Source organism: Orbicella franksi, chromosome 10, assembly GCF_964199315.1.
Source record: "Orbicella franksi chromosome 10, jaOrbFran1.1, whole genome shotgun sequence".
Taxonomy (NCBI): Eukaryota; Metazoa; Cnidaria; class Anthozoa; order Scleractinia; family Merulinidae; genus Orbicella; species Orbicella franksi.
The window spans coordinates 1,773,171-1,914,280 of NC_138154.1; the positions used below are offsets into that span (position 1 = coordinate 1,773,171).

The 141,110-nt window shown below is 40.0% G+C and overlaps 5 protein-coding genes across 5 annotated transcripts; 2 read left to right on the forward strand and 3 right to left on the reverse strand.

The window, feature by feature from the left end:
- Window positions 1–358: 358 nt before the first annotated feature.
- On the forward strand, window positions 359–19,937 carry LOC145501331 (CCR4-NOT transcription complex subunit 10-like). The gene is made up of 20 exons (XM_081480822.1): window positions 359–443; window positions 1,925–2,056; window positions 2,590–2,734; window positions 2,836–2,925; window positions 3,450–3,513; window positions 4,042–4,103; window positions 7,564–7,632; window positions 8,242–8,349; window positions 8,957–9,040; window positions 10,640–10,895; window positions 13,370–13,572; window positions 14,193–14,311; window positions 15,265–15,450; window positions 15,829–15,930; window positions 17,566–17,679; window positions 17,982–18,118; window positions 18,469–18,519; window positions 19,031–19,152; window positions 19,323–19,398; window positions 19,692–19,937. The coding sequence occupies exons 2-20, from the start codon at window positions 1,929–1,931 to the stop codon at window positions 19,799–19,801; spliced, it is 2,226 nt and encodes a 741-aa protein (XP_081336948.1). The 5' UTR covers window positions 359–443; window positions 1,925–1,928; the 3' UTR covers window positions 19,802–19,937.
- Window positions 19,938–20,074: 137 nt separating this feature from the next.
- LOC145501353 (neuropeptide Y receptor type 1-like) lies at window positions 20,075–28,293 on the forward strand. The gene is made up of 3 exons (XM_081480844.1): window positions 20,075–21,734; window positions 25,495–25,919; window positions 27,436–28,293. Exons 2-3 carry the CDS (start codon window positions 25,555–25,557, stop codon window positions 28,121–28,123), a joined length of 1,053 nt encoding a protein of 350 aa, XP_081336970.1. The 5' UTR covers window positions 20,075–21,734; window positions 25,495–25,554; the 3' UTR covers window positions 28,124–28,293.
- Window positions 28,294–28,371: 78 nt separating this feature from the next.
- Window positions 28,372–48,987, reverse strand: LOC145501333 (O-acyltransferase like protein-like). The gene is made up of 15 exons (XM_081480825.1): window positions 47,745–48,987; window positions 46,081–46,226; window positions 45,146–45,230; window positions 43,771–43,906; window positions 39,198–39,487; window positions 38,566–38,736; window positions 36,545–36,638; window positions 36,012–36,104; window positions 35,200–35,368; window positions 34,777–34,856; window positions 34,100–34,228; window positions 33,446–33,572; window positions 32,640–32,847; window positions 31,890–32,032; window positions 28,372–31,409 (listed from the first exon to the last, which is right to left on the reverse strand). Exons 1-15 carry the CDS (start codon window positions 47,971–47,973, stop codon window positions 31,293–31,295), a joined length of 2,217 nt encoding a protein of 738 aa, XP_081336951.1. The 5' UTR covers window positions 47,974–48,987; the 3' UTR covers window positions 28,372–31,292.
- A 21,211-nt stretch (window positions 48,988–70,198) lies between these two features.
- On the reverse strand, window positions 70,199–71,233 carry LOC145501385 (uncharacterized). The gene has a single exon (XM_081480874.1). The coding sequence runs from the start codon at window positions 71,231–71,233 to the stop codon at window positions 70,199–70,201; it is 1,035 nt and encodes a 344-aa protein (XP_081337000.1).
- A 167-nt stretch (window positions 71,234–71,400) lies between these two features.
- LOC145501387 (uncharacterized) lies at window positions 71,401–74,148 on the reverse strand. The gene has a single exon (XM_081480875.1). It carries the CDS (start codon window positions 74,146–74,148, stop codon window positions 71,401–71,403), a length of 2,748 nt encoding a protein of 915 aa, XP_081337001.1.
- Window positions 74,149–141,110: the final 66,962 nt, after the last annotated feature.

Below are 141,110 nucleotides of genomic sequence, written 5' to 3' on the forward strand. Positions count from 1 at the left end.
AGTATCAGTAGTTCGTATAGTGTGATCGTCCGGGTGAGTGTAGTTCTGAAAAGAACTGTTGTTGGTGACTGACGTTTCGACAACCTGAGCGGAAGTCATCTTCAGAGTCAAGTGAATGGTGTGTGTCAGTCGATGTTATAAGTCAGGTCCGTTGAACGTGATTGGTCAGTATAGTCATGATGGTATTGGCTGGAAGACTCGTGTAAAGTTTGTCATCAGTCATTGGTGGGTTGGTGCGTCTATTACTAGTCAAATAGTCAACCCACTAATGACTGATGACAAACGACCATTGGGACACAAATTATTTTTTACATGAAACACCTACTTCTTCACGTAGCGCCGCTGACTGTACTCAGTCGTCTCATTAGTCACTAGGAGGAGGTTTTGGTTGCCGGAGCTGGCAATATTTTGGAACAGGAAATCAAGGATAATTTACTTGAAAGGTACGATTTTACTGAAAGTAGGATCAATTTTCCATCTACTAGCAATTTCAGGATTTTTTTTCGTGCTAGATGTTTAAAAAGAAGCGTTGTCTTACGTCTACTCCAGCGTGTGTTCGATGCGTATGGCTTCGTCTCGAGGTTGGAGTAAAATATGCTAGAACCCCTAAGTATGTTATGACTCGTTTTCTTTTCCGTTAACTAGAACTTGATCTGCGAATCTGACAGTTTTCAAAGTAAATCTGGTCGTTGATATTACAAAGTAATACTGTAAAACCCGGCGGCAAAAGGCTATTGTAGTTCAACGTAAGTTTACATGTACCTCTCAGTACTTGAACTGCGAGACCTACGATTTATGCATGCGTAAGACTTTAAGTTAAGCTTAAGTTTGTTTAAGGTAAAGGTTTTTTTGTCAGTTTTTGGAAGCTTAACATTCGCTTTTACCATACATAACTTAAAGACGTTTGCAAGCCGTTTTGTTTCAAGTTGTTTTATTTAGGATATTTTCTTGATATTAAAATTACAGGTATTAATAGCACGATTGCAAGCTTATTTTTAACCAGAATTGTTACCAGTATATTCGTTAACAGGCTCCATTTTTCAATCTGATATGCCTCTATGTAAAGGCACATACACGAGCTGCTTAGTTTTACATCCTGTAAAAAGCGTCATTCATTTTTTGAACAACTGAGCTTACATAATCATTATCAATTTTTATCCAACCACTACTCATTGGCTAACATGACTGATAGTTATACATCCTTTGAAATGCAAGGCTTGAGCTGTCAGATTATGGGTGCAAAAAATATCAATAATCATGTCACAACTGTACAACATATTAACAACTGAGGTGGCCTCCGCTATAAGAAGTTCAGCTGCCGTTTCACGGCTGTACTCGGTGGATTCTTGGGTGGGCTGCCTTTTGTTATTGTTATTATTTTTTATTGTTTATGGTGTGGTAAATAAAAGATGATGCTGATGATGATGAACTTTGTTTACATGAACGTTGGTCAGTGCAATATGGCAAGCTGTGTAGTAATGTTTTAACCTCAGGTACACGTAGAGATGTGATCATTGAAATTTGTAGCAATTTTTCTTCTGTAAGTGCTTTCGATTTTGATATCAGATCACACATGGGAAACTGTGAACTGTTTAAGAGTTTATTGTATCAGATTACTTTGTGACTTCATTTCTTTAAGAACACATATGTTGATGTAATCTTTCTGAACTACTGATACTCTTGCGTTAATATATAAGTGTAGAGAGGCTTGTACAAAATTTATCAGCACCTAATATTATTGTCCTTGGGTGAGTGGAGAAATGAGTATGTGTTTATGTTTACATTGTGACAGATTTCTTATACTGTCAACTTCTTCAGAGTCAAAGTACATTTTAGAATCTCCAAGTATAAAAAACAATACATAATGTAACATTATGATACATAAGTAGAACAGCCATTCAGTCATTATTGTTGGTTTTTACAGCACCATGTCAGAGGCTCCAGTGGATAATACAGATGTCCAAGCCGAGGTGATTCCTAGAGTGGGTGTCACTGATGCTGAACGAGAACTTGCCAACAATGCTCATGTTGAGTTTGAAAGTAAACAATACGACAGGTGAGAAACAAGCTGAACATTCAAAAATTGGAAATACCTACATGTAAAAATTTTATATCTCATGTTTCAACAATAGACCATATTCATATTCTTGTATCTAGTGTCGGACAAGAACTACACGTAGCTTGCAACTGAGGCTAATGCTTGGAGTCTTTTCAAATGCAAATGGCATTAATCTCTTTTTAATGCTATTTCCCCGCATGAGCCTCTATTGCAAGCTAGTTGCAGTCCAATGCTGAGAATACCAATATGGCTTACTTGTTGATGTTCCTTATTTGTAGTAATACTAAAACATTTAAAAACTGAGTTTGCCTTACTGAAATACTTATTGTCAATACTGTAATAATTTATTGATCACTGCTAAGAGTAATGAATCTCTGAGAAATTTTACAGTTATTTTAAATGTAGTTTAATTTTTGCAGATGCTATGATTTTTTTGAAATTAGGAAGTAAAATTCTAAAATCATAGTAGTTATCTAAGTTTTTCTTCTTCTAGCGGATTTAAGTTTTGTTTCATTTCTTTGCCATAACAGATGCTTGGTTGCATTGAACAAACTGTCAGAGCTGAGGAAGAATGATCCAAAGGTTCAGCATAACAAAACAGTAGCACAGTTCTATCACTTAAACTGTACAGGAACTGAAGAATGTGGCAGGAACTTACTTCAGATAAGAAAACAAGTGAGTATAATGACAACACTGTACAATTAAGACCTTAACTGTATTTAAGTCATTTTTCATCTCCACATGTTATATTCTACAAACCGTTTTGTTTGTTTTAGATTGAAAAAGACAGTGGTGACACTGGGGAAGAAATAGATGATATTGATACAGCTTACCTGCTGTATAATGAGTCTGTAATTTACTTTCATGTAAGTTGACAATATGGAATATTCCCTTGCTGTTATATACAGGAAACGTGCAAATACCTAAGTTGTAGCATTTGTTATGTTGTGTACTTGCATCTTCTGTAACTAAAAACTAGTTTAACAAATTGACATGGCTTGTGGAAAGTTGGTCTTTTTTGTTTTGCCTTTCAACTCAATATTGACCAATTTGAAGTAGTCATCAAAGTGTTACCTGTTTTGTGTAGCTGTGGTGATTTTGATTGTGATAATTTAGCTGTGGGTACTGCCAGATAAGTTCATTAGTGCTAGGTAGAACTTCTTAGAAGTCTTGCAAAATGTAAGGACAGCACAATGTTACCATGATAGCAGTCACTTTGATCTCTCCTAGATAAATCAGGAAAGAAGAAGCCATCTTCCTCTTATCTGATTTATCCAAGAAAGGTAGAGGGACAGCTAGCAGGGTACAGAGAACTTAAACATTGTAGTGGTGTTACAACACAGCTGTAGTTAACAATTAATGTTTATTATATTATCTGGCTCTTTTTCAGTTAAGACAGTACAACAAAGCGTTGTCAATTCTTGAAAGACTATTTAAGATTGTTGAACCTCTAGGTAAGGTATCATTTATATATTTTAACACTGTGTGAGCGGTTTTCTCTTGCATGTTGAAAGTAATTAACATTTTCTTTGGTTTTGCATTACTTTGCTGGATGATTTGCATGAAAAACTTGTTTGCTCACGCTTTGCATCAGATACTGGTACTGGTCTTTGGTTAAAGTTGTGATTGGTTCATTGGATTGTCTGTGTCCATTGTGATTGGCCGGAGTGATTACTATGGTTTTGGTTTTACGACACACAGTTGAAAACTGCTTTATACAGTGATTGTATCTGCATGTAATTTCTGTTTGACCCACCAACACAAAAGAAGATTTTGGTAATAGACCATGCAGTTTTTACTCAGAACACAAGTAGCTTGGTTTGTGTCTGCTAAGTAACTCATGATTGTAATTTTTGAAAAATAAATGTTACCTTATTTTTTATGTTTTTTATTTGTTTACTTGCTGTCACTGTATAACATAAAGGAAAGATCTTGTGACATGTAGCTCTACCTGGTACATAACTATTTTTTTATTTTTATAGAGGAATCAATTGGATGTAAAATCTGTTTCTTGCTCAGTGAAATTTATCTGGCACTTTACAAGGTATTGTAACATTCAACATAATTGAATGGCTTAGTGCAAGACTGACGTAAGTGACTTTTTCGGGTGAAAAATGATTTTTTCGTTCAAAAGCGCCCAAATTTTTGCATGTGGTCTCCAACGTAATAGGAAAACATTGCCCTGTGTTTGTATTCCTTGTTTTTTTCGCCTGATGTACAAAACAAAGTGGAAAGTTTACTCGCTCAAAGACGGGATCTGGAAATGAATTTCTTCGACTACGTTGTGACGTAAGCTTGCGTTTGCATTATTTTGGCGCGCAAGACAACGTCAAGCTTTCGATCAGACAAGTTGAAACCTCACCTGTTGCATGAAGTCCGCTTATTTGACTCATATTTGCGCCCGCCTGGCGGTGAAAGGACTTCATTAAGTCCGGAAACCCATAAGTCACTAGCATATCTCAAAGAAGCGAGATGTGTTGCTGTTCCAAGATCGCTAAGCGGTCGAAGGCACACTGAAGCCAGGCGAGGAGTTTGAAAGCACTTCTCATGCTAAAAAATGAGTCGATGGCGAGAAGTGGCCCATTTGCCAAATGTTGCTGTGCAGAACGTTTGGAAATAAAGAAGTGCTTTTAGACTCTAAAAAATTCTGTTTAGTCGGCCCGTAGGCCTTGCCGTGTTGAAGTTGCTCAGGGATATCCCATAATAATCTTTAATGCATCTCGATAGGTCTTGTCAGTCGATCTCAGTCGGCAATGGAAAACGTGACAAACTTACATTTCGCTCAGCCAACGGAATATTAATTGAAACAGAATCGACGGAAAAGATTTTTTTCACTGAGAAAAGTAATGTATTACTTCATTTAGACAAAAATAGCCCTAAGCCCCGATTCTTTCCAGGAATAAATGGCCAATGTTTTCATGTAAGAGAAATGATTGATCCAAAGTCGCGATTGTTGACCATTGTTGTGTTACAGTGTGACAGTTGACCTTTTGGGAACTGGGGCAAACAAACGCCAATCATATTATGGACTAGCGGCTTTCGATCGCTTGCCTTTATTATCATGGAATCCCAATGGAATGATTCGTTTGTGAGGTTAGAAGATGGCGAGAGAAAGAGACAACAGTGTAAGTCTTTTGTCTTTAAAAATGCCATTCCTTTTGCTATATATTTTCCATTTGTTTCGGTTTTCCCGCTTAGATTCAGTTCAGTGTTTTCACAAATATACAGGGTATTTAATTATCGCAGAGACGGAGCAATTTCAGATTGACTCAGCCGTTCAAGTACTGTAATTCGGAAAAATCGTCTCTCTTCGAATGTCAAGCGTTAATTCCTCGTGGCAACATTTCACGAAATATGTTTTGTAAAGTATTTGTTGTTCGTCACGCAGTCAAAGTAATGGCAAGCTGCGCTGTTATAGCTCATTGAATTTCAAAACGTTTTACATCGCAGTAGCACCTATGAAATGCCGCATTTCGCCAGTGATTTTCACTTTTTTTTTTTTTGAAAGAATGCAAACCAAACTCTTTTTAGTTCTTAAGGAGTTTCATGTTTTCACTGATTGCAAAACGTTTCACGAAATATGTTTTATAAGGTATTTGTTGTTCGTCACGCAGTCAAAGTAATGGCAAGCATCGCTGTTATAGCACATTGGATTTCAAAACGTTTTACATCATCGCAGTAGCACCTATGAAATGTCGCATTTCGCTAGTGATTTTCACTTTTTTTTTCGAAAGAATGCAAACCCAACTCTTTTTTGTTCTAAACGAGTTTCATGTTTTCACTGATGGCAAAACGTTTCACTCTCAGAAGATAGGTAACCACCGCTAATAGACACTGGTCGTTGACTTTATTTAGATTCCCGATCATGCATGCTGTGTTTATGAAATGAAGCGTTTTCTTGTTTTATTATTTTCCCTAGGCTAGCACCAAAATAGAACACCCCTACCACAAAGTGTTTAGAGACTCTAACCCTAACCCTAACCCCTAGCCCTAGCCCTAGCCCTAGCCCTAGCCCTAGCCTTAACCCTAAACCCTAGCCCTAGCCCTAGCCTTCACCCTAAACCCTAGCCATAGCCCTAGCCCTAGCCTTAGCCCTAGCCCTAGCCCTAGCCCTAGCCCTAGCCCTAGCCCTAGCCCTAGCCCTAGCCCTAGCCCTAGCCCTAGCCCTAGCCCTAGCCCTAGCCCTAGCCCTAGCCCTAGCCCTAGCCCTAGCCCTAGCCCTAGCCCTAGCCCTAGCCCTAGCCCTAACCCTAACCCTAGCCCTAGCCCTAGCCCTAGCCTTAACCCTAAACCCTAGCACTAAAACGGTAACCCTAACACTAAATGCTAAACCTAGGCCAAGGGTTAGGGTTTGCTTTTAGGTCTAACGCTAGCCGTGGGGTTATGTTACCTTTACTGTAACTGTCAAGCTATAGGCTCATCTTTCTCTAAGGCCCATGTTCATCCATTTCGTTTTGCAGCCCTGTATTATTGTTTTGAAGTCACCGTTGTCCTAATGTTTCTTTCTTTTTTTCCGAAGACAAAGCGCAAACTAACTAAAAAAATATACGGGGCTATGCTCTTCTACTCAGTTGAAGACGACACGCAAAAATTCGGGCGCTTTTGAACAAAAAAATCATTTTTCACCCGAAAAAGTCACTTACGTCAGTCTTGCACCAAGCCATTCAATTATTCAGTAGCTTTGCCTCAGTCTAGAGAGTTTTAATTCCACATACAAATTGTGAAGATCTTCTTTTACAAAACTTCCAACTACGCTGGTCTCATTTTAAGAAAACCGAATCTTGTAATGCTGCACAGTGTATCTAGTCATGGTGAATGTTGTGTTTCACAGTGAAATTGTTACTTACATGTATAGCTGACTCCTTAAACCTTGCACTAACACAAACTAAAGTTGACTTTCCTTATGTTTGCATCTTGCATTTTTCTCTTGGTAACTCAAAACTCTTGTTAACATTAAGTGACATTTCTAAGGAGTCTGCACTCAGCAGAATCATCTAGAGAAATTCAGGCTGCCAAAAAGGATCAGAGACTATTATGTAGACAATTTCTGATAGGACTAGAAACTTGTTCCAACTATGTATTGCAGTGAAGTAACCCACCATAGTGTTCTTGTACTGCTTTGCTCTGTTTTATTGCCTTTAGATCTCACTATCTCACTCAGTGATACAATTTATGTGTTGGTAAAACATCTTTCCTGTTGTACTGTTACTCTATAATAAACATGTATTCCTATTTTGCAGTCATTTGCCCCTGAATCCCTATTAGAACTCAGGCCTGACTAGAACTCAATTGTTTTAGGTTTGGTTGTTCAAATGGAACCTATCAAGTGTCATAGTCTCAGCACAAAATTCATGGAGAGAGATTTTTACAGAATGCATTAATGTCATAGCCTGGGACTCAAACTGTTAAAATCAATTGAACTGTAAACTTCACACGCACTGTTTATGTTGTTAGATGCTTCAGAATAATCTGTTTACACAGCTACATCTACTTATCTCTATTAGGCTGACAAAGCTCATAATGTTCTGACAGTTTTAGAATCCATGGTATTTGGATCAAGTAAACCAGTAGAGGTAATATTCAAATAACTATTTAATCTTGTACGAGTAGTGTATTTAGCTCTCAGTCAATAGCTTACTTGTATTCAATTATTTTTGTCAGTAGTTAACATTGAAATGTCATTGTTTTCATACAACTGGATTTAAATTTAGTTGCAAATACACATTTTGATACCATTTGAGCCACTTACCTTTTTGATAACACAAAGACCTCATTGACACAAAATGCGCAATCTGTTCAGGGTTTCCTACAAATGCAGGTGACCAGCAAAAAGTGCCATCTAGTAGTCCTGGGCGCAGCAGCTATTCTTAAGGTTTTCAGGACAAAATTTGTTTGAAAGAAACCTTTTTACATGCTCTCCAAGTTGAAAACTGTGTAAATGTGGCTAAAAAATGAAAAACCAAAACCACAATCACAACAACAATAATTATTGCATGAACAGTTTGTCAAGTAGCAAATACATCTAGGCTCATTCATGGTCAGTGAATTATATTTGATGTATCACACATTACTGTATATGGCATAGACATACCGTCAAATTTTTGAGTGATCGCTGATGTTGCTCATTGTTTATTTGCTAACTTAAGATAAGCCACTATTGAATGAACATGTTTTTGTACAAGTCTCAGATCATCCAAGGTGGATTACAAGCTCAGCTTGGACCACCAGGCCAGTCTGCACCTCAGCCTGTCAAGGAAGTCGATGAAACTTTAAAACTCCGTATTCATCAGGTACTGAAACAGTGGTGTATGTTGCATATATTGTCCTTGTAAAATTATTACTGACATTTTGTTAATGTAACATTTGGGCATGGTCTTGGGTTGTCTACGAGGTTAGGTAAGAAGAGTCACTTGTAAACTGGCAAAAATTAATTGAAAATTGAGGAAAAGGTATTCCAGCACAGACTTTCACATTTACTGTGGAAAGTCAGTCTTGCCATCTTGGGTAATGCCCTTTGTTTAGATTTCATGAAGGGGTTAGAATTCATGAAAATCGTTCAAAATTGGTGCATAAAATTTTTGTGATATCCCTTATGTCATGAGTAAAACTGAGACACCAGCTTAATTGTTGATAAAATACAGGGCAATTCTTTAGTGGCTGTCATTATCACTGTCATAACCCTTTTTTATGAACTCTTCAACTTCTGTCTGGATAAATTTTGAGTAGTTTTAGTTAACTTTATATGATCTACCAAAGATTGCAAAAATAAGACCCATGCAAAAGTAAAGGGGATTGGTAGTCTTGGTGTCTTGTTGGTCTTGTTGTAAGTATCAGGAGTACAAAAGAACATGTGTACAGTATTAGGTTACTATTAACGTCAGTTTGTTTTGTTTACAGCATAAAGCTCGACTAAATATCCTGTTGAAGTCAATGAAAGCCTGCAAACGTGAAATAAAAACAGTTCTTAACACAAATAATATGGTAAGATCTTTGTATGTATTGCAACACTCTTAGGAAGGTAAGAAATGGGAGGCATATTATTAGAGAGAGACAGGTATTAGTTTCTAATAAATACTGTTGGGCTGTTAGTTCAGTATTACTGGAGTAACAATAAAAGAACTGCACTGCTTTCAGTGGATCAGTGGAGGCAAAACTTGATTGATTGAATGTTGACTGGAAAGATTGAATTTTCAAAGTTTAGAACAAGTAACAAATCTTTGGTGTTGTGCTGTTTCAGTATCAGGAACGATCAATCAATGGCTTCCTGACTTGAATTTTTTTAAATTATATATGCAGACACAGTGTCTGATCTAGTCAACAATTTTCTAGGGGACATTCCAGTTTTTTGGGGGACACACTGTTTTTTGCTTGTGAAAAATAAAAAAAAAAGTTAAGTCAGCATCAATGAGTTGTGGGTAGTAGATGTATATTATAAAGGTCAAAAAAAATAAACAGGGGGAGCTTTTCAGTGAGTTCACTTTGAGTGTTCTCAGCATTGACTGACTGGAATTCTTTAGCACTTTGAACTGAAGCATTCTTTCCTACAGTAAGGTTTTCAACCCATGCAACTTAAGGACATTCAACAAAGATCTGTATTTTTCGGTAGCAATATATTCCTTACCAAGCCAATACACAGTTCTCAATGCACTAACCACCGCTTTCTCCTGGAGAGAAACGGAATTTACAACAGCTCTTTCAAATTTGCTGGCCATATGAACTTCCTTAGAACATTTTGATGATCCTGACTTTCTATGTGGCGAGTCAGTGTCAAAGTTCTGAAATTAATGCAGCCAGAAGTGAAGGGATTTGCTTTGCTAGACTCGATGCAAATCGAACACAACATACCTTCTGTGTTGTCGTATTGCAACCACTTGAATTTTTCCAACCAGGTAGATTGAAAGTTTCTCCTTGCTGCATTGGCTTTCGGTTCGACAAAAGGTTCACGCTCATCAGTATCACTCAATTTATCTTCGTCAACGTTGTTGATTCTGCTAGTTTCCATTTGCAGTCTGTGTTCTTCTCTTTTGTTTTATCAACCAAAGAATGATAATAGTTTTTTCTGCTTTGACATGACAATAATATAACAGAACGACAATAACTGAACTGAAATAACAGGTCGCGTTTCGTCAATCCTGCGTGAAAAGTAAGGGGTTCGCAATGAGCACGTGCATTTTTAAAAATTGACCCCCCTATAAGAATTATTATTCTTTTTCCCAGGAATCTCACGTCAGTCTCTTGCAGCCATTTTTATTTTTCCGTGTCTTAAACATTCATAAAACGCATGCTGTTTTATATTGTCAATTCTCTGAAACTTAACATCACACAAAGTTTGCGAAAAACTTAGGAAACGACGGAAAATTACAGGTCAGTAGCTGCAGATGTTTGCTGTGCCAAAATTATCAACGTGACAAATACTTGGGAGACATCTTCTATCGAACTGCGCCAATCCCAAAATGGCACGCTCTAGATCAGACACTGCAGACATTATCTTATCCTTTTGATCACAACTTAGTTTTTTGTGTTCTCCAAAGTCTGCAGGTACTATAAAGGGTGTAAACTGATATTGTTCTTCTTTGCTAGACTCCAGAGGGTCTGTTCCTCAAGAGCAACTTTGAGTACCTCCGCCAGAATTTCCGTAAATCCATTAAACTGCTGAACAGTGCACCAAAGCCAAGTGATGTTGTAGAACGAGGTCATTCAGTGAGCACAATGTACTACAACGATCTGGGATGTATTCACTTCCAAATGCACAAGTACAACTTAGCGGCATTCTACTTCAGACAGGCTTTACAGGAGAACAACAAGGCTCTCTCCTTACTACCTCCTGTTGACAAGAGTATGTTTGTGTTTTCGTTTTACATCATCATGATAATGTGAGGTTCATTTGCCTTGTATTAGTGTCACATGCACATTAACAAAAATGTATTATATGGCTATCTCTGTGAGCAGGCAAGATGAATCAAATCCAGCATTGTGATTGGCTACCCGAGCGGACAAGATGGAGCTTTCTTGCCCGCGCGGGACTACCCACTGTGTCCCACAAGAAAAATTTCCCCAAAAACCATGTAATAAATCCTTTATTGACCGAGCTTGTTCGGCCAAGATGGCTAAATATTGGCCTCATTCTTTTTTTGCGAATTTATGGACCTCGCCTCCGTCTCAGTCCATAAACACGCAAAAAAAAAACTTGGCCAATATCCAGCCATCTTGTCCTCATGATTGGTCATTAACCCATATATATTGTCATATAACATGCATTCCAAGCAAGGTGTTAGGTCAGTCTGAAATGTTGTCGTTTAAGTACTTTTGATTGAAAGTTTTTCAAACAAGCTTGAGTTTTCTTACCACCTGTTTCAGAATATGATAAAATTAGATTTGAAAGAAAGAAAGATAAATATCAACTGACTTGAAAGCTTTTCAACCAAAAATGAATCTAAACCACATATAAAAACATGTTCGGAATTAGCCAATCAGAAGTCTTGTCTACTATCCTGATATCCTGTGATATCAAGTCACTAACCAGATATGGCTATGATATCATGCTCACTTGGTCAAATTTGGGTACGGTAAATGCCTAATCATACCTTTTTGGTACACTTTGGCAGCATAACAGGTTCGTTTAGTCTTGCAATGGGTATTTTGGTTCGGCTACGTCCTGCCAAAATACGAACCGTGGCTCGACCAAAGTTGCCTGATATGCCACTGAAGTGTACAAAAAAGGTACAAGTAGGTATAAATAATGGTAATTGAACTGAGTGGAGTGCAATTTGGTCTGAAATTATATGCATGATTTCAAAATCAAACGAGCGCTGCGCGCTCGTTCGATTTGAAATCACAAGTATGATTTCAGACCAAAATTGCACTCCACTCAGTTCAATTGCCACTTTATTAGATCCATTTTGAAATCGCACAATTTTATCGCCTTAAATTTTAGATTTTTGGTGTATTGTTCCAGTAGCCGGTTTGTTAAAAAAAAGCGGAACCGGAAACACCTTTGCGTCTAATTTAGTATGCAAAATGATGTCATGTGACAAAAACTCATTCGAGCATGACAAAGAAACAAGCAGTTCTGATCTGAAGTCGAAAATAGTCTACTTCAGGTATAAAAGTGCAATTCTCGTCGCCTGAATCAATTATGGAAGGCCTACCTTTCTTCTGTGGTTGAGGCTGCGACTTTTCATTGTCTTTGGAGAAGGAATTTGAAGGTGCATATCCTGTGTAATTCTGCGATCGATTTCTTTTGAGTTGTGAAACTCCCTCGAGTGTACGATGCCAAGTGGATAGTACGTTTTTTTTCTTTTAAATGCCGTTCAATGGTATGATTTTAAGGGGTCCAGCTCTTATCATCTCCGTTTCTTTTTGTAACCTCAGCGTAGGACTCAATACTCAGGACCTTGTCAAGTTCTGGCAGCGCCATTTGTTTTAAGATATTTCCACGATGGCAGGACTGGCACCGGCTTCGTAAGACGTTCGTTCATTCACTATTTTGTGCAGTGTGGCGTATGTTGACTATGTTTATTCACAGCAACAGAGTTGAGCTGTTTTGTTGCTTCGTTTGAAACTACTGGAAACCTGGAAACATCTACCTTCTTGAGATGACTCTGAATTTGTTGTTGTGTGGTTTTCGTTTGTTTATGTTTTACTGGACTCAGTATCATACGGATCTTGAGCAGATGTTGAAGAAAAATCGCCAAAATATTCATCAAAATGGACACTGAAAGTTGGGAACTTCCATTAAAGTAGGTCTTCAGCCTAAAAGAGCTCATAATCGTCATTCAGAAACTAGTTAATTAAATTTGTCAATTTTTTTTGGAAAAAAAGCTACAATAACAACAAAGTTTTGGCAATAGTATTTGCAAAATTCTCCACACAGTGGCTTTTTGCCTTTCATTTTCCTGAAATTTTATTGATTACTTTAAACTAATCTTGAAATCTGATGGGTTGTTATGTTTTACTGGCCCATTCTCATTGGCTGAGAAAAAGATGCGATTTAGAGCAAAAAATAGTGCGATTCGTGAATAAATCGCACCACTGAGAGCCAATCAGATTGCAAGGATAACCAGTGATTTCAAAATGGATTTAATAAATATTGTAATAACAGTAATTTTTTTTTCCAATTCATTAAAGTTATCTTTGCAGAGGTTCAGAGAAGTGAATTGAAATAAATATTGGTTTATGCCATCTTTTTTTCCAAACTTGTCCAAACTTGAGGTCTTTTTCAGGCATATCACAAGCTGACATTATCTTTCCAGTAGATTTACTTGGGACTTGTTTAAGGATATACATAACACTGTTACTGTATCTCTTCAGATGCTCCAGTGGCCAGCCGCTCTCTAGTGACACTTGGTGTGAATCATCGTCATGAAATTTTGTACAATTTAGGAATTCAGCTTCTGTTTTCTGGCCGGCCCATTGTAGCATTTGACTGTCTGGTTGAAGCTGTGCAAATTTACCACACAAATCCTCGTCTCTGGCTGCGACTTGCTGAGTGCTGTATTGTAGCTTTCCAGTTGGTAAGTAGCATGTGATCAGCAGTCTGTTTATTCAAAGTGTAAATTGTACTTTCTTAGGTTCTTAACCAGCCAGCAACAAATATAGCTACTTCTTAAGCCTGGTTTTCACTATGACAAAAGCACAAGCAGAACAAAAAATTCTGTTCTTCTTGTGCTTGTGCTTATGTTTATGTTGAATGAAAATGTGCTGCTGCAAGTATAAGCATAAGGGAAAGTCTGCCATCTTGTTTTACTGTATCAAGGAGCTGTGGAACCGAAAAATGAAGCCATTATCCATTCCATGCATGTGTCAATGCTTGTACTTGTGTTGTGGGTGCTCTCACTATCGTTATGTTTATGCTTATGTCCCAGTGAAAACCAGGCTTTAGAGCTCTTGTCTGTCCTCTACCATGTGTACATGGAAATCTAAAAAAAGCAATGGTTATGTGGTGTGAAGAGTTGTATGCTGTTGTTCAATTTCATTTTGGTTTCACATTTATTTTTATAGCACAGTTAATTACATTCCCTTGTTTCAGATTATAATATAATACATATCAGAGAAGAAAATCACCATCTAAGTGGTGTAAAAGTAAAGTTGTGCACTACAGCAGTAATAATTGCTTGTTACATGTTTGTTACAGTCAGATGACTTTCGACAGCAGTGCATCAAGAAGAGTGATGTTGTTCAGGATGTTGTAGGCTCAGGGCCCCATCGTAAGATTGTTCTTTCTCCTGAAACTGATAAACAGTGTGGTGCTGAGTAAGTAAATTGTCTACTTGAATAATATAAAGATCTGTTTTCCCTTAAAAGTTCCTTTAACTCAGTACATTATGGTGCTTGAGTGGTGGAGCTATTGCATTTCTATGATGGTTGGAAAGCAGTCTTTTGAATGTTTGGCTGTTATGCGTCTCAGTTGAGCAAGTATAGAAGCCTTTATTAGTATAGGTAATCATACGGTTTTGAGTTTAATTTGGGATTAATTTGCTTGAGTGAGTTTTTCTAAAAGCTGAAATTGCACAAGCCGCTTCGGCGAGTGGAATTTCAGCTTTCTGAAAAACTCACAAGTGCAAATTAATTCACATTGAATAAGAAAAACCATATGATTACTTATTAATAATTTAAACATGTAAAATATGTGTGGAGGAAGTGCTGGAAGATCTTTCTTGAAGCCATTTTTTCAATTCGAGAAAACTTTTTTCAAAGTTTCCGCAGAACATTTTCGTTATCATTTTACATGATATTATTGGCTAAGAAAATTTCCTTTTGTCTTTCAGTCAATAATAATCCAGAATTACGACGTGTAATTTACACTGGTGTTACACTTTTTGCACTGGTGTTACACTTGAACTGCACTGCTCTCAGCCAATCAGAATCAAGTAATTTTTTCATGTATATTATTAGTTCAAAAATTGTTCTTTCCTTACAGATGCAGATTTATATAACTTTGTTGAATTGATTAAAGTGAACAATTCCTTCTCTCTCAAAACCTGAATTTGTTTCATCGTCCTGGCATCTGGTAGAGAAGTTTTCTGCATGATTTCTTTCATTTTTCTTAGTTCTGCTACTGAGCCTTGATGTTACAAGTAGTTCAAAACTTTCTTCTTCCATCACTGAAATATCCCCAGTTAATTACTATTTTAGTACAATTCAAGTGTTGCAAAGTGTTGCAAAATAATGTTAGATATAAAATTTACAGTGAGTATTATTTTCAGGGAAAGCAAGGGCCAGTCTGCTGCTATGCCAGCCTGCACCCTGGCATTTGCCTCGTTATGTCTTCAAAATGCTTTGTTACTGCTGAAAAGTGCTGAAGTGATTCCTGTTCATGAGCCAGAGAGTGTGCTAGAGAGTCAGCTGGCCAAGGAAGATGACACAGTCAGTCAAGAAACAGATACCTCAAGGTATGGTTTCTATAATATTCATGTCCAAGTTTAGCTTGAATTTTTTTTATTATTATTACTGAAAAAATAGATCTAATACTTGGTTTATTTTTCTAGTCCATATGTCATGTGTGGTTTTCACATAACTAAAGTCTGGGTGTTTTGAGAATTTTTCTTAATGTATCTTTCATAAGATTTCTGCTCTCTAAATATTCTAAGTATTGCAAACTAAGATAATTCTCTCCCTCCATTGATTTCATGCAACATACAATGTGTGTATTGTTGTATATGAATACAGTGAAACTGCCCAGATCAACATATATTATTAGTAAAAAGTTGTAAGTTATTGGCTGGAATGCAGTACAAGGTAGTTGTTGATTGACATATGTCATGTTGCAGTGACAGTGGTGGGTTTAGTCGGTCCTCGTCAATACAAAGTGAAACAAGTATCCCAGCTCCCCCTGGGCCCCCTGTTAAACTTCGTGAACTTCCACACCTGAGGTGAGTACCGGTAAACTGATCTTTAAAATGCTAGGCAACCAAGTACAATCATAGCCAACTTAACAGTGATTTGAATCTCTGAAATTGGACTCGACTAACCATAGGAGACAAATTGGAAACAGGAATAGGTGAGGTAGATGAGATTGTACTAAATGTGAATTTGCTAGACTAATTTGTTCTGTCTTATGGAGGCAGCGGGCCCAAGTGGTCTGGGCACCGGACTTGAAACCCAGAGGTCCTGGGTTCAAGTCCAGCTCTATTTCTCGGTAGACCCTAGTTCAACTCTTCAGTCATGTTTGTAAGTAACCAACTGGTCTACCTTCCACCAGCTGGGATTTTTAAGCCTATTGTGTTTGAGCCTATTATGTTTTAGGTTGATATATTTATTTATTATATAAACACCAGTGAAATACCAGGATTTCTCCTTTTACTAAAAAATCATATCTTCATCGTGCGCAGTGAAGATACTATTTTTTATCTATTTTACTATTTTTTATCTTTCACACTGTGAAGATATTCCTTTTTTATGACATTTTTCTTTTGTCCCTTTAACTACACTTAAATTTGTTGATGTATGATCAAAACATCTTCGGATCTTCTTCAGTCGTCTTCAGCAATCTTCAGTAATCTTCAGAAATGTTCGGAAAATGTTCGGAAGCGTTCGTCTGGCCTTCGGAACAATTTTGGGAAATCTTCGGAAGTGGTCGGAAATCTTCGGAAGATCGTCAAAAACGTCGTCGTTAGTATGTTTATATAATAAACAGAATATTACATGCCCGCTTATGGATACGAATTTTATCTTCTCGTGTTGAACTCGATATCTCACGAGTGGGCGCTCGATATCTCACGAGTGAGCTACGTTCAACGCGAGAAGATAAAATTCGTATCCACGCCCGGGCATGTAACATCCGCTATTTCTTTCAGTTTAAAGGGAGGGTTTGATGGTTCAGCGCATGTCTGTATTATTTATTCGCCTGTGCACGCCTTCTGTCACAGGCCCAGTTTTCATTGTTTATGAACCAATTGTAAGCGAGTTACCTACTTTTGCATGCAAATAGCTGTAAAATCATCAACCATAGAATAAGTTGTATGGGTCAACTAAATTCAATGGTCGACAGCGTCGGTAAAATCCACTGAATTCTTCTGAGAATTTTGGTCATCTGTCATTCTGCCATGACTAACTATAGCATGTGATTACTGAACTACATCTGACTGGGGTTTTTTAAAAGTGATAACATTGATAAGAAGTGGACAAAAGTATTTTGATTTAGAGATATGCGCCGAACCATGAAACCTTCCCTTTAAGAGGCATGCCTGTGAACTAAGTAGGTGTAACTGAGCGCATTGGTCACTATAAACGACAACATATGAACATGTTGCCTCCACTTTCTTTGAAATGTTGCAAAAATCTTATTTGGTGTAAAACTCTAGAAGTTACTCTATAAGCAGCTTTTCATTTCCCAGACTGGAGGGCGTGAATAAATCCAGCGTTGCTGTAAAGAAATGTCAAGTAATCGTTTTAACAGTGGTTGTTCACGCTTTTGGGAAGGTTTAAATCCAAGAGGATTTTAACTTGTCAACTGAGAATTTGTAGTAGTTGTTATATAGTATTGACTGTTATGTTTGTCATTTCAGGTGTTCCATTCTAGTCTGCAGTGCGTATGTCGCGCTGGGACTGGGAGACAATGTGATGGCCTTGGCACATGCGCAGAAACTACTGTCTCAATCAAATCTAGTCGGAGCACTCAAGTGAGTAACCCCTCCTCTTACAGAACTTTTTTTGGGAAGAAAGGCGAGCCTATGTTATGTTTTAAACTTGTTGACACATAAATACCACATGATGTAGCTTGAAACAGCATCCTAGTCTAAGAGGCAGCTACTCGCTTTAGATAAATCCTTGGTACTGTAAGAGGTGCTTCCTCTGCACCCCTAATTTTTGTCATAGCATAATTACTCTCAAGGCCTCTCGTGAACGCGTTGTTGGTACATGTACCATAGTTGCTTCCTTGCTCCTGATGAAGGTAGCTGACATGTTAACATGTTTGTTTCAGGTTCCTGGGTCATTTGTATGCTGCAGAGGCTCTCATCAAACTGAATCGTTTACCTGAAGCCATCATGCACTTGTCACCAGAGAACATCAGCAATATTAGTATCACTCCACCCAGTACTGCTGCGGACAACACATCAGGTGACTACAGTGTAGCTTAACTGTCTATTGTGTCTGGAAACCTTATCTCCAAAGAACTTTTGGACTGAATTTGCTTCATTACTTATACTTTATGTGAATTCACTTTTATCCCTCTTTTCTCTCATTATTATACATTGAATTTGCTATCTCTTTTCTGATTGGCCGAAAGCGTAAAGTGAATTTTCGACATCAGCGGCTGTGACGTCATCTCTGCAGATTATACAATAATCATGTCAAGGACATTCAAGGTCATGGGTAATCATGTCATGTATGACCGCGGTACATGTGGATCGTTAATCTTTTTATGTTGTTTTTAAACACGTATTTACACGTAAGTATTCTTTTAACAGTTGGTACAGGCGAGAATGTTGATAAAGACAAAGAATCTTCTAAACCTCACGGTAAGACTAAAACACCGGCACGAAGTACATTGTTACAAATAAGCTGCTACTCAGTTGAGCCTAAAAAGCCATTGCTTTCTCGTAAATTGTTTTTATAAGTATCCGAATTTATGTCCCTATTTTCCATCATTGTTTTCGTCTTGGTTTATTGTCAATATTGATGACGTCGGATATAACGGTTTAAGCTCTGTACTCTGGCGGAAGTAGAGTGGAATGAAACTTTCAAAAACCTCAGCAAACTTTATAACAAGTTCAGGTGAAGGAACTATTTGCCGACGAACGCAAACAGCATTTGGTTCGAGACCAGAATAAGAAACCAGAAGTTTACTGAATCTACAACGTATGATTTGAGACTGGAAATATGTCCATTGTATCTCTGATAAAGTTGGGTCACTTTCTATAGAACTGGCTAGTTCTAACAAGTTTTTGGTAAGAGAGGCATTCGTTGTAAAAGTGACTATTTTTTGTGTCAACATTGCAGCTGATTTTTGTTGGTTTGTTCATAAACCAGGTTGTGAAAAGATGAACTTTCCTCAGTCTTTGAATGAAGCAAGAGCCACGTTTCTTGTCAATCTAGCTGGTGTGTACAGTTTACGAAGTGAGTTTGACAAGGCACGCAAGTGTTTACAACAGGTAAGGATTCACTCATTTGCAACCTTGAATACCTGGAAATGATTTCGGAATGGCTTCAGTCGCATCTATGCTGACCCCATTTTGTCTAATTACATACACGAAGCACTTGTGACACTTTGCAATCGGCGACATTTCTGAACTATCTGATAACCTGTATCCTTTGTTTGTAGGCTTGTTCTCTTGGTTATTCAAAGGAGTTGTCTGCGCGTGTTGTACTACTAGCAGTGTACATTGAGCTTCAGAGCGGTAAGCGTTGGCCTCTTGTAGGTCTCAAGCATCTAACAAACTCTCTCTCCCAGGGTCTCTGGGGCTTACCAGGAGGTGTCCAACCTAGCGAATGTTGACCGACGACCGCGGTTTATCTGCTGATATCTTTTTTGTGTTTTGTAATGAATCACTTAGTGACTGATTTCTCGGGAAATCTTTCAATCTTTCAACGGGACCACCCATTAATGGTCTAATGTTATATGGCAAAGGTCCAAGTTTCTTAAAATAGTTCAATAACACACATCTGAGGCTATTTTGTTTTCTATTTACAGGCAACACCGCTGGTGCATTGCAGACGATCAAGAAACATCAAGTTCTTCCTGTGAGTAAAGGATTAAAGGCGGTAAAGAAAACAAGAGGAGCTGACATCTGGAAAACATGAAAAATCTCAGTTGGCTGTGATAACCAAATATCACTTCATTTTGAATGGGGCTTGAAAGTCGTACTGGCATGTCAAACCTAGTGTCCTGTATCTTGATAGCTGTAGTACAGTTTTAGCTGCATTAAATTTTTGGATCAAAGATATCCTTACAAGTCTTTGCTGTTTTTTTTTTTTTTTCGAAAACTTAGAGTACTTGAAGAAACATGCTCAGTAGTTTGTGTTAGTTTTTGTAGTTGAATTTCATGATAAATAGTGGAAAAAGCCGGTCCATCACTCCCTGTTGTTCTATAAGTCCCCTGAAAGTCATTCGACCCTCGAAAGCTAGCGAATTAGTGTTGTTGAGCGCATTTCGTTGTCAAATTTGGCGAACATTATGGCGAATATTGTAGATCCCAGTCTCCTCTATAAGACGCGAGAAATGCAGCTACATGTCCCATAATTGTATGCAGGCGCGGTCCTTTAAGGAAAATTTACTTCAGCAAGAGGACCGATCACGCTGAACAAAATGAAAACCAAACATCCCTTGTGCTTATTTTAAAGGCTGTTATATAACGTTCAGTGATCCTTGAAGAGATGCAGCGAGAGTGTAAGCAGAGTCCAAACAGAACGTAGAGCAGCCAACAACTGCTTGAAAAGCTACCAAAAAGAGCGTTATCTTTTCATCACGAATTCTGCTATCATTTAGACCTGTCACATAAATACACTTACTGCGGGAATTACCACCAAACAGTGTTTTTCCTTTCACCACTAGAACCAGTCTGTTTAACGCACCATTTCTATAAGACAATGGAATGTACTCCACGACGACTCACCGCCGAAAGTCTTTTGCTTGAAAAGGATGATTATTCCGTATTTTGGTAACATATGCCTCGACATTGATTATTCACTTGACATGCAATAAATCTTGAATTTGAATTAATTCCCAGTTTGACGAAACCTTATCCTGGGCTTCGTTTTGAGATTCCACGATGCTAAGGACTTCGGGAAGCATCGTGACGTCATTCTGTGTCACTCTATTTACAAGCTTTTCTAACCAATCACATGGTTAGTTCACAGTTTATTGTATTGGAGTGATTAAAAGCGAGATGATGACATGGGGAGCTTTACAACACTGTCCACCTGCTTGTTAAGTTGCTTACAAACCAAACAGCGAACTGTTTTTAATACACCGAAGGAAATTTCAGGTACGTGAAATGTAATCCCCTAAAAAAAAAAGAGAGTCCATGCAAGTTAATTTCTAAGTTGTAAACTACTCCACCCTGTTCTGGTTTTTAGTGTTAACAGAACGCAGAACAAATACCAAAATAATAAACGGCCTTCCCGTGTTTCCTGATAAGGAATTTCTGGCAGTTATCTACCGCAATATATCTGGTAAATTCAATTTATTTAAACAGCCAAAGTAACTCGGTTTATAACCTGCCTATAACACCAAAACAGAATATGGAAATACTTAACGATTTATTCACTGCTTTCTTATGGATACCAGATTCTCTGCACCCTCAAGAAGCCAAAATTTCAATCAAGAAAAATACTACTTTCAAGTGCGTTGATTTTCATTGCATACCGCTTATAAACGATCTTTAACTATTTTGCCACAATCATTTCACACATTCGTAAAAAGAGCAGTTAAACTTAATCAACCCTGCTTTTCAGAAACGTGTCCATATTTTGGAAAACTTCCAAGTATAAGCTTCGTGTGCTAATTTTGGACTCGTTTCAGCTGTATACTTTTAATAATGATTGATTTCTGTTTTGACGTTATAAGAGGCAAACGAGTTCCTACTTGGCAGATAACAAACGCTAAAAAGACCCAAACAATGTTTCGTTTAATGAACCTGCTTTTTTAACGATGTCACCCTTGTCATTGACTTTATTTCTTTTCTTTGTACTAGGGGATTCTTTTTTTGAAAGAAAGACAGTATTCCAGTCGGCGGTACGTATATTTATGCGATATTCCTTTGTATGTGACTTGAACGGGTTTAAAATCTCGCCCGTGCCTGCCGGCAAAATTCAGAACAGCAATTGCCCAAGGTGGTAATTAAAAAAAAATAATAATTATGACGGAAACTTACTTTACAAACTGACATCTAATGCCAAGTTAACGCAAATTACTCAGTTCCCTTCGAATAATTATTATTACGGGGTTTTTTTTCCTGCTGTTATGCTTTTTTTTTTAAAAAAAAATTGCGTGGTTTAAGACTTGTAACTCGAAATTCGATCTCGGTTACCCTTAAGAAAGGATCTACGTAAGCCTGTCAAACTTGTATTTTGTTACTATGTGTATTTCTAAACAGCCACAAGCAAAACAAACAACATTGTGTATTACATGATCCCGAAATGCGGACAAGTGTTGTCGTTACACCGTTACAAAACGTGATTAAGTTATGCCCATACAGTGAAAACCTGCTGCTTTCTATTCAAAGACGGTTGAAAGTCATTGTTCACGGTTAACCACGATGCCAGAGAAATAATTCTACATCAAATCCAATTAATTCAGTTGTGAAATAGTGGAATAGGTCATTTCCAAGTTGCCTTTCGCATCTGTTTGGAAGCTAGTCCTCGAGTAAAACTAACCATAAAGAACGAGTTTGATCTAATGAATCTGCCGGTGAAACACATTTCGCGATGAATGGTTTAATTTCGAAGGAAGGCCTCGTTTTGACATGGACGCTACATGCAACTCCGAAAGAACCTATTTTTCTGACGTCACATAATAGCCTTCAGGGTAAAACCGAGTCATTTTTGGACCTTTCTGTGTGACAAGAAAATATTTTGAAATACAATTGATTACAAAAATAAGCGAAAGGAAACTATGACGCTCAAAATTCATCTTGACTCCACTATCAACAAGAGAAAATAAAGGTCGAGATATATATATGTTTTGTAACGTTTTGTTTATTACACTGAAATGAACATGTTCATTACGTATCATTCGTGTTAACTGTAGAGGTATTTTAGGTGTAATTACAGGTATGATGGATTCCTAAGGGCTAGTGGGCTATTTCAGATTTTGTGAGTTATGCAAGAGCCAACCGGAGGCATTTTTTCAACTTTGCTCAGTTGAATTGTTTGTTTTTGTTTTTTTCACCGCGGCTCTATTTTCTTTATGAGGATGTTAAGGCTTGGTCAAACGGCGCATGATAGTCGATGATAGTTGATGATAGTCGGTGAAAATTCGGGGAGAGTCATTCAACTATCATCGCCGACTATCATGCACCGTTTGGCCAGGCTTTGACGCTCGCTGTATCCTGTATCACGGAACGATATGCTCGCTCCTGGAACTGTGTTTGTGTTTATTAAGATTAGCTCAAGCATTAGTTACAAAACATTTCAGTTCTTATCGTTTTAGGGTGATTAGAGTATAAGATAATTTACAGTGTGAAAGGTGGAAGAATAAGTTAACGTTTATTACGGTCTAGTTTAATAACAGTTCTAAGGTGTGAGAGCTTGAACACTTTTATTTAAATTCGCCACGTTCTCAAGGATTTAAATTCAAAAGCAATGAATATTTCATGTGTCAGCATCTCCCATTAAAAATTGATGTTATCCATGTTTTTCTGCTCTGTCTCTTCAAAAGAATTCGTCTCTCAACACTTATAAAAGACTTTTTAGGAGCTAAGTATGTACCGTTTGATTGTACCCTTCTCGTAGACGTTAGGCAGACGCAATTATCTAGATCTGTTTAGTGGGGCGATCGGCCTTAAAACCTGCTCAAACTAAATATGTAATGCCAGGGATAAATTCCAAAAGGAAATGGGAAAAATTAGCCATCGCGACCCAAGTTCTCCAAAATGCGCAGAACTTGGTCATTTCACGTTATTGTTTTGCAGAGGATGGCTACGAAATGTGCACAGCCATTGTTCTGCTCATTAAACCTTTTGTTCGGTGGCGTTTTCGTGTCCGTTGCCTTCGTGTTTGCTTTAGCGCCCTAATATTATGTTTCGTTGTCAACTTTCTATTGAACTCAGAAGTGCTATGCCAGCAGAGGTATTAGAGATGCACATGTGCACACATGTATACAACGTCCGAACATTTCAACAACAACCTTGATTATAATCGTTATCGCAAATTAAAGAACCTTTTGAAAGAAAGAAAAATTAAAATTAGCTAGAGTACTGGCTGCCTAAAATGACTATAGGGGCTATAGTAGATACAGATCTCCATCTCTTTTTGCTCGGCGATTGACTAGAGGAAACCTTCACGTAGCGGAATTTTTGTCTCCCAAGGTAAGTGCAACTAGACGGTCAGTTGAGATATTATTTTAATAATATGAATAAGGTCGGTTGACTAAATTACATACAAAGCTCTACGTTTCACCTTCTTTTTGGCTTTCATCGTGCTGTACCAAGCTTTGGTTAAAAAGACGTTTAGCCGGAGTGGATAGTATTATGAGAACATATTAATCCACTGGTTGGTGTACTGTCAGCCTTGAGAACTATTTTGGGTTGATTAGAAATCATTCGGAATTATTGCTAATCATTGCACTTGTTTTAATTTCATATTACATTAATATTAATATCCACTGCAGAGTACGCGACACCGGAATCTCTTAATAAGATGGTTTCCTTTCACACGCAAACAAGAAGAAAAATAAATGGAAGTCAGAGTAGATCCAGTAGACAGTTCCCTAATCACTCTTAAGGTTATAGCTGAATGTTTACAGAATATGATAAATGATTCCAGTAGTATGTTATGATAGGCATAATTTTGCAATCGAGTCTCGCTTTCTCTTACAAATACATCATACATCCTTCGAATGGTGTTGGGGTTTCGTTTTTACCGGGATAATGCTGATAGAACAAAAAGTGACCTGCCAGAAGTTACAATTTTCTAGGCAACCGATAAAGAAATTATCAACACGACGTACAAATTTAGCTTCACTATTTGAAAATGCATCATCCATTGTTAACAGAATGAAAGAAAGAAATTTAATTTCAACTTTTAAAAGATAACACTTAGAGGAAAAGATATGGACCCTGGCAATTAAAGTCATGGATTGTTGTCGATTTTCTTGCCTCGGTAAACAGAATATTAGACCGGCTTTGGTGTATTTACATAAGATTGACACAGTCATTGTGACCTGTCAAAAATGAATTTCTTTTTTCATGGCTTTTTAGAGTAATTTTCCTAAATTTAGCGTGTGTCGATTCAAAAACCAACATATATAAATGACCAGTTGTTCTTTTTGCGTTTTACAAAAAAACATCATTTCCGGATAAAGATAGCAACTCCTAAGTTTACGCAAAGGAAGCACTTAACATGCACATTTAATTGCCTACTTTCACAAAAAAGAAATCGCACTGATATAAATATTGCTTTTTTCTAAAACTGTTAAGTTTCAAAGGCAAAACACGCTTGTTAAATCCTTCAACACATGCAAGCAATATTAAAAACAAATGTTTATTCTATCTTCTCACCAAAACACCTAGCTCAAAAACAGCATTGATAAACCTGAAAATCATTTAGCAGGAGGGCTGTAGAGTTTATTACAATATATTTCTAAATTTAACACGTTATTGTGTTGAAAGAAGTGACTAGAAAAGAGACGATTTCAAAAATAAAACTCATTAATCAGGCTTTATATTTATTGGCAGCTGAAATGTCCTTCCAAGATTGACAACTCCCTGCAATGATGAATCAAATTTTTAAGAACGTTGATTAAACGAATACAAATCATTTTTTTTTCTCAATAGATATAACATTTGCTCTGACGGCGAGCTGAGCGAAGTGTGACTTGGTCGATCTACAAAATCATGTCTTCATCAACATTGTCACCTTCATCTCCTTTACATGAAGAACTGCAGTCTCGTTCTACAGCCTCTGCAGCCGGCGAAGCGTTTTTATACGCCTTTATTGTATTCATTGGCACTGTAGGGAACTTTGCTGTTCTTTTAGTCCTGTATAAAAACCATCGCCTTCGTAACATCCCAGCATATTTCGTGATTTCTCTTGCCATATCGGATATCATCATGTTAGATCTACTCGCGCCATTTTCCATAGCAGTTCTGATGATGGGGCGCTGGCTATTCGGCGACATTCTTTGCCAGATGCAAGGTTTCATGGTAATGTTAGTGGCATGTGCTTCGCTGGGAACCCTTGCTCTCGTAGCGATAAACAGGTGAGGGACAAACCCATTTTATTTCGTCAAATAATATAACAAAAATAATGAACATGTAATATAATGATCTGTAAAGGTAAGCAACATGGCAACCTCTATGATTCTACGTTAAGTCTTACTACCAAGTATTAGAAAGTCAAAATTTCTTCGTGGTCTTCCAAATCATTTATTAAAATTGATTCATTTTGTTGTTTCTTTTCCATTTTTACTTCACCATTTAGGTTTTCTTCTTCGTTCAACATCAATTATTTTTAGTCTGTATTTGACCAAAACTCAAGTTCATTTTGACACATTTGCACAAAGGTGCATCTTCGGGAGACAGACAAAATTCGATTCTAATTGCGTGCGTCCGCTTAATAACGACAATGCAATCAGAAAACGGAATTATATAAATGAATAAATAGATTTTAAAAAAATCAAATTAGACAAGAGCTTAATAAAACTAGACCAAATGTTTACTTCTCAGTTTAATTTCGTGCACTGCTTGCGGACTGAAGGTCGCTGGGCTTCAATGTTAAAATCAGTTCAGGTCACAAAGCTATATGGAGATACACAGTCATGGACCTGTTCAGTAGAACCTGTAAGGGTTGCCTGTATTCACAAAGGTTTTTTCATTGTTCTTAAGTTCAACTCTAGTTCCCTTAATTTTATGGCGGAAACAGACAACGAAAAACAGCCGTGGGTTTCTTAATTACCTACGAACAGGCCTCTCATTGGAGTTTTAGTTATTTGTTTAATTTTATACCGAAGATATAATGCTGTTGTTGTCTTTTTTTTTTAATTAGTGCTGTTTTTATAGGTAGGTTTATTTCTGAAAATACCAAAAGCTTTTAAGTCAATCACTATATTTTAAACCTCTTGTAAGTGACCAGCTCTCGTCAGCGACCGCGACCACTTTTACAGGTAAAAGTTTGAAATTTTCTTTCGTTTTTAACCTCTCGTAAGCAACCACCTGACAGATAATAGAGGGGAAATTGGACATATAATACTGAGGTGCTGTAACATGTAAGATTCGATTTGTAACTATCGTGAGACTTGTTCTGTTCGCCTTATTAGGTAGTTTAGCAGAAAAGAACCATGATACTCTGAAAACTACTTTGGAAAGCCTAAATATTTTTGTGGCTACTGACAGTTATTAAGTGGGTTTATGGGGTAACTGCATATGGTAACTGCAAACAATGATTGTTTGCAGTTACCATATGCTAATGAGGCAAAATTTTGACCCAATATAGTCTAAGATCTCGTAAGTGACCACCTCCCGTAAGCGGCCACTTTGGCTTGACATTTTGGGTGGTCGCTTACGGGAGGTTCGACTGTAATTGTAACAAAATACTATAATACGGTTTAAATTATTTTGTTCACTTTTGTAAGATTGTGACTCTGCTAGCGAGGAAGTGGATTTATAACAATTGGCTGGCGTTTCTTGTTTAATTCCCCTTTTTATGTCCTTTTTTTATACTTCCGATATAACTGCTTAGACATGACAAACATTGATTTCTTTTGTCGTTCGTTTCAGGTATTTTCACATCGTAAAAACCTCCAAGTACAGACTCATCTACACTCCACGAAACGCTATACTGATCGTGGTATCTGGTTGGCTTGCAGCTTTCATAACACCTTTGACTTATACAGCGGCTGGTAAAGACTATGTGTTCCAACCTGGCAAATTTTTCTGCTTCATGGAGGCAAAGTTCACGTTGCTCGTCCTTCCATTCTACATCTTCATCGTCATTTCAATGATGGTTCTCTTTCTGTGCTACTTAAGCGTGTTCAAGGCCTTGAAGACGCACGAGAGAACAGTGGCTAGTAACCTTCGAACAGGGAACACACGACAAACAGCAATCTCCTTAGAGGATATCAAAGTCACGAAGATTTTATTCGCGACCGTCGTTGGCTTTGTCTTGTGTTGGACCCCAGTTTTAGTCATCGACATTGTCGATGCATTTCTCGGGTCGGAATGGGAACTGACCCGCGGGACCTACTACATGTACACCATATTTGGCATTACCAGTTCCGCTATCAATCCCATAATTTATGGCGTTATGAATCGTTCCTATCGGAGGGCGTATTTGCGGTTGTTTGGATTCAGTCGGCTGGGCCTTGTTGGCGATATAACCACTGTAAAAGAAGCCGAGCGGACGAGGCAAGATTTACAAATGGAAAGAACAACAGCCGATACTCACGTAAACGAGCAGAATAGTTAATTTCGCTAAACGGAGTCTGTAGCAAGTTATGAAGAGCTCAGTGCAACACAAATACCAACCCTCAAAGCCGCTTACCGTCGCGTAAAGCGACTGGGACCGAGTATTGCTACACCTCCTGCATGGAATGTTGGTCCAGCGCAGGATGCAGCAAATATCTGTCATGAAGTTGAGCCTGCGATAAAATGGTCTTTTGTTGAGAAACGAACGAGAAGGACAGGGTCGACGCATCGGTCGACATAGGTTGCCTCGCTTGTATGTCAAACCGCTGAGGACTGTAATCACAGCTATTCATACACCTGGGTAGAACCAAAGGACACTGTTCCGACACTGAACATGGTCTCGTTGGAGACGTGGTGGTGAACGAGTTGCTCGTGTAAATAACCAATATAGGTAATAATTAAGACAACCACATAATTTCTTGAGAAACATTATACATCGTATGCATTCAACAATTATTCCTCGAGCGCGCGTTGGTTGTGACATGATAGATAGCCAACGAGGCGCGTAGCGCCGAGTTGGTTATCTTCAACTCACATCCAACAAGCGCGAGTGGAATGATTGTTTTATTAAAAACGTCCTCAAAATATATAAAAACTAAAATAAAGTAAAAAGAGAAACGCCCCCAAAAATTACGTGTACGCTTACCTTATTTGTAGAGGATGGTATAATGGCTCATATACCATGATGGCTAAGCCAATGAAAACTCTTAAATTGCATTATCCAACGATTCAGTTTTAATAAACATTGTTACATCGTTATATAATCATAGTGACGAGATCGTCCCGAGTCAGTCTCGAGTTAGTCAGTCAGTCAGTCACTCACGCACGCACGCACGCACGCACGCACGCACTCACTCACTCACTCACTCACTCACTCACTCACTCACTCACTCACTCACTCACTCACTCACTCATTCAATCTCGAGTCAGTGAGTCAGGCAGTCAGTCCGTGCGTCAGTCAGTCAGTCAGTCCGGCCGTCAGACAGACACACGTAACAAGCAAAGACTTAATTAAAAGGAGTGTTAAGAAGTTCGACTTTCGCTGTTTTTCTTGAGGATAGGTCTTCAAAGGATGGCGAATGTAAAAGGTTAGTCTAAATGGAAATAATTATTGAAATACTGTCGACTGGTGGTAATTAAGCTATTATAGGCGAGTGCCATTTGAAAGAATTTTCAAATATCACGAGTAGTGGAAATCCTAAATTACTCGAGCCTTTATACATAACTCATTGATTATATGACTGAGAAAATCGCGAACGCGCGCGCGTTAATTTGCACTGCGGTGCAAATTAAGAATTAACGATAAATTGGCCTGCTCTCAGCCAGTCACAATGAAGTTATTTTCTTCGTCATATAATGGGCTTTATATATTGTTACGTGGTCCTTTAACTTACTTCTGAACAACTGATCGTCAAGACAGACGTGAACAGTTTTGCAGTGAGGGGCACGGACCTTCCATCATAAGATATTCTACATGGAACTTCACAGCTGTATTTTCTACAAATTTCACATTGTCAAACTAAGATACTAACAAGAGAAATATGGACATCTCATTTTAGTTCTCTTATTTATTACGTTTAAAATGATAGATGTACATGCACTTCCGTTAATCATTGGAATCAATCGATTAATCACTCAATCAATCAGTGAAACAGTCAGTCCGTCAGACAGACAGAGAGACACAGACAGACAACTCGGTAAACAAACCCTTGTAATTCAGAATTTGTGTGTCAAATTCATACCCAACTAAAAAAATAAACCATGATTCATCACTACGCTCAAATAAATATCATATGAATGATATATGACTAGACAAACTATAGAAAACTGAATCAATACAATTTCGATGTCCTGAATTGAATGGAGTAAGGTTACATTTGACTTCTGAATAGAGTTTTATCAGAGTAAACAACTTGGCAGCAGACGGTTAAGCTCTGTTCTGCTCGATCAGTCTCGCCGAGCATTAGAAGAAGTCTGGCAGTTAGAGAATTACCTTTGTTGTAATGCGTAGTTGTAAATGGAAACCCGTTAAGTTTATACTAAACTTTAACTCTAGTTAACAAATTGGACACTTACTTATTGTGTTCATAACACGACATGCACTTTACGTCGAACCCTTGCTAAGGGCGCAACACAAAAACTTGTGTTCACTATGTAAGAAGTCTTCAAGGGAACTGTGGTAAACTTATCTCTAGCATAGTAAGAGAATTCAGTTATGCAAAATGAAGAGTTAAGAAATACTTATCTTTTTAAAACGCATACCTATACATGAAGATTCCCAAAACTACGGCCGTTGTCACGTAATGCAATTTAACGAGTTTTGCATTGTAACAAGGTATCTTAGCTTCAAGTACTGATCTAAAGTCTCTAACCATAAAGGTAAAATTCTCTACAACAAGCACCACGAACAAAAAGGCACAACTCAGCTGAAAGCTACACCATCGGTTTTCAATCCCCAACAGATTTTGTAAAGATAATTAACAATTAGACCCGTAGCCCGCAAGGGCTACGGGTCAATAGCTCATGAGGCGAAGCCGAATGGGCTATTGACCCGTGGCCCGCAAGGGCGAAGGGTCTAATTGTTTTAGTATCACCCAACTAGTCGGACAGAAAAGGCAATAATAAAGTTAGCAAATGCAAGTTGAAGAAATGTTTATTTGGGAATAAAACGAAAGAAAGCGTCACGCTCGATTGCGCCAATTTCGCTACTCGAGGACTATTACTAATAGTCCTCTAGTAGCGTAGCCAATTAAAATGCAGGATTTGCATAAGTCCACTAGTTGGGTGATACTAATATACAGATAACTACTAAAACAAACTATGTGTATAATCAGTCTTCCTTAAGGTGGCTTACGACAAGCTTACTACAGTTCTTACTGAGTCTCGGAAAAACTGTAGTAAGCCACCTTGAGAGCATCAAACTTCTTAATTTATTTGTGTTAAGCACAGTTAAGGATGGTTTTCACAAATGCATAAGTGTAGGCAAGACCGATAAGCAAACTCAGTAAGATGATAATTGATAATTATCGCTTATTGTTTGCAAACGTTCCTAACAGAAGGTGCTAATTAACAGCACCTCACTGCATCTGCTTATGTCGGCTTATGCTTGTGCTTATGCGCTAGTGAAACCCAACAGAGTCGAGAAGAGACACTTTAAATGACGTCAGAGTTCAACGACCATTTTTGAAGACAAGCTTCTCCAGTTGCATCATGGGGAATTCCACACACACAGACACAATGAAGGCAGTGGCATATGACATGACGACAATTCCCACAAAACAAAAGGCCTGCAATGATAGTAAATGAGTGAAAGACAAACATTTCGTAAGGTCATGTCCCCTGTAAGCACAATGTAACAAAGAAATTCAGTGTATGGCAAGTGGTAACCGAAGATGGATGACCCGAAAAACTGTAGAATTTCCGAAGTAGAGAGTAGCATTACTTTAGATTTTCAGCCCCTTAAGCTTCTGATATCGCAACTTGGTCGGGATTCTTATAACCAATCTCTACTCACGGGATTAAAATTGCAGCAACACACCAAGTATTTCTATGGTTCGTGGGTATGTTTTTTAAGTTAGTTTAGAGGAAGTGTAGAAACGTTCTGTAAATTCATTAATAATTTGTTCATGCTCAGTTTGCACTTCCGAAGTTTTCAGAGAGAGAAGCATAGGAGTTGCTTGACGTGGCGAGAGCAACTCTGGCTTCTCCAATGCCCCCAGAATCCCCCCTCAAAACGAGCAATTCAAAAGAAATAAGATGTTACTCACCATATGGACATCAGAGTAGGCCCGTACAGTTTCCATTGATGAAAACAATGTCAGTATAACAACAGGATGAATAAGATAAGCACAGTATGTCAGCCGACTTAATGGAATCCAAAACCGAGCCGACAGGATCCTATTCACCAAACCTTCAAAAGGAAAAAGAAATGCAAAAGTGAGTATTTACAACTATAAAGTGGTTATTGGTAGTTCCGGTGATGCGCGCATCTTCAAGTCCTGGTTTTCTCCAAGTGCTGTTGTCTTTTAGATTGTAGACAGTTTACGGTCCCTGTTGACCAGTATTTTTAATTTAAATTACACTTAATTACTGGTCACTTGGGAAACGTAACAGTTAGTTTTGTTTTCCCGAGAATCTTGATGTTTCCCAAGGCGAATTAGAGAAACAATACTAACTGTTTGCCATGGGACCAGTAATTAAGTGTTTTGTTATACAGTTGTAGTGTAGTGCAGTGTAAAGTAATAAGGCAAGAAGTCAAAGTGACCTCTGGTTAGTGGAAGAACAGGTACTCTGTTGGTTTTTCAGTTCTGTTAAGAACTATTGTTCGTATTCTTCAATGTTATTGGTTTATTTGAAAAAAAGAACAATATCCTTTGTTCTCAAGTAACGTTCTGATTGGTTCCAAGAGGCCCGGTTCAAGAAGTTGCACTGTATCAGAAACCACCATCTATAATACAAACAGTTATGCAAGCCATCATCATGGAAATTGGCTCCTGTCTGTGAAGTGTTACACTCACCTCCGAGCCCACGATGGCAAGCAAAAATCACCCAGGCTAGTGCCAAGCTCCAGGCAAATCGAGAAAACATCCCATATGTGATATTCTCAGCACGAGAGAATGGTTGAGGATTGTTTGTTCTAAACACTTGATATTCACCATACAGAGTAGACAGGGCGAGAATGATAGCAACACACCAGCCAGCCATATTGAATATATACGTGTGGACCTTCAGTTAACAAATCAGATGAATCAAATCACGAGTGATTAGTGTTAGGAATTTACCTAGTGCCCTGGCTAGTCTCAAAAACTTTGGGGAACTTTAACAGAGATGGCATCATGGTTTTAGCAGTTTGCATTCGAACCCGGGCCAGGCACATTGTGGACTTCGGCAAGACATTTAACTCTCACAATGCCTCTCTCCACCCAAGTGTGCAAATGGGTACTGGGAATTTAATGCTGAGGTTAACCCTGCAATAGACCAGCATCCCATCCAGGGGGGGAGTAGAAATACTCTTAGTGGCTTCATGCTACAGAAACCAGGATAAGCCCCAGCCTGATGGGCCAGTTGGCTCTATGCAGACTTTACCTAAAATTCTTCAAGGCTACTGACAAACTTGTGCATCATACGCCAGTAAAATAGTTCTGTCTTTGCCCAAGTATTTCTGAGCTATGATTATCTGATCCCAGACTTGTCAGACAGAGACGACTGTAAACAGTAGGCCCACCTCACAACAATTACAACTTGTGACGCTCATTTTTTTGGAATACCACTATTTAATCTTTTTATCACAATAAATTTCACAAAAATAGTAAGTTTGTGTTACCTTGGTGGGAAGCCTCCAGTCCTTCGAGTGAATAAGTAAGTAACCCAACACCATACCAACAAGGTATGGTGCAATGCGACAATAAGGCTTTTCATATACAAGAGACATAAAATCGACACCAGCAGCGCTGCAATAAAAACACCACAATAAGTCTCCTTATGAGTGCCTCAATAGTGTCTTAATAGCATGGTACTGTATCAGTCAAAACCTGTTTTGACCTAGAAAGTTCAATTGCAATCAAAATATCCCATAGCCAGTCTTAGAGTTTTAAGTTGAACTGTACAATTATCACAAAGGAAAGGAGAGATATCTTGTAGGAATTCAACAAAGAAAATATGTACTTCCATTTACATAAACTTTAAACATAAACAACAGTTTCAATCATTGACAGCTAGGTTTAAACTAATTCGTGGAGAGATGGAGAGACGTACATTTTATCAAATATTTGTGATTGAATATCGGTCCTCCAAAAAGATGAGGTGTAGCTTGAGTATTACCAGTGGCGGATGAAAAGCCGGGGCAGGGCAAGCAAAAAAAAAAGCTCTCCCCCCTTAACTCAAGGTCTGGATCTGCCACTAATTACTGTAGGACAAAAGATAGTGTGGAGATTTACATCTAGAACATGGGACATTCAAGGCAAATCAAGATGCTCACGTTTCAGCTTGAGCTGCAGGGCTGAGCTGAACAGCGGCGAGGTCATAATGAGCGTAAAGGATTCCTATTGTGATAAAACTGACGCTCATCAACACACCAACAATAACAAGCAGTCCTCGCAGACGAAACCTAAAAACAGAGAATTCAACAACAGATTAGCAAAATAAAAGGAGAGTGATTATGGCAGCCTCAGAAATGCTCGTTTATGAACGAACTAAATGTTAATCTCTCATGTCAGAATGTAAATTTTTAGGACAAAATGAGAAAAACAGATTATTTTTAGCACTTTTTCGACTAGCCTAATTTATCATAATTTGAGACTACTCATGCTCCCAGATGATAGATGCGGTACGAGTAAGCTGATGCTTACTCGTACCACATCTTAATGCATCATATAGCTGTACAGTCATCTGAGGTATTTCAAGGGTTGCTGAAGTTTGCCTAAGGTCTTCAGAAGATAACCAAAGAAAATCAGATGTTTTCCGAGCACTTCCAAAGATCACCTAAATCCCTCTTAAGACTAATAAATATCACCTGAACTTCCTGTTTGTAAACTCTTTAAAAGATGTAATAACTGTTATGAGGATTGAAACCTTTAGTTGTTTGGCAAATCAAAGAAAAGTCACTTTATTCTTTATTTACTAAATCATACGGTTCCCAGTGTTCCAAGAATATACCTGTATGCTGTGAAGAGGATGGCAGGAGCAATGATGTAGAACTGCATATCATTAGCTAGGTACCATGCCCAGCCAAAACACTGTAAAAATATAGTCAAGCAGCCTCGGTTAAAAATAAATAAAACATACAACATTACATATTAAATTACAATAACAGGAACATATGTTTTATCACAATCAGACATTGAAATTAGATGTATATTGATGGGACAACTACATGAGTCCAACAATCAAACTTTTATCTCCTAATTAAATGAAAATGAATCTTACTGAACTATTTGACAAAGTAGAACAAAAAATTTTTTTTTATGTACAACAGATTATTCTTGATCAAAAGAAATAGTGCAGCCTCACAAAGACCAACCACAGATCATAAGAAAATTAAACAGTTGAACAAATCAAAGGTTATCCACAAATTCTCACCGAGTTATTCATTGTGGTAGGATAAAAATTGTTGATGTATAAGAGATTAGTCCACCAGTATTTGTCACAAGGATTTTCTGCTTGCGTGTTGTACCACAAGGGACCTTCACCAAGAAATCCCATCATTTTATCAAAAAACAGCAAACAAAACATATAAGGTGGAGTTAACCTGTAAAAGTACCAATAAAGATAATTTGTTAGACAAACTATGATTTCCACTTCACTGAGAAGATTGTGATACATCAAGGCCAGGTTGTTCAAAGCACGATTAAGCTAATCCAGGATTAGCGTAAATTTTTATTTCAATTTTGTAACTTTTCAGTGAAGGTTTCTGTTTAAATTTTTTGTCCCTCAATTTTGGCTTTGACCAATGTCAAACTTCAGGAAACATGGACAGTGAAAACACTTTTATTCAAGAGAAATAAGACCTTTGATTAACTTTCACTCCTGGATCAGCGTTAATCAGCTTTCCAACAACCGGGCCCAGATTTTTACAGCCCAAAACACAAAGTTTATACTGGTGACTGTAACAAACTGATTTAAGCAAGTACCAGGGTGCCTGACTTTTCATTGCTAGAACTGCAGTGAAAACTTAACATGACAGTTGTAAAACGGACACATAAAATCTGTCATTCATTATTTTATAAGTCCTGGGGGAATTTGTGGCATTAACCTTGTGGAAATATCACAACTACTACAATTAAAATACCAAGTAGTGTACGACCAGCATCCAACACCCAGGAATTTTCCTGTTGACAGAAGATGAAGAAAGCTTTTTTAGGGCTAAAACTAAAGGAATAAGTAAAACCTACCTCCAAAAACGATGAAAATAGTAATTGAAGAGTGGTAGTTGTCCATCTTTCTTCTCCATATGACGAAGTGACAAATAAGCAACCAAGAGGCCACTGTAAAGGATACAATTAAAAAATATGAGTTGGAAGTAGGAAAATTCTCTCAACAATAAAGCATTTCTTCAAACTGTGGTATTGCAAACAGCTAGATATTAAAAGAAACATGTTCACCAAGCTCAAACCACAAGGCTTTAATGAAGGCTAAAACTAACCCTAAGCAAGGTTCTAACAATACTTAAATTAGTCCAAACAACACTATAATGATATGTGAAAAAAAACATAATTTATAGAATTCTTAATCCTGGATCAGTCCTTATTCGATTTGTCAACAATTGTCCAGAGCAGTTGTTTTATTACGATAATTTATCAACAAAAACAATCACTGACAATGATGATTTAGTACTTAGTTCTCAATACTCTCCTTCAATTGAAGTAAGTGACCCAAATTTCTTTAATGAATTCATGTCAGTTTAGTGTCTGGAAACAGCACTTACCTTAGGAAAAAGAAACTGTCAACTGAAAAGAATGCGTTGCCCACAGTTTGAAATGTGAATCGGCGAATAATGTTATAGGTTGGCAGCAAATTACCTATTAACACAATAATAATACACATGAAAAAATTACTCGATTCTGATTGGCTAAGAGCAGTGCAGTTCAAGTGTAACACCAGTGCAAAAAGTGTAACATCAGTGCAAAAAGTGTAACACCAGTGCAAATTACACATCAAAATTCTGGATTATGATTGACTGAAAGATAATAGGAATTTTTCTAAGAAAATGATATCAGGTAAAATGATGACGAAAATTTTGTGTTGAAACTTTGAAAAAAGTTTTCTCAAATAAGAAAAAATGGCTCCAAGAAAGATCTTCCGGCACTTCCTCCATGCAAATTTTTTCATGTTTATATTATTAATAAGTAATCATACGGTTTTTCTCGTTCAATTTTGAGTTAATTTGCACTTGTGAGTTTTTCAAAAAGCTGAAATTACACTCGCCGAAGCGGCTCGTGCAATTTCAGCTTTTTGAAAAACTCACTCGTGCAAATTAATTCCAAATTGAACTCGAAACCGTATGATTACCTATACATATAAAAAGTTTACTTAGTTGCATTCCAAACAAATTGAAACGTTGGAACAATTTAACAAATAGATTCCATGTTACCTTGCATACGTTCAGTATAATTAACAGCGGAGCTCCTGCGCGCCGCAGGCGTGCGAGCGGAGCCCTGTACCTTAGAAAACGTGGTAACCCATCAATCTGAAAAATTTTGGTTTTCATGTGACTGTCCGTACGTCCGTCCATACGCCAGTTCTTTGAAAACTACAAGAGTAGCACCATTACCATGGTTACATCTTTGATTTTTGGGCATCCAAGCTATTGTTAATTGACAGCTGTCACAACAAACTATCTGCTGACCAGTATCATGTGATCATATCATGGGCTCAGGCTTAGAGCTCATCAAGGTTGCATGTTTTTTTGAAGTTGACTACTGTCCAGTTACTGGTTTTCCGATAAGATCATGGGCTCAAGTCAGGTTATTTCTCTGGGGAAGAAGGAGGGAGTACTCGGAAAGGTAAAATTTTGGCGTAAAGTAACCCCTGGCACGTTCTTGACTTTTCTTCTGACATATTCTTTGCATAATCATTTCTTGGAAAGTCCTTAATACATTGCCTACGTAATTTATACAATCTTGGTTAGGCTTATTGGGCATAGTTTGTTAAAATTTAATTGGAAAAAAATAGCAAAACCACACGCTGAACAATTACATGCTCACAATCAATCATTTTCTGAGTTTCTGATCCAAGAAAAACTAATTCACTTTTTCCTTTATGGTCAGTTATTGCAATCAGGAGCTCCACTTTTAGGCTTGACTAAATCTATATAATTATTATCAAAATGTGGTAAGAACAAATTAAAATAGAGAAACACAAGCTGTTAGGTGAGGGTGTAATTGACGTTCTTACCACAATTTGACATAAATCTATGATTAATTTTGTTACTGAACAGATGCTTGGCAACGTGGAATTGACCTGTTAAACATAACAAAAAAACAAAATATTAAGTATGTTGTCTATATGTGTCTGTCCTCCACTAGATCAAAAGTCACAATCAAAATGCAAGAACTGATCAGTAAACAAATTAGAAACAAGGAAGAGCATGAGAGCATGTGTGAAGAACAGCTCCCAAAGATACTGTCTGTTGTCTGTCAATCATCAGTCGGTCTGCATCGTGTCAGCTGGCAGACTGTTTGACAGGTTGCCAACAGCTTAGCGACAGCTTGATGGGAGCATATTAGGTTTTCTTTCCCAAACTAGTCACACAATAATTATTTCTCCAGTAACAATGGTGATGACATTCGTCAAGAAGCGGAGTAGAACCATGAAGATGTGTGGTGACAACAGAAGTGTCTAAAAAGTCTTAAAAAAATAATCCTCTTAATCATCTTTTTGAAACATTGGGAATTCGACTACAGATGGTTGGAGATAAGAATCACAGCAACACAAGTGAATACTTACTGATAGGGGCTACCATTTGAAAACCATACACGTGTCCCAGGATGACCCACCACATGCTCATCACTCTCATACCGTTGATTGCAGTAATGGCACTGGGAGGAACATTTGTATCCATAATACAGTTTGTGTTTTGAATTAAAGAGAAACACAAAAAGAATTGTACCACCACATCTGTGTCAAAAAAAGCAAAACAAAATTAGTTATTTCCACAGGCATAATCATAATGAAGGGGTTTGTGGAGACATCTGATAGACTGCTACATATTCCCATTTAAATTGCATTGTGCTTGCTTCTATCAAAAGGAGAATTTGACATGAGATCATTGAGTCACTTAAGGCCTTCCTCAGTGCACCCCTTTGATTACAGCATGCCTAGAGCTCCAATATAATTGGTTTTCCATGAGAACAACTGCAATGACAACTTTATTTGTCAGCTGGAAAAACCTCCATGAACTATGTACTGAAACTACTGACCGACATCTCTTACTACAGGAAAAATGCCCTACATCAAAATGGACAATGTTCTATTCACATCACTAAATGCGACACAGATCAACTTGTGCACCACTTCTAATATTCTAACTCATGTCCACTTTCTGGAATGCAACACACAAACTCTCCTGGCAAACGTACTTGGTTTAGAAGGCTGCTGTTGAAAGCTTGGTAAAGTTGTCCTTGTACTAAAATTCACCTCAGGGGAGGAGTGAAGCAGGGGACTGTGATCACTACTGTCAGGAGTACTCTTTGTAAATGGATTTTGACCATTTGGAGCCTGATCATGATCTGTCACCATGGAGACACCTCTGATTGGCATGAATCCATCACTTTTGTTAACAGGTGAGGAGTGTGACTTTGTAAAGCTAACAGCTATATCAACAATTGTCCCAACAAGGCAAAGGAACAGGATTACACCACATAAAACCCTGTGATATAAGATGATGACAGATTGAAAGGATCAGTTATCACTAAATTCACTTGCAGTGTGCAGAAAATCTAAATACTGTCACAAGCTATTCACCTCCTCATGTTTTCTACTATCATCAACATAAGGCAATTTGAGCTACGTGTATTTAATCAAGCACTATTTTGAGCGTGACTAACATACAAGATAACTTTTCATTGATGGAAACTTAAAAATAATGGCCTAGGTCATTAAAGCACTGAATGCAACCTTTCAATACATGAACTCTGTTCAATCAACAGTTTCATGTTTCTCTGCCATCAACCATTTTAGTGGATCTCTCAGGTAACAGACGTTTGTTTCAACATGTTTCATAGGTCACGTCTGTGGGTTATGTAAATTTCAACCTTTTGGTTTTTTTCTTCAGGTTTCTTAGTTGTCATCATAATTGTGATTGATGGCAGCCAAATATGGAATTGTTTGTTAGGTTTTAAACTTCAGAGTCTGCATGTTATTAAAAGGTGCAATAAAAATTACTAAATAAGTGCACTCGAGCCATTAACAAGAAGTGTTTAAATGAGTTATATTTAACAATTATTTGCCGAAGGCAAAGTGAACATGGGTGAATATTTCCGAAACAAAGTTGGGGTAAATACTCACCAATGCCCACTGATTGGAGCCTGAGGCAAATAGTTGTTTTAGTATAATTTTCAGAGGTGAATATCAAGAACAACAAAAATAACAGACTTAAAAACAAGCAACCACAGACCCAACTGTTCGTTTGTATACACACTTATATGCAGCCGAAGTAGAATAAATTTTACACATCAAGTTAGGCAGTAAAACAAACAAGCAAAACTCTTCGAAAAATTTTGTCATCCAGTACCTTTAATTTGTTATATCATTACATGTTGACTTCATTCACATTTGTACTCATTATCTAAACGTGAGTAGCTCCAGTTTGAAAAACATTCTGAATTTTGGTCACTCAATCAACGAAACCACCAGTCTTTGATTCTAAAATCCTCGAATATGAATTCTTGAAGACATTACTGGTTTAGGCACAACAGTAGTCATTTTCAAATTTCCCTTGTTTTTAAATGTCCTGGAGTTAGAGCGATGTCTTTTGGATAAATGAAAAGTTCACTCAGCAACTGTCTGCCACATTTACTTGCCAAGATGGTAAATTAAAGGTGGCAAGCTAAGTAACCAGGCTTAGAAAAGTTATATTCCCTGCCTAGCACTGTGAATATAGCATCCAATTCTTATATTCACCTCTGGAAATTATACTAAACACATAATTATATACAAAGTTGAGGTGTCAAATTGAAAAATTCTCTCAGACATTTTCAAATTCTGTTGTTGTGTCTTGATCAGAAGACTTGCTAAAATTAAGTACAATTTGCTCCGCATTTGACAATTTACTTAAAATATCTTCATCTTATGCTCTACAAGCATTTTGCGCTGGAGCGAAAGTACACAGTTGTAATTGTAGAACTGTTTTAACCAAAATTGAAGTACAATGTCTGTGTTAGTGTCCCTCTAATATATCGTAAATAACAACTAAGTTTAACAGTTCTCAAAACCTTGGAACAATACCCAATCACTCAGAGTTCAATACCTCATCTGATAGAACCTTGTTGGTACACTTTGATAGCATATCAGGTGCGTTTGCGCAAAGCAATTGGCTCATATATTTCAGTTAGTGAGCAGCATTAGCAGGGCACACCCGTAGCAAACTTGTTACTTTGTGGTTGAATTCAATCAACAACGGGCAATTTCACCTGTAGCATCAAGGGAAAATCAAGCATACTCAGCCGTAACAGATGTTTCCATGGCAAGTCTAAACAAGCCTAACGTGCCTCTGAACCATGGAAAAAAGGTATGAATAGGTACTTACCACATCTAAATTTGGCCATAACACCAGCCTACCAAGGTAGTAGACACAGCTTCTGCTTGGCTGATTGCAAATTTAGGTGTGGTGCAACAATAATCAACAATAATCAGGCCTTCTGATAGGGTGTGATGAAAAAATGCAAACAAGAAGATCTGTTAGATCTTATAACTGCACGTTTAAAATTTAACTGTTTTCTTAGTACTACAGTCGCAACGCAGTGCATATTCCAAAGCAATCTTTGATGACTCATTGATTACTGTAGACATCACAGCACTTGATCAACACAAACTCTATTATCACACCATCAGTCGTAGCCGTTGTGACATTTCCGATGACGTAATAGTCTTAATCTGGAACTTTCTTCGGGATATGTATGGGCATGAAGATACGAACACTATTACAAACCGCTTTCTTTCTTTAAAGTCACGATTAAATTTAATTGTTTTGTCCCTTGAGTTAAGGGTTAGCAAAGAAGTCACACGAGTCACATAATTCAAGAATTGCGTTATCTACGGCTATCTTTAGTACGGTGGTTATTTCCCTACCAATGACATAATCTTTGCACGTTCTGACACGTTGCTTGGCTTGCAAATATTTAATTTTCCTTCCGATCTATGAACTGACTGTGATGAAATAGTCAAAGGATCTACTTCATTTGCGTAAAACCACAAGAAATACTCACAAAATTACAAACAAATTAATGACCGTCGCTTCTGCCGAAATAAACTTGCAAAGTAAACATGATCGTATTTGTCACGTAGCAAAAGTGAAAGCTGCAACGTCAGCGCATTCCATGGCTGACGTAATACCTTTTTTCAGCGTATTTATTATTCCCTTTAAATCCAACGCTTTGATAAAATGAAAAGAAAATATATTTTACCCACAAAAAAGAAAACAATATCGGTAAAATTGTCCGTGTATTTATGTTTTAACAGCTTCTGGCGGAAAAAAATCACACGTTGCGTGACTCAAAGTTTGGCCGAGGGGAGGTCTGCGTCTGGTCACCAACAAAAAAAAAATTAAAAAAAATAAACCACCGGTAAACCTAGAACCGCGCTTGGCCCATGGCCGCGCGGTTAATTATGCGATTAGAAAGGCCAATTAAGCGATAATTAATGTAAATTATGCAATTTTTTTCTGAGCAATTTTAAGCTTGTTTTATGAGGTTTCAGGATAAGAAAAACACTTTTTTGCTGCCCTAAAGGCATTTTGAACACAAAGGAACAGTAATTATGCATCTTGATCAACATTAGTTGGGATAAATAAAAAAATGAGGTCTTCTACACTATTGGTGCACCACGTTAAAAGTTGAAAGGACACAGCTAACATGCCAAATGAATGATTGATAATTATTGATACTCTTGCATGCTACAATTAGCTTCTTACGCTTTGTTTTTATGTGCAGTATTATATTTCTGAATACAAAAAACCACATTTTTAAAATTTATTTTGCAAGGATCATCAGTAAAACCACCATTGAATTTTAAGTTTTTAAACACTTTATCCTGCTTCACAATAATATTATTCAATCCATAATTAAGCAGGCAGATCATAAAACCCCACAGTACATGTAGGTTAATTTATAACATATGACAGTCTGTCAAACTCACATCTGATCTCATAATAGTATTGTATAACAAAACTAGCTTGAACATAGCAAAACAGTCTTTCTCCCTGTAGACAGTAGTTTATAATCAAAGGGGCTCTTCGAGTCACAACTGAAATTTTTTAGTCAAATCCAGGGGAAATTGGAGTAAACCGACTCGAGTTTGCCGGGTTCTACTGTACAGCTGAAAATTTTGCCACGAACAAAATTTTCTTCAACACGTTTCAAAAATCTCACTGGTTAAAGTTTGCAAGGTGACGAAAACATACCACGACCAAACATCTACACAGATAATGTAGCCAGTAAAACAAGCTATTTGGTTAAAAATGTCAAACCATTTCCAGCTAACCAACAAACCATGTTTCCAATTGAACGTATAGACTCCATCGAGTCTGAATGTGCATATATCAGCCATTCAGATTGGCTAATCTGAACAAAGGGCATGTTTGTGTTTCACCAATAGGCGACTCTTTAAGAATAAGACTCGTACCAGGCCCCCGACATGCAAAATAACGCCCTACAGCTTTGAATGTTTACAAAATCGAAGGCGACAAAGGTTTCTTAGGCTTTTTCCAAGGTAAATCATCTTTAAAATGGCGTATTTATGCAGGAATTCCAAAGAAACTTGTTGATTTACGTTTTATTTTATGAATGTTGTGCGTTCTTTCGTGAATTATGCGATTTTTCGTGAATTGTGTGATCGGATGTGATTTGAGGTCGGTTGTGCGAAATCGCACCATCGCGTAATATCAGAAGGCCTGAATAATTATTAATAATTAAAAGAGAATGTGCATGTACTTACAAAGTGACGATTACTCCTGTTGTGTATGTTGGTTTCTTGTTACAGAAAACAGATTTAAATTCACCTGCACCACCAGCACTACTTGATGGCTGCGGGCTCAGCTTTGCCAGTGTTGTATTGTATTCTTTGTTGAATCCTAGCCAAGATAAACAAGTACATTCCACAGATGCAAACGATTTGCTACTTATTCAATATGAACAAGACCTTTTTTATTTTACAGATGAGGATATTTTTCCTCTCAGCTGTGAAATTGTGATATGTTAATTAAAAGATATTGTTATTTAAGAAACAGGAAACTTTCGTCTGTTTCTATCGAGTTATAGAAACACAAGTGGACATTCGGGAGAATGAGAAATGCTGTGGGAACGCAAGTCGACAGGCAAGTGTTTCCACAGCTTTTTAGAGTTCTCCCAAACTCCCACATGTGTTTCTGTAACTAAAAAAAATGTACAAAAAGAATGTTTTCTATTTCTTTGGGAAAACACTGTGAGAAACAGCATTTCATTGACTATCAAAATGTAAATTCTCTATACTTGCACCATTATTTCCTCAATGGTGCAACTTTGAGAAGTAGGTCTTTTAACACGTGTTTCTTACTTGGTTTTTAACACTATTATCACTATATTACATGTAGTACTGCACAAACCACGTACGATCAGCACTTGCGCTACGTTGGATCAAGGTAAATCATGACCAGACCAAAAAATAAAAAATATAGAAACTAAACATCGTCTTAATATAAGGACCACTTTTATAATTAATGAACACAGGCGGCCTATTAACAACACCTAGTTACACCCCCACTACAGAGTCACAACACTTCCTTTCTAATAATCACAGAGAAAATGGTTTAATCCTCATACCAGTCTAGAAAAAATTAAGGCTAATCGTGATTATATAAGAAAGGCTAATGTTGGACAGCCAAAATATTGTATTCACACCTCTCACATTGTTTGGTCCACCTTTAATTTGCAGCATTCCTTATAGTTACTACATTACAATTAAATTATATTAGAAAGACTCCTTTTCTTGAGAGTGATTTATTCAATTACTATTAACATATTTTTTTCAGGCTTTATTCTAACAACTGCTTAGTTTGCAAACCAAACTGAGGTGATCTGCCATGTACATAATATTGCTGAATTATTGATCATTTTGGCAAATATTGTTTTAACATTTTAATATCCAGATTTAAGTTTAACAAATTATATTCATATAGCTGATGGATGTTAGCAGTTTAAAATACATGATGTAAAGATCTGCTAGGTTAAACAAGACTTTTAGGTAGCATGTCTTTGTTTACAGGCTATCTTTTGAAAACATCTGAGTGCTGAGAACCTCAGCCACCTTTAATTCAATAAAAGCTATGTAATACCTGTAAAGATATCTTGCAGAGTGTTAGTTACATCCTCTTCACTACACTGTTTAGGTGCACAGATCCCCCAACGAATAGGCAATAACTGGATAGTAGTGGAAAACAAAACAGCAAGAAAATATGTATTAGATCCTAGCATTTTTATGCCTGATTTAAAAGCAATCATAGTACAACTAGATACGAAGAGTTAAAATATCTTTCCAACATCCCAAAGCCAAGCAGTTTACAAATACTGAGAGTAATATGGGTATGTCTGGTAATTTACCTAAACACAAAGTGTACACCTTATGCATTCTGCGGTGCAATAAGGACTGATTATTAATGATGATGATGATGATGACGATGACGACAAAAACAGCAATAGTGGTGATGAGGATGAGGAGAGAGTAACTAATGTGCAAGCCTGTGAGACGGAGATGTGAGTGTCAAGTCTATCATTATGAGCCACTGTTTTTTATTTTTTATTTTTTTTCAGGCTAACCAGATCAGAGCACTTCTTAAAACCAGAGTGCTATCTTTAGGGTTTTATTGTGTGTTTGCCATGATATGACAAACTTATGTAAGGAACACTACTAACAACACCTGCAACCTGCAAGAAATATGTGCTTGTTTCTGCCTTTGCTGTACATTAATTCATAAATACAAAGTATGTGGATTGCTGGTAATCTCCTAGGAGAATATTTAGCAGATATTTATTGTTGTTATCTATTGACTCGCAGCTATTCAATCCACTATAAATGTACATATTGAATTATGCTATGTCAAAAAACAAAATATCATTTTAAGGGACACAGTCAGCTTTGGTTAAAACAGTATGGATTGCGTCTCTGTGACAAGCAAATTAGCTATGAAATGGTATCTAATGCACATGCACGCCAACTGACTGTGTCCCTTTAAGGTGAGAGTGAAAAGAAGGGATAGTCTGAACTACTCACCTCAGTGATATTGACAGCAGGAACTTTGATATAAGCCAAGCAATAATGAGCATTTACAATGGACTTAGTGCACTCACTGTAGGATCCTAACCAGCCAACATTGCCAATAAAAAGTCCACTTTGAGGTTTGCCAATAGCATCTAGATCTGAAATTTTTAATACAATCAATATTAAATTTTTCAAATAGAGAGAGAGCTTTAAATTAAAGGGATGGCAAATAGTCAAAATGATGTGTCATAGCTATTAGTAGCAGAAAAACACAAAAATGTTTTTCCAAGTTATAGGCATGGGATTTTTATCCTGGGAGTGCCAGGTTTTTTGAAGACAACACAAACATATTCAAAGATTCCTGATGACATCCAAAAACATCCTTAGATGTCCAAAGTCTTCTGAAAAATTTGCATACAATAGCGGAAGCAGAATTCAACAGCCCTGACATTTCCCATTCCCAGTCTCAGGACGTGTATCGCTAAATGTGACCTCACTCCCAGTGCTTTCAATTTGGAGAAGGAAGTATCGTCATTTACACATAGTTTTCTTACATCGGTTTGAGTTAACATATTTTTGGAAATTGTGTCAAGCAAAGCTGTAACCATTCACATTTTTCAATCAGGCGTGAGAATTCGGCCCGTAACCGTGAGCCGGCGTGAGATCAAAGTTTTTTCAATCCGCAGGCACAAGACTCGCACCTAAGGCGTGAGAGTTGGCAAGTATACATACATGAAGACACAAAAACAGGAAAATGCATTAGAAAACACCTGTTACATTTACACCCTTGATTAGAAGTATTCTACAAAGGATTATATATCTACACTTGGGGGGAGGGAGCGAGAGGACAACTCTACTAAATATTGAACAAATTTCTGTCAGAAATCTAAACACCAGAGACAGAAGACACAAAAGCTATGTCTAAAAGTTAGAGATAATATAACAGCACATTGCACAAAATATCGGGGGCACAATCCAATTTAGCAAAAGTCAGGAGAATGGTACAAAATTTCAGGTAAGTCTATAAGGTACCCCCCCCCCCCCCTTTTAAACTATATTTAGGACTGATTTTCAGCTCGTTGAGTATTTTGCACAATTCAGATTACGACATTGTTGTAATAAGCTTAGGTACTGTGCACTTTCGTCATACATAATGGCTGTGTCTGGGGTGATTTATTTGGGATGGCTAGCAAGCGACGCAACAAAACCATTTAGAAATCAGCGAGCTAACAAAAAAAAAAAATCAAGGCTCTGGAGAAAGAATCTGCAGTTGAACACCCCTATTTCGAACTCTGGCTAAACTTCAGAATACCCGGCCACTAATATGTGCTTTCAAATGCTGCTACCGCAGTCCCACAGTCGTGATAATTAACATTATACCTGTATATAAAAACCACGAATATACCTCGTTCTACAGGTTCGAGACAAAGTAAACGACTAAAAAGCAAATGCAAGGGAAAGAGATAGTTTTGAGTTCCAAATAGCGGGGAATTCAAAATAATCGAGTCCGAACAAAAGAGGTCCAATTTGAAGCACGATGTTCCCATGACGCTACGATCGACTAAGGTTTGAACTTATATTGGCGGGCTCACAATCTTGCTTAATATTGTAGCAGAAAACGGAAGCGTCAGGCCGTTCATGCTGGAAGCTTAAACAATATAAATGTTCATACTCACAAGAATAAGCAAGAGGAGAAGTACTCAGCTTCTCCACAGTTTCTTTGCACTGCTTGCCGACGTTCGCGAAAGAAATATTTGGAAGCCTCGGAAATGGAAAGCCAAATTGCTGTGCGATCTGAGCGTAGTTTTTGGAAATTAATCCAGGAGATGGAGTTAAAGACGTTGGAATTGGACAAGACACCAAGAAAACTGCAAAGAGTGCAAATATTTCTCTAAATGCAGCCATCTTTTAGACGGAGACTGGCGAGGTACAGTGTGGAACGGGATTTATTTGAAGAATCAATGACATCATTCCCGTTTGGTAATGACGCACAATGTTGTTGTTGTTGTTGCTGTCACGTGCAGATCAGAAGGATTACATGAGCTAACTTTGCATATTTTCATAAAAAGAATAGGTCCGCATTGCGGACATAGTTATACGAGTTACTTAATTGAGCTCTGGTAATGCTAGCAACAATAGAAAACAAGGAAACCTAAATGAATCGTTCCATAATTTCACTTCTTTTGTATCTCAATCTCCAGCTACTTTTCGTACGTACTACATGAGTAACAAAAACAGGTAAGCCTCCACTTCATGAACTACATTGCTCCGATGCTCCGATAGGTTACACATTATCGATTGAGCCACTCTATTTAGTAAACTTCTCGTCGCCTAATTGAAACCGATAAAAGTTGTCCAGCATGTCTTTACACAACATGTGAGACTCGGATGCGATTTGCAGTCGACTGTGTGGAACAGCATGATCGCGTAACATCAGGAGCCATAATCGGGGACGGAGACCGTAAGCAGGGCGCTCATACGTTTTCCCCCCCTGCCGTAAGTCTTGGGATCCGCCATCCTGACATCGTATATCCGCGCGGATCCACGCACATGTCGGGGGCTCTCTTGCTTGATCAAATGGTGACAGTGGCGATATTCTCTTGCAGATTTTTCACAGCGATGGCAGGGAATAAGACAGGGAATAAGAACCAGGGCCCCTACATGTAGTTTTATGCTCTGAGCTAATGGAAAAGGTGCGTTTTTCAGAGTCGAAAACAAGACTTCAATTTCGCGCTGTGAATGAATAATATGTGCTCGCGCTAGTTGTACGAATGAGATTTTGCGTTTGTTCTGTAAAGAAAAGTCATGTAAGAAAACTCTTTACTCTGGTATCGAGTTAATTTGTGAGTTTCCCAAGCAATGCTTAATCTTATTGTTTCTGTTTGTTTGGCGAGTTTGCAAAAGTTTTTGAAAGGCAAGTCTGAGGCGTACAAGTAGCTCATTTGCATAGTGCAGCGCATGCAATTTCAAGTCCGAGGTCGGTGTTTTCAATTGTCAACAAATCTTGACAAAAATTTCTTTCGTTATGTTTTGTGCTGAAATGCTGCAACAATTTTCACCAGCGCCAAAAGGCTGCTAATATCATGTGTGTTTCTTTAACATTGTGAAATTTTAGACTGCGAAAATAAAATAGACAAGGAGGTTTGATAACTCAACCAACAAAATCGAAATCGTTACTCGAGTTGATTAAAGAAAGCGTCATCGTGACTTTGCTGATTATTTCTGCGGTATTCACATATTTTCGGCTAAGCTTTTAATATGTTCTCAAACATTTATCAACCTTAAACATATTTAAAAACTAGAGATATTATATGAGTTTGATGTACGTTTTGAAACGAAAGTGTGGAAGTCCAATTTGTCATGTTTTACTGACTGTACAAAACACGCATAGGCTGTCGCTCTTATTCCTGGACAACAGACAATTTATTGGATTTTTACACAAACAAAACTGAGCAGCATCTACAGAGATAAACCTTATTGTCACTTATTGGGCCTTGATAAAACATCAAGCGTTGCTTACAATTCAGGCGAAATTCAAACTTGCAATTATTTATCTTCTTTTTTTACTCTTCGGTCGAGATAGACTCTGGCGAAATCTTCGCAAGCGTGTGGCAAGAGGAGGGAAACTTTGAAGTTCTGAAACGCTGCTATATCCAAATATATCCAACTAGTTTTTTGCTGTGTTTTGGAAAAGTTGTCAATCTTCAACATATGTGGAACTAAGAGTGGAGTAATGTGGAGCCCTTGTAAAAGAAGCTGAGGAACACAACTTGGTCAGTGATATAAAGCGGCACATAACTAAATTCGACATTGTCTTACCTCACTTAAACTGGAGCAGCTTACGACGAAAATACTGAAGTAAACTTCCAACAGACATGAACGTATTGATTTGTGGGCCAAAAGCATCAAACATTTCGGGAATTTCGGACGCCATTTCCTCGCGCTACATCCGTAAAAATCCTCGCAGCATTGTACACGCGTGTGTCGCACATGATGGCGCAATCTGTTCTAAAATTAGAAAAATTGTCCCATATCATGGGGACAGCCCCAATACTAGAAATGGCGCGCGCTTACGGTCTCCGTGCCCGACTATGGCTCCTGGTAACATCAAAAACCGTGTTCTTATCGGTTCCAAAGCTGAAATAAGTACATGGATGTTCTGTCAGAATCGTTATTTTCAGTCTCCTAGCAAACAGACTCTATGGCTTGGAGCTCAGTCTCCCATGGAACCGCGAAATTCCAAACCAGAAATCCTACCCTCATGCTACTGGTCTTCCCTCAATCGACGAACCATCAATTCAGTTGAATCTGTCATCTACAAAACTACACCACAAATAGACACCCTCGTTGTCCGTTAAATGTGCCAGTATATCAAATGAAAGTCTTACGCTCCAGTTGATGGAGAATCCTATGATATAAAATAGAAAGTCCATTATCCAATATCAAAAAGTATCGCGAACAGTTACTAATAAGTTTCAAACTTGCATTCCTTCACTTACCGAGGCTAAGCGATTGAGAGTGGTAGCCGGGTTGGGAAAGGGTTGTTGGCCCTAAAGAGGCCAAACACCAGCCTAAATAATCCCCTCCCCCATTGCCCGGCTACAGAAATGTTTAGTCCATGAATGGTTACTTGTAGAACAATGGTAATCATCTGCGGATTTAACAAAATATGAAATAAAGAAATCATTTTCGAATGCTATGAGCATAGCATTTGTGTCGAGAAAGATTTAAGTACCTGAAAGGTCAACTCTTTCACATCATGTAGTGTGGCTTCGAGCTTCTTTCCCCTTTTTGACTAATTACGCAAAACAATGATTCCTGTATTGCATAATCACCAGCTAATACTAGTTCGATGCAAATGCTCGGAGAAAGAACGAAGTCCCGAGCCAGAGTTCCTGCTCGCAGGCTACCGGTCTTCTCTCAACCGACATATCATGAATTCGGTTGTATCTGTCATCCACCGTTAGCAAACACTACAAATAGACTCCATCGTTTTCCGAGGAGTGTATCATTGTGTCAAATGAAGAAAGTCTAACGCTCCAACAGATGATCCTCCAGGCAAGCAGGCTCTCTGCTTTGGAATTTCTCCCGTGGAGTGCAAAATTCCAAACCAGAAATCCCTCTCGCAGGCTTCTGGTCTTTCCTCAACCGACGCCCCATGAATTCAGTTGAATGTGTCATCTACCGCTAGACTAGAAAGAGTCTTCATCGTTTACCAACGAGTGTGTCAGTGTGTCAAATGAAAGTATAACGCTTCAAGTGATGGTCCTCCCAGCGAGCAGACTCTCTGGTTTGGAATTTCTCGCATGAAGCACGAAATTCAAAATCAGAATTTCCACTCAAAGGCTATGATATTCTTTTCTCAAAGAGTCAATATGACATCTTCCATAGTTAGGTCAGAATTTAATGTGTCAGTGTCCCAAATGATGAAAGTAAAACACTCCAATTTATTGTCCTCCTAGCTAGCAGACTCTCTGGTCGGTTTGGAATTTCTCGCATGAAGCACAAAACTCCAAATCAGAATTCCTGCTCGCACGCTCTGGTTCTTCTTCCTCTAAGAGTTAATCTGTTACCTACATCAGTTAGATTAGTCTTAATGGATTAAGACCGCCATAGAATCGCTACCTGCTTGCAGGCTCTGGTCCTTTTTATCACAAACGATGAATACATTCGAATGCGTCATCTATTGTTTTAGAAGGCAAACTGCAAAACATCTCGTTTTTCCAGTGTGTATGTTTGTGTGTCAAATGATGTAATTCTAATAACGGTCACATGGTCGGTTCTCTTAGCGAGCAGACGCTCTGGGTCGGAATTTCTTGCATTAAACGTAGAATTCCAAACCAAACAACAAGCTCCCAGGTTTAGTTTTTTCCATGTGCGTGTTGACCTCGTGTGCCAAATAATACAAGTTACAAGTTTATGTTCGTGTTCTGTTGAGGTCTTCCAAAGCAGACTCTCCGGTTTGGAGTTCTCGCAAGAAACGTGAAATTCCAAACCAGAATTCCTGCTCGTAAACTATGGCCCTCCTTACTCAAACAAACGATGAATCTGGTTGAAGTAGAAAGTACAATTCAAAAACAATTTCTATCTTTTTCCACGAGTATGTTAATGCGTAGAATGAAACATATCTAATGGTCACACTGGTGGTCTTCCAAGCTCGCTCACGCTCTCTCTGGTTTGGAATTGCTCGCATTAAACGGAAAATTACAAACCAGATAAACTGCTCACAGGCTATAGCATTCCTTTCCCTTCAACAAGCTTCAAACAAATGATGAATCCAGTCGAATCTGCCATCTAAAGAAAATTCTTAAAACAATCCCTCGTTTATCCCGATACTCGTTTTGAAGGGAGAAGGCAACTCTGACTTTGTGGTGATAAAGGTCGTCCCGAAAATTCAAATCGAGTCATTTTACCTTCTTGGATATGAGATGGTCACCTTTAATTGTTATATAGGTATCTTTTTTTCTTTTTTTATGCCAATATTATAATTTCAAAATGTAAGTGCAAAATAAAGTGAAGTTGAAGTTGAAGTTGAAAATGATTACGCCCCTCGTTGGCGTTATCTATCTTCTCATATCTAACAAGTCCTAGTGGAATAATTGTGACTTAGTATTAGTGAGTTCTAAAGAGAGACGCCCTCAGCGTCCAGTTCTTCTTTGCTTTAGTCTGATCTTAGACAAATCGCACCAAAGAACGAGGCTATGAAAACAAACAAAGTTATCCGTACCATAATCAGTAGCTGAAAGAATGCTATATAATAATGGTCATAACAAATCATGTAATTCAGTTCATCTAAATACTGCTGTATAAGTATTTGTTAGGGCTAGTAAGTTAAACGCACACTTTGTAACACTCCCTTGAACACTTTTCTGAACTCTTAAAAAGCGTGCTTTTCAACATAAAAGCCCAGACTTAAATGTATACTTACACAGAGGTGACTATACGAGCTGCATTACAAAAGGTTGCTTTTGTTATTTGTTATGACTATTTTTATATAGCATTCTGCTCCCAGCTACTGATAATGATCCATATATCCTGGGTTAAAGAAAAACAGAGCACGATTTACGTCCACTCTGCTCTTTGTATATAACACAATTCAAAGTCGAGCATCTTATTACACTCATCACAGATTGTCCTTATCATGAACAGTTCCTGTAGCCCCGGGGAAAGCAGAATTCATACCGGCCCTATCATTTATCATGTAATTGCTCCGTTGTTGATGAACACGATATTGAAGTTTTTGTGTTCCAGTCTCTTAATTTAAGCTTTGACTTGGTTGAAAGTTGAACCTTGACATGCAGATTACAATTCGACAATAACAATATGTTGCGACAGTTGAACTTTCCTTATGGCTTAAAGTGGTTGTGATTGGTCAATGAGGGTATTGCTCACTTTCCCAGCTTGAACTCGCGAGGGAGAAAATTAAACATTGCAAAGATGTTGACCTCACGCAAAATTCGAATTGATTATCGTGCGTATTTGGCGAGATAAATCGCGAAGATTGCTGTGAGATCGATTAAAAAATTCCGTTGGACAAGACTGAGTTTGCACAAGTTTAGAAAGCTAATGCGATATCAGAACTGTCATCAAAGAATAACAAACACCGCACATAACACTGCGAACACGCTTTTAATGCTCCAAGTGTCTGTGGAACGTCAGGAACATAAATACTTTTGCAGCCGAGACTGATTTAGAACTTTCTTAACAGGCTCTAAAGCTAAACAGCAAAAAACTGGAGAGACGTTTTCACACACAAGTTAAATTTGAACTTAAAAGTTCACAATCAAGCTTGACCTGGTATTCACGTAAGCTAATGTCTGTTATGATGTTACAACGAAATTCTCATTACCAAGACATAACAACATCCAGTCGAAGGGGATGCGTGTGTACTGACAAACATGCGTTTGTGATTTTAACACTAGTCCTTCGAACGTGATTTTTCTTTTTCTTGTCGTCTTATTCTGGCCGTCATGTGTTACATGTAACATATCATGTTGCCCCAGGTGAGACAAGACGCTTGTAACAATTTGATTTGGATGTCCTCAGCAAAGTCCAAATTTTGGCTGATGCGCATTCCCGGAATTGAAATATCGCTCAATTTTGTACGTAATCCTCAAAAAATCTCTCCCTTTGGTAAAAAAAAAAAAAGCTTTCTTAGCAAAACTTAGGCTTATTTAGCGTCATGGCAGCCAAAAAACCTGACTAAACGGTTAAAAACGGTATTTTTTGGCGAAAGTTTGGTATTCAAAGGGTTAAAAGCAGATAATTAGCATGAACCTGATGTAGAAGGGAAAACAATGCCAAAAGACAAACCGAGTAATCGACATATATTGTAACTGTTAACAACTAATGGTAATATTCTAGAGTTACTTCTCTGGAAAGTGAAGTCAGTCCGTGCAGAAGAGCAGAATCCGACGAATGAAACGTGATTTCTTGAGATGGCTTAGTAAGACATGAACTTGTGACGGATGTGAACCAACAAAGAAGTATCTGCTGCAATGGACCACTGGAAGTCCTTATTTCTTCAATTCCTTCCCATAAACATCTAACCAGTCTCAGTACACACTATAACGAAAATTATTGTCAATGAAGACTGCTCTCCTCTGTAGCTGTCAGCAGGATTTTTTGATTACTTACTATCTTACTCACGAATCGATTGAAACAAGAACAGTTAAAAATATGGCTTTGCAACTAAACGAGCTGCGGCATCCGATACCCTATAAATTCAGTAGAAGAACCCTCGGTCGTTTCACGCCTTACCGGATCCTGACACTTCTTAAAGGAAAAACTCCCCGAAATTCTATTTTTATCGTAAAATACATTTGTTAAGCTTTCTTCTTGTTTTTATTAAATTGAATTTCTTGACTTCAACAAAATTGAGAGGACTGAAATAACCAGCCAAATATGCACTATCCTGGCAGAGTACTGGGCTAGTAAAGATAGTAATAATAAGGAAACAGCTAGGTGTTGTCAACAAGTGATTAAACATTTCGACACAGTTAAAATCATAGTTACCTTGTTGTTACAACACAGTTAAGTAAAACGACGGCGCTAGAGAGAGAGAATGGATTTATGGCCTGTTAACTGCGAAAATTAAAGACTCGCCAGTGCATGTTAGAGCGAATAAAGGTCTATGAGAAGTGATCCCGTCTGGCCGTATTATGATTCATTTAGGACTTTGGAAATCTAAAAAGACGATGAATATCTCAAGTGGTAATTAATTCTTGAAAGGTTAATTTTAAAAGTGCATTAAATTTTCAGAAATGAAAAGTTCTTTGCCAGTACACATAGAGGACACATAGGGGACATGTAGTTGATAATTGCTTCACGAAGTTGGCCACGAGCTGTTGTACTTTCACTGCGCTAGTCGTCTCTCCCTGCAGTGTCTTGTTGATCTGTGGAACTGAGGAAATATACACAAGAAACTGCACTCGTTAACAAGATCAACAGCGTGATTAGCGTGGTTATTCCGGTTGTTGAAAGTGACTTTCAAGTCTTATTAAGGAGCGATTATATAGGAAGTGAGACGATGAGTACTGCACATGGTTTAAAGGGCCACTGTTAACCAGTGTGCTTTGCGCACCTCTGTTATTGCTGTTGTTATTGTTATTGAATGCCACATATATTATATATATATATATATATTAGATATTATATATATTATGTTGATTTGTCACGAATACGTGCGGAAAGTCAAGGAAATTTCGTCGCGAAGATGTACGAGGGCGAAGGAGGTTCCATCAATGTAACGAACGACATTCAGGATAGTTATGCTGGCGAAAGGCCCATTAACCGTCACGTTGATTTTGTAAACCAAACAAAATGGCGGCTTTCCTTTCGTGGCGGACGTCCCCTTTTAGAATGTCTTATGTTCGTAACGCAGAAAACAAAAGATCAACTTAACACAGAAAACAAGTAATCGGATCTTCAAGAAACTTCAAGAGGATATTTTAACCCTCTGTAGCCAAAGATAGCAATCTCTTTCGTGACTAGCTAGGTGTCACATAAGGTCACCAATAGAACAAGTTTTAAAGTACTACTCATAATCTTTCATTTAAATGGTCCCCCAAAGGGACTTCATCCTCCAACGTAAAAGTTTGAATCACACTCCATTACTAAACGTTGACCAAAGAGCTTTCATTTTCTCTGACTGTCAAAGGATAATATTTTAATTAAAGCTAATCGTGTGCCCACGTAATATTGGGGCGTCGTCTCACGTGCCGAAAATTGTTGAATGCAAGTCAACTCTTCAAGCGCAGTTTAAAATTATCTTGCAAACGTTTGTGGAACTGGAATGATTTACAAGACTGGCGAGTAAAATGTTTTATTGTTTAGCTTAGGAGTGTCATACGGACTTCTGCGCGCAGGATAAGATCAGTGAGACAGGCCTTTATCATTTCATCTACTGAATTATCCGCGAGTGAAAACCTGTAAAATGCAACAACATGTCACGCTTCCTCCGCAAAGAAACGTGTAATGGAGTACTATCTCGTGTTTTTGCTATCAGAAAATCTACATTCCTCATCCATGCACGTGTACGGATGCTACACAAGTACTGACGCCCGCACGTGCACTGCCAAGCTCTTTCCCTATGGCTCTTTCTTTATTCTTAGATAGAGCCCTGGGAGGGAAGTTTTTTGTACTCATTAGTCTACCGTGTCTTCTCTTATGAACGTGTAGGTCGACAATGGGTCTTAAGTCGGCATATCTGTCGGCGTGTTGATACACTAGTCTTGTAAACAACAAGTCAACATAACAAGTCGTATAATGATCTTGTCACGTCTGTCACGCCTCCTCTGTCGGGAAACGTGTAATGTGGACCATCTCGTGTTTTTGCTTTTCCTATTCCCCATCCATACACGTGTCACTGAGGCATGCACGTGCACGGTAAAACCCTTTACCAATCGCTCTCCCTTTAATTCTTAGATATGACCCTGGGAGCGAAGTTCCAGGCTTGGCAAGGGGTCTTAAGTCGATTTATCTGTCACACTAGTTTTGTAAACAGTTACATGTTCACGAACTTTTTTTAGATAGATTCACTTTCTATCACGAGCTGTGATCTTTCGGTAACATGGACATGTAGCGATGGATCGAAGCACCGGCAAATACGCCAAGGTTTGACCATGTCTACCGATACAAGAGAATGGACGTTGAAGTCAGAAGAAATCCATATTAGCGTTTTTCATGTGACGTTGTCATATTTCAAAAATAAAAAAAATACTACCTATCCTTTCATTCGATATACGACCCCCTAAGAACGTGACCCAGTTCTTCGAAGGCTAGATAATGCCATCCACTGGATAAATCACTACCCGGTGGAGAAGTGTTAACAAAACAACCACGCTATCCATTGATTAGTGATTATCCAATAGCGTTATCCACCTTTCGAACGACCTGGGCCTGAGATGTTTTACAAAGTTGTAACTCGACAGGGTTATACGATTTGTAATAGAGCTCGTTTAGATTTCCAAGCTCTTGCGCGCCGTCCGAGATCAAAAGATGCCATATGTTTTGATATAAATTTGGGTGACATATTTTTCGGAATAATACGCGTGTGAAAACCTCACAGACCTTAATCTGGGTCTAATCTTGGTGAGTGTGTTTATATATCAATCATCTACATATCCCAGGTTCTTGACTTAATTGAAAATCCGAAATAGAACCGAGTTCACCAACTTCACTCCCAGGGTTATCTAAGGACCCGGGGGAGGGGGTATATGCGCCGCCAGGGGGTATATATGCGGTATGGTTTTTGAGTCGTTTTGGTTTGAAATAGGATAGAGTGAGCATTTCAAGAATCTCTCCTTCCCCCACTCAATTTTTCTGGGAATACCCCCTCCTTCCCCTGTGGCTATAGATAAAACGTAAGGCCTGGGGGTGCACGTGTTAGTGTTTGTGTAACTTGAATGCACGTTTACGGATATGGAATGGGAATAGCGAAAACACGAGACAGTAACAGAAACACGTGACAGAAACATAATCTACATAACCGATGGCTTGTTACAGCTGAGGTTGCTCGGTTGTTTTGGCTTGCAATCGGGAACAAAATGAGTAAAATGCATCATAAACCAAATGTTCACTATAAATCTTGAACGCTGGTACGTTTTGGGGAAAATGTCAGCAGCGTGAGACATCACGTGCATTCATTCTGCTTATTTTTGTAAGCATACGTCACGTGACTATTATAAAGCCATGAATTCACTTTTGAAAGGCGAACACAGTCGATGCTATAGATTAAAGACGCTATTTCATCGAGTAGCATAAAGCAGCTTCTTGTAGACAGCTTTTGAAGGGCTGTTAATTGGTGTAAACAGAGTTGACGTAAAACAATAGGGAAAAAAAGGACAAGGGAACGAGGAAATAAGTGAGGCGGTGTTTTCTTGTGACGTGTCCTGTGTCTCCTAGAACAAGAAGGAGCTTTTCATTTTTTCATGAAATTACACGGCGGTACACTTTCCAGTGATAAACTGAACTCGAAGAGTTGGCTACTATTGAAGACTTTATGGTCAATGAGAACTCGTGCGTTTATACTATTAAAGCTTTTGATTAATTTATTTACAACTTTATTTGCTTTAAAAAAATGACATTTACAAATTACAAAAAGGTTGCCAACAGGAATGAACGTAATTTTCTTATTAAGCTGAGACCCAAAGCTACGAATGAACTATAAAGAGAGAAATAAAGATATATACTATAGGATAAAACTACACATAGAATTTGAGAATAAGTAATCTACTACACAGTATGCTTTATTATTATTATTTCTTATCAAATTATAGAGAGCTAACGAGCAATTAAATGCTTATAGAAAAACTGCGTGAACTTTATAACATGGTCTGCCTCGACAACATTGTTCAGTAAGGAATTCTACTCGTCCACGTATCTATTTCAATGTCTGCATACGAGCGAAGTGGCCCATCAGGGAGGCGCTTATCTCGGTTCCTGCAGCACAGAGACCAGCATAAAGCGACTAGGAGTATTTCTCCTGCACCCTCGATGGAATGCTAGTCCATCGCAGGGTTACCCCAAGCATCACATTCGTCGGTACTCATTTATACACCTGGGTGGAGAGGGGTGAGAGTAGTGTCTTGCCCAAGAACACAACACAATGTCCTCGGCCAGGACTCGAATCCGGACCACTCGATGCAGAGTCGAGCGCACTAACCATGAGGTCACAGCGCCTCCACATCTTTTCCAATAAGAATACTTTCTTCCTCCTTCCTTTTTTCTATTCCAATAAGAGCCTTCCCTTATGGAAGCGAAATTTCGCAACGCAAATGAACGATATGGAAAATTACTTTTATATGATGTTGTTCGCTTTTCAATTGTTCCTAAATGGAACAGCTTTAGGCTTGCAGTTGTCAAGTTCCCTATATCAGGAGGAAAACTGTTAATGAACACATTTTTGGTCGTCTTAGCCACGACCAACACGAAAGAGAGGGTGGGAACTTCAAACACTTGTTAAGATGGCTATGCACTAAATACACTAAAGCACTAATACCTTGTACTCCCCTCTCTCTACATCAATGCTGTCTGAGTTTCAAATTTGTAAGCAATAGCTTTGACAGAGGTGAGTGGTTACAGAGTGAAAATTATTTCATATCATATCAGTTAAAATAAGGTAAAATGGATTGTTAGGTGACATAGACAAAGACATAGACAGTTTATTTTGCTTGGACAACACACTCAGTTAGCTATGACAGCTATGGTAACGGTGCATCCCATAGACTTGATAAGTATGCAGAGTCTACAGGACGCACCAACTTGTTTACAGATGCGCCAAGAAAACAAAATAGCAAAGTAAAAAAGTATGTACAATTGGTTATAAATATTTAACTAAACTAAGAATATGTAACTACTATAAAATATTTAAGAATGTATAATTAGAATGTATAAGAATATAAAAATCTTATAAATGGTACAGATAAAACTAGTTTACATATGGCAACTGATGTCCACGTCACTTAGTGCATTTGTAAAAGTAGATTACCGAGGATCTTATTGAGTCCGGGAGGCTGTTCCATAATTTAGGTCCAAAGTTAATATATATAAATGCCCTGCTCTCATTGTAGTGAATAATGCCCCGCTAGGCAGTGTTATACTCTATTACGGCGGCATTCATGATTCCTAGCCAATCAAACACCAGAGCTGATAAAACAGATCGAACAACTGTATTAGGCTAAGCAAAAGACATGGCGATCTTGAAGGAAGAGCAAATGTTCCACCGTCATTGACTCCAGGTACAGTTTATTCATAATTTCGTCTGCTCTAATAGGATTAATGCCAATGAATCTGTCATGCATTAATGTAAGGGAGTTTGAGTGCAGTCATTTTGCAGAGTCTTTAAAAACCTGAGGCTCGCTTGCACGCACCCAATGATAAACAATCATTAAAACCACGTTTTCTAACTCCGAGTTAGAAATGTATATAACTAGTTTTTTCAGTCCTATCCATGTTTTTGAGGACGAGCAATTTAATTTCTTTTTGTAACAAGCAATGGCTGCATCAGCTGTCATTGCGAAGCACATGCTGCATCTTTGCAGAACTTGAAGAGATAAGATGACTATTAAAAGGAAACCAGGGTCTTACATTTTCACACTGATGTCGAGCATGGAATTTACAGAACTTCTCCTCCTGCTCGTAATAAACCGGCTGCTCGTAATAAACCAGTTTTCGTCCAGAAATTGAGCTATTTCTTCTCTCTTAAAGAAGCACTCCAACAGAAAAACATCCGCTCAAAATTGAAGCGAAAGATTCAGCGAAAATATCCTCATTTCTACAACATGGCGTCAATTTGAGCATAATCTACCATAGTAGCTCTAATTTCAACGATTCCAAGTTCACCGTGCAGATTAATAGTAAAGAAAGACAAACGTAGTTCTCCGCTGGTTATTTGACTCGTTTGTGGAAAAATATCTGTAATTCCATTAAACTATGCCCTAAAAAAGACATTGTATAAGACGAATCTGCAATACATAACATCATAACACAGATTAGCGCAAAATAATCACCACTGACCTAAAAGGTCTTCTTGGTGCAACAACACCAGGCGGCAAATAGAAATTTATAAGTTTCCTTTATCATAATTTAAGTGCAAAGCATGCTCCCGAGTAAAAATTCAATGTACCCTACAGAAAGAAGGAAAGTTAAAAGGGCTCATTATAACTGCAGGACTGCACTTTAACCCGCCCTTCCTCATAAAACCTTCAGGACTGTACTTTGAAACATGTCTCCGGATCATCATATATGCTAACAATAAATACTAACTCGAGTACTTAGTTTTTACTTCTGACAAATTATAGTCAGAACTACGGCAGATGTAATAAACTTTTGAAAATATAAGCAAAAATTTACCGCTATCTGGACGAAGCTGAGACATCCACTGCTTTTTGAAGCTTCCTCGAATCCTGATTTGTTTTCTTAGTATTGGTATCTTTCTTACCAGCCCAGTACATTGTATGGATGGTAGAATGTATATAGCCAATTATTTCAGTCCCTTGATTTTTCTGAACTCGATAAATTCAATTTTTTAACGGCTGCATGGCTGCATATCCGTGGCCATTGCGAAGGACATGCTGCATCTTTGCGGGACGAGTTAAAATGACGAAAGGAAACAAGCGTCATACATTTTTCACACTGATGTCGCGCATGGAATTTACGGAACGCTTCCTTCTGCACCGATAACGGAGAAGTACGCTGTAAATAGCTGCTCGTAGGAATCTAGCTCTTTCTTTTCCTTCGAAGAAATACTCGAAGAAGAAAAAACCCGCTAAAAATTGAAAGGAAAAGAGTCAGAACGAAAATATTATCGTTTCTACAATATGGCGTCAATTTGCGCATAATCGAACATAGTAGCACTGATTTCAACGGTTCCATGTTTACCGTGCAGATTATAAGCAAAGAAAGACAAACATGGTAGACCCTAGTACCCCGCTAATCATTTGCTTGTGGAAAAATATCTATAACTAGCGTACTGCCATTTGAACTAAAACCTTAATGAGACATTGTATACGATACATTTACAAACATAACCGACATCAACACAAAAGGTATTCTTGATGCAACAACACCCTGTGGCAAATTGGAATTTATAACCCAGTTCCATTTACATATATGTAGTGCAAAGCATGCCCTCAAGCAAAAATCAGTTTACCTTAGAGAAAGAAGGAATGTTGAAAGCCTCATTATTACTCCAGGACTGTACCTTATGCCGGCCTCATGAAACCTTCAAGAATCTACCTTGAAACATGTCTGCGAATTAGAAAAATGAAGAAACATTTGAAATAAATCTTTCAAGAGTTTACCACCACTTGTGTGTAGCTTAGACATACTTCGCTTTTTTAAGTTTCCTCGAGTCCTAAATAAATCGTAACATCTCTAGACGCTGTATCATTTCCCATGATTTTGCAGTCCTTTCCGCGCCCAATGGCAAGTCTCCGGCGTTTGTAAAGCAGAAGTTAAAGGTGTTGTGATTTTAATTAAATTCTGATGGCGTCGAAGTGTATACGGCACTCGTCGAGAAAATTTTTTTTTTTTCTTAGCATTGCAATCTCTCCTAGCAGCACCGTTTTCCCTAGAGTAAGCGCAATGCATTTAGCAAGTTATTTTCTCCTGAGTCCTCTCGATTTTTTTGTGGTCGATAAATTCAATTTGTTAACGAACAATGGTTATATACCAGTGGCCATTGCGGAAAGTACATTCTTACCCTGATGTCGCGCATGGAATTTACAGAACCTTTCTTCCGACTAAAGAGAGAAGTATGATTCAAATAGCTGCTCGTAAGAAATCAGTTTTCGTCCAGAAATCTAGCTCGTTCTTTTCCTTCGAAAAACAACTCGAACAAGAAAACATCCGCTTAAAATTTACGCGAAAAGAGTCAGAGCGAAAATATGTCGTTTCTACAACATGGCGTCAATTTGCGCATAATAGACCAAAGTAGCTTTGATTTGAGCGATTTCAAGTTCACCGTGCAGATTATTAGCAAAGAAAGACAAACGTAGCACCCCGCTTGTTATCGGGCTTTGTGCAAAAATGTCTACAATCCATTTAAATTACAACCTTACAAAGACATTATATACGGCTCATTTACAATACATACTGAGTTGCCCAAAATAATCATCACTGACCTAAAAGGTCTTCTTGATGAAACAACACCCGGCGGCAAATTCATTTACGTAAATTTAGTGCAAAGCATGCTTTCGAGCAAAAATTTATGTACCCTACAGTAAGAAGGAAAGTCAAAAGGCCTCATTGTAACTACAGGACTGCATCTTATAACTGCCTCATTATACGTGCGGCACTGTTACCTTGAAACATGGCTCCGAAACTATACGCTCACATTAAAAACCATCTCGAGTACGTTTCTACAAGCGTAACAAACCTTTGAAAAATATCTCTCAAATCACTAATTGTGCGTAGCTGATTTAGGTTTCCTCGAGTCCTGGATAAATCATAATATCTCCACACCTTGGATCATTTCTCTCAAACCCGTTGTTCCAACCTGGCCAGCGAAAGTCTCCCGTTTGCTAAGTGGACGATGAATCACTTTATAGGGGTCCTTGAAGAAAACAAAGTTTGATGCGATTTCACGGCCGTAACGAGACTATAACTCTTTCCGAGGCAATACCAAAAAAACTGCTTCATTTACGTTGATTTGTTTTTCTTAATGCACAGCCTCTAAGGAGAACTTGAAAAATAAATAAATTCAATTTTTTTACCCAGGCGAGTGCCTCGGTTCGCCTGTTATCAGCTACACAGAACGGCCTTGGATTTTAATTGCATGAATTCAGATGCCATAATCATTTGTTGACAAACCGACCTATCTCATTGTAGCAACTGTTTTTCTTACTGGTTAGTTCGCAGAGATAGACGATAGAAAGCCAAATATTTTTGTCCTTGAATTCGAATTGATTTGTTCGCTGGTAATGGTTCTCTAGCAATGCTCTTCATATTGCTACAGTAATCATAAAAACCCCGTTTTCGTCCAGAATTCCAGCACTTTCTTTCTTTTTCTTCCAAAAAATAGTTGAACAAGGAAATATTCGCTAAAAATTGACATGGAAAACAATCAGAGCGAAAATATCCAAATTTCTACAACATGGCGTCAGTTTGTGGAAAATCGGCCATAACTGCTTTGGTTTCAGCTATTCTTTGTTCATCATACAGATAATTGGCGAGGAAAGACAAAGGTAGCACTCTGCTGTTATTTGATTCGCTTGTGGAAAATCATGTGCAAAAGTCAGTATTCTCGAGGTGCGTGAATTTGTGCATGAACTTGATCATTGAGTGAAAGTGGTTAGCTTTCGAGGATGGCTAGGTTTGTTTAATCTTCGCAAACTGCAGACCTAATCAGGAAATTTTAAAACGACATTAGCCTAAAGTTGTTTTAAACTCTTCTTGCTGTCGTAGGCGTTACAATCAGTAAAACTTATTACGACGGTAGTGTTTTGACCCAAAAATGACCCCGGTTTAATGCACTCCATTAAAGTTGGCTCGGAAGAGGGTTAAACATGATACTAGCAGTTGATTTCGACTCGACTTGTCTTTGACAAGCTGTTCGCTACAAGAGGCAAAAGATACTAACCTAACAGCTTGCACAATTCTCTGAAATCTTTTTTTTAAATCTGCGCACTTTAAACTGCATCCGTCATAACTGTTCTTCAGTACTGAGTTCGCATTTCCTCTTCAGTCGTGAAGGCGAAATATCAGTTTATATTACGTATTCAAGTTAACCGCTATAAGCTGGTTGAAACCTAATCTTTCAAAGTCTATATATAACATCGCCACGGTAAATAAAGGCAGACAAAGAAACTTGCCTAAACTAACTTTAACTCAGCGAATACACTACTACAATTTCCACTTTAAATTTGTCGGCGCTCCTTGTACCATTTGTCGACAATGCGCTCGTTATAATCCATTCGTGTTATTCAGTTACGGACAAGAATGTACGAATGGCTCTTGGGCTATCATTCAGACCAAACTGAATCTTTAGTTCTTCACAAATTGCCCCTTAATTGCTCTACTTTATTCGAAAAGTTAATCTCATGGTAGTAAACTCTTAGATATGAGAGTGTACAAGGGACATGCCAATAATTTGTATGAAAGGAGTTTTGACACCTCATTCAACGCTGCTGCGCTGTGGCTGCGTCAAAAATTGGCTTTGCACGACAACTGCTTCTCAAAGATGTTACCCACGATAACTTCACTGAACTCGGCTGGCATCACAGAATCCTGACTCAGTGAAGCAAAGTAATTTACTAACCATTCGTTCCGTAACTCGAGGATATTGTAAACCTGACCTGAAAACTGAATGCTTTTGATTTTGCAAGTCTTACATCCATATTCACATAAAAGGCGTATAGGCTCAATCCATGAACAGAAAGAATAAAGTGCAGATTTCTCTTTACATAATGATAGAATTGTGATATTTTTCGATTCAATTTAAGGTTAAATAAGCTAAATGAGTAATAAGTTAAATAAACTACTACAGAACACGAATGGTTGCATTTTACTTATACGTACTGTTTTCAATTTTTGTGTTTGCAAGGAAGGACGTGTAAGCACAAGTTGTCAGAATACCGGAAAAGTCTCTCAAGAAGCTTGAGTTGTCGAGCACTGAACGAAGATACGACAAAAGTTATTTCATTAATCAGTGAGAGCCGGCGACAGCGTTTCGTTCAGAAAATTATCAATGGTGGGAAACGCAAGCTAAAACAAAACGATCTTAGCGACTTGCACCCATGTCGACCCAAGACAAACGCGCGTCGCAATATACGCCCATAAAAACTCGTTCGTCATTCACTGTATTTAGTCTAATGAAATTTCAAACAGCTCTGATAGCCATATCAGAAAGAAAACAAGTACCGATGTTCTTGTTAGAAGTAAAGATTTTTTCAAGTAAATTAACAATGCCATAACCTATAAGTTCTTTATCCAAACTCAAGTTGATTGTCTTCTGTTCCACTCACACCATGTGTTGTCGATAGGCACTGTCAAAGATTTACCAGTTTATTTTTTTTTTTCCTGTTCATTCATAGCAGTTGATAAATTGCTCAGCGTTTATAGACCATTATAATCGGAGTCGTCACATATACATCAGAAAACTGGCTCTTTTCTATGTCTCACCGTTTGTCTTCAGTATTTTCCTGTAGCTCGATCCTGGTCCTTTTACAAGCTACAAATCCTTATTTTTGAATAATCGTTTTTCCGATTCCACTGAATGATAGTTACCAGTGACCAGCAACAATCAAGATTGCAGAAGTACAGTTCGGAACACAAGTCTTGCTAGACATGGCGTAGTGCATGTGTAACGAGACTTTTCAGATAAGTTTTGCTTAATTTAAGTCAATGTTTCTGGGAAGAAATTGAAGCATGAAGCAATAAGGATTTCCAGAGGTGCAATGCCGCAGAGGTAGGGTCTTTCCTCGTTTGTCTTATACTCTTTAAAGGTTGTATTTCAAGTCTTTCACGATTCTCTTAGAAATCCCATCCTGGAAGAAACGATTCTTGTACAGTTATCACTTTCCAGAGAGCTCGACTTCAGTGCAAAATCTAGCACTATATCTGACAGTTTTGAATATATCATAAAAAAAACGAGCCCGAGGATTGTTCACATCGAGGAACTGAACCAAATTTTGGTTTATTACATAATATCCTTTCTGCATTGTAATAAATTGTAATACATGTAAACCCATATCTGCCGATATTACCTAGTTTCTCTTATTGCATTTTTGTTACAATATATCGCCTCTAGATCTACTTCAGATCGGAGTTATAGTCATCCAACTATATGACTACATGCATGACTCTGAAACTAAGCCGAAATATTGCAACCTTTCCACATTGTAATAAACCAAAACTTGCTTTCGCCTCAGTACACAAGTTGTGTTATAACTGCGACGATCATTAATGTCTTTGCAAAATTCACTTAGTTGCTAATAATTTCAACATTGGCCGAAATTACTTCGCTTATGGTAAAGTTTCGTACCATTTGCCTGCCTATTAAATCGAATCAACAATTCCACAGATGTCAGTTGCATACTACTTCCGCCAACCGAAATTGTTATGGGTTATGTACATCAAATACAGGATAATAGAAGGTGAACTTTTACGCAGGAAATACTCTCGATTCTGAAACAAAAATTATCAAAACAACATGTAAACAAAAATTTTCCAAATCTAAAACTACCAACCAAGGAAGGCCAACAAAGAAAATAAATCTCGACACAAAAATTAATGGATTGCCGAGCGGCGATCGACATAATTCCAACATTAAAAGATCTCAACTGAAATCATTGAGCTCAATGTGGTAGCACTATAACATCCATCCTTGAACAGGATAATTTTGCAAAACCAACCAATATGCTGTCCCAGTCTTCGGACTTTGCCCAAGCTGGCTGCTTCTTTTGGATGTACAGCGTGGCTGCTTGAAAACTGGACTTGCTCAATTACTGGTTCCACTGACCAAAATCCAATAGCCGGTTCATCGTTGAAGAGAGAAGCGAGTAACCGCCAGTAACATCGGCTATTAGCTGGTGATCTGTGAACACGGTCTAAAGCGTCTTTGATCACACCGGAGTATAAACAGGCAGAATGTGACACGCGAACTGATGACGGGAACAAAAACAACTTGAAAAAAGATAGTGAAACAAAGGAAAATCACGTTTCAAGGCAAACCCATCAGACCCATGTTTGTGACTTCACACGCATCCCGCATCTTGGTAATGAGAATTTACATGTAACATCTTAGCGAAGGTGAATATCAGGTCACGTGTAATTGGTAACTTTTTAGTCCAAGTTTACCTGCTTTGCTTTAAAACCTGTCAAGGAAAGTTGCAAATCGACCTCAGCTGGTGAAACTCATCGCACATGTTCTGCTTTCCTGCACGTGCAGACTCAACATGTGCGGGGTTTAGGCGTCGTCTCAATTTTCTGTAAAATATCTATAAAACTCATCCATTGATACCGATTAAAGGCCATCGAATTAGCTCCCTGAATATGAACAAATATGTGCAAATTCAGGGTCAAGCCATGTCTACCGACACTCTTCGATCAATCTTTACAACAACCCGTACAGTCCATCTCGCGAAATCATGAAATTTTGTTTTAGAATTTACCGTGGGGTCAAGTTGATTGCACTGTTTTATTTTCCACCTTTGGAGATCAATTTGGGAAAAAAGCCCTACTTGTTGATCAATCACCAGTTTTCTCGTTCAAACACTCTACAACATACCGAAAGTTTTCATTTCAAATAGTCTTGTCGGATAGCAATCGACGAGCAAAGCCCACGGGCTTTGGAGGACAATTTCTAAGCCCGCGAATATTCAGAAAATTCAAAAGCTGTATTTGTTGTTGTGTGACCTCAGTCTACTAACGCAATATTACAGCGATAGCTAACATGAACTGAAGGCACTGTTTGAAAGGGTGCTCCAACTGTAAATTGATTTTATATACGCCAGTTAATAAAAGACGAAAAAATAGAAAAACTAACGAAAGTTAACTTAAGTGTGTTTAATTCATGTCTATTGTTCTTTCTGCTGGTTTCCATAGCCATGTACCGAAAATGAGCTGATTTGTCTAAAAAGCAAGACCCAGACGCCGACAGTGTTTCCCTTTCGAACTCACCACTTTCAGACTGCACCTAATTTATCGTTCGTAGGTGGTAGGAGAACCAAAGCCGGCGAGCAAGTGATTTGGTTTGGAATTCCATGTTTTACGCGAGGAGTTCCAAAACAAATTTTCTGCTCGATCGGACGACAATCAATGTGACCATCAATCTTATCATTCACTTGTCATTCCACAGTCTCGAAAAGAAATAGTGAATTTTTGCTGTATACTTTCTACTGACTATATATACCATTTGATTCAACCACTTTAACCGTTCATTGGAGGAAGGAAGGCTATAACTTGCGAGAAGGAATTCTGGTTTGAAATTTCACGTTTCAAGCGAGAAACTCCAAACCAGAGGATCTGGGTTGCACGACCTTAACATTATGTGACCGTTACACTTAAATGATTTCACACACGCGGTCAACATCGCATCAAGAAAAGGGTTGTTTTTGCAGTGTGCTGTTCATTGGTGGTAGCTGACAAATTCAATCGAATTTCATCGTTCATCGACGAAAGAAGAATCGAACCTTGCGGCAAGGAAATTTCGCTTGCGACTAGACATTTAATGCGAAAACTGATTGCAAACCAGATTGTCTGCTGGCTGGGACGACCAACAATGTGACCATAAGACTTGTATTACTGTAAATTCTCGAATTAGCGCCCCTCCCATCTGCCAAAATTTGAAATAAGCGCCTTCCCTCGAATAAGCGCCCCTCTCACCTTCGCCCATTTTGTGGACGAGCACTGAGCCAAGAAAGAATGTATAGTTTTCGTCGGGTACTATTAGATTTGTACATTGTTTCAGCTTGAGAACACGTTAAGTGAACACGTTGAACGCGTTAAGTACTAACGGTGCCGCGATTTAAACTTAAGGATCAGCTTTTTATGTCAATAAACAGCTTATGTTGTTGTTTACGCGTAGATGATGTATTTGTTACCGGCGACCTTTCGCTCGATAAATAGACTCCAAATTCATCCAAAATGATCCAAAGGACAATCAACAATTAAATAGCTGGCAGAATTACAGATTCTTTAATCTCCTCAGTAGGATAGAACCGTAAAACTAGAAAGCAATACATGACGAAATTCCATGAGAAACTGAACCGTTCGCGAGTACATGTACAAGCCAAAATACAAGAAAATCTTACGAATATACAATAAATCAGAGCGAAAAACGAGTTACAAATAACTTTGTCCAGCGACGAAGGGCAATGAACTGGTCTTAAATCTTAAAGGATCCAAGGAAAAAATGATCTATTTTGTCACAAACGAGCAAGATAACTTCGATTGCCTTACATCTGGCGTTAGCAAGCACACGTGTTTTTGCCGAGCGCGCGCTAAGAACCGTGGGAATTTACCCAAGCGTCTTTTCGGCTTAACGTTAGTTACATGGCTCCCCAACAGTGGGAATCCACTGTTCAATACCTACAGAAAATCTCACTAAAGAAAATATTCTTGTCAAATCTGGTCAGAAAGGGTCACATGATCAAGTCCTTAATAGTCCTTAATATCTTTCTTGGCACTAAGCCTCTGATTTGGCAGGCTCCTCGACGGGGAATTCCCGGTCTTGAGGTAAAATCAGCACCAACTTGTGAACTGGTCTTTCCAGGCGCTGAATTTCGTTTATTTTTCTTCCATGATTGTCGAGAAGTCGAGCTCCGATGGCTAAGACGACCTTTCGAACAAAACCATCCTCACTCGGTAGGGTCTGCTCAACTCGTACTAACTTCCACTCGTTTCTTGGGAGATGATCATCCTTCACCACAACTATGTCACCAATCGCTAGGTTTTTTCGCGGTTTGGTCCACTTCTGGCGTACTTGTAGTGTGTGTAGAAATTCTCTTCTCCATCTATTCCAAAATTCATTTGCGAGATGTTGTACCCTTCTCCATCTCTTCGTTGAGTAGAGGTCGTCTCTTAAAAACACACCTGGAGGAGGCATTAGCACTTTAACCTTCATTGTGAGGAGGTGAGGAGGTGTTAAAGGTTCTGGAGCACCTGGGGACATCACGTTGTTCACGGTGAATGGTCTCGAATTCACTATGTTCTGCACTTCTTTCATAAGTGTGCGAAAGCTTTCATCATCCAACTGAGTTCCAGACTCTTGAAGCAGCACTGCGAGAACATTTCGCACAGTCCTTATTTGTCGTTCCCAACTTCCGCCCATATGGCTTGCCGAAGGAACATTCATCTGCATCTCGATCCAGTCGCAATTCTCCTTTAGTAAGTGACTGCTTACTTTCTCACGATCCATCTCACGTAGGGCATCTGCTAGTTCTCGCTTGGCTCCAACAAAGTTTGTGACGCGGTCAGATCTGATCTGGCGAACGGGACCACGTTCAGCTAGGAAACGACGAAGTGCATTTATGTAGGAATCGGTCTCTAGCGTGTTCGAGGTTTCGATGTGGACTGCCCGTGAAGACATACAGGTAAATATCACTCCATATCGCTTAACGTCCTTACGACCGTCCTTAATGTAGAAAGGACCAAAATAATCCACCGCACTGTAAGTGAAGGGAGGAACGGGCTCTGTTCTATCCTTAGGCAGGTCTGCCATCTTCTGATCTTGAGTGGGTGCTCTAAATCTTCTGCAAATTGTGCACTTTCAGACGAAACATCCTACTGCCGATGTACCACCAATTACCCAGTATCCACGCTGGCGGAGCTCGTTAAGGGTCATCCCACTTCGCTGATGTTTAATGGCATGGTGGCAATATTGTATTATCAACTCGGTGATGTGAGATCTTCTTGGCAATATGACTGGGTGTTTGACACCTTCTGGCATGTTAGCTCTTCTGAGGCGACCGCCAACTCGCAGGATCCATCGGCATCTAGAAAGGGGTCAAGGCGATACACACAGCTGGTCTTCTTCAAACTTATGTCGCGCTGTTTTACAGCTTCTCTACCTAGGAACTCTCCAGCATTCAGGGAACGCAATATTCTAATTTCTTCCATAAAGTGTTCATGCTGCAGGCTGCGCATGATTTCCGTCTCTGCCTGGGCTAAGTCATCTACCCTTGGTTTCCGATGTTGGAGGTTGGGGACTTCTCTCAATTTGTCTTCACGAACTTGTGGGTCCTCCTTGATCTTTCTTTCCTTTAGATGCTTCTTTAGTAGTAAACATAATGCTACTGCATTCTTGGCTCTGAACCAGTCAGAGAAGCTATCCAATCTGCTTATTTCAAAGTGATCAGGAAATCTCTTCAAGGTCTGGGTAACAAGGACGGAGACCCTTTTCACTTCTGGGTCCTGTGAGTCAAGGGGACCAGGCTTGTAACATGCTTGTACTGAGTGAATGTTTGAATTCCAAAGGAATTTCGGGCCCTTCAGTACAAGTTGCTGAGCTGCGAGGCCACGTGAGGCAGCATCAGCTGGGTTAGAGTCAGTCCCCACGTAATGCCATTGGTCAGGCTTTGTACGGTTGTGTATTTCTTGTACGCGGTTGGCTACAAAGGTGTGAAAACGCCTTGCTTCGTTGTTTATGTATCCTATCACTACCTGGCTATCGGTCCAAAACAGTTCGATGACATCTTTGTAGTCTAACTCTTGTTTGAGGCACTGGCTGACCTTGGTGGAAACTACTGCGGCAGTTAGCTCAAGTCGAGGGATGGTAATTGACTTCAAGGGTGCTACTCGAGCCTTGCCCATGACAAATGAAACATGTGACTGGTCCTTTTGGTTCACCAAGCGAAGGTAGCTACACTGACCATATCCGTTTTGGCTTGCATCGGAAAAGTGATGCAACTCAACACTCTTTACTTCTCCAAAGCCTTTAGGCTTGAAACATCTTGAGATTTTCAGTTCCTCTAAGATATGCAGTTCGTTTCTCCACCTTTCCCATCTAGGTCGTAGATTGTCGGGGATTGGATCGTCCCAGTCCACATTTCCACGACAGAGTTCCTGAAGGATTTGTTTTCCAACCAGGATAAGAGGGGCTGCGAATCCAAGAGGATCATACACTGAACATACAGTGGAGAGTACTCCTCTTCTGGTTAATGGTCGATCTTGAAGGACGATGCGGAATCTGAAACAATCAGTCTCTATACACCACATGATGCCCAACGTGCGTTCAATGGGTAGCTGGTCAAACTTCAGGTCTAGATCTTGAAGTCCAGTGGTTCTATCTTCAGGAGGGATTGCCTCGAGTACTTCCTTGGTGTTGCTGACAAACTTGTGTAGGCGGATACCAGCCTTGGCGCACATGGCTTGACTGTTCTGAATTAGGCTTGTAGTGGCGGAGATTGTACTGAGCGACTTCAAGCCATCATCGACATAGAAGTTTCGCCGTACGAAGTCGGCAGCTTCAGCTCCAAATTCTTTTTCCCCATCATTTGCTGCTTGTTTGAATCCAAAATTGGCACATCCAGGTGAAGAAGCGGCTCCAAATAAATGGACTTTCATCCTGTACTCAATGGGTGCTGCATTTAGATCACTGTTTTCCCACCAGAAAAATCTCAGGAAATCTCTGTCCTCCTCATTCACGAAGAATTGATGAAACATAGATTCAACATCGCAGGAGAATGCTATGGCTTCTTGGCGGAACCTGCACAGAACGCCAACCAAACTGTTCGTGAGATCCGGTCCCTGTAGCAGGTTTTGGTTCAGGGAAGTTCCGGCATACCGTGCACTGCAATCAAATACGACGCGAATCTTACCCGGTTTTTTGGGGTGATATATACCGTGGTGTGGTACATAATTGACTCTGCCCATGCTAGCAACGTCACCTTCACATCTTTCAGCACAATCCCTTAAAACTCCTTCCATGAACTTCACATAATCTTTGTAATAGCCTGGGTCTCTTTTAAAGCGTTCCTTCAGAAGGAAGAGGCGCTTAAGGGCTAGGGAACGGTTGTTTGGGAGCTCCACTTCTTCTGAGCGTAGGGGTAGTGGCATCTCATAGTGTCTATCTTCTCGCGTGTGGATTCCTTGACCAAGGATGTTAAGGAACTTCTGATCTTCAATAGACAACGATCGCTCATTCTTGACTCCACATCTCTCTTGAAAATCTAACTCAAACATCTCGTTTACTTGGGCAGGATTGAAGACTTCCTTAACATAAGATTTCAGGGCAAATGTTGCACCATAACGGGGCCTGGCGCATTCATCAGTGCTGGTCAGTTCTCTTGTAATGATCTTGTTAGTCCAAACGTCATAATTTTCATGTGAATCAGATGCAGGGGAAAGGCATACCCTGCCAATGATGCCCCAACCAAGAGCAGTTCTTACTCCATATGGATCATTGTCAGAACCAGGTATTATCTCTCGCGGTTTTATGGCTCTTGGACAATTTGTTCCGATCAGCAAACCAACTTCTAAATCGTTCCTGTATGGCATCAGTTCACTTGCGATAGGTTTCAAGTGTTCCCAACACATAGCCACCTCAGGCTTGGGAATCTGTGAGCTCTTGAAAGGGATCGTCTGTCTCGTGAACGCCTGTGGTAAAGGAATGCTATTTTGGTGCTTCATATCCATCACGGTAACGCCTTTGACCTTGTGACTTTCGATCACTTCATTTTCTTCATGCAGAGTGGATAATAGCAGGTGACTTAACACCTTCAAGTCCAAGCTCCTGTCTCAACTTCTCAGCAATGAACGTGGCATTGGACTGGCAGTCAATGAGAGCTTACGTCATTTGTTTGTTTTCGGGGTTTTCACAGCTAGTTACCCATACTGGAATAATCAAACTTTGGTCTTGTCCAGATTCCTGACCTTCAACTCCACACACTCTCGTACACTGGGCAGATGCTGGTTCAGATGTTGGTACAAGTAATGGCTCGGATACTGGTTTCAAAGTTTGTTCTGTTTGGACTGGCTTGTCTGGTTGCTGTTCTCTATGTAGGCATGTGGGATGCTGTCGTTTGCATGATGCACACTTCAATTTTGCTGTACACTTATTTTCCTTAGCCATATGGCCATGCTCTAGGCACCTCAGGCAGAATCCCTTCTTGATAAGAAATGACAATCTTTCCTGTAGAGGAATCTTCAAAAGTTCTTGGCAAGCGTTCAAGTTGTGGGGCCTCTTGCACCATGCACATGGTTTGCTGTTATCTTTCTTTGGAGTAACTGAAGGTTCTCTAACATCCGTTAACAGTGAATTGAATTGGGAATATCTTCCATGACCAGGATCTCTCTTACGGTTCTTGTTTTTGTCCTCTTTTTCTTGTTTAATGACTTCTGCACTGAAAAGTACGGGTAGACACTGTATATCGGCTATCTCGGTGACAAAGGTGACAAATGCTGAGAAAGGAGGAAACTTGTTGTCTCGATGTTTTTGTTGATAGTCACGAACCTTACTTCCCCATTTGGGATGGGCCCAACCAGGAAGGATCTTAACTATTTTCTTGTTGTCACTTTCTTTATTCAATGTTTCAAGATCCTCGATTGAATGCATTGCCAGTTGGCAAGTTCGTAAGAAGTCAGCAAATTCCCTCAAGGCAGTTCCATCCCTTGGGTTGATCCTCTGCCAATTTTCTAACCTCCTTGGAAAGGCATCAGCAACGACAGATGGATGGCCAAATCGTTTCTCTAATATGTTCTTTGCTGTTTGATATGCATCAGGTGATGACAAGAACTGATTGCCTTCCACAACTTTCCTTGGAGCTCCAGACAGGTATTGAAGCAAATAGAGAATCTTTTCACTGGGATTGATAGCTCTCTTCTCTATTACAGTTTCAAATGCACTTTTCCAAGTTGGCCCATCCAATGGGTTACCGGTGAAAACTGAAAGATTTGGTGGCGGCATTCGAGCGGCTTGAAAACTTTCCGTGATTGCTTCCGTAATGCTGCGTGAATTAACTGCTGAATTAAGTGGGGTGGAGAATGTCGACATCGTTGATTGGGCATGCAGTGGAGAAAAGGGTGTGGCTGATGGCCTGAGTACAGATGGTATTACTCCGGGAATTCCGTGTACAACAGGAGTTGAGGCTGTAAGAGGAATGGTGCTTACATTAGCAACGGAAGTGTTCTGCTGGTGATCCATCGAATTAATTGATGTAGCATTTGTGTGAGCTGTAGTAGTGGGAAGTGCCGTTACATATCGACGTACATGATCTTCCTTATCAATTTCGCAAGGGATGTCATCGAAGCAATCGGACATGGGTTTCTCATCATTTTTTTCTTCTTCAATCTTGGCCAGGGCAGCAGCTTCAGCTTCAGCTCTTTCATAATCTTTCTTCTTCTGCATTTCGTCTATTTCACACTCCTTCATTTTTAATTCCACCTTCTTCTGCATTTCCAGCTTAGCATACTGCCATTCTACTTTCCTCTTTGCTGCTTCAGCTACGGCCTTTGCTCTTATCTCAGAGGGATTTGAGCTCCTCGTTTTTCTTGACAATGATGATCTAGTTGACGATCTACTTGCGCGAGAGTTTATCTCATCCCTTTCTAATATGAAAATCCGTTCACCAGCATTTGTTCTTAGTTGCACTGCCCGCATTAGAAGATCAGACGATTCACCACAGAGTTGCTGTAGTTCTTCTTCTGATATAAAGGGTGCGTACCCAGATCGTGCTATTTCAAATGCCTGTCGACTTTCTTCTAATTCAGTCCTAAGCTGGCGAAGTTCATCAACATCACTTGCATCTATCCATAACATGTCGACTTTGTCAACACAGTTCCTTAATTTGACTAAGGTATCTTCATAACTCTTCTTCTTAAATGGCAACTGATACTCAAAACCCTTTTGTGTAAGAGTACGTTTCCTACCTTCCAGTTCACCAGTCGGCGGTTGGATATCCTGCATATCCCTTGTATCCTTTGTTTCCTCTTCATTCGGCTTGTTTATTTGCGCCGACGGCGAACCACTCATCTTGAGACGATCCACGATCCAATATCCGCGTGTCCAGTCCACGGGGTCGCAACCAAAGTTTTACTGTTACCGGCGACCTTTCGCTCGATAAATAGACTCCAAATTCATCCAAAATGATCCAAAGGACAATCAACAATTAAATAGCTGGCAGAATTACAGATTTTTTAATCTCCTCAGTAGGATAGAACCGTAAAACTAGAAAGCAATACATGACGAAATTCCATGAGAAACTGAACCGTTCGCGAGTACATGTACGAGCCTAAATACAAGAAAATCTTACGAATATACAATAAATCAGAGCGAAAAACGAGTTACAAATAACTTTGTCCAGCGACGAAGGGCAATGAACTGGTCTTAAATCTTAAAGGATCCAAGGAAAAAATGATCTATTTTGTCACAAACGAGCAAGATAACTTCGATTGCCTTACATCTGGCGTTACCAAGCACACGTGTTTTTGCCGAGCGCGCGCTAAGAACCGTGGGAATTTACCCAAGCGTCTTGTCGGCTTAACGTTAGTTACAGTATTAAAAAAATGATCATGTTAGGCCGCGATTTGGGAAACATTAAATAAGCGCCCCATCCTCTCCTGAATTTGAAATAAGCGCCCCGGGCGCTACTTCGAAGATTTACTCTATTCAATACGCGTGGGAAGAATAGGGTACAAAGATGCCTATAGTAGTCTGCGAGCAGGAATTCTCGTTGGAATTTCGCGTTTCATGCGAGAAACTCCAAACCAGATTCTCTGCTCGCTAGGATTACAAGCGATGTGATAATAAGACTCAGCTACTGTTTTAGGAAACTCTTGCAAAGAATCTACTGTTTTCGCTGTAGACTTTCTACTGAGTAGATATCCTCTAAATCAATCAGCTGAGCCATTTATTAAAGAAAAGAGGGCTATAGCTTGAGGGCAGGAATTCTGGTTTGGAGTTTCACGTTTCAAGTAAAAAACTCCAAACCAGAGAGTTTAGTAGCATCTTAACATTAGGTGATCGTTACACTTACATCATTTGACGCACGTGGTCAACACAACCATGAGAAAATCTAAGGGGTGTTTATGCAATGAGCTTTTTTACTAATGATAGCTGACAAAATCAACCGGATTTCTTCGTTTGTCGACGTAGGGAGAACCAAAGCCTGCAAGCGAATTTGGTTTGGAGTTCCACGTTTAATGCCAAAAGTTCCAAGCCAAATTACCGGCTTGCTAGGGCAACCATCAATGTGACTAATAGACTTACATCATTCGACGCTGAGGGGAAGAAAAGAGAGTGCCTTTCCTGTTTACTTTCTACAAACAGTAATTCACAAGTTCAATTTGGATTCATCATTTGTTAGAGGAAGGAGGGCTACAGCCTGCAAGCAGAAATTCTGGTTTGAAATTTCACGTTTCATGCGAGAAACTTCAAACCGGAAAGTCTGCTTACCAGGACCTCAACCTGATCTTACCGTTGCACTTACATCATTTCACACACGTGGTCAACACACACATCAGATATACGAAGGGTGTTTTGCAGTGTACTTTCTTACTGGTGGTAGCTGACTAACTGAAGCAGATTTCATAGTGCGTTGAAAAAAGGAGAATCAAAGCGTGCGGGCAAGTGATTTGGTTTGGAATTGCACATTTAATTCGAGAAGTTCCAAACCACATTGTCTGCTCGCTAGTATAGAACGACCATCGATGTGACCATTAGACTTAAAAGGAAAGAACATTGAATGTTTTTGCGGTGTACTTTCTACGGACGGCAGATGACAGAGTCAAATAGATATACCCCGTATTGGAGGAAGGAGGGCTACAGCCTGCGAGCAGAAATTCTGGTTTGGTATTTCACGTTTCATACGAGAAACTCCAAACCAGATTCTGTGCTCGCTAGGATTACCAGCAATGTGATCATTAGACTTACATTATTCGACACTCTTGGAAAGAATAGAGTGTTTTCGCTGTAGACTTTCTACTGACGGTAGATTCCCTCTGACGCAACCAGACTCACGGTTTATTGGAGGAAGGATGGCTATAGCTTGCGAGCAGGAATTCTGGTTTGGAATTTCACGTTTTATGCGAGAAACGCCAAACCAGAGAATCTGCGTAGCAGGACCTCAACATGATGTGACCGTACACCTCAATCATTTAAGAAGCCTGGCTGACACCACCACATAGAAAAACGGCGGGGTGCTTTTGCAGTGCATTTTTTACTGACGATAGATGACAAGTTCAACCGGACTCACCGTGTATTGGAGAATGGATGGCTACAGCCTGCGAGCAGAAATTCTGGTTTGGAATTTCACGTCTCATGCGAGGAACCCCAAACCAGAGAGTCTGCTTAACAGCAGCTTAACATTAGGTGACCGTTACACTTACATCATTTGACACATGTGGTCAACACACACATGAGAAAATCAAAGGGGTGTTTTTGCAATGATCTTTTTTACCAATGGTAGCTGAGAAATTCAACCGGATTTCTCCGTTTGTCGACGTAGGGAGAACCAAAGCCTGCAAGCGAGTGATTTGGTTTGGAGTTCTACATTTAATGCGAGAAGTTCCAAGCCAAATTACTTGCTCGCTAGGACAACCATCAATGTGACTATTAAACTTATATCATTCAACGCTAACGGTAATTGATAATCTACTAACGGTAATTGATAAATTCAATTGGATTCATCATTTTTTAGACGGAGGAAGACTATAGCCTGCAAGGAGGAGTTCTGGTTTGAAATTTCACGTTTCATGCGAGAAACTTCAAACCAGAAAGTCTGCTAACCAAGACCTCAACTTGATCTTACCGTTACACTTACATTATTTGACACAGGTGGTCAACACACACATCAGATAAACGAAGGGTGTTTTGCAATGTACGTTTTTACTGGTGGTAGCTGACTAACTCAACCGGATTTCATAGTGAGCTTAAAAAAGGAGAATCTAAGCCTCCAAGCAGGTGATTTGGTTTGGAATTCCACATCTAATGCGAGAATCACATTGTCTGCTTGCTAGTATAGAACGATCATCGATATGACCATTAGACTTAAAAGGAAAGAACATTGAATGTTTTTGCGGTGTACTTTCTGCGGACGGCATATGACAGCGTCAATCAGTTTCACCGTGTATTGGAGGAAGGCAGGCTACAGCCTGCGAACAGACGTTCTGGTTTGGAATTTCATGTTTCATGCGAGAAAATCCAAACCAGATTCTCTGCTCGCTAGGATTACCAGCAATGTGATCATTAGACTTACATTATTCGACACTCTTGGAAAGAACAGAGTGTTTTCGCTGTAGACTTTCTACTGAGGAAGATATCCTCTGATGCAACCAGATTCAACATTTATTGAGAGAAGGAGATCTATAGTCTGGAAGCAGGAATTCTGGTTTGGAATTTCACGTGTTATGCGAGAAACTCCAAACCAGAGAGTCTGCTTAGCAGGATCTCAACATGATGTGACGGTACACTTTAATCATTTAACGAGGCTGGTCAACACCACGACATCAGAAAGATGGCGGAGTGCTTTTGCAGTGCATTTTTCGCTGACGATAGATGACTAGTTCAACCGGACTCACCGTGTATCGGAGAATGGACGGCTACAGCCTGCGAGCAGGAATTCTGGTTTGGAATTTCATGTTTCATGCGAGAAACTCCAAACCAGATTCTCTGCTCGCTAGGATTACCAGCAATCTGATAATTAGATTAACGTTTTAAAACACTCTTAGAAAAAATCTATACTGTTTTCGATGTAGAGTTTTTACTGACAGTCGATAGTCTCTGATTCAACCAGATTAAGATGGATTCCGCCCAAAGTTCGAGCAATAAGTGCAAAAATTATTTACTAAAACTCTACTCATAGCGCGGTAACTTTTAGAATTTTGTTTAAAACAACTCACTTTCGTTCATTTCTCTAAGTGACCCCGCGATTAAATTTTCAAGCATTCTCGAGAAAGTTAATTAAAGTCAAACCTCGTAAGAATGCTTAAAGCGTGTGTTATTGTGTTTTAATTAACGCGAAAAGTCTGTTTTAATTGAAATACGGATAACTTCAAGTTCAAATTTGTCTCAATAAGTTCTTCTTAACTGTATTCAAAATGCTACGATGCCATGAGTTTTTTTTTGTTTTGGTAACTTAAATTTTGCCATTATTGCTCGACTGCTCTGCGGAAATCATCTTAATCGTTTATTGCAGGAAGGGGGGCTATAGCTTACGAGCAGGAATTCTAGATTGGAATGTAACGTTTTAAGTGAGAAATCCCAAACCAGAGAGTCTGGTAGCTGACAAATTCAACCGGATTTCTTCGTTTGTCGACGTAGGGGGAACCAAAGCCTGCAAGCGAGTGATTTGGTTTGGAGTTCCACATTCAATGCGAGAAGTTCCAAGCTAAATTACCTTCTCGCTAGGACAACCATCAATGTGACTATTAAACTTACATCATTCGAGGCTGGCGGGAAGAAAAGAGAGTGTCTTTCTAACGGTCTACTAACGGTATTAAATCGATAAATTCAATTAGATTCATCATTTTTTAGACGAAGGATGGCTATAGCCTGCGAGGAGGAATTCTGGTTTGAAATTTCACGTTTCATGCGAGAGACTTCAAACCGGAAAGTCTGCTTACCAGGACCTCAACTTGATCTTACTGTTACATTTACATCATTTGATACACGTGGTCAACACGCACACCAGAAAAACGAAGGGTGTTTTGCAGTGTACTTTCTTACTGTTGGTAGCTGACTAACTGAACCGGATTTCATGGTGCGTTGAAAAAAGGAGAATTAAAACCTGCGAGCAGGAATTCTGGTTTGGATTTTCACGTTTCATGCGAGAAACTCCAAACCAGAGAGTCTGCTTAGCAGGACGATGAACACGATGTTGCTGTACGCGTTCCGCCTATATCACTTGAAAAACGTGGTGAACACAGCCTAGATTCCCGTGGGGAAAACGAAGGGGTGTTTTTGCATTGTACTTACCACTAATCGTTTTATTTTGGGTGGTTAGTCAACACATACAGGAGAAAAACAAAGGCATGTTTCTGCAGTGTACTTTTTACAAGTGGTAGCTGACAAATTAAACTGGATTTCATCGTTCGTTGACCAACCAAAGTCTGCGGACAAGTAATTTGGTTTGAAATTCCACATTTAATGCGAGAAGTTCTGAACCAGATTATCCGCTCGCTAGGACGACCATCAATGTGGCCATTAGAGTTGTGTCACTCGACATTCGTGGAAAGAATAGGGAGTGTCTTTGTTGTGTAATTTCTACTAAAGGTAGATGACAAGTTCAACTGGATTGACCATTTGTTAGAGGAAGGAGGCTTATAGTCTGCGAGGAGGAATTCTGGTTTGGAATTTCACGTTCCATGCAAAAACACTCCAAATCAGAGAGTCTGTAACTTAGGAGGACCATCAACATAATGCAAACGTTACACTTATATTATTCGAGACTCGTGGTCAACACACACATGCAAAAAATGAACGGGTCTTTTTACAGCAGATTTATTGTTCGTTCGTGGAAAAAGAACCGAAACCTGCGAGTAGGTGATTTGGTTTGGAATTCCAAGTTTAATCCGAGAAATTCTAGACCAGAGCGTCTTCTTGGTGGAAAACCGTCCAAGTGACCGACAGAGTTACATCATTTGACACAAACATAATCTTTGGAGAAAACAGATGTTTTTGCAATTTGATTTCTAAAAGCAGTAGATGACACATTCAAAGCTGAGAGAGCGAGACTCTTTTAGGGATTTTCGGGATACGGGATATTTAAGTAAAAACCCTAGGAATATTTATGCAGGACATTGCAGCGAAAAACTTGTGGAATATTGGATATCTTCAACAGATGTTCGGGGATATCGCGTAGGAAATATGTTGAGGGAAACGGAACGTTTAGGCCAAAAATCAACGGGGTATTGGAAATCTGACTTCCCCCTAATAGGGCCTCCAAAATGTTCCCTTCGAACACCATCAGGGAAGCGACCGTTGGATATATTTCGGTCAACACACCAACACACTCCTGGAAAAAAGAGTTCGCTCTCTTCTAGCGGCAGATGCCAGATTCACAGTTTATTGGAGGAAGGAGGGCCCTAGCTTGCGAGCAAGAATTCTGGTTTGGAATTTCACGTTTCATGCGAGAAACTCCAAAGCAGATTCTCTGCTCGTTAGGATTAACAGTAATGTAATAATTAGACTAATCTTTTCCGACACTCTTGGAAAAAATCTACTGTTGTCGATATCAGACTTTTTAGTGACAATAGATGGCCTCTGATTCAACCAGATTAATCGTTTATTGCAGGAAGGAGGGCCATAGCTTGAGGGTAGGAATTCTGGATTGGAATTTCACGTTTCAGGTGAGAAACCCCAAACCAGAGAGCCTACTTAGCAGCATCTTAACATTAAGTGACCGTTACACTTACATCATCTGACACACGTGGTCAACACACTTATGAGAAAATCAAACGGGTGTTTTTGCAATGAGCTTTTTTACTAATGGTAACTGACAAATTCAACCGGATTTCTTCGTTTGTCGACGTAGGGAGAACCAAAGCCTGCAAGCGAATGATTTGGTTTGGAGTTCCACATTTAATGCTAAAAGTTCCTAGCCAAATTACCGGCTTGCTAGGGCAACCATCAATGTGACTATTAGACTTACATCATTAGACGCTGAGGGGAAGAAAAGAGAGTGCCTTTCCTGTCTACTTTCTACAAACGGTAATTCACAAGTTCAATTTGGATTCATCATTTGTTAGAGGAAGGAGGGCTACAGCCTGCAAGCAGAAATTCTGGTTTGAAATTTCACGTTTCATGCGAGAAACTTCAAACCGGAAAGTCTGCTTACCAGGACCTGAACCTGATCTTACCGTTGCACTTACATCATTTCACACACGTGGTCAACACACACATCAGATAAACGAAGGGTGTTTTGCAGTGTACTTTCTTACTGGTGGTAGCTGACTAACTGAAGCAGATATCATAGTGCGTTGAAAAAAAGGAGAATCAAAGCATGCGGGCAAGTGATTTGGTTTGGAATTGCACATTTAATGCGAGAAGTTCCAAACCACATTGTCTGCTCGCTAGTATAGAACGACCATCGATGTGACCATTAGACTTAAAAGGAAAGAACATTGAATGTTTTTGCGATGTACTTTCTACGGACGGCAGATGACAGAGTCAAATAGATACACCGCGTATTGGAGGAAGGAGGGCTACAGCCTGCGAGGAGAAATTCTGGTTTGGAATTTCACATTTTATGCGAGAAACTCCAAACCAGATTCTCTGCTCGCTAGGATTACCAGCAAAGTGATAAGTAGACTAATGTTTTCAGACACTCTTGGAAAGAATCTACTGTTTTTGTTGTAGACTTTCAAGTGACAGTAGATATCCTCTGAATCAATCAGATTAATCATTTATTAAAGGAAAGAGGGCTATAGTTTGCGAAGAGTAATTCTGGTTTGGAATTTCACGTTTAAAGTCAAAAACTCCAAACCAGAGAGTCTGCTTAGCAGCACCTTAACATTAGGTGACCGTTACACTTACATCATTTGACACTCCATGTCGACACACATCAGAAATAACCAAAGGTATTTTGCAATACACTTTATTACTAATGGTAGCTGACAAATTCAGCCGGATTTCTTCGTTTGTTGACGAAGAGAGAACCCAGGCCTGAGAGCAAGTGATTTGGTTTGGAGTTCCACATTCAATGCGAGAAGTTCCAAGCCAAATAACCTGCTAGCTGGGACAACCATCAATGTGACTATTAAACTTATATCACTCGACGCTGGCGGGAAGAAAAGAGGGTGTCTTTCCTGTGTACTTTCTAGGTAATTGATAAATTCAACAGCACTGATCATTTGTTAGACGAAGGACGGCTATAGCCTGCGAGGAGGAATTCTGGTTTGAAATTTCACGTTTCATGCGAGAAACTTCAAACCGGAAAGTCTGCTTACCAGGACCTCAACCTGATCTTACCGTTGCACTTACATCACTTGACACACGTGGTCAACACACATATCAAATAAACGAAGGGTGTTTTGCAGTGTACTTTCTTACTGGTGGTAGCTGACTAATTGAAGCAGATATCATAGTGCGTTGAAAAAAGGAGAATCAAAGCATGCGGGCAAGTGATTTTGTTTGGAATTGCACATTTAATGCGGGAAGTTCCAAACCACATTGTCTGCTCGCTAGTATAGAACGACCATCGATGTGACCATTAGACTTAAAAGGAAAGAACATTGAATGTTTTTGCGGTGTACTTTCCACGGACGGCAGATGACAGAGTCAAATAGATACACCGTGTATTGGAGGAAGGAGGGCTACAGCCTGCGAGCAGAAATTCTGGTTTGGTATTTCACGTTTCATACGAGAAACTCCAAACCAGATTCTCTGCTCGCTAGGATTACCAGCAATGTGATCATTAGACTTACATTATTCGACACTCTTGGAAAGAATAGAGTGTTTTCGCTGTAGACTTTCTACTGACGGTAGATTCCCTCTGGTGCAACCAGACTCACGGTTTATTGGAGGAAGGATGGCTATAGCTTGCGAGCAGGAATTCTGGTTTGGAATTTCACGTTTTATGCGAGAAACGCCAAACCAGAGAATCTGCGTAGCAGGACCTCAACATGATGTGACCGTACACCTCAATCATTTAAGAAGCCTGGCTGACACCACCACATAGAAAAACGGCGGGGTGCTTTTGCAGTGCATTTTTTACTGACGATAGATGACAAGTTCAACCGGACTCACCGTGTATTGGAGAATGGAGGGCTACAGCCTGCGAGCAGAAATTCTGGTTTGGAATTTCACGTCTCATGCGAGGAACCCCAAACCAGAGAGTCTGCTTAACAGCAGCTTAACATTAGGTGACCGTTACACTTACATCATTTGACACATGTGGTCAACACACACATGAGAAAATCAAAGGGGTGTTTTTGCAATGATCTTTTTTACCAATGGTAGCTGAGAAATTCAACCGGATTTCTCCGTTTGTCGACGTAGGGAGAACCAAAGCCTGCAAGCGAGTGATTTGGTTTGGAGTTCTACATTTAATGCGAGAAGTTCCAAGCCAAATTACTTGCTCGCTAGGACAACCATCAATGTGACTATTAAACTTATATCATTCAACGCTGGCGGGAAGAAAAGAGAGTGTCTTTCATGGGTACTTTCTACTAACGGTAATTGATAAATTCAATTGGATTCATCATTTTTTAGACGGAGGAAGACTATAGCCTGCAAGGAGGAGTTCTGGTTTGAAATTTCACGTTTCATGCGAGAAACTTCAAACCAGAAAGTCTGCTAACCAAGACCTCAACTTGATTTTACCGTTACACTTACATTATTTGACACAGGTGGTCAACGCACACATCAGATAAACGAAGGGTGTTTTGCAATGTACGTTTTTACTGGTGGTAGCTGACTAACTCAACCGGATTTCATAGTGAGCTTAAAAAAGGAGAATCTAAGCCTCCAAGCAGGTGATTTGGTTTGGAATTCCACATCTAATGCGAGAATCACATTGTCTGCTTGCTAGTATAGAACGATCATCGATATGACCATTAGACTTAAAAGGAAAGAACATTGAATGTTTTTGCGGTGTACTTTCTGCGGACGGCATATGACAGCGTCAATCAGTTTCACCGTGTATTGGAGGAAGGCAGGCTACAGCCTGCGAGCAGACGTTCTGGTTTGGTATTTCACGTTTCATACGAGAAACTCCAAACCAGATTCTCTGCTCGCTAGGATTACCAGCAATGTGATCATTAGACTTACATTATTCGACACTCTTGGAAAGAATAGAGTGTTTTCGCTGTAGACTTTCTACTGACGGAAGATATCCTCTGATGCAACCAGATTCAACATTTATTGAGGGAAGGAGATCTATAGCCTCGAAGCAGGAATTCTGGTTTGGAATTTCGCGTGTTATGCGAGAAACTCCAAACCAGAGAGTCTGCTTAGCAGGATCTCAACATGATGTGACGGTACACTTTAATCATTTAACAAGGCTGGTCAACACCACGACATCCGAAAGATGGCGGGGTGCTTTTGCAGTGCATTTTTCACTGACGATAGATGACTAGTTCAAGCGGACTCACCGTATATTGGAGAATGGAGGGCTACAGCCTGCGAGCAGGAATTCTGGTTTGGAATTTCACGTTTCATGCGAGAAATTCCAAACCAGATTCTCTGCTCGCTAGGATTACCAGCAATGTGATAATTAGACTAATGTTTTAAAACACTCTTAGAAAAAAATCTATACTGTTTTCGATATAGAGTTTTTACTGACAGTCGATAGTCTCTGATTCAACCAGATTAAGATGGATTCCGCTCAGAGTTCGAGCAATAAGTGCAAAAATTATTTACTGAAACTCTACTCAGAGCGCGGTAACTTTTAGAATTTTGTTTAAAACAACTCACTTTCGTTCATTTCTCTAAGTGACCCCGCGATTAAATTTTCAAGCATTCTCGAGAAAATTAATTAAAGTCAAACCTCGTAAGAATGCTTAAAGCGTGTGTTATTGTGTTTTAATTAACGCGAAAAGTCTGTTTTAATTGAAATACGGATAACTTCAAGTTCAAATTTGTTTCAATCAGTTCTTCTTAACTGTATTCAAAATATTACGATGCCATGAGTTTTTTTTTTTGTTTTGGGAACATAAATTTTGCCATTATTTCTCGACTGCTCTGCGGAAATCATCTTAATCGTTTATTGCAGGAAGGGGGGCTATAGCTTACGAGCAGGAATTCTAGATTGGAATGTAACGTTTTACGTGAGAAATCCCAAACCAGAGAGTCTGGTAGCTGACAAATTCAACCGGATTTCTTCGTTTGTCGACGTAGGGAGAACCAAAGCCTGCAAGCGAGTGATTTGGTTTGGAGTTCCACATTCAATGCGAGAAGTTCCAAGCTAAATTACCCGCTCGCTAGGACAGCCATCAATGTGACTATTAAACTTACATCATTCGAGGCTGGCGGGAAGAAAAGAGAGTGTCTTTCTAACGGTCTACTAACGGTCTACTAACGGTATTAAATCGATAAATTCAATTGGATTCATCATTATTTAGAGGAAGGAGGGCTATAGCCTGCGAGGAGGAATTCTGGTTTGAAATTTCACGTTTCATGCGAGAGACTTCAAACCGGAAAGTCTGCTTACCAGGACCTCAACTTGATCTTACTGTTACATTTACATCATTTGATACACGTGGTCAACACGCACACCAGAAAAACGAAGGGTGTTTTGCAGTGTACTTTCTTACTGTTGGTAGCTGACTAACTGAACCGGATTTCATGGTGCGTTGAAAAAAGGAGAATTAAAACCTGCGAGCAGGAATTCTGGTTTGGATTTTCACGTTTCATGCGAGAAACTCCAAACCAGAGAGTCTGCTTAGCAGGACCATGAACACGATGTTGCTGTACGCGTTCCGCCTATATCACTTGAAAAACGTGGTGAACACAGCCTAGATTCCCGTGGGGAAAACGAAGGGGTGTTTTTGCATTGTACTTACCACTAATCGTTTTATTTTGGGTGGTTAGTCAACACATACAGGAGAAAAACAAAGGCATGTTTCTGCAGTGTACTTTTTACAAGTGGTAGCTGACAAATTAAACTGGATTTCATCGTTCGTTGACCAACCAAAGTCTGCGGACAAGTAATTTGGTTTGAAATTCCACATTTAATGCGAGAAGTTCTGAACTAGATTACCCGCTCGCTAGGACGACCATCAATGTGGCCATTAGAGTTGTGTCACTCGACATTCGTGGGAAGAATAGGGAGTGTCTTCGTTGTGTAATTTCTACTAAAGGTAGATGACAAGTTCAACTGGGTTGACCATTTGTTAGAGGAAGGAGGCTTATAGTCTGCGAGGAGGATTTCTGGTTTGGAATTTCACGTTCCATGCAAAAACACTCCAAATCAGAGTCTGTAACTGAGGAGGACCATCAACATAATGCAAACGTTACAGTTATATTACTCGAGACTCGTGGTCAACACACACATGCAAAAAATGAACGGGTGTTTTTACAGCAGATTTATTGTTCGTTCGTGGAAAAAGAACCAAAACCTGCGAGTAGGTGATTTGGTTTGGAATTCCAAGTTTAATGCGAGAAATTGTAGACCAGAACGTCTTCTTGGTGGAAAACCGTCCAAGTCACCGACAGAGTTACATCATTTGACACACGAACATAATCTTTGGAGAAAACAGATGTTTTTGCAATTTGACTTCTAAAAGCAGTAGATGACACATTCAAAGCCGAGAGAGCGAGACTCTTTTAGGGATTTCCGGGATACGGGATATTTAAGTAAAAACCCTAGGGATATTTATGTAGGACATTGCAGCGAAAACCTTGTGGAATATTGGATATCTTCAACAGATGTTCGGGGATATCGCGTAGGAAAATTGTTGAGGGAAACGGAACGTTTAGGCCAAAAATTAACGGGGTATTGGAAATCTGACTTCCCCCTAATAGGGCCTCCAAAGTGTTCCCTTCGAACACCATCAGGGAAGCGACCGTTGGATATATTTCGGTCAACACACCAACACACTCCTGGAAAAAAGAGTTCGCTCTCTTCTAGCGGCAGATGCCAGATTCACAGTTTATTGGAGGAAGGAGGGCCCTAGCTTGCGAGCAAGAATTCTGGTTTGGAATTTCACGTTTCATGCGAGAAACTCCAAAGCAGATTCTCTGCTCGTTAGGATTAACAGTAATGTAATAATTAGACTAATCTTTTCCGACACTCTTGGAAAAAATCCACTGTTGTCGATATCAGACTTTTTAGTGACAGTAGATAGCCTCTGATTCAACCAGATTAATCGTTTATTCCAGGAAGGAGAGCTATAGCTTGAGGGCAGGAATTCTGGATTGGAATTTCACGTTTCAGGTGAGAAACCCCAAACCAGAGAGCCTCCTTAGCAGCATCTTAACATTAGGTGACCGTTACACTTACATCATCTGACACACGTGGTCAACACACTTATGAGAAAATCAAACGGGTGTTTTTGCAATGAGCTTTTTTACTAATGGTAACTGACAAATTCAACCGGATTTCTTCGTTTGTCGACGTAGGGAGAACCAAAGCCTGCAAGCGAATGATTTGGTTTGGAGTTCCACATTTAATGCTAAAAGTTCCTAGCCAAATTACCGGCTTGCTAGGGCAACCATCAATGTGACTATTAGACTTACATCATTCGACGCTGAGGGGAAGAAAAGAGAGTGCCTTTCCTGTCTACTTTCTACAAACGGTAATTCACAAGTTCAATTTGGATTCATCATTTGTTAGAGGAAGGAGGGCTACAGCCTGCAAGCAGAAATTCTGGTTTGAAATTTCACGTTTCATGCGAGAAACTTCAAACCGGAAAGTCTGCTTACCAGGATCTCAACCTGATCTTACCGTTGCACTTACATCATTTCACACACGTGGTCAACACACACATCAGATAAACGAAGGGTGTTTTGCAGCGTACTTTCTTACTGGTGGTAGCTGACTAACTGAAGCAGATATCATAGTGCGTTGAGAAAAGGAGAATCAAAGCGTGCGGGCAAGTGATTTGGTTTGGAATTGCACATTTAATGCGAGAAGTTCCAAACCACATTGTCTGCTCGCTAGTATAGAACGACCATCGATGTGACCATCAGACTTAAAAGGAAAGAACATTGAATGTTTTTGCGGTGTACTTTCTACGGACGGCAGATGACAGAGTCAAATAGATACACCGCGTATTGGAGGAAGGAGGGCTACAGCCTGCGAGGAGAAATTCTGGTTTGGAATTTCACGTTTTATGCGACAAACTCCAAACCACATTCTGTGCTCGTTAGGATTACCAGCAAAGTGATAAGTAGACTAATGTTTTCAGGCACTCTTGGAAAGAATCTACTGTTTTTGTTGTAGACTTTCAAGTGACAGTAGATATCCTCTGAATCAATCAGATTAATCATTTATTAAAGGAAAGAGGGCTATAGTTTGCGAGGAGTAATTCTGGTTTGGAATTTCACGTTTAAAGTCAAAAACTCCAAACCAGAGAGTCTGCTTAGCAGCACCTTAACATTAGGTGACCGTTACACTTACATCATTTGACACTCCATGTCGACACACGTCAGAAATAACCAAAGGTATTTTGCAATACACTTTATTACTAATGGTAGCTGACAAATTCAGCCGGATTTCTTCGTTTGTTGACGAAGAGAGAACCAAAGCCTGAGAGCAAGTGATTTGGTTTGGAGTTCCACATTCAATGCGAGAAGTTCCAAGCCAAATAACCTGCTAGCTGGGACAACCATCAATGTGACTATTAAACTTATATCACTCGACGCTGGCGGGAAGAAAAGAGGGTGTCTTTCCTGTGTACTTTCTAGGTAATTGATAAATTCAACAGCACTGATCATTTGTTAGACAAAGGAGGGCTATAGCCTGGGAGGAGGAATTCTGGTTTGAAAGTTCACGTTTCATGCGAGAAACTTCAAACCAGAAAGTCTGCTTACCAGGACCTCAACCTGATCTTACCGTTGCACTTACATCACTTGACACACGTTGTCAACACACATATCAGATAAACGAAGGGTGTTTTGCAGTGTACTTTCTCACTGGTGGTAGCTGACTAGCTGAAGCAGATTTCATAGTGCGTTGAAAAAAGGAGAATCAAAGCATGCGGGCAAGTGATTTGGTTTGGAATTCTACATTTACTACGAGAAGTTCCAAACCACATTGTCTGCTCGCTAGTATAGAACGACCATCGATGTGACCATTAGACTTAAAAGGAAAGAACATTGAATGTTTTTGCGGTGTACTTTCTACGGACGGCAGATGACAGAGTCAAATAGATACACCGCGTATTGGAGGAAGGAGGGCTACAGCCTGCGAGCAGAAATTCTGGTTTGGAATTTCACGTTTCATACGAGAAACTCCAAACCAGATTCTGTGCTCGCTAGGATTACCAGCAATGTGATCATTAGACTTACATTATTTGACACTCTTGGAAAGAATCCACTGTTTTTGCTGTAGACTTTCTACTGACGGTAGATTCCCTCTGATGCAACCAGACTCACGGTTTATTGGAGGAAGGATGGCTATAGCTTGCGAGCAGAAATTCTGGTTTGGAACTTCACGTTTTATGCGAGAAACGCCAAACCAGAGCGTCTGCGTAGCAGGACCTCAACATGATGTGACCGTACACCTCAATCATTTAAGAAGCCTGCTTGACACCACCACATAGAAAAACGGCGGGGTGCTTTTGCAGTGCATTTTGTACTGACGATAGCTGACAAATTCAACCGGATTTCTCCGTTTGTCGACGTAGGGAGAACCAAGGGCCTGCAAGCGAGTGATTTGGTTTGGAGTTCTACATTTAATGCGAGAAGTTCCAAGCCAAATTACCTGCTCGCTAGGACAACCATCAATGTGACTATTAAACTTATATCACTGAATGCTGGCGGGAAGAAAAGAGAGTGTCTTTCATGGGTACTTTCTACTAACGTAATTGACAAATTCAATTGGATTCATCATTTTTTAGACGAAGGAAGACTATAGCCTGCAAGGAGGAGTTCTGGTCTGAAATTTCACGTTTCAAGCGAGAAACTTCAAACCAGAAAGTCTGCTAACCAAGACCTCAACTTGATCTTACCGTTATACTTAGATTATTTGACACACGTGGTCAACACACACATCAGATAAACGAAGGGTGTTTTGCAATGTACGTTTTTACTGGTGTATTGCAGTCAACGTCCAACACGCTACTTGGCTTTAATCGATAAGACGAAATGTACAATTTAACGAGTGCGAACAAAGCGATGAAAAGGGAGCGGTTGCTACAAACAAAATAAATTACAAGTTATAGACGAGTACAATAAAAGAAACAGAAATAACGAGCCGAAGGTAGACGATACTTACAAACGTTGTATGACTAGGAAGCTAAGGTACACGTAAAAAAAGGAAAACGGCAGGGCGGTAAACGAGACGAGATGACGGTAGCGTCGCGAAGAAAATGCACAAATAAACTAGAAAGACGCATACAAAAGGGAACTGAAACAAAGCAAAATTATGCGAAAAAACCTAACAGAACATCGATAACGTGAAAGCGAGATAAACGAAAAGGATGCGATGATCACGAAAGAATGCACGCACAAACGGAAAAAGTAACAATTTAATGCGGCTGCAACATGGTGGTAGCTGACTAACTCGACCGGATTTCATAGTGAGCTTAAAAAAGGAGTATCTAAGCCTCCAAGCAGGTGATTTGGTTTCGAAATTCACATCTAATGCGAGAATCACGTTGTCTGCTCGCTAGTATAGAGCGACCATCGATGTGACCATTAGACTTAAAAGGAAAGAACATTGAATGTTTTTGCGGTGTATTTTCTACGGACGGCAGATGACAGAGTCAAACAGAGACACCGTGTATTGGAGGAAGGAGGGCTACAGCCTGCGAGCAGAAATTCTGGTTTGGTATTTCTCGTTTCATACGAGAAACTCCAAACCAGATTCTGTGCTCGCTAGGATTACCAGCAATGTGATCGTTAGACTTACATTATTCGACACTCTTGGAAGGAACAGAGTGTTTTCGCTGTAGACTTTCTACTGACGGAAGATATCCTCTGATGCAACCAGATTCAACATTTATTGAGGGAAGGAGATTTATAGCCTGGAAGCAGGAATTCTGGTTTGGAATTTCACGTGTTATGCGAGAAACTCCAAACCAGAGAGTCTGCTTAGCAGGATCTCAACATGATGTGACGGTACACTTTAATCATTTAACAAGGCTGGTCAACACCACGACATCAGAAAGATGGCGGGGTGCTTTTGCAGTGCATTTTTCACTGACGATAGATGACTAGTTCAACCGGACTCACCGTGTATTGGAGAATGGAGGGCTACAGCCTGCGAGCAGGAATTCTGGTTTGGAATTTCACGTTTCATGCGAGAAACTCCAAACCAGATTCTCTGCTCGCTAGGATTACCAGCAATGTGATAATTAGACTAATGTTTTAAAACACTCTTGGAAAAAAATCTATACTGTTTTCGATATAGAGTTTTTACTGACAGTCGACAGTCTCTGATTCAACCAGATTAAGATGGATTCCGCTCAAAGTTCGAGCAATAAGTGCAAAAATTATTTACTGAAACTCTACTCAGAGCGCGGTAACTTTTAGAATTTTGTTTAAAACAACTCACTTTCGTTCATTTCTCTAAGTGACCCCGCGATTAAATTTTCAAGCATTCTCGAGAAAGTTAATTAAAGTCAAACCTCGTAAGAATGCTTAAAGCGTGTGTTATTGTGTTTTAATTAACGCGAAAAGTCTGTTTTAATTGAAATACGGATAACTTCAAGTTCAAATTTGTCTCAATAAGTTCTTCTTAACTGTATTCAAAATATTACGATGCCATGAGTTTTTTTTTTGTTTTGGTAACTTAAATTTTGCCATTATTGCTCGACTGCTCTGCGGAAATCATCTTAATCGTTTATTGCAGGAAGGGGGGCTATAGCTTACGAGCAGGAATTCTAGATTGGAATGTAACGTTTTAAGTGAGAAATCCCAAACCAGAGAGTCTGGTAGCTGACAAATTCAACCGGATTTCTTCGTTTGTCGACGTAGGGAGAACCAAAGCCTGCAAGCGAGTGATTTGGTTTGGAGTTCCACATTCAATGCGAGAAGTTCCAAGCTAAATTACCTTCTCGCTAGGACAACCATCAATGTGACTATTAAACTTACATCATTCGAGGCTGGCGGGAAGAAAAGAGAGTGTCTTTCTAACGGTCTACTAACGGTCTACTAACGGTATTAAATCGATAAATTCAATTGGATTCATCATTTTTTAGAGGAAGGAGGGCTATAGCCTGCGAGGAGGAATTCTGGTTTGAAATTTCACGTTTCATGCGAGAGACTTCAAACCGGAAAGTCTGCTTACCAGGACCTCAACTTGATCTTACTGTTACATTTACATCATTTGATACACGTGGTCAACACGCACACCAGAAAAACGAAGGGTGTTTTGCAGTGTACTTTCTTACTGTTGGTATCTGACTAACTGAACCGGATCTTATGGTGCGTTGAAAAAAGGAGAATTAAAACCTGCGAGCAGGAATTCTGGTTTGGATTTTCACGTTTCATGCGAGAAACTCCAAACCAGAGAGTCTGCTTAGCAGGACCATGAACACGATGTTGCTGTACGCGTTCCGCCTATATCACTTGAAAAACGTGGTGAACACAGCCTAGATTCCCGTGGGGAAAACGAAGGGGTGTTTTTGCATTGTACTTACCACTAATCGTTTTATTTTGGGTGGTTAGTCAACACATACAGGAGAAAAACAAAGGCATGTTTCTGCAGTGTACTTTTTACAAGTGGTAGCTGACAAATTAAACTGGATTTCATCGTTCGTTGACCAACCAAAGTCTGCGAACAAGTAATTTGGTTTGGAATTCCACATTTAATGCGAGAAGTTCTGAACCAGATTATCCGCTCGCTAGGACGACCATCAATGTGGCCATTAGAGTTGTGTCACTCGACATTCGTGGGAAGAATAGGGAGTGTCTTTGTTGTGTAATTTCTACTAAAGATACATGACAAGTTCAACTGGGTTGACCATTTGTTAGAGGAAGGAGGCTTATAGTCTGCGAGGAGGAATTCTGGTTTGGAATTTCACGTTCCATGCAAAAACACTCCAAATCAGAGAGTCTGTAACTTAGGAGGACCATCAACATAATGCAAACGTGACACTTATATTATTCGAGACTCGTGGTCAACACACACATGCAAAAAATGAACGGGTGTTTCTACAGCAGATTTATTGTTCGTTCGTGGAAAAAGAACCAAAACCTGCGAGTAGGTGATTTGGTTTGGAATTCCAAGTTTAATGCGAGAAATTCTAAAACAGAGCGTCTTCTTGGTTGAAAACCGTCCAAGTGACCGACAGAGTTACATCATTTGACACACGAACATAATCTTTGGAGAAAACAGATGTTTTTGCAATTTGATTTCTAAAAGAAGTAGATGACACACTCAAAGCCGAGAGAGCGAGACTCTTTTAGGGATTTTCGGGATACGGGATATTTAAGTAAAAACCCTAGGGATATTTATGTAGGACATTGCAGCAAAAAACTTGTGGAATATTGGATATCTTCAACAGATGTTCGGGGATATCGCGTAGGAAAATTGTTGAGGGAAACGGAACGTTTAGGCCAAAAATTAACGGGGTATTGGAAATCTGACTTCCCCCTAATAGGGCCTCCAAAGTGTTCCCTTCGAACACCATCAGGGAAGCGACCGTTGGATATATTTCGGTCAACACACCAACACACTCCTGGAAAAAAGAGTTCGCTCTCTTCTAGCGGCAGATGCCAGATTCACAGTTTATTGGAGGAAGGAGGGCCCTAGCTTGCGAGCAAGAATTCTGGTTTGGAATTTCACGTTTCATGCGAGAAACTCCAAAGCAGATTCTCTGCTCGTTAGGATTAACAGTAATGTAATAATTAGACTAATCTTTTCCGACACTCTTGGAAAAAATCCACTGTTGTCGATATCAGACTTTTTAGTGACAGTAGATAGCCTCTGATTCAACCAGATTAATCGTTTATTCCAGGAAGGAGAGCTATAGCTTGAGGGCAGGAATTCTGGATTGGAATTTCACGTTTCAGGTGAGAAACCCCAAACCAGAGAGCCTCCTTAGCAGCATCTTAACATTAGGTGACTGTTACACTTACATCATCTGACACACGTGGTCAACACACTTATGAGAAAATCAAACGGGTGTTTTTGCAATGAGCTTTTTTACTAATGGTAACTGACAAATTCAACCGGATTTCTTCGTTTGTCGACGTAGGGAAAACCAAAGCCTGCAAGCGAATGATTTGGTTTGGAGTTCCACATTTAATGCTAAAAGTTCCTAGCCAAATTACCGGCTTGCTAGGGCAACCATCAATGTGACTATTAGACTTACATCATTCGACGCTGAGGGGAAGAAAAGAGAGTGCCTTTCCTGTCTACTTTCTACAAACGGTAATTCACAAGTTCAATTTGGATTCATCATTTGTTAGAGGAAGGAGGGCTACAGCCTGCAAGCAGAAATTCTGGTTTGAAATTTCACGTTTCGTGCGAGAAACTTCAAACCGGAAAGTCTGCTTACCAGGATCTCAACCTGATCTTACCGTTGCACTTACATCATTTCACACACGTGGTCAACACACACATCAGATAAACGAAGGGTGTTTTGCAGCGTACTTTCTTACAGGTGGTAGCTGACTAACTGAAGCAGATTTCATAGTGCGTTGAGAAAAGGAGAATCAAAGCATGCGGGCAAGTGATTTGGTTTGGAATTGCACATTTAATGCGAGAAGTTCCAAACCACATTGTCTGCTCGCTAGTATAGAACGACCATCGATGTGACCATTAGACTTAAAAGGAAAGAACATTGAATGTTTTTGCGGTGTACTTTCTACGGACGACAGATGACAGAGTCAAATAGATACACCGCGTATTGGAGGAAGGAGGGCTACAGCCTGCGAGCAGAAATTCTGGTTTGGAATTTCACGTTTTATGCGACAAACTCCAAACCACATTCTGTGCTCGTTAGGATTACCAGCAAAGTGATAAGTAGACTAATGTTTTCAGGCACTCTTGGAAAGAATCTACTGTTTTTGTTGTAGACTTTCAAGTGACAGTAGATATCCTCTGAATCAATCAGATTAATCATTTATTAAAGGAAAGAGGGCTATAGTTTGCGAGGAGTAATTCTGGTTTGGAATTTCACGTTTAAAGTCAAAAACTCCAAACCAGAGAGTCTGCTTAGCAGCACCTTAACATTAGGTGACCGTTACACTTACATCATTTGACACTCCATGTCGACACACATCAGAAATAACCAAAGGTATTTTGCAATACACTTTATTACTAATGGTAGCTGACAAATTCAGCCGGATTTCTTCGTTTGTTGACGAAGAGAGAACCAAGGCCTGAGAGCAAGTGATTTGGTTTGGAGTTCCACATTCAATGCGAGAAGTTCCAAGCCAAATAACCTGCTAGCTGGGACAACCATCAATGTGACTATTAAACTTATATCACTCGACGCTGGCGGGAAGAAAAGAGGGTGTCTTTCCTGTGTACTTTCTAGGTAATTGATAAATTCAACAGCACTGATCATTTGTTAGACAAAGGAGGGCTATAGCCTGGGAGGAGGAATTCTGGTTTGAAAGTTCACGTTTCATGCGAGAAACTTCAAACCAGAAAGTCTGCTTACCAGGACCTCAACCTGATCTTACCGTTGCACTTACATCACTTGACACACGTTGTCAACACACATATCAGATAAACGAAGGGTGTTTTGCAGTGTACTTTCTCACTGGTGGTAGCTGACTAGCTGAAGCAGATTTCATAGTGCGTTGAAAAAAGGAGAATCAAAGCATGCGGGCAAGTGATTTGGTTTGGAATTCTACATTTACTACGAGAAGTTCCAAACCACATTGTCTGCTCGCTAGTATAGAACGACCATCGATGTGACCATTAGACTTAAAAGGAAAGAACATTGAATGTTTTTGCGGTGTACTTTCTACGGACGGCAGATGACAGAGTCAAATAGATACACCGCGTATTGGAGGAAGGAGGGCTACAGCCCGCGAGCAGAAATTCTGGTTTGGAATTTCACGTTTCATACGAGAAACTCCAAACCAGATTCTGTGCTCGCTAGGATTACCAGCAATGTGATCATTAGACTTACATTATTTGACACTCTTGGAAAGAATCCACTGTTTTTGCTGTAGACTTTCTACTGACGGTAGATTCCCTCTGATGCAACCAGACTCACGGTTTATTGGAGGAAGGATGGCTATAGCTTGCGAGCAGAAATTCTGGTTTGGAACTTCACGTTTTATGCGAGAAACGCCAAACCAGAGCGTCTGCGTAGCAGGACCTCAACATGATGTGACCGTACACCTCAATCATTTAAGAAGCCTGCTTGACACCACCACATAGAAAAACGGCGGGGTGCTTTTGCAGTGCATTTTGTACTGACGATAGCTGACAAATTCAACCGGATTTCTCCGTTTGTCGACGTAGGGAGAACCAAGGGCCTGCAAGCGAGTGATTTGGTTTGGAGTTCTACATTTAATGCGAGAAGTTCCAAGCCAAATTACCTGCTCGCTAGGACAACCATCAATGTGACTATTAAACTTATATCACTGAATGCTGGCGGGAAGAAAAGAGAGTGTCTTTCATGGGTACTTTCTACTAACGTAATTGACAAATTCAATTGGATTCATCATTTTTTAGACGAAGGAAGACTATAGCCTGCAAGGAGGAGTTCTGGTCTGAAATTTCACGTTTCAAGCGAGAAACTTCAAACCAGAAAGTCTGCTAACCAAGACCTCAACTTGATCTTACCGTTATACTTAGATTATTTGACACACGTGGTCAACACACACATCAGATAAACGAAGGGTGTTTTGCAATGTACGTTTTTACTGGTGTATTGCAGTCAACGTCCAACACGCTACTTGGCTTTAATCGATAAGACGAAATGTACAATTTAACGAGTGCGAACAAAGCGATGAAAAGGGAGCGGTTGCTACAAACAAAATAAATTACAAGTTATAGACGAGTACAATAAAAGAAACAGAAATAACGAGCCGAAGGTAGACGATACTTACAAACGTTGTATGACTAGGAAGCTAAGGTACACGTAAAAAAAGGAAAACGGCAGGGCGGTAAACGAGACGAGATGACGGTAGCGTCGCGAAGAAAATGCACAAATAAACTAGAAAGACGCATACAAAAGGGAACTGAAACAAAGCAAAATTATGCGAAAAAACCTAACAGAACATCGATAACGTGAAAGCGAGATAAACGAAAAGGATGCGATGATCACGAAAGAATGCACGCACAAACGGAAAAAGTAACAATTTAATGCGGCTGCAACATGGTGGTAGCTGACTAACTCGACCGGATTTCATAGTGAGCTTAAAAAAGGAGTATCTAAGCCTCCAAGCAGGTGATTTGGTTTCGAAATTCACATCTAATGCGAGAATCACGTTGTCTGCTCGCTAGTATAGAGCGACCATCGATGTGACCATTAGACTTAAAAGGAAAGAACATTGAATGTTTTTGCGGTGTATTTTCTACGGACGGCAGATGACAGAGTCAAACAGAGACACCGTGTATTGGAGGAAGGAGGGCTACAGCCTGCGAGCAGAAATTCTGGTTTGGTATTTCTCGTTTCATACGAGAAACTCCAAACCAGATTCTGTGCTCGCTAGGATTACCAGCAATGTGATCGTTAGACTTACATTATTCGACACTCTTGGAAGGAACAGAGTGTTTTCGCTGTAGACTTTCTACTGACGGAAGATATCCTCTGATGCAACCAGATTCAACATTTATTGAGGGAAGGAGATTTATAGCCTGGAAGCAGGAATTCTGGTTTGGAATTTCACGTGTTATGCGAGAAACTCCAAACCAGAGAGTCTGCTTAGCAGGATCTCAACATGATGTGACGGTACACTTTAATCATTTAACAAGGCTGGTCAACACCACGACATCAGAAAGATGGCGGGGTGCTTTTGCAGTGCATTTTTCACTGACGATAGATGACTAGTTCAACCGGACTCACCGTGTATTGGAGAATGGAGGGCTACAGCCTGCGAGCAGGAATTCTGGTTTGGAATTTCACGTTTCATGCGAGAAACTCCAAACCAGATTCTCTGCTCGCTAGGATTACCAGCAATGTGATAATTAGACTAATGTTTTAAAACACTCTTGGAAAAAAATCTATACTGTTTTCGATATAGAGTTTTTACTGACAGTCGACAGTCTCTGATTCAACCAGATTAAGATGGATTCCGCTCAAAGTTCGAGCAATAAGTGCAAAAATTATTTACTGAAACTCTACTCAGAGCGCGGTAACTTTTAGAATTTTGTTTAAAACAACTCACTTTCGTTCATTTCTCTAAGTGACCCCGCGATTAAATTTTCAAGCATTCTCGAGAAAGTTGATTAAAGTCAAACCTCGTAAGAATGCTTAAAGCGTGTGTTATTGTGTTTTAATTAACGCGAAAAGTCTGTTTTAATTGAAATACGGATAACTTCAAGTTCAAATTTGTCTCAATAAGTTCTTCTTAACTGTATTCAAAATATTACGATGCCATGAGTTTTTTTTTTGTTTTGGTAACTTAAATTTTGCCATTATTGCTCGACTGCTCTGCGGAAATCATCTTAATCGTTTATTGCAGGAAGGGGGGCTATAGCTTACGAGCAGGAATTCTAGATTGGAATGTAACGTTTTAAGTGAGAAATCCCAAACCAGAGAGTCTGGTAGCTGACAAATTCAACCGGATTTCTTCGTTTGTCGACGTAGGGAGAACCAAAGCCTGCAAGCGAGTGATTTGGTTTGGAGTTCCACATTCAATGCGAGAAGTTCCAAGCTAAATTACCTTCTCGCTAGGACAACCATCAATGTGACTATTAAACTTATATCATTCGAGGCTGGCGGGAAGAAAAGAGAGTGTCTTTCTAACGGTCTACTAACGGTCTACTAACGGTCTACTAACGGTATTAAATCGATAAATTCAATTGGATTCATCATTTTTTAGAGGAAGGAGGGCTATAGCCTGCGAGGAGGAATTCTGGTTTGAAATTTCACGTTTCATGCGAGAGACTTCAAACCGGAAAGTCTGCTTACCAGGACCTCAACTTGATCTTACTGTTACATTTACATCATTTGATACACGTGGTCAACACGCACACCAGAAAAACGAAGGGTGTTTTGCAGTGTACTTTCTTACTGTTGGTATCTGACTAACTGAACCGGATCTTATGGTGCGTTGAAAAAAGGAGAATTAAAACCTGCGAGCAGGAATTCTGGTTTGGATTTTCACGTTTCATGCGAGAAACTCCAAACCAGAGAGTCTGCTTAGCAGGACCATGAACACGATGTTGCTGTACGCGTTCCGCCTATATCACTTGAAAAACGTGGTGAACACAGCCTAGATTCCCGTGGGGAAAACGAAGGGGTGTTTTTGCATTGTACTTACCACTAATCGTTTTATTTTGGGTGGTTAGTCAACACATACAGGAGAAAAACAAAGGCATGTTTCTGCAGTGTACTTTTTACAAGTGGTAGCTGACAAATTAAACTGGATTTCATCGTTCGTTGACCAACCAAAGTCTGCGAACAAGTAATTTGGTTTGGAATTCCACATTTAATGCGAGAAGTTCTGAACCAGATTATCCGCTCGCTAGGACGACCATCAATGTGGCCATTAGAGTTGTGTCACTCGACATTCGTGGGAAGAATAGGGAGTGTCTTTGTTGTGTAATTTCTACTAAAGATACATGACAAGTTCAACTGGGTTGACCATTTGTTAGAGGAAGGAGGCTTATAGTCTGCGAGGAGGAATTCTGGTTTGGAATTTCACGTTCCATGCAAAAACACTCCAAATCAGAGAGTCTGTAACTTAGGAGGACCATCAACATAATGCAAACGTGACACTTATATTATTCGAGACTCGTGGTCAACACACACATGCAAAAAATGAACGGGTGTTTCTACAGCAGATTTATTGTTCGTTCGTGGAAAAAGAACCAAAACCTGCGAGTAGGTGATTTGGTTTGGAATTCCAAGTTTAATGCGAGAAATTCTAAAACAGAGCGTCTTCTTGGTTGAAAACCTTCCAAGTGACCGACAGAGTTACATCATTTGACACACGAACATAATCTTTGGAGAAAACAGATGTTTTTGCAATTTGATTTCTAAAAGAAGTAGATGACACACTCAAAGCCGAGAGAGCGAGACTCTTTTAGGGATTTTCGGGATACGGGATATTTAAGTAAAAACCCTAGGGATATTTATGTAGGACATTGCAGCAAAAAACTTGTGGAATATTGGATATCTTCAACAGATGTTCGGGGATATCGCGTAGGAAAATTGTTGAGGGAAACGGAACGTTTAGGCCAAAAATTAACGGGGTATTGGAAATCTGACTTCCCCCTAATAGGGCCTCCAAAGTGTTCCCTTCGAACACCATCAGGGAAGCGACCGTTGGATATATTTCGGTCAACACACCAACACACTCCTGGAAAAAAGAGTTCGCTCTCTTCTAGCGGCAGATGCCAGATTCACAGTTTATTGGAGGAAGGAGGGCCCTAGCTTGCGAGCAAGAATTCTGGTTTGGAATTTCACGTTTCATGCGAGAAACTCCAAAGCAGATTCTCTGCTCGTTAGGATTAACAGTAATGTAATAATTAGACTAATCTTTTCCGACACTCTTGGAAAAAATCCACTGTTGTCGATATCAGACTTTTTAGTGACAGTAGATAGCCTCTGATTCAACCACATTAATCCTTTATTGCAGGAAGGAGGGCTATAGCTTGAGGGCAGGAATTCTGGATTGGAATTTCACGTTTCAGGTGAGAAACCCCAAACCAGAGAGCCTCCTTAGCAGCATCTTAACATTAGGTGACCGTTACACTTACATCATCTGACACACGTGGTCAACACACTTATGAGAAAATCAAACGGGTGTTTTTGCAATGAGCTTTTTTACTAATGGTAACTGACAAATTCAACCGGATTTCTTCGTTTGTCGACGTAGGGAGAACCAAAGCCTGCAAGCGAATGATTTGGTTTGGAGTTCCACATTTAATGCTAAAAGTTCCTAGCCAAATTACCGGCTTGCTAGGGCAACCATCAATGTGACTATTAGACTTACATCATTCGACGCTGAGGGGAAGAAAAGACAGTGCCTTTCCTGTCTACTTTCTACAAACGGTAATTCACAAGTTCAATTTGGATTCATCATTTGTTAGAGGAAGGAGGGCTACAGCCTGCAAGCAGAAATTCTGGTTTGAAATTTCACGTTTCATGCGAGAAACTTCAAACCGGAAAGTCTGCTTACCAGGATCTCAACCTGATCTTACCGTTGCACTTACATCATTTCACACACGTGGTCAACACACACATCAGATAAACGAAGGGTATTTTGCAGCGTACTTTCTTACAGGTGGTAGCTGACTAACTGAAGCAGACTTCATAGTGCGTTGAGAAAAGGAGAATCAAAGCATGCGGGCAAGTGATTTGGTTTGGAATTGCACATTTAATGCGAGAAGTTCCAAACCACATTGTCTGCTCGCTAGTATAGAACGACCATCGATGTGACCATTAGACTTAAAAGGAAAGAACATTGAATGTTTTTGCGGTGTACTTTCTACGGACGACAGATGACAGAGTCAAATAGATACACCGCGTATTGGAGGAAGGAGGGCTACAGCCTGCGAGCAGAAATTCTGGTTTGGAATTCCACGTTTTGTGCGAGAAACTCCAAACCAGATTCTCTGCTCGCTAGGATTACCAGCAAAGTGATAAGTAGACTAATTTTTTTTAGTTACTCTTGGAAAGAATCTACTGTTTTTGCTGTAGACTTTCAAGTGACAGTAGATATCCTCTGAATCAATCAGATTAATCATTTATTAAAGGAAAGAGGGCTATAGTTTGCGAGGAGTAATTCTGGTTTGGAATTTCACGTTTAAAGTCAAAAACTCCAAACCAGAGAGTCTGCTTAGCAGCACCTTAACATTAGGTGACCGTTACACTTACATCATTTGACACTCCATGTCGACACACATCAGAAATAACCAAAGGTATTTGATAATAAACTTTACTACTAATGGTAGCTGACAAATTCAGCCGGATTTCTTCGTTTGTTGACGAAGAGAGAACCGAGGCCTGCGAGAGTGTGATTTGGTTTGGAGTTCCACATTCAATGCGAGAAGTTCCAAGCCAAATAACCTGCTAGCTGGGACAACCATCAATGTGACTATTAAACTTATATCACTCGACGCTGGCGGGAAGAAAAGAGGGTGTCTTTCCTGTGTACTTTCTAGGTAATTGATAAATTCAACAGCACTCATCATTTGTTAGACGAAGGAGGGCTATAGCCTGGGAGGAGGAATTCTGGTTTGAAATTTCACGTTTCATGCGAGAAACTTCAAACCAGAAAGTCTGCTTACCAGGACCTCAACCTGATCTTACCGTTGCACTTACATCATTTCACACACGTGGTCAACACACACATCAGATAAACGAAGGGTGTTTTGCAGTGTACTTTCTCACTGGTGGTAGCTGACTAACTGAAGCAGATATCATAGTGCGTTGAAGAAAAGGAGAATCAAAGTATGCGGGCAAGTGATTTGGTTTGGAATTGCACATTTAATGCGAGAAGTTCCAAACCACATTGTCTGCTCGCTAGTATAGAACGACCATCGATGTGACCATTAGACTTAAAAGGAAAGAACATTGAATGTTTTTGCGATGTACTTTCTACGGACGGCAGATGACAGAGTCGAATAGATACACCGCGTATTGGAGGAAGGAGGGCTACAGCCTGCGAGCAGAAATTCTGGTTTGGAATTTCACGTTTTATGCGAGAAACTCCAAACCAGATTCTCTGCTCGCTAGGATTACCAGCAAAGTGATAAGTAGACTAATGTTTTCAGCCACTCTTGGAAAGAATCTACTGTTTTTGTTGTAGACTTTCAAGTGACAGTAGATATCCTCTGAATCAATCAGATTAATCATTTATTAAAGGAAAGAGGGCTATAGTTTGCGAGGAGTAATTCTGGTTTGGAATTTCACGTTTAAAGTCAAAAACTCCAAACCAGAGAGTCTGCTTAGCAGCACCTTAACATTAGGTGACCGTTACACTTACATCATTTGACACTCCATGTCGACACACATCAGAAATAACCAAAGGTATTTTGCAATACACTTTATTACTAATGGTAGCTGACAAATTCAGCCGGATTTCTTCGTTTGTTGACGAAGAGAGAACCAAGGCCTGAGAGCAAGTGATTTGGTTTGGAGTTCCACATTCAATGCGAGAAGTTCCAAGCCAAATAACCTGCTAGCTGGGACAACCATCAATGTGACTATTAAACTTATATCACTCGACGCTGGCGGGAAGAAAAGAGGGTGTCTTTCCTGTGTACTTTCTAGGTAATTGATAAATTCAACAGCACTGATCATTTGTTAGACGAAGGACGGCTATAGCCTGCGAGGAGGAATTCTGGTTTGAAATTTCACGTTTCATGCGAGAAACTTCAAACCGGAAAGTCTGCTTACCAGGACCTCAACCTGATCTTACCGTTGCACTTACATCACTTGACACACGTTGTCAACACACATATCAAATAAACGAAGGGTGTTTTGCAGTGTACTTTCTTACTGGTGGTAGCTGACTAATTGAAGCAGATATCATAGTGCGTTGAAAAAAGGAGAATCAAAGCATGCGGGCAAGTGATTTTGTTTGGAATTGCACATTTAATGCGGGAAGTTCCAAACCACATTGTCTGCTCGCTAGTATAGAACGACCATCGATGTGACCATTAGACTTAAAAGGAAAGAACATTGAATGTTTTTGCGGTGTACTTTCCACGGACGGCAGATGACAGAGTCAAATAGATACACCGTGTATTGGAGGAAGGAGGGCTACAGCCTGCGAGCAGAAATTCTGGTTTGGTATTTCACGTTTCATACGAGAAACTCCAAACCAGATTCTGTGCTCGCTAGGATTACCAGCAATGTGATCACTACACTTACATTATTCGACACTCTTGGAAAGAATAGAGTGTTTTCGCTGTAGACTTTCTACTGACGGTAGATTCCCTCTGGTGCAACCAGACTCACGGTTTATTGGAGGAAGGATGGCTATAGCTTGCGAGCAGGAATTCTGGTTTGGAATTTCACGTTTTATGCGAGAAACGCCAAACCAGAGAATCTGCGTAGCAGGACCTCAACATGATGTGACCGTACACCTCAATCATTTAAGAAGCCTGGCTGACACCACCACATAGAAAAACGGCGGGGTGCTTTTGCAGTGCATTTTTTACTGACGATAGATGACAAGTTCAACCGGACTCACCGTGTATTGGAGAATGGAGGGCTACAGCCTGCGAGCAGAAATTCTGGTTTGGAATTTCACGTCTCATGCGAGGAACCCCAAACCAGAGAGTCTGCTTAACAGCAGCTTAACATTAGGTGACCGTTACACTTACATCATTTGACACATGTGGTCAACACACACATGAGAAAATCAAAGGGGTGTTTTTGCAATGATCTTTTTTACCAATGGTAGCTGAGAAATTCAACCGGATTTCTCCGTTTGTCGACGTAGGGAAAACCAAAGCCTGCAAGCGAGTGATTTGGTTTGGAGTTCTACATTTAATGCGAGAAGTTCCAAGCCAAATTACTTGCTCGCTAGGACAACCATCAATGTGACTATTAAACTTATATCATTCAACGCTGGCGGGAAGAAAAGAGAGTGTCTTTCATGGGTACTTTCTACTAACGGTAATTGATAAATTCAATTGGATTCATCATTTTTTAGACGGAGGAAGACTATAGCCTGCAAGGAGGAGTTCTGGTTTGAAATTTCACGTTTCATGCGAGAAACTTCAAACCAGAAAGTCTGCTAACCAAGACCTCAACTTGATTTTACCGTTACACTTACATTATTTGACACAGGTGGTCAACGCACACATCAGATAAACGAAGGGTGTTTTGCAATGTACGTTTTTACTGGTGGTAGCTGACTAACTCAACCGGATTTCATAGTGAGCTTAAAAAAGGAGAATCTAAGCCTCCAAGCAGGTGATTTGGTTTGGAATTCCACATCTAATGCGAGAATCACATTGTCTGCTTGCTAGTATAGAACGATCATCGATATGACCATTAGACTTAAAAGGAAAGAACATTGAATGTTTTTGCGGTGTACTTTCTGCGGACGGCATATGACAGCGTCAATCAGTTTCACCGTGTATTGGAGGAAGGCAGGCTACAGCCTGCGAGCAGACGTTCTGGTTTGGTATTTCACGTTTCATACGAGAAACTCCAAACCAGATTCTCTGCTCGCTAGGATTACCAGCAATGTGATCATTAGACTTACATTATTCGACACTCTTGGAAAGAATAGAGTGTTTTCGCTGTAGACTTTCTACTGACGGAAGATATCCTCTGATGCAACCAGGTTCAACATTTATTGAGGGAAGGAGATCTATAGCCTCGAAGCAGGAATTCTGGTTTGGAATTTCACGTGTTATGCGAGAAACTCCAAACCAGAGAGTCTGCTTAGCAGGATCTCAACATGATGTGACGGTACACTTTAATCATTTAACAAGGCTGGTCAACACCACGACATCAGAAAGATGGCGGGGTGCTTTCGCAGTGCATTTTTCACTGACGATAGATGACTAGTTCAACCGGACTCACCGTGTATTGGAGAATGGAGGGTTACAGCCTGCGAGCAGGAATTCTGGTTTGAAATTTCACGTTTCATGCGAGAGACTTCAAACCGGAAAGTCTGCTTACCAGGACCTCAACTTGATCTTACTGTTACATTTACATCATTTGATACACGTGGTCAACACGCACACCAGAAAAACGAAGGGTGTTTTGCAGTGTACTTTCTTACTATTGGTATCTGACTAACTGAACGGGATTTCCTGGTGCGTTGAAAAAAGGAGAATTATAACCTGCGAGCAGGAATTCTGGTTTGGATTTTCACGTTTCATGCGAGAAACTCCAAACCAGAGAGTCTGCTTAGCAGGACGATGAACACGATGTTGCTGTACGCGTTCCGCCTATATCACTTGAAAAACGTGGTGAACACAGCCTAGATTCCCGTGGGGAAAACGAAGGGGTGTTTTTGCATTGTACTTACCACTAATCGTTTTATTTTGGGTGGTTAGTCAACACATACAGGAGAAAAACAAAGGCATGTTTCTGCAGTGTACTTTTTACAAGTGGTAGCTGACAAATTAAACTGGATTTCATCGTTCGTTGACCAACCAAAGTCTGCGAACAAGTAATTTGGTTTGGAATTCCACATTTAATGCGAGAAGTTCTGAACCAGATTACCCGCTCGCTAGGACGACCATCAATGTGGCCATTAGAGTTGTGTCACTCGACATTCGTGGGAAGAATAGGGAGTGTCTTCGTTGTGTAATTTCTACTAAAGGTAGATGACAAGTTCAACTGGGTTGACCATTTGTTAGAGGAAGGAGGCTTATAGTCTGCGAGGAGGATTTCTGGTTTGGAATTTCACGTTCCATGCAAAAACACTCCAAATCAGAGTCTGTAACTGAGGAGGACCATCAACATAATGCAAACGTTACAGTTATATTATTCGAGACTCGTGGTCAACACACACATGCAAAAAATGAACGGGTGTTTTTACAGCAGATTTATTGTTCGTTCGTGGAAAAAGAACCAAAACCTGCGAGTAGGTGATTTGGTTTGGAATTCCAAGTTTAATGCGAGAAATTCTAAAACAGAGCGTCTTCTTGGTTGAAAACCGTCCAAGTGACCGACAGAGTTACATCATTTGACACACGAACATAATCTTTGGAGAAAACAGATGTTTTTGCAATTTGATTTCTAAAAGCAGTAGATGACACATTCAAAGCCGAGAGAGCGAGACTCTTTTAGGGATTTCCGGGATACGGGATATTTAAGTAAAAACCCTAGGGATATTTATGTAGGACATTGCAGCGAAAACCTTGTGGAATATTGGATATCTTCAACAGATGTTCGGGGATATCGCGTAGGAAAATTGTTGAGGGAAACGGAACGTTTAGGCCAAAAATTAACGGGGTATTGGAAATCTGACTTCCCCCTAATAGGGCCTCCAAAGTGTTCCCTTCGAACACCATCAGGGAAGCGACCGTTGGATATATTTCGGTCAACACACCAACACACTCCTGGAAAAAAGAGTTCGCTCTCTTCTAGCGGCAGATGCCAGATTCACAGTTTATTGGAGGAAGGAGGGCCCTAGCTTGCGAGCAAGAATTCTGGTTTGGAATTTCACGTTTCATGCGAGAAACTCCAAAGCAGATTCTCTGCTCGTTAGGATTAACAGTAATGTAATAATTAGACTAATCTTTTCCGACACTCTTGGAAAAAATCCACTGTTGTCGATATCAGACTTTTTAGTGACAGTAGATAGCCTCTGATTCAACCAGATTAATCGTTTATTCCAGGAAGGAGAGCTATAGCTTGAGGGCAGGAATTCTGGATTGGAATTTCACGTTTCAGGTGAGAAACCCCAAACCAGAGAGCCTCCTTAGCAGCATCTTAACATTAGGTGACCGTTACACTTACATCATCTGACACACGTGGTCAACACACTTATGAGAAAATCAAACGGGTGTTTTTGCAATGAGCTTTTTTACTAATGGTAACTGACAAATTCAACCGGATTTCTTCGTTTGTCGACGTAGGGAGAACCAAAGCCTGCAAGCGAATGATTTGGTTTGGAGTTCCACATTTAATGCCAAAAGTTCCTAGCCAAATTACCGGCTTGCTAGGGCAACCATCAATGTGACTATTAGACTTACATCATTCGACGCTGAGGGGAAGAAAAGACAGTGCCTTTCCTGTCTACTTTCTACAAACGGTAATTCACAAGTTCAATTTGGATTCATCATTTGTTAGAGGAAGGAGGGCTACAGCCTGCAAGCAGAAATTCTGGTTTGAAATTTCACGTTTCATGCGAGAAACTTCAAACCGGAAAGTCTGCTTACCAGGATCTCAACCTTATCTTACCGTTGCACTTACATCATTTCACACACGTGGTCAACACACACATCAGATAAACGAAGGGTGTTTTGCAGCGTACTTTCTTACTGGTGGTAGCTGACTAACTGAAGCAGATATCATAGTGCGTTGAGAAAAGGAGAATCAAAGCATGCGGGCAAGTGATTTGGTTTGGAATTGCACATTTAATGCGAGAAGTTCCAAACCACATTGTCTGCTCGCTAGTATAGAACGACCATCGATGTGACCATCAGACTTAAAAGGAAAGAACATTGAATGTTTTTGCGGTGTACTTTCTACGGACGGCAGATGACAGAGTCAAATAGATACACCGCGTATTGGAGGAAGGAGGGCTACAGCCTGCGAGCAGAAATTCTGGTTTGGAATTTCACGTTTTATGCGAGAAACTCCAAACCAGATTCTCTGCTCGCTAGGATTACCAGCAAAGTGATAAGTAGACTAATGTTTTCAGCCACTCTTGGAAAGAATCTACTGTTTTTGTTGTAGACTTTCAAGTGACAGTAGATATCCTCTGAATCAATCAGATTAATCATTTATTAAAGGAAAGAGGGCTATAGTTTGCGAGGAGTAATTCTGGTTTGGAATTTCACGTTTAAAGTCAAAAACTCCAAACCAGAGAGTCTGCTTAGCAGCACCTTAACATTAGGTGACCGTTACACTTACATCATTTGACACTCCATGTCGACACACATCAGAAATAACCAAAGGTATTTTGCAATACACTTTATTACTAATGGTAGCTGACAAATTCAGCCGGATTTCTTCGTTTGTTGACGAAGAGAGAACCAAGGCCTGAGAGCAAGTGATTTGGTTTGGAGTTCCACATTCAATGCGAGAAGTTCCAAGCCAAATAACCTGCTAGCTGGGACAACCATCAATGTGACTATTAAACTTATATCACTCGACGCTGGCGGGAAGAAAAGAGGGTGTCTTTCCTGTGTACTTTCTAGGTAATTGATAAATTCAACAGCACTGATCATTTGTTAGACAAAGGAGGGCTATAGCCTGGGAGGAGGAATTCTGGTTTGAAAGTTCACGTTTCATGCGAGAAACTTCAAACCAGAAAGTCTGCTTACCAGGACCTCAACCTGATCTTACCGTTGCACTTACATCACTTGACACACGTTGTCAACACACATATCAGATAAACGAAGGGTGTTTTGCAGTGTACTTTCTCACTGGTGGTAGCTGACTAGCTGAAGCAGATTTCATAGTGCGTTGAAAAAAGGAGAATCAAAGCATGCGGGCAAGTGATTTGGTTTGGAATTCTACATTTACTACGAGAAGTTCCAAACCACATTGTCTGCTCGCTAGTATAGAACGACCATCGATGTGACCATCAGACTTAAAAGGAAAGAACATTGAATGTTTTTGCGGTGTACTTTCTACGGACGGCAGATGACAGAGTCAAATAGATACACCGTGTATTGGAGGAAGGAGGGCTACAGCCTGCGAGCAGAAATTCTGGTTTGGAATTTCACGTTTCATACGAGAAACTCCAAACCAGATTCTGTGCTCGCTAGGATTACCAGCAATGTGATCATTAGACTTACATTATTCGACACTCTTGGAAAGAATCCACTGTTTTTGCTGTAGACTTTCTACTGACGGTAGATTCCCTCTGATGCAACCAGACTCACGGTTTATTGGAGGAAGGATGGCTATAGCTTGCGAGCAGAAATTCTGGTTTGGAACTTCACGTTTTATGCGAGAAACGCCAAACCAGAGCGTCTGCGTAGCAGGACCTCAACATGATGTGACCGTACACTTCAATCATTTAAGAAGCCTGCTTGACACCACCACATAGAAAAACGGCGGGGTGCTTTTGCAGTGCATTTTGTACTGACGATAGCTGACAAATTCAACCGGATTTCTCCGTTTGTCGACGTAGGGAGAACCAAAGCCTGCAAGCGAGTGATTTGGTTTGGAGTTCTACATTTAATGCGAGAAGTTCCAAGCCAAATTACCTGCTCGCTAGGACAACCATCAATGTGACTATTAAACTTATATCACTGAATGCTGGCGGGAAGAAAAGAGAGTGTCTTTCATGGGTACTTTCTACTAACGTAATTGACAAATTCAATTGGATTCATCATTTTTTAGACGAAGGAAGACTATAGCCTGCAAGGAGGAGTTCTGGTCTGAAATTTCACGTTTCAAGCGAGAAACTTCAAACCAGAAAGTCTGCTAACCAAGACCTCAACTTGATCTTACCGTTATACTTAGATTATTTGACACACGTGGTCAACACACACATCAGATAAACGAAGGGTGTTTTGCAATGTACGTTTTTACTGGTGTATTGCAGTCAACGTCCAACACGCTACTTGGCTTTAATCGATAAGACGAAATGTACAATTTAACGAGTGCGAACAAAGCGATGAAAAGGGAGCGGTTGCTACAAACAAAATAAATTACAAGTTATAGACGAGTACAATAAAAGAAACAGAAATAACGAGCCGAAGGTAGACGATACTTACAAACGTTGTATGACTAGGAAGCTAAGGTACACGTAAAAAAAGGAAAACGGCAGGGCGGTAAACGAGACGAGATGACGGTAGCGTCGCGAAGAAAATGCACAAATAAACTAGAAAGACGCATACAAAAGGGAACTGAAACAAAGCAAAATTATGCGAAAAAACCTAACAGAACATCGATAACGTGAAAGCGAGATAAACGAAAAGGATGCGATGATCACGAAAGAATGCACGCACAAACGGAAAAAGTAACAATTTAATGCGGCTGCAACATGGTGGTAGCTGACTAACTCGACCGGATTTCATAGTGAGCTTAAAAAAGGAGTATCTAAGCCTCCAAGCAGGTGATTTGGTTTCGAAATTCACATCTAATGCGAGAATCACGTTGTCTGCTCGCTAGTATAGAGCGACCATCGATGTGACCATTAGACTTAAAAGGAAAGAACATTGAATGTTTTTGCGGTGTATTTTCTACGGACGGCAGATGACAGAGTCAAACAGAGACACCGTGTATTGGAGGAAGGAGGGCTACAGCCTGCGAGCAGAAATTCTGGTTTGGTATTTCACGTTTCATACGAGAAACTCCAAACCAGATTCTGTGCTCGCTAGGATTACCAGCAATGTGATCGTTAGACTTACATTATTCGACACTCTTGGAAGGAACAGAGTGTTTTCGCTGTAGACTTTCTACTGACGGAAGATATCCTCTGATGCAACCAGATTCAACATTTATTGAGGGAAGGAGATTTATAGCCTGGAAGCAGGAATTCTGGTTTGGAATTTCACGTGTTATGCGAGAAACTCCAAACCAGAGAGTCTGCTTAGCAGGATCTCAACATGATGTGACGGTACACTTTAATCATTTAACAAGGCTGGTCAACACCACGACATCAGAAAGATGGCGGGGTGCTTTTGCAGTGCATTTTTCACTGACGATAGATGACTAGTTCAACCGGACTCACCGTGTATTGGAGAATGGAGGGCTACAGCCTGCGAGCAGGAATTCTGGTTTGGAATTTCACGTTTCATGCGAGAAACTCCAAACCAGATTCTCTGCTCGCTAGGATTACCAGCAATGTGATAATTAGACTAATGTTTTAAAACACTCTTGGAAAAAAATCTATACTGTTTTCGATATAGAGTTTTTACTGACAGTCGACAGTCTCTGATTCAACCAGATTAAGATGGATTCCGCTCAAAGTTCGAGCAATAAGTGCAAAAATTATTTACTGAAACTCTACTCAGAGCGCGGTAACTTTTAGAATTTTGTTTAAAACAACTCACTTTCGTTCATTTCTCTAAGTGACCCCGCGATTAAATTTTCAAGCATTCTCGAGAAAGTTAATTAAAGTCAAACCTCGTAAGAATGCTTAAAGCGTGTGTTATTGTGTTTTAATTAACGCGAAAAGTCTGTTTTAATTGAAATACGGATAACTTCAAGTTCAAATTTGTCTCAATAAGTTCTTCTTAACTGTATTCAAAATATTACGATGCCATGAGTTTTTTTTTTGTTTTGGTAACTTAAATTTTGCCATTATTGCTCGACTGCTCTGCGGAAATCATCTTAATCGTTTATTGCAGGAAGGGGGGCTATAGCTTACGAGCAGGAATTCTAGATTGGAATGTAACGTTTTAAGTGAGAAATCCCAAACCAGAGAGTCTGGTAGCTGACAAATTCAACCGGATTTCTTCGTTTGTCGACGTAGGGAGAACCAAAGCCTGCAAGCGAGTGATTTGGTTTGGAGTTCCACATTCAATGCGAGAAGTTCCAAGCTAAATTACCTTCTCGCTAGGACAACCATCAATGTGACTATTAAACTTACATCATTCGAGGCTGGCGGGAAGAAAAGAGAGTGTCTTTCTAACGGTCTACTAACGGTCTACTAACGGTATTAAATCGATAAATTCAATTGGATTCATCATTTTTTAGAGGAAGGAGGGCTATAGCCTGCGAGGAGGAATTCTGGTTTGAAATTTCACGTTTCATGCGAGAGACTTCAAACCGGAAAGTCTGCTTACCAGGACCTCAACTTGATCTTACTGTTACATTTACATCATTTGATACACGTGGTCAACACGCACACCAGAAAAACGAAGGGTGTTTTGCAGTGTACTTTCTTACTGTTGGTATCTGACTAACTGAACCGGATTTCATGGTGCGTTGAAAAAAGGAGAATTAAAACCTGCGAGCAGGAATTCTGGTTTGGATTTTCACGTTTCATGCGAGAAACTCCAAACCAGAGAGTCTGCTTAGCAGGACGATGAACACGATGTTGCTGTACGCGTTCCGCCTATATCACTTGAAAAACGTGGTGAACACAGCCTAGATTCCCGTGGGGAAAACGAAGGGGTGTTTTTGCATTGTACTTACCACTAATCGTTTTATTTTGGGTGGTTAGTCAACACATACAGGAGAAAAACAAAGGCATGTTTCTGCAGTGTACTTTTTACAAGTGGTAGCTGACAAATTAAACTGGATTTCATCGTTCGTTGACCAACCAAAGTCTGCGAACAAGTAATTTGGTTTGGAATTCCACATTTAATGCGAGAAGTTCTGAACCAGATTATCCGCTCGCTAGGACGACCATCAATGTGGCCATTAGAGTTGTGTCACTCGACATTCGTGGGAAGAATAGGGAATGTCTTTGTTGTGTAATTTCTACTAAAGATACATGACAAGTTCAACTGGGTTGACCATTTGTTAGAGGAAGGAGGCTTATAGTCTGCGAGGAGGAATTCTGGTTTGGAATTTCACGTTCCATGCAAAAACACTCCAAATCAGAGAGTCTGTAACTTAGGAGGACCATCAACATAATGCAAACGTGACACTTATATTATTCGAGACTCGTGGTCAACACACACATGCAAAAAATGAACGGGTGTTTCTACAGCAGATTTATTGTTCGTTCGTGGAAAAAGAACCAAAACCTGCGAGTAGGTGATTTGGTTTGGAATTCCAAGTTTAATGCGAGAAATTCTAAAACAGAGCGTCTTCTTGGTTGAAAACCGTCCAAGTGACCGACAGAGTTACATCATTTGACACACGAACATAATATTTGGAGAAAACAGATGTTTTTGCAATTTGATTTCTAAAAGAAGTAGATGACACACTCAAAGCCGAGAGAGCGAGACTCTTTTAGGGATTTTCGGGATACGGGATATTTAAGTAAAAACCCTAGGGATATTTATGTAGGACATTGCAGCAAAAAACTTGTGGAATATTGGATATCTTCAACAGATGTTCGGGGATATCGCGTAGGAAAATTGTTGAGGGAAACGGAACGTTTAGGCCAAAAATTAACGGGGTATTGGAAATCTGACTTCCCCCTAATAGGGCCTCCAAAGTGTTCCCTTCGAACACCATCAGGGAAGCGACCGTTGGATATATTTCGGTCAACACACCAACACACTCCTGGAAAAAAGAGTTCGCTCTCTTCTAGCGGCAGATGCCAGATTCACAGTTTATTGGAGGAAGGAGGGCCCTAGCTTGCGAGCAAGAATTCTGGTTTGGAATTTCACGTTTCATGCGAGAAACTCCAAAGCAGATTCTCTGCTCGTTAGGATTAACAGTAATGTAATAATTAGACTAATCTTTTCCGACACTCTTGGAAAAAATCCACTGTTGCCGATATCAGACTTTTTAGTGACAGTAGATAGCCTCTGATTCAACCAGATTAATCCTTTATTGCAGGAAGGAGAGCTATAGCTTGAGGGCAGGAATTCTGGATTGGAATTTCACGTTTCAGGTGAGAAACCCCAAACCAGAGAGCCTCCTTAGCAGCATCTTAACATTAGGTGACCGTTACACTTACATCATCTGACACACGTGGTCAACACACTTATGAGAAAATCAAACGGGTGTTTTTGCAATGAGCTTTTTTACTAATGGTAACTGACAAATTCAACCGGATTTCTTCGTTTGTCGACGTAGGGAAAACCAAAGCCTGCAAGCGAATGATTTGGTTTGGAGTTCCACATTTAATGCTAAAAGTTCCTAGCCAAATTACCGGCTTGCTAGGGCAACCATCAATGTGACTATTAGACTTACATCATTCGACGCTGAGGGGAAGAAAAGACAGTGCCTTTCCTGTCTACTTTCTACAAACGGTAATTCACAAGTTCAATTTGGATTCATCATTTGTTAGAGGAAGGAGGGCTACAGCCTGCAAGCAGAAATTCTGGTTTGAAATTTCACGTTTCATGCGAGAAACTTCAAACCGGAAAGTCTGCTTACCAGGATCTCAACCTGATCTTACCGTTGCACTTACATCATTTCACACACGTGGTCAACACACACATCAGATAAACGAAGGGTATTTTGCAGCGTACTTTCTTACAGGTGGTAGCTGACTAACTGAAGCAGACTTCATAGTGCGTTGAGAAAAGGAGAATCAAAGCATGCGGGCAAGTGATTTGGTTTGGAATTGCACATTTAATGCGAGAAGTTCCAAACCACATTGTCTGCTCGCTAGTATAGAACGACCATCGATGTGACCATTAGACTTAAAAGGAAAGAACATTGAATGTTTTTGCGGTGTACTTTCTACGGACGACAGATGACAGAGTCAAATAGATACACCGCGTATTGGAGGAAGGAGGGCTACAGCCTGCGAGCAGAAATTCTGGTTTGGAATTCCACGTTTTGTGCGAGAAACTCCAAACCAGATTCTCTGCTCGCTAGGATTACCAGCAAAGTGATAAGTAGACTAATTTTTTTTAGTTACTCTTGGAAAGAATCTACTGTTTTTGCTGTAGACTTTCAAGTGACAGTAGATATCCTCTGAATCAATCAGATTAATCATTTATTAAAGGAAAGAGGGCTATAGTTTGCGAGGAGTAATTCTGGTTTGGAATTTCACGTTTAAAGTCAAAAACTCCAAACCAGAGAGTCTGCTTAGCAGCACCTTAACATTAGGTGACCGTTACACTTACATCATTTGACACTCCATGTCGACACACATCAGAAATAACCAAAGGTATTTTGCAATACACTTTATTACTAATGGTAGCTGACAAATTCAGCCGGATTTCTTCGTTTGTTGACGAAGAGAGAACCAAGGCCTGAGAGCAAGTGATTTGGTTTGGAGTTCCACATTCAATGCGAGAAGTTCCAAGCCAAATAACCTGCTAGCTGGGACAACCATCAATGTGACTATTAAACTTATATCACTCGACGCTGGCGGGAAGAAAAGAGGGTGTCTTTCCTGTGTACTTTCTAGGTAATTGATAAATTCAACAGCACTCATCATTTGTTACACGAAGGACGGCTATAGCCTGCGAGGAGGAATTCTGGTTTGAAATTTCACGTTTCATGCGAGAATCTTCAAACCGGAAAGTCTGCTTACCAGGACCTCAACCTGATCTTACCGTTGCACTTACATCACTTGACACACGTTGTCAACACACATATCAAATAAACGAAGGGTGTTTTGCAGTGTACTTTCTCACTGGTGGTAGCTGACTAATTGAAGCAGATATCATAGTGCGTTGAAAAAAGGAGAATCAAAGCATGCGGGCAAGTGATTTTGTTTGGAATTGCACATTTAATGCGAGAAGTTCCAAACCACATTGTCTGCTCGCTAGTATAGAACGACCATCGATGTGACCATTAGACTTAAAAGGAAAGAACATTGAATGTTTTTGCGGTGTACTTTCCACGGACGGCAGATGACAGAGTCAAATAGATACACCGTGTATTGGAGGAAGGAGGGCTACAGCCTGCGAGCAGAAATTCTGGTTTGGTATTTCACGTTTCATACGAGAAACTCCAAACCAGATTCTGTGCTCGCTAGGATTACCAGCAATGTGATCACTACACTTACATTATTCGACACTCTTGGAAAGAATAGAGTGTTTTCGCTGTAGACTTTCTACTGACGGTAGATTCCCTCTGGTGCAACCAGACTCACGGTTTATTGGAGGAAGGATGGCTATAGCTTGCGAGCAGGAATTCTGGTTTGGAATTTCACGTTTTATGCGAGAAACGCCAAACCAGAGAATCTGCGTAGCAGGACCTCAACATGATGTGACCGTACACCTCAATCATTTAAGAAGCCTGGCTGACACCACCACATAGAAAAACGGCGGGGTGCTTTTGCAGTGCATTTTTTACTGACGATAGATGACAAGTTCAACCGGACTCACCGTGTATTGGAGAATGGAGGGCTACAGCCTGCGAGCAGAAATTCTGGTTTGGAATTTCACGTCTCATGCGAGGAACCCCAAACCAGAGAGTCTGCTTAACAGCAGCTTAACATTAGGTGACCGTTACACTTACATCATTTGACACATGTGGTCAACACACACATGAGAAAATCAAAGGGGTGTTTTTGCAATGATCTTTTTTACCAATGGTAGCTGAGAAATTCAACCGGATTTCTCCGTTTGTCGACGTAGGGAGAACCAAAGCCTGCAAGCGAGTGATTTGGTTTGGAGTTCTACATTTAATGCAAGAAGTTCCCAGCCAAATTACTTGCTCGCTAGGACAACCATCAATGTGACTATTAAACTTATATCATTCAACGCTGGCGGGAAGAAAAGAGAGTGTCTTTCATGGGTACTTTCTACTAACGGTAATTGATAAATTCAATTGGATTCATCATTTTTTAGACGGAGGAAGACTATAGCCTGCAAGGAGGAGTTCTGGTTTGAAATTTCACGTTTCATGCGAGAAACTTCAAACCAGAAAGTCTGCTAACCAAGACCTCAACTTGATCTTACCGTTACACTTACATTATTTGACACAGGTGGTCAACGCACACATCAGATAAACGAAGGGTGTTTTGCAATGTACGTTTTTACTGGTGGTAGCTGACTAACTCAACCGGATTTCATAGTGAGCTTAAAAAAGGAGAATCTAAGCCTCCAAGCAGGTGATTTGGTTTGGAATTCCACATCTAATGCGAGAATCACATTGTCTGCTTGCTAGTATAGAACGATCATCGATATGACCATTAGACTTAAAAGGAAAGAACATTGAATGTTTTTGCGGTGTACTTTCTGCGGACGGCATATGACAGCGTCAATCAGTTTCACCGTGTATTGGAGGAAGGCAGGCTACAGCCTGCGAGCAGACGTTCTGGTTTGGTATTTCACGTTTCATACGAGAAACTCCAAACCAGATTCTCTGCTCGCTAGGATTACCAGCAATGTGATCATTAGACTTACATTATTCGACACTCTTGGAAAGAATAGAGTGTTTTCGCTGTAGACTTTCTACTGACGGAAGATATCCTCTGATGCAACCAGGTTCAACATTTATTGAGGGAAGGAGATCTATAGCCTCGAAGCAGGAATTCTGGTTTGGAATTTCACGTGTTATGCGAGAAACTCCAAACCAGAGAGTCTGCTTAGCAGGATCTCAACATGATGTGACGGTACACTTTAATCATTTAACAAGGCTGGTCAACACCACGACATCAGAAAGATGGCGGGGTGCTTTCGCAGTGCATTTTTCACTGACGATAGATGACTAGTTCAACCGGACTCACCGTGTATTGGAGAATGGAGGGTTACAGCCTGCGAGCAGGAATTCTGGTTTGAAATTTCACGTTTCATGCGAGAGACTTCAAACCGGAAAGTCTGCTTACCAGGACCTCAACTTGATCTTACTGTTACATTTACATCATTTGATACACGTGGTCAACACGCACACCAGAAAAACGAAGGGTGTTTTGCAGTGTACTTTCTTACTGTTGGTATCTGACTAACTGAACGGGATTTCCTGGTGCGTTGAAAAAAGGAGAATTATAACCTGCGAGCAGGAATTCTGGTTTGGATTTTCACGTTTCATGCGAGAAACTCCAAACCAGAGAGTCTGCTTAGCAGGACGATGAACACGATGTTGCTGTACGCGTTCCGCCTATATCACTTGAAAAACGTGGTGAACACAGCCTAGATTCCCGTGGGGAAAACGAAGGGGTGTTTTTGCATTGTACTTACCACTAATCGTTTTATTTTGGGTGGTTAGTCAACACATACAGGAGAAAAACAAAGGCATGTTTCTGCAGTGTACTTTTTACAAGTGGTAGCTGACAAATTAAACTGGATTTCATCGTTCGTTGACCAACCAAAGTCTGCGAACAAGTAATTTGGTTTGGAATTCCACATTTAATGCGAGAAGTTCTGAACCAGATTACCCGCTCGCTAGGACGACCATCAATGTGGCCATTAGAGTTGTGTCACTCGACATTCGTGGGAAGAATAGGGAGTGTCTTCGTTGTGTAATTTCTACTAAAGGTAGATGACAAGTTCAACTGGGTTGACCATTTGTTAGAGGAAGGAGGCTTATAGTCTGCGAGGAGGATTTCTGGTTTGGAATTTCACGTTCCATGCAAAAACACTCCAAATCAGAGTCTGTAACTGAGGAGGACCATCAACATAATGCAAACGTTACAGTTATATTATTCGAGACTCGTGGTCAACACACACATGCAAAAAATGAACGGGTGTTTTTACAGCAGATTTATTGTTCGTTCGTGGAAAAAGAACCAAAACCTGCGAGTAGGTGATTTGGTTTGGAATTCCAAGTTTAATGCGAGAAATTCTAAAACAGAGCGTCTTCTTGGTTGAAAACCGTCCAAGTGACCGACAGAGTTACATCGTTTGACACACGAACATAATCTTTGGAGAAAACAGATGTTTTTGCAATTTGACTTCTAAAAGCAGTAGATGACACATTCAAAGCCGAGAGAGCGAGACTCTTTTAGGGATTTTCGGGATACGGGATATTTAAGTAAAAACCCTAGGGATATTTATGTAGGACATTGCAGCAAAAAACTTGTGGAATATTGGATATCTTCAACAGATGTTCGGGGATATCGCGTAGGAAAATTGTTGAGGGAAACGGAACGTTTAGGCCAAAAATTAACGGGTTATTGGAAATCTGACTTCCCCCTAATAGGGCCTCCAAAGTGTTCCCTTCGAACACCATCAGGGAAGCGACCGTTGGATATATTTCGGTCAACACACCAACACACTCCTGGAAAAAAGAGTTCGCTCTCTTCTAGCGGCAGATGCCAGATTCACAGTTTATTGGAGGAAGGAGGGCCCTAGCTTGCGAGCAAGAATTCTGGTTTGGAATTTCACGTTTCATGCGAGAAACTCCAAAGCAGATTCTCTGCTCGTTAGGATTAACAGTAATGTAATAATTAGACTAATCTTTTCCGACACTCTTGGAAAAAATCCACTGTTGTCGATATCAGACTTTTTAGTGACAGTAGATAGCCTCTGATTCAACCAGATTAATCGTTTATTCCAGGAAGGAGAGCTATAGCTTGAGGGCAGGAATTCTGGATTGGAATTTCACGTTTCAGGTGAGAAACCCCAAACCAGAGAGCCTCCTTAGCAGCATCTTAACATTAGGTGACCGTTACACTTACATCATCTGACACACGTGGTCAACACACTTATGAGAAAATCAAACGGGTGTTTTTGCAATGAGCTTTTTTACTAATGGTAACTGACAAATTCAACCGGATCTCTTCGTTTGTCGACGTAGGGAGAACCAAAGCCTGCAAGCGAATGATTTGGTTTGGAGTTCCACATTTAATGCCAAAAGTTCCTAGCCAAATTACCGGCTTGCTAGGGCAACCATCAATGTTACTATTAGACTTAGATCATTCGACGCTGAGGGGAAGAAAAGACAGTGCCTTTCCTGTCTACTTTCTACAAACGGTAATTCACAAGTCCAATTTGGATTCATCATTTGTTAGAGGAAGGAGGGCTACAGCCTGCAAGCAGAAATTCTGGTTTGAAATTTCACGTTTCATGCGAGAAACTTCAAACCGGAAAGTCTGCTTACCAGGACCTCAACCTGATCTTACCGTTGCACTTACATCATTTCACACACGTGGTCAACACACACATCAGATAAACGAAGGGTTTTTCGCAGTGTACTTTCTTACTGGTGGTAGCTGACTAACTGAAGCAGATTTCATAGTGCGTTGAAAAAAGGAGAATCAAAGCGTGCGGGCAAGTGATTTGGTTTGGAATTGCACATTTAATGCGAGAAGTTCCAAACCACATTGTCTGCTCGCTAGTATAGAACGACCATCGATGTGACCATTAGACTTAAAAGGAAAAAACATTGAATGTTTTTGCGGTGTACTTTCTACGGACGGCAGATGACAGAGTCAAATAGATACACCGCGTATTGGAGGAAGGAGGGCTACAGCCTGCGAGCAGAAATTCTGGTTTGGAATTTCACGTTTTATGCGACAAACTCCAAACCACATTCTGTGCTCGTTAGGATTACCAGCAAAGTGATAAGTAGACTAATGTTTTCAGACACTCTTGGAAAGAATCTACTGTTTTTGCTGTAGACTTTCAAGTGACAGTAGGTATCCTCTGAATCAATCAGATTAATCATTTATTAAAGGAAAGAGGGCTATAGTTTGCGAGGAGTAATTCTGGTTTGGAATTTCACGTTTAAAGTCAAAAACTCCAAACCAGAGAGTCTGCCTAGCAGCACCTTAACATTAGGTGACCGTTACACTTACATCATTTGACACTCCATGTCGACACACATCAGAAATAACCAAAGGTATTTTGCAATACACTTTATTACTAATGGTAGCTGACAAATTCAGCCGGATTTCTTCGTTTGTTGACGAAGAGAGAACCAAGGCCTGAGAGCAAGTGATTTGGTTTGGAGTTCCACATTCAATGCGAGAAGTTCCAAGCCAAATAACCTGCTAGCTGGGACAACCATCAATGTGACTATTAAACTTATATCACTCGACGCTGGCGGGAAGATAAGAGGGTGTCTTTCCTGTGTACTTTCTAGGTAATTGATAAATTCAACAGCACTGATCATTTGTTAGACGAAGGACGGCTATAGCCTGCGAGGAGGAATTCTGGTTTGAAATTTCACGTTTCATGCGAGAAACTTCAAACCGGAAAGTCTGCTTACCAGGACCTCAACCTGATCTTACCGTTGCACTTACATCACTTGACACACGTGGTCAACACACATATCAAATAAACGAAGGGTGTTTTGCAGTGTACTTTCTCACTGGTGGTAGCTGACTAGCTGAAGCAGATTTCATAGTGCGTTGAAAAAGGAGAATCAAAGCATGCGGGCAAGTGATTTGGTTTGGAATTCTACATTTACTACGAGAAGTTCCAAACCACATTGTCTGCTCGCTAGTATAGAACGACCATCGATGTGACCATTAGACTTAAAAGGAAAGAACATTGAATGTTTTTGCGGTGTACTTTCTACGGACGGCAGATGACAGAGTCAAATAGATACACCGCGTATTGGAGGAAGGAGGGCTACAGCCTGCGAGCAGAAATTCTGGTTTGAAATTTCACGTTTCATGCGAGAATCTTCAAACCGGAAAGTCTGCTTACCAGGACCTCAACCTGATCTTACCGTTGCACTTACATCACTTGACACACGTTGTCAACACACATATCAGATAAACGAAGGGTGTTTTGCAGTGTACTTTCTCACTGGTGGTAGCTGACTAGCTGTAGCAGATTTCATAGTGCGTTGAAAAAAGGAGAATCAAAGCATGCGGGCAAGTGATTTGGTTTGGAATTCTACATTTACTACGAGAAATTCGAAACCACATTGTCTGCTCGCTAGTATAGAACGACCATCGATGTGACCATTAGACTTAAAAGGAAAGAACATTGAATGTTTTTGCGGTGTACTTTCTACGGACGGCAGATGACAGAGTCAAATAGATACACCGCGTATTGGAGGAAGGAGGGCTACAGCCTGCGAGCAGAAATTCTGGTTTGGAATTTCACGTTTCATACGAGAAACTCCAAACCAGATTCTGTGCTCGCTAGGATTACCAGCAATGTGATCATTAGACTTACATTATTTGACACTCTTGGAAAGAATCCACTGTTTTTGCTGTAGACTTTCTACTGACGGTAGATTCCCTCTGATGCAACCAGACTCACGGTTTATTGGAGGAAGGATGGCTATAGCTTGCGAGCAGAAATTCTGGTTTGGAACTTCACGTTTTATGCGAGAAACGCCAAACCAGAGCGTCTGCGTAGCAGGACCTCAACATGATGTGACCGTACACTTCAATCATTTAAGAAGCCTGCTTGACACCACCACATAGAAAAACGGCGGGGTGCTTTTGCAGTGCATTTTGTACTGACGATAGCTGACAAATTCAACCGGATTTCTCCGTTTGTCGACGTAGGGAGAACCAAGGGCCTGCAAGCGAGTGATTTGGTTTGGAGTTCTACATTTAATGCGAGAAGTTCCAAGCCAAATTACCTGCTCGCTAGGACAACCATCAATGTGACTATTAAACTTATATCACTGAATGCTGGCGGGAAGAAAAGAGAGTGTCTTTCATGGGTACTTTCTACTAACGTAATTGACAAATTCAATTGGATTCATCATTTCTTAGACGAAGGAAGACTATAGCCTGCAAGGAGGAGTTCTGGTCTGAAATTTCACGTTTCAAGCGAGAAACTTCAAACCAGAAAGTCTGCTAACCAAGACCTCAACTTGATCTTACCGTTATACTTAGATTATTTGACACACGTGGTCAACACACACATCAGATAAACGAAGGGTGTTTTGCAATGTACGTTTTTACTGGTGTATTGCAGTCAACGTCCAACACGCTACTTGGCTTTAATCGATAAGACGAAATGTACAATTTAACGAGTGCGAACAAAGCGATGAAAAGGGAGCGGTTGCTACAAACAAAATAAATTACAAGTTATAGACGAGTACAATAAAAGAAACAGAAATAACGAGCCGAAGGTAGACGATACTTACAAACGTTGTATGACTAGGAAGCTAAGGTACACGTAAAAAAAGGAAAACGGCAGGGCGGTAAACGAGACGAGATGACGGTAGCGTCGCGAAGAAAATGCACAAATAAACTAGAAAGACGCATACAAAAGGGGACTGAAACAAAGCAAAATTATGCGAAAAAACCTAACAGAACATCGATAACGTGAAAGCGAGATAAACGAAAAGAATGCGATGATCACGAAAGAATGCACGCACAAACGGAAAAAGTAACAATTAAATGCGGCTGCAACATGGCGGTAGCTGACTAACTCAACCGGACTTCATAGTGAGCTTAAAAAAGGAGTATCTAAGCCTCCAAGCAGGTGATTTGGTTTCGAAATTCACATCTAATGCGAGAATCACATTGTCTGCTCGCTAGTATAGAACGACCATCGATGTGACCATTAGACTTAAAAGGAAAGAACATTGAATGTTTTTGCGGTGTATTTTCTACGGACGGCAGATGACAGAGTCAAATAGAGACACCGTGTATTGGAGGAAAGAGGCCTACAGCCTGCGAGCAGAAATTCTGGTTTGGTATTTCACGTTTCATACGAGAAACTCCAAACCAGATTCTGTGCTCGCTAGGATTACCAGTAATGTGATCATTAGACTTACATTATTCGACACTCTTGGAAGGAACAGAGTGTTTTCGCTGTAGACTTTCTACTGACGGAAGATATCCTCTGATGCAACCAGATTCAACATTTATTGAGGGAGGGAGATCTATAGCCTCGAAGCAGGAATTCTGGTTTGGAATTTCGCGTGTTATGCGAGAAACTCCAAACCAGAGAGTCTGCTTAGCAGGATCTCAACATGATGTGACGGTACACTTTAATCATTTAACAAGGCTGGTCAACACCACGACATCCGAAAGATGGCGGGGTGCTTTTGCAGTGCATTTTTCACTGACGATAGATGACTAGTTCAACCGGACTCACCGTGTATTGGAGAATGGAGGGCTACAGCCTGCGAGCAGGAATTCTGGTTTGGAATTTCACGTTTCATGCGAGAAATTCCAAACCAGATTCTGTGCTCGCTAGGATTACCAGCAATGTGATAATTAGACTAATGTTTTAAAACACTCTTGGAAAAAAATCTATACTGTTTTCGATATAGAGTTTTTACTGACAGTCGACAGTCTCTGATTCAACCAGATTAAGATGGATTCCGCTCAAAGTTCGAGCAATAAGTGCAAAAATTATTTACTGAAACTCTACTCAGAGCGCGGTAACTTTTAGAATTTTGTTTAAAACAACTCACTTTCGTTCATTTCTCTAAGTGACCCCGCGATTAAATTTTCAAGCATTCTCGAGAAAGTTGATTAAAGTCAAACCTCGTAAGAATGCTTAAAGCGTGTGTTATTGTGTTTTAATTAACGCGAAACGTCTGTTTTAATTGAAATACGGATAACTTCAAGTTCAAATTTGTTTCAATCAGTTCTTCTTAACTGTATTCAAAATATTACGATGCCATGAGTTTTTTTTTTTTGTTTTGGTAACATAAATTTTGCCATTATTGCTCGACTGCTCTGCGGAAATCATCTTAATCGTTTATTGCAGGAAGGGGGGCTATAGCTTACGAGCAGGAATTCTAGATTGGAATGTAACGTTTTAAGTGAGAAATCCCAAACCAGAGAGTCTGGTAGCTGACAAATTCAACCGGATTTCTTCGTTTGTCGACGTAGGGAGAACCAAAGCCTGCAAGCGAGTGATTTGGTTTGGAGTTCCACATTCAATGCGAGAAGTTCCAAGCTAAATTACCTTCTCGCTAGGACAACCATCAATGTGACTATTAAACTTACATCATTCGAGGCTGGCGGGAAGAAAAGAGAGTGTCTTTCTAACGGTCTACTAACGGTCTACTAACGGTATTAAATCGATAAATTCAATTGGATTCATCATTTTTTAGAGGAAGGAGGGCTATAGCCTGCGAGGAGGAATTCTGGTTTGAAATTTCACGTTTCATGCGAGAGACTTCAAACCGGAAAGTCTGCTTACCAGGACCTCAACTTGATCTTACTGTTACATTTACATCATTTGATACACGTGGTCAACACGCACACCAGAAAAACGAAGGGTGTTTTGCAGTGTACTTTCTTACTGTTGGTATCTGACTAACTGAACCGGATTTCCTGGTGCGTTGAAAAAAGGAGAATTAAAACCTGCGAGCAGGAATTCTGGTTTGGATTTTCACGTTTCGTGCGAGAAACTCCAAACCAGAGAGTCTGCTTAGCAGGACGATGAACACGATGTTGCTGTACGCGTTCCGCCTATATCACTTGAAAAACGTGGTGAACACAGCCTAGATTCCCGTGGGGAAAACGAAGGGGTGTTTTTGCATTGTACTTACCACTAATCGTTTTATTTTGGGTGGTTAGTCAACACATACAGGAGAAAAACAAAGGCATGTTTCTGCAGTGTACTTTTTACAAGTGGTAGCTGACAAATTAAACTGGATTTCATCGTTCGTTGACCAACCAAAGTCTGCGAACAAGTAATTTGGTTTGGAATTCCACATTTAATGCGAGAAGTTCTGAACCAGATTACCCGCTCGCTAGGACGACCATCAATGTGGCCATTAGAGTTGTGTCACTCGACATTCGTGGGAAGAATAGAGAGTGTCTTTGTTGTGTAATTTCTACTAAAGATACATGACAAGTTCAACTGGGTTGACCATTTGTTAGAGGAAGGAGGCTTATAGTCTGCGAGGAGGAATTCTGGTTTGGAATTTCACGTTCCATGCAAAAACACTCCAAATCAGAGAGTCTGTAACTTAGGAGGACCATCAACATAATGCAAACGTGACACTTATATTATTCGAGACTCGTGGTCAACACACACATGCAAAAAATGAACGGGTGTTTCTACAGCAGATTTATTGTTCGTTCGTGGAAAAAGAACCAAAACCTGCGAGTAGGTGATTTGGTTTGGAATTCCAAGTTTAATGCGAGAAATTCTAAAACAGAGCGTCTTCTTGGTTGAAAACCGTCCAAGTGACCGACAGAGTTACATCATTTGACACACGAACATAATATTTGGAGAAAACAGATGTTTTTGCAATTTGATTTCTAAAAGCAGTAGATGACACATTCAAAGCCGAGAGAGCGAGACTCTTTTAGGGATTTTCGGGATACGGGATATTTAAGTAAAAACCCTAGGGATATTTATGTAGGACATTGCAGCAAAAAACTTGTGGAATATTGGATATCTTCAACAGATGTTCGGGGATATCGCGTAGGAAAATTGTTGAGGGAAACGGAACGTTTAGGCCAAAAATTAACGGGGTATTGGAAATCTGACTTCCCCCTAATAGGGCCTCCAAAGTGTTCCCTTCGAACACCATCAGGGAAGCGACCGTTGGATATATTTCGGTCAACACACCAACACACTCCTGGAAAAAAGAGTTCGCTCTCTTCTAGCGGCAGATGCCAGATTCACAGTTTATTGGAGGAAGGAGGGCCCTAGCTTGCGAGCAAGAATTCTGGTTTGGAATTTCACGTTTCATGCGAGAAACTCCAAAGCAGATTCTCTGCTCGTTAGGATTAACAGTAATGTAATAATTAGACTAATCTTTTCCGACACTCTTGGAAAAAATCCACTGTTGTCGATATCAGACTTTTTAGTGACAGTAGAAAGCCTCTGATTCAACCACATTAATCCTTTATTGCAGGAAGGAGGGCTATAGCTTGAGGGCAGGAATTCTGGATTGGAATTTCACGTTTCAGGTGAGAAACCCCAAACCAGAGAGCCTCCTTAGCAGCATCTTAACATTAGGTGACCGTTACACTTACATCATCTGACACACGTGGTCAACACACTTATGAGAAAATCAAACGGGTGTTTTTGCAATGAGCTTTTTACTAATGGTAACTGACAAATTCAACCGGATTTCTTCGTTTGTCGACGTAGGGAGAACCAAAGCCTGCAAGCGAATGATTTGGTTTGGAGTTCCACATTTAATGCTAAAAGTTCCTAGCCAAATTACCGGCTTGCTAGGGCAACCATCAATGTGACTATTAGACTTACATCATTCGACGCTGAGGGGAAGAAAAGAGAGTGCCTTTCCTGTCTACTTTCTACAAACGGTAATTCACAAGTTCAATTTGGATTCATCATTTGTTAGAGGAAGGAGGGCTACAGCCTGCAAGCAGAAATTCTGGTTTGAAATTTCACGTTTCATGCGAGAATCTTCAAACCGGAAAGTCTGCTTACCAGGATCTCAACCTGATCTTACCGTTGCACTTACATCATTTCACACACGTGGTCAACACACACATCAGATAAACGAAGGGTGTTTTGCAGCGTACTTTCTTACTGGTGGTAGCTGACTAACTGAAGGAGACTTCATAGTGCGTTGAGAAAAGGAGAATCAAAGCATGCGGGCAAGTGATTTGGTTTGGAATTGCACATTTAATGCGAGAAGTTCCAAACCACATTGTCTGCTCGCTAGTATAGAACGACCATCGATGTGACCATTAGACTTAAAAGGAAAGAACATTGAATGTTTTTGCGGTGTACTTTCTACGGACGGCAGATGACAGAGTCAAATAGATACACCGCGTATTGGAGGAAGGAGGGCTACAGCCTGCGAGCAGAAATTCTGGTTTGGAATTTCACGTTTTATGCGACAAACTCCAAACCACATTCTGTGCTCGTTAGGATTACCAGCAAAGTGATAAGTAGACTAATGTTTTCAGGCACTCTTGGAGAGAATCTACTGTTTCTGCTGTAGACTTTCAAGTGACAGTAGGTATCCTCTGAATCAATCAGATTAATCATTTATTAAAGGAAAGAGGGCTATAGTTTGCGAGGAGTAATTTTGGTTTGGAATTTCACGTTTAAAGTCAAAAACTCCAAACCAGAGAGTCTGCTTAGCAGCACCTTAACATTAGGTGACCGTTACACTTACATCATTTGACACTCCATGTCGACACACATCAGAAATAACCAAAGGTATTTTGCAATACACTTTATTACTAATGGTAGCTGACAAATTCAGCCGGATTTCTTCGTTTGTTGACGAAGAGAGAACCAAGGCCTGAGAGCAAGTGATTTGGTTTGGAGTTCCACATTCAATGCGAGAAGTTCCAAGCCAAATAACCTGCTAGCTGGGACAACCATCAATGTGACTATTAAACTTATATCACTCGACGCTGGCGGGAAGAAAAGAGGGTGTCTTTCCTGTGTACTTTCTAGGTAATTGATAAATTCAACAGCACTCATCATTTGTTAGACAAAGGAGGGCTATAGCCTGGGAGGAGGAATTCTGGTTTGAAAGTTCACGTTTCATGCGAGAAACTTCAAACCAGAAAGTCTGCTTACCAGGACCTCAACCTGATCTTACCGTTGCACTTACATCACTTGACACACGTTGTCAACACACATATCAAATAAACGAAGGGTGTTTTGCAGTGTACTTTCTCACTGGTGGTAGCTGACTAGCTGAAGCAGATTTCATAGTGCGTTGAAAAAAGGAGAATCAAAGCATGCGGGCAAGTGATTTGGTTTGGAATTCTACATTTACTACGAGAAGTTCCAAACCACATTGTCTGCTCGCTAGTATAGAACGACCATCGATGTGACCATTAGACTTAAAAGGAAAGAACATTGAATGTTTTTGCGGTGTACTTTCTACGGACGGCAGATGACAGAGTCAAATAGATACACCGCGTATTGGAGGAAGGAGGGCTACAGCCTGCGAGCAGAAATTCTGGTTTGGAATTTCACGTTTCATACGAGAAACTCCAAACCAGATTCTGTGCTCGCTAGGATTACCAGCAATGTGATCATTAGATTTACATTATTTGACACTCTTGGAAAGAATCCACTGTTTTTGCTGTAGACTTTCTACTGACGGTAGATTCCCTCTGATGCAACCAGACTCACGGTTTATTGGAGGAAGGATGGCTATAGCTTGCGAGCAGAAATTCTGGTTTGGAACTTCACGTTTTATGCGAGAAACGCCAAACCAGAGCGTCTGCGTAGCAGGACCTCAACATGATGTGACCGTACACTTCAATCATTTAAGAAGCCTGCTTGACACCACCACATAGAAAAACGGCGGGGTGCTTTTGCAGTGCATTTTGTACTGACGATAGCTGACAAATTCAACCGGATTTCTCCGTTTGTCGACGTAGGGAGAACCAAGGGCCTGCAAGCGAGTGATTTGGTTTGGAGTTCTACATTTAATGCGAGAAGTTCCAAGCCAAATTACCTGCTCGCTAGGACAACCATCAATGTGACTATTAAACTTATATCACTGAATGCTGGCGGGAAGAAAAGAGAGTGTCTTTCATGGGTACTTTCTACTAACGTAATTGACAAATTCAATTGGATTCATCATTTCTTAGACGAAGGAAGACTATAGCCTGCAAGGAGGAGTTCTGGTCTGAAATTTCACGTTTCAAGCGAGAAACTTCAAACCAGAAAGTCTGCTAACCAAGACCTCAACTTGATCTTACCGTTATACTTAGATTATTTGACACACGTGGTCAACACACACATCAGATAAACGAAGGGTGTTTTGCAATGTACGTTTTTACTGGTGTATTGCAGTCAACGTCCAACACGCTACTTGGCTTTAATCGATAAGACGAAATGTACAATTTAACGAGTGCGAACAAAGCGATGAAAAGGGAGCGGTTGCTACAAACAAAATAAATTACAAGTTATAGACGAGTACAATAAAAGAAACAGAAATAACGAGCCGAAGGTAGACGATACTTACAAACGTTGTATGACTAGGAAGCTAAGGTACACGTAAAAAAAGGAAAACGGCAGGGCGGTAAACGAGACGAGATGACGGTAGCGTCGCGAAGAAAATGCACAAATAAACTAGAAAGACGCATACAAAAGGGGACTGAAACAAAGCAAAATTATGCGAAAAAACCTAACAGAACATCGATAACGTGAAAGCGAGATAAACGAAAAGAATGCGATGATCACGAAAGAATGCACGCACAAACGGAAAAAGTAACAATTAAATGCGGCTGCAACATGGCGGTAGCTGACTAACTCAACCGGACTTCATAGTGAGCTTAAAAAAGGAGTATCTAAGCCTCCAAGCAGGTGATTTGGTTTCGAAATTCACATCTAATGCGAGAATCACATTGTCTGCTCGCTAGTATAGAACGACCATCGATGTGACCATTAGACTTAAAAGGAAAGAACATTGAATGTTTTTGCGGTGTATTTTCTACGGACGGCAGATGACAGAGTCAAATAGAGACACCGTGTATTGGAGGAAAGAGGCCTACAGCCTGCGAGCAGAAATTCTGGTTTGGTATTTCACGTTTCATACGAGAAACTCCAAACCAGATTCTGTGCTCGCTAGGATTACCAGTAATGTGATCATTAGACTTACATTATTCGACACTCTTGGAAGGAACAGAGTGTTTTCGCTGTAGACTTTCTACTGACGGAAGATATCCTCTGATGCAACCAGATTCAACATTTATTGAGGGAGGGAGATCTATAGCCTCGAAGCAGGAATTCTGGTTTGGAATTTCGCGTGTTATGCGAGAAACTCCAAACCAGAGAGTCTGCTTAGCAGGATCTCAACATGATGTGACGGTACACTTTAATCATTTAACAAGGCTGGTCAACACCACGACATCCGAAAGATGGCGGGGTGCTTTTGCAGTGCATTTTTCACTGACGATAGATGACTAGTTCAACCGGACTCACCGTGTATTGGAGAATGGAGGGCTACAGCCTGCGAGCAGGAATTCTGGTTTGGAATTTCACGTTTCATGCGAGAAATTCCAAACCAGATTCTGTGCTCGCTAGGATTACCAGCAATGTGATAATTAGACTAATGTTTTAAAACACTCTTGGAAAAAAATCTATACTGTTTTCGATATAGAGTTTTTACTGACAGTCGACAGTCTCTGATTCAACCAGATTAAGATGGATTCCGCTCAAAGTTCGAGCAATAAGTGCAAAAATTATTTACTGAAACTCTACTCAGAGCGCGGTAACTTTTAGAATTTTGCTTAAAACAACTCACTTTCGTTCATTTCTCTAAGTGACCCCGCGATTAAATTTTCAAGCATTCTCGAGAAAATTAATTAAAGTCAAACCTCGTAAGAATGCTTAAAGCGTGTGTTATTGTGTTTTAATTAACGCGAAACGTCTGTTTTAATTGAAATACGGATAACTTCAAGTTCAAATTTGTTTCAATCAGTTCTTCTTAACTGTATTCAAAATATTACGATGCCATGAGTTTTTTTTTTTTGTTTTGGTAACATAAATTTTGCCATTATTGCTCGACTGCTCTGCGGAAATCATCTTAATCGTTTATTGCAGGAAGGGGGGCTATAGCTTACGAGCAGGAATTCTAGATTGGAATGTAACGTTTTAAGTGAGAAATCCCAAACCAGAGAGTCTGGTAGCTGACAAATTCAACCGGATTTCTTCGTTTGTCGACGTAGGGAGAACCAAAGCCTGCAAGCGAGTGATTTGGTTTGGAGTTCCACATTCAATGCGAGAAGTTCCAAGCTAAATTACCTTCTCGCTAGGACAACCATCAATGTGACTATTAAACTTACATCATTCGAGGCTGGCGGGAAGAAAAGAGAGTGTCTTTCTAACGGTCTACTAACGGTCTACTAACGGTATTAAATCGATAAATTCAATTGGATTCATCATTTTTTAGAGGAAGGAGGGCTATAGCCTGCGAGGAGGAATTCTGGTTTGAAATTTCACGTTTCATGCGAGAGACTTCAAACCGGAAAGTCTGCTTACCAGGACCTCAACTTGATCTTACTGTTACATTTACATCATTTGATACACGTGGTCAACACGCACACCAGAAAAACGAAGGGTGTTTTGCAGTGTACTTTCTTACTGTTGGTATCTGACTAACTGAACCGGATTTCCTGGTGCGTTGAAAAAAGGAGAATTAAAACCTGCGAGCAGGAATTCTGGTTTGGATTTTCACGTTTCATGCGAGAAGCTCCAAACCAGAGAGTCTGCTTAGCAGGACGATGAACACGATGTTGCTGTACGCGTTCCGCCTATATCACTTGAAAAACGTGGTGAACACAGCCTAGATTCCCGTGGGGAAAACGAAGGGGTGTTTTTTGCATTGTACTTACCACTAATCGTTTTATTTTGGGTGGTTAGTCAACACATACAGGAGAAAAACAAAGGCATGTTTCTGCAGTGTACTTTTTACAAGTGGTAGCTGACAAATTAAACTGGATTTCATCGTTCGTTGACCAACCAAAGTCTGCGAACAAGTAATTTGGTTTGGAATTCCACATTTAATGCGAGAAGTTCTGAACCAGATTACCCGCTCGCTAGGACGACCATCAATGTGGCCATTAGAGTTGTGTCACTCGACATTCGTGGGAAGAATAGAGAGTGTCTTTGTTGTGTAATTTCTACTAAAGATACATGACAAGTTCAACTGGGTTGACCATTTGTTAGAGGAAGGAGGCTTATAGTCTGCGAGGAGGAATTCTGGTTTGGAATTTCACGTTCCATGCAAAAACACTCCAAATCAGAGAGTCTGTAACTTAGGAGGACCATCAACATAATGCAAACGTGACACTTATATTATTCGAGACTCGTGGTCAACACACACATGCAAAAAATGAACGGGTGTTTCTACAGCAGATTTATTGTTCGTTCGTGGAAAAAGAACCAAAACCTGCGAGTAGGTGATTTGGTTTGGAATTCCAAGTTTAATGCGAGAAATTCTAAAACAGAGCGTCTTCTTGGTTGAAAACCGTCCAAGTGACCGACAGAGTTACATCATTTGACACACGAACATAATCTTTGGAGAAAACAGATGTTTTTGCAATTTGATTTCTAAAAGCAGTAGATGACACATTCAAAGCCGAGAGAGCGAGACTCTTTTAGGGATTTTCGGGATACGGGATATTTAAGTAAAAACCCTAGGGATATTTATGTAGGACATTGCAGCAAAAAACTTGTGGAATATTGGATATCTTCAACAGATGTTCGGGGATATCGCGTAGGAAAATTGTTGAGGGAAACGGAACGTTTAGGCCAAAAATTAACGGGGTATTGGAAATCTGACTTCCCCCTAATAGGGCCTCCAAAGTGTTCCCTTCGAACACCATCAGGGAAGCGACCGTTGGATATATTTCGGTCAACACACCAACACACTCCTGGAAAAAAGAGTTCGCTCTCTTCTAGCGGCAGATGCCAGATTCACAGTTTATTGGAGGAAGGAGGGCCCTAGCTTGCGAGCAAGAATTCTGGTTTGGAATTTCACATTTCATGCGAGAAACTCCAAAGCAGATTCTCTGCTCGTTAGGATTAACAGTAATGTAATAATTAGACTAATCTTTTCCGACACTCTTGGAAAAAATCCACTGTTGTCGATATCAGACTTTTTAGTGACAGTAGATAGCCTCTGATTCAACCACATTAATCCTTTATTGCAGGAAGGAGGGCTATAGCTTGAGGGCAGGAATTCTGGATTGGAATTTCACGTTTCAGGTGAGAAACCCCAAACCAGAGAGCCTCCTTAGCAGCATCTTAACATTAGGTGACCGTTACACTTACATCATCTGACACACGTGGTCAACACACTTATGAGAAAATCAAACGGGTGTTTTTGCAATGAGCTTTTTACTAATGGTAACTGACAAATTCAACCGGATTTCTTCGTTTGTCGACGTAGGGAGAACCAAAGCCTGCAAGCGAATGATTTGGTTTGGAGTTCCACATTTAATGCTAAAAGTTCCTAGCCAAATTACCGGCTTGCTAGGACAACCATCAATGTGACTATTAGACTTACATCATTCGACGCTGAGGGGAAGAAAAGACAGTGCCTTTCCTGTCTACTTTCTACAAACGGTAATTCACAAGTTCAATTTGGATTCATCATTTGTTAGAGGAAGGAGGGCTACAGCCTGCAAGCAGAAATTCTGGTTTGAAATTTCACGTTTCATGCGAGAAACTTCAAACCGGAAAGTCTCCTTACCAGGATCTCAACCTGATCTTACCGTTGCACTTACATCATTTCACACACGTGGTCAACACACACATCAGATAAACGAAGGGTGTTTTGCAGCGTACTTTCTTACTGGTGGTAGCTGACTAACTGAAGGAGACTTCATAGTGCGTTGAGAAAAGGAGAATCAAAGCGTGCGGGCAAGTGATTTGGTTTGGAATTGCACATTTAATGCGAGAAGTTCCAAACCACATTGTCTGCTCGCTAGTATAGAACGACCATCGATGTGACCATTAGACTTAAAAGGAAAGAACATTGAATGTTTTTGCGGTGTACTTTCTACGGACGGCAGATGACAGAGTCAAATAGATACACCGCGTATTGGAGGAAGGAGGGCTACAGCCTGCGAGCAGAAATTCTGGTTTGGAATTTCACGTTTTATGCGACAAACTCCAAACCAGATTCTCTGCTCGCTAGGATTACCAGCAAAGTGATAAGTAGACTAATGTTTTCAGGCACTCTTGGAGAGAATCTACTGTTTCTGCTGTAGACTTTCAAGTGACAGTAGATATCCTCTGAATCAATCAGATTAATCATTTATTAAAGGAAAGAGGGCTATAGTTTGCGAGGAGTAATTCTGGTTTGGAATTTCACGTTTAAAGTCAAAAACTCCAAACCAGAGAGTCTGCTTAGCAGCACCTTAACATTAGGTGACCGTTACACTTACATCATTTGACACTCCATGTCGACACACATCAGAAATAACCAAAGGTATTTTGCAATACACTTTATTACTAATGGTAGCTGACAAATTCAGCCGGATTTCTTCGTTTGTTGACGAAGAGAGAACCAAGGCCTGAGAGCAAGTGATTTGGTTTGGAGTTCCACATTCAATGCGAGAAGTTCCAAGCCAAATAACCTGCTAGCTGGGACAACCATCAATGTGACTATTAAACTTATATCACTCGACGCTGGCGGGAAGAAAAGAGGGTGTCTTTCCTGTGTACTTTCTAGGTAATTGATAAATTCAACAGCACTGATCATTTGTTAGACGAAGGAGGGCTATAGCCTGCGAGGAGGAATTCTGGTTTGAAATTTCACGTTTCATGCGAGAAACTTCAAACCGGAAAGTCTGCTTACCAGGACCTCAACCTGATCTTACCGTTGCACTTACATCATTTCACACACGTGGTCAACACACACATCAGATAAACGAAGGGTGTTTCGCAGTGTACTTTCTTACTGGTGGTAGCTGACTAACTGAAGCAGATTTCATAGTGTGTTGAAAAAAGGAGAATCAAAGCATGCGGGCAAGTGATTTTGTTTGGAATTGCACATTTAATGCGAGAAGTTCCAAACCACATTGTCTGCTCGCTAGTATAGAACGATCATCGATGTGACCGTTAGACTTGTCGTTCGACACAAAAAGAAGGAACACTGAGTGTTTTTGCCGTGTACTCTCTATACGAACGGTAGATGACAGAGTCAAATAGATACACCGTGTATTGGAGGAAGGAGGGCTACAGCCTGCGAGCAGAAATTCTGCTTTGGTATGTCAACTTTCATAGGAGAAACTCCAAACCAGATTCTGTGCTCACTAGGATTACCAGCATTGTCATCATTAGACTTACATTATTCGACACTCCAGGTGAGAAAAGAGTGTATTTCACATCTTTGGGCTTTCCACTGACGGTAGATATTCTCTGATGCAACCAGATTCATCGTTTATTGGAGGAAGGAGGGCTATCACTTGCGATCAGGTTAGTATAATGAGAGGGAGGGTATACGATGGCAGTTTCTTTTGAATTACTACATCTTTATGGCTAAATTTCACATCTTTATACAGAAAACAGAGGCCGAATCTCTCACTTTTCCTGCTTTTTCGCACGAATGAAAGAAAAACTAATCGTATCCAAAGCGGCTGTAGTGGTATTTAATGTTTGTTTTTTTGGAACCGCAAGGAAGATGAACCAACTCTCTTACGTCGATTAATGAAGTTTCTTTTTGTTTTGTTTTGTTTTCTAGTTTCAATTAGACTGCTGTTTCAAGCTTTTTCCGACAATAATCATTATTCTCTCCCATTTTTGGACGATTTTTTTCTTTTAAAGTAATTCGCCCGGCAACGCATTTCACCGTACAATCACTCGCACCTCCACATAACAGTAAGTAGTTTGTCAAAGCCCATTAACCATGGTTGCTGCCTGTTTATCTACATTATCATGCAACATCGGGAAGAAGCTAAAGTTGCAAGTCGGTGTTAGTTAATAATTATGAAAAGAATAACTAACTTATCTATGGTGGTTTAGCTTGTAATTAACAACAATGAACTCATTGGCAGCGTGTTGTGGTTTAGGATTAGTTAATGAACGATTGGATAATTTGTTTAGAGGTGTTTTGTAACCTGTTCTTCAGTTACGCACCATGGTGGTGGGACACTGAATACTTTAATCCCATCCAGAGTTGTGTTCTCCTTTCGTTCTGGTTATGTATTGGGTCAAAATTTAAATGTTGGACGCGCGTTTCGCCTGATCAATTGGTTTTCTAAGATTGTCCCTGCTGTGTTAGTTCCCGGCCTTCCCAGCCAGCGAGTTTCCCCAGGTTTAAGAAAAGCATCAAAACCTATCGTCACAAGTAAAATGGCAACTTGGGGACCGTTCATTTTTTATAAGGTAGGGAGGGCTGGTGGGAATTGGGGGGGGGCATGCGAAAAAAATGGCTTTCGAGGGGGGGTCATGTGAAATATTTTAGTAAAACTTTAAAATGGCATAATGTTTGAATATCAAAAAAATTGCGATAGAATAAACATAGAAGGAAGGATACAAATTTATTACAAACTCTCCTTCTGCTTTAAAAAAACGTTTGGCGACAAAAAGCATTTGTAGCTACTGAAAAGAAGTATTTAACACTTATTTTCGAATGCAACTTTCACTGGCACTCATCTTCATCTTCGCTGTCGTCGAGTTCTTCGTTGCCGCTTGTGCTGCTATGGGAGTCTCTTTTACCAATGCTGCAAGAAGCAGCAATGCTTTCCGTGAGAGTGTACTCTTCAGGGTACATGAAGGTGTAAACATAATCTCTGACTTCCTGCTCAAGGTTTGTGGCGATTCTGCTTCTTGCAGCATTGGTGAAATAATTCCCTTCCAAGAGCTGTGCGATGTATGGCCCATCTCTTCTAAATAACGACGTGGCAACATCCTCAACTTTAATACACTCTTCCGGGACGGCCGTTCTAGGAGGGTACACAAGGCATTTTGGAAAATCATTTCCTAGCAGGTTTCTAACACAGATTCCATAAACTCGTTGGACGTTGTTTTCAGTCCGCTTCCTCTTTCTTTCATTTGACTTTCTGCGGTTTTCTTTTTTCCTTCTCCTTTTGTTGATGTGCTGTTTGAGTATGCCCTTGAATATGCTGTTATAATTGCTCTTCTTATTTTCTAGTGCTTCCACGTCCTGCGTGACCTTCGTCAACTTAGCTTCTATACATTTGATCTGTTTTACATTAAAACTGTGGGCGAATTCTTCGCCCTGCTTCAAAGCAAGCCAATTGGACTGAAAGAGTGTGGAATCGTGTTCCTTTACATCTTTCAATATGACATTCAACTTTTCCACCCTTGCTTTGTGCTCTTTGATGGAGAAGTTCAGTTTTCGTCCATCACTGGGCTTCAACTGGTACCCTGGCATGGAAAACTCACTCGCCCTTTCTGAACAGTCTTCCGCACTTAGAAAGATTGCTTCTTTTGCTTGTAAGATGTCAAACTGCCTGGATCGTTCAGCTGTAAACCTTTTCTTAAACGACTCGTCGCTTTCGCCATTATTGCGCATTTTGGAATGAGCCTCTTTCATGATGCTCATGTAGTAATGCACTCTTTTCCCGATTGGAAAAGCCCTTCATGGGTATGTTATGGTTTAAATTTAGTTTTGGCTAAAATTTTCAAACCAATTGGATTTCCATTTCTCTTTGTTCTGAATTATGACAATGAACTTGAGACATTGAAAATTAAGAAATTTTAAACCATAGATAAATTTAAACCATAACAAGTACGCTAAAATTTATAAAACGTAATCCACTATTTGCAAGATTTGAGAACACTCATAGCTTTTTGTTCTACCTGCACAGGGCAACATTTATACATGCCTGTCACTAGAGTAGAGGGAAAAACCTTCCAAATAAAGACATCTGTAAATTAAATGTAACAATGTGTTTCACACAACACATCAACAGATTTCCAGTTTTCTCACAACACTTTGTACTTGGTTCAGTATCACAATGTAGGAGCAAGGAAAGACTCTGTTCCAGGCCACTGTTACTTCCGTAAGATTGAGAAGTTTATGAATGAGCACTATGAGGAGGGGGAGAACTACAGGGAGTTTCTAAAGTTGTCCTGTCAAGAAAAGGAAGGAGAAATTTGTTTTCTTTGTTCTGAATGGACTGGACCACCCATAGAAAGATACCCTAAACCAGTTCCTGACCATTCCTGCCTACCGGAATACCACTACCTCTCGTACCAGAAGACCCCAAAAGAAGGGCGTGATCCCGATGACTGGCAGCTAAGGGTCCAAGCGAAGAAAGAGCATGGAAGTGGCAGGCTGGTTTTATCTGACCCAGAGAGCGTTGCTCTGTTTGCAGATAAGTTTATTGTCAAATCAAAGTTTGTGGTTGATTATCTTCAGCATCTTGAAGTGCTGGAATTAAAAAGGAAAAAGAGAGCAGGAGAAAAGGCAAAGTTAAGTAGGGACGCAAAAGATAAATCACAGGAGGATTATCCTTGTACTGAGTTGTGCGAAGATCTAACCAAGCTTAAAAAGCTCCATGTTCCAGAACTAAACAAGTACTTGAACCACCACGGGCTGAAGCAGCATCTGAAAGACATTCATGCTTGCAGCAGAAGAGTCCT

What these genes read in the sequence shown, in the direction of transcription:
- LOC145501353 (XM_081480844.1), top strand. Translation starts at nt 25,555, where the DNA reads ATGTCTTCATCAACATTGTCACCTTCATCTCCTTTACATGAAGAACTG. An exon ending in GCTCTCGTAGCGATAAACAG is followed by an intron (nt 25,920 to 27,435) that starts GTGAGGGACAAA and finishes CGTTCGTTTCAG; the next exon opens with GTATTTTCACATCGTAAAAA.
- LOC145501331 (XM_081480822.1), top strand. Translation starts at nt 1,929, where the DNA reads ATGTCAGAGGCTCCAGTGGATAATACAGATGTCCAAGCCGAGGTGATT. An exon ending in TTTATCTGGCACTTTACAAG is followed by an intron (nt 4,104 to 7,563) that starts GTATTGTAACAT and finishes TATCTCTATTAG; the next exon opens with GCTGACAAAGCTCATAATGT. An exon ending in AGAATCTTCTAAACCTCACG is followed by an intron (nt 18,520 to 19,030) that starts GTAAGACTAAAA and finishes TTCATAAACCAG; the next exon opens with GTTGTGAAAAGATGAACTTT.
- LOC145501385 (XM_081480874.1), bottom strand. Translation starts at nt 71,233, where the DNA reads ATGGCAGACCTGCCTAAGGATAGAACAGAGCCCGTTCCTCCCTTCACT.
- LOC145501333 (XM_081480825.1), bottom strand. Translation starts at nt 47,973, where the DNA reads ATGGCTGCATTTAGAGAAATATTTGCACTCTTTGCAGTTTTCTTGGTG. An exon ending in TCTGCAAGATATCTTTACAG is followed by an intron (nt 43,907 to 45,145) that starts GTATTACATAGC and finishes TATCTTGGCTAG; the next exon opens with GATTCAACAAAGAATACAAT. An exon ending in CTACCACAATGAATAACTCG is followed by an intron (nt 34,857 to 35,199) that starts GTGAGAATTTGT and finishes ATATTTTTACAG; the next exon opens with TGTTTTGGCTGGGCATGGTA.
- LOC145501387 (XM_081480875.1), bottom strand. Translation starts at nt 74,148, where the DNA reads ATGGATATGAAGCACCAAAATAGCATTCCTTTACCACAGGCGTTCACG.